This window comes from Puma concolor, chromosome A3, assembly GCF_028749965.1.
Source record: "Puma concolor isolate L17-30 chromosome A3, mPumCon1.1.hap2, whole genome shotgun sequence".
Taxonomy (NCBI): Eukaryota; Metazoa; Chordata; class Mammalia; order Carnivora; family Felidae; genus Puma; species Puma concolor.
This window is the reverse complement of record NC_141669.1, coordinates 36,798,215-36,942,393: the sequence shown is the minus strand read 5'-3', so window position 1 is coordinate 36,942,393 and position 144,179 is coordinate 36,798,215. Positions and strand designations below refer to the sequence as shown.

Here is a 144,179-nt window from a genome sequence, read left to right as displayed (position 1 = left end):
CTAGCTCATGACAAATGCTTTAATCCTGCGTTGTGTCTTGAAACGATGACCGTAAGAACAAGGTGACAACACGGAGGAGTGGCTGTGGCCAGCAGAAGACAAGACGCCGTGTGTCTACAAGGATGCCGACTGAGTGAAACACAGCCTTCGCAGGAAAGAGGAGCCCAAGTGGATCCGCCAGCACGATTGGTAACTGTGGTTGTTTCTGGGTGTGAAAGGGGTAGGGGATTCTTTTTTCTCTCTCAAATTCAGTATGTGATACTGTAATCAAACAAAGTGATATGTTAGGGACTTGAGTGTCGCCGAGCGGAGATAAAAAGGGCAACGGAGAACCCTCCCAAGGAGGGCAGGAAGGAGCCTTCAGGAAGGGCAGGGTGGTCTCACCTTCGAGGGAGTGGATTTCGCTGTGGTGTGGGCTGGGCGCAGAAGCAAGGGCAGGCCTTTGCTGCCCAGCGTTTTCTTGGGAGTCTAAGAAGTCTGGAGAAGGGACAAGCTGACCTTAATCGGGGAAATGTTGGAGAACTTAACATCAGACCTCCTTGGGAAGCCTTCTGGCTCTAAAATGAGCGATCTCTGAACACATCTGGCATAGGCCCACGGGGACCCCAGGGGGAACCCGAGAAAGTGATGACATCAACTCTGAAGAGCCTCCAAGGAACTGGTTGGGGAAAAAGGCCAAGGAGAAGGAAGGGGGAGGGGGCTTGGAGGCTCTCATGGGCAGTGACAGGCACAGTGCCTGTGCTTGGCTTTGCTGAAGAAGGCAGCCTCCTCCTCCAATGGAAGGGAAATGGAGTGTGGCTTTCAGATGTGCTCATGATCATGTCTTCAGAGAGCAGGCTGAGGTTGAAGGAGTCACTAGACCAGGAGTACAGGGCACACATGTGGTCCAGAGTCTAGTATCTGAACTTCGAGTAATAAGAGTTAGCTGAATAAATGGAAGTATGAATGAGGGAAAGCACGAAGCTTCATGCACAGCATTGGGGTGTAATACCACGGACTCCGTCGGATCCGACTTTGTCTCGTCAGAACTCACCTGCATCACTCACATGGGTCACTGCAACTAGCTCTTAGAAACATCCGATGGTTTCGCTACATTCAGATCGTCCTCGACTTCAGACGGGGTTACCTTCCGACAAACCCATTGTAAGGTGAACATAGCGTTAAGTCAAAACCGCATCGAATGCCCCTAATCTATGAAACATCATAGCTCAGAACATGCCCAGAACAGTCACATTAGCTTGGAGTTGGGCGGAATCAAATAACACAAGGCCTATTTTGTAATCAAGTGTTGATTGTTTCCTGTCATTTATTAGCACTGTATTGAACGTGAAAACCAGAATGATCGTGTTTGCACCGGTTACCCTCACGATGGCGGGCTCACTAGGGGCCACAGCAGTCTGCCACTGCCCCGCTTCATGAGAGAGTATGAACAGCATATTGCCAGCCCAGGAAAAGGTGGAAATTCCAAATTCCAGGTTTCAGGGGCGCCTGGGTGGCTCAGTCGGTTGAGCGTCTGACTTCAGCTCAGGTCACGATCTCGTGCTCCGTGAGTTCGAGCCCCGCGTCGGGCTCTGGGCTGAGGGCTCGGAGCCTGGAGCCTGCTTCCGATTCTGTGTCTCCCTCTCTCTCTGCCCCTCCCCCGTTCGTGCTCTGTCTCTCTCTGTCCCAAAAATAAATAAATGTTAAAAAAACAAAACAAAACAAAATTCCAGGTTTCTACTGAGCGCTTATGAGTTTTGTTGGCATCCTAAAGTTGAAAAATCATAAACCAAACTCTCCACATTGGGAACTGTCTGTCATCCCTAGTGAGAAAACTTACCAATCAACCAGAAACCACAAATGGAGATACTGTGAGCTTCGTAGAGCTAAACGTTACACAATACAAAAGAAGCCCAACACGGAATTCTATTATACAAGGGAGGCCCCATCTACTCCCTATCCCCAGGTACTTGTTTTTGGGTCTTGTCCGATATTCCATCAGAGCTAGCGTTACAAAATCGGGGCATCATATTTGAAATGGCCCCAACACATAATCCGTGGGGCAAGAGAGAAGGGACGACCCATGAAGTGAGAAACAAACCCGAATGTAAATCTGGTGAAGGCAAATGTCTTTTCAGAGTTAAGGGCAGACAAGACAATATGCAAAATGAAGAGGAAACCATTCATCTTCGTGAGACGGGTTCTATACTCCCCTTTGCACTGGGAGTGACTTTGACTCACCAGTTTATTTGCATATGGACAAAAAGGAACCTAAAACACTTTCATTATCTTCAAAGAGCTGGCTAATTAGCCAGCTCAAAGAATGTTCCTCCTGACAGCAGTGAATCTTGGCCAACCTCCTCTATGCTCCCCAGGCCATTGCTTTGCTGAGTCATTTTGCCATCCGTGCCCCTCCGAGTCATAGCCCAGCAGCCATCTGGTCACCAGAGGCACGGAGGGCCGGCTGCCCGCGACCACCGAGTTTTAAGATCTTGTACTGGGGCTGTTTACCCTGCTTCCAGGGGTTTGTTGTTGTTGTTGTCGTTGCTGGCCTTCGATCAAAAGCGTAATATTTATGCAGAATTACATACTCAGGTAAAAATCCATATTTAAGATCATGTCAGATCTTAAACCCTGGATAAAATTGGCATAATCTTGGAATCCAAAGAGAGAGAACTTTCTGTTTCATCTGGTTTTACCTTCTGCTGCCAAACAGCTGTTTGTTCTGTTTTATAAGGACTTCTAAATAGAATGCTGAAGTGCAAAAGAGGAAGCAGGAGAATCACACGTATGCCATAACGGCGGTTCTGGCAACACACGCAAACGCACACGCACGCGCGCGCGCACACACACACACACACGCGCATGCGCGCATAAAAATCTCAATGGCTTATAGAAGATAGTCAGTTTCTAAATCTTGCTGCCCTCTAATGTGTGATTATTTTACATAATAGTCACATAGTCATTTTACATAATATTATTCACAGTAATATCTATATTACTTTTGCAACTATAACCAGTAAAGGTCAAACGGTAAAGATGATCAGACACTCTTTGAACGGGAAGTTTTCCTAGTGGTGAAGTGTCTTCCTAGTTAAGCTACATATGCTGTCTCTTACAACAATTATTTTTGGGGGCCCCAGGTGGCTCAGTGGGTTAAACGTCCACCTTCGGCTCAGGTCATGATCTCGTGGTTTGTGAGTCCGAGCCCCGCGTCAGGCTCTGTGCTGACAGCTCAGAGCCTGGTTCCTGCTTCGGATTCTGTGTTTTCCTCTCTCTCTGCCCCTCCCGTGCTTGCGCTCTGCTTCTCCCTCTCTCTCTCAAAAGTAAATAAAATTTACAAAAACAAAAAACAACAGTTTATTCTCATTTCCTTTTTTTGCCCCCTGGAAATGAAGTGGTCATTGCCCTCTCTAGATCAGAGAGACTGTGCATTTGCTTTTATTGAGAAAATCTCAGAGTGAGCAAAAGGGTCTAATGAACCCCCACGTACCTATCGCCTGCTGTCGTCATTATTCACTTTCTACCTTTCTGATGTTTTTACCTTCATCGACCTTCCACTGACACCAAATTAATTTATATGTAGTTCTTTTTGGTTCTGAGGTCCAATTTACATACCATAAAATGCACAAATCTTCACATTAAAATTTTGAAAGATGGATAGGACTGTGCAACCCATGCCCTCATCAAGAAACAAAATATTCCCTTCAGCCAAAAGAGTGCCTGTGCCCCTTCACAATCTCCACTTTATTTGAATATTTCCCTGAAGAAGTCATATGGATGGAAATCAGCATCATCAGCTATTAGGGAAATGCAAATTTAAAACAGAGGGTGAGGGGCGCCTGGGTGGCTCGGTCGGTTAAGCGTCCGACTTCGGCTCAGGTCACGATCTCACTGTCCGTGAGTTTGAGCCCCATGTCGGGCCCTGTGCTGACCGCTCAGAGCCTGGAGCCTGTTTCAGATTCTGCGTCTCCCTCTCTCTCTGCCCCTCCCCCCCCCGTTCATGCTCTGTCTCTCTCTGTCTCAAAAATAAATAAACGTTAAAAAAAATTTTTTTTAATAAAACAGAGGGTGATACCACCACACATATTTTAGGATGGCTAACATGAAAAAGACCGACCACACCAAGTGTTGGCAAGGATACGGAGGAACTGGAATCCTCACACGCTGCCAGTGAGAATGAAAAACGATACAAGCGCTTTGGCAAAAACAGTTTAACGCTTCTCCAAAGTTCCAGATACACCTACCACGTGTCCCAGATGTTGAATTCCAAAAGAGAAGGAAGCAGATGTCCATACAAAGACCTGTACCCAAATGTGCGTAGCACCTTTATTGGCAACAGCCTCAACACGAACACAACCCAAATGTCCGTCCACAGATGAATGGGGGAAAAAATGTGGTACATCCATACAATGGACTACTACTTGGAAAAAAAAAAAAAAACATTTATTGATAAATACAACTTGGATAAATCTCAAAAACAACTATGTTGCATGAACGAGGCCAGCCAAAAAAAGAACTACATGCTGTATATTCCATCTACGTAACACTACAGAAAATGAAAATCTTTAGCGAAATGAAACAAAGAAGTAGGGAACGAGGGGAAGGAAAGGGAAATCTGGAAGAGGCTACAAAGGTGCATGAGGAAACTTCTGGGGTGGTGTCGATGTTCTCTGTATAGACTGTGATGCTTTTATGGATACACAAGTATGTGAAAACTTAGATTGTACGTTTTAAGTATGTGCAGTTTTTCGTATGTCAGTTAATTTTTTTTTTTCAACGTTTATTTATTTTTGGGACAGAGAGAGACAGAGCATGAACGGGGGAGGGGCAGAGAGAGAGGGAGACACAGAATCGGAAACAGGCTCCAGGCTCCGAGCCATCAGCCCAGAGCCTGACGCGGGGCTCGAACTCACGGACCGCGAGATCGTGACCTGGCTGAAGTCGGACGCTTAACCGACTGCGCCACCCAGGCGCCCCTCGTATGTCAGTTATACTGCAATCAAGCTTCCAGAAAAATAAGTAAGGTAGGGGCGCCTGGGTGGCTGTCAGTTGGGCATCCGACTCTTGATCTCAGCTCAGGTCATGATCTCACAGTTCGTACGTTTGAGCCCCGCATCGGGCGGGTTCTGCACTAACAATGTGGGGCCTGCTTGGGATTCCCTCCCTCTCTCTCTCTCTCTCTCTCTCTCTCTGCCCTTCCCCCGCTTGCACTCTCTCTCAAAATAAACAAATTAAAAAAGAAGACAGGCAATGGAGAGCACCAAGACTCTGCTCTCGTGTGGCTGTTCTCTATGGGCCTGCAAACAGGTGCACACAAAATTTACACGTTGAACCGGAGCCTGTCAACACCTCTGTAGCATTATGCAAATCACCGAGAAGGAGACAATAATTCTGTTAGAAACCACCAGAACACAATTGTTTCCACACACCTTTTGTTTTGTTTTGTTTTGTTTTCAGATCTGGGTTGTCTGCAGCACGCGGCTGCCAGTTAACCCAGCGTGGGGCTTTTCTCTTCGGGTTTAGAGAATCTGAAATCGAGCTCTTGCCGGAGTTAAATCCCTGTGGTGGCTTGTGGGTGTGGAAAGTACCTATGGCTGACCACAAGCCAGTTCCCTACGACTGTATCATCGGTTGTTTGCTAAAAAAGAAAAAAAAAAAAAAATCCCATGGTCTTCAAGTTGATCACTTTTATTTATTTATTTATTATTATTTTTTTTAAATATAACGTATCGTCAAGTTAGCTAACATACAGTGCATACGGTGTGCTCTTGGCTTTGGGAGTAGATTCCCATGATTCAACACTTACATACAACACCCAGGGCTCATCCCAACAGGTGCCCTCTCATCACCCATTTTCCCCTTCCCCTCTCCCCCCACCACCCATCAACCTTCAATTTGTTCTCTGTATTTAAAAGTCTCTTATGGGGGCGCCTGGGTGGCGCAGTCGGTTAAGCGTCCGACTTCAGCCAGGTCACGATCTCGCGGTCCGTGGGTTCGAGCCCCGCGTCAGGCTCTGGGCTGATGGCTCAGAGCCTGGAGCCTGTTTCCGATTCTGTGTCTCCCTCTCTCTCTGCCCCTCCCCCGTTCATGCTCTGTCTCTCTCTGTCCCAAAAATAAATAAACGTTGAAAAAAAAAAAATTTTAAAAGTCTCTTATGGTTTGCCTCCTCTCTGAAACTATTTTTACCCCCTTACCTTCCCCCCATGGTCTTCTGTTAAGTTTCTCAAATTCCACATGTGAGTGAAAACATACGATATCTGTCTTTTTCCGACTGACTTGTCGCACTTAGCATGATACCCTCCAGTTCCAACCCCGTTGCTGCAAGTGACAGGATTTCATTCTTTCTCATTGCCAAGTAGTATTCCATTGTATATATAAACCACATCTTCTTTGTCCATTCATCAGTTGATGGACATTTGGGCTCTTTCCATAATTTGGCTATTGTTGAGAGTGCTGCTATAAACGTTGGGGTACATGTGCCCCTATGAATCAGCACTCCTTTATCCTTTGGACAAATTCCTAGTAGTGCTATTGCTGGGTCGTAGGGTAGGTCTATTTTTAATTTTTTGAGGAAGCTCCACACTGTTTTCCAGAGCGGCTGCACCAGTTTGCATTCCCAGCAACACTGCAGGAGGGTTCCCATCTCTCCACGTCCTCTCCAACATCTGTTGTTTCCTGAGTTGTTCATCTGAGCCGCTCTGACAGGCGTGAGGTGGTATCTCATTGTGGTTTTGATTTGTATTTCCCTGAGGATGAGCGACGTTGAGCACACTCTGATCGCTTTTAAATGAGATTTACTTCTTTTCGATTCTTATGATTTCCTAACTTTTAAGATTTTGCTTTTTTCACTCCGTGGGAGATCTTGTCGCACTAGAGAATGAGTCCAGCATTATGTTCAGCCTCCCCTGCCCCTCTTCTGCATCCCGAGAAGACCTCTCAACCCAACTGCTGTGAAGGGACCCAGATTTAAGGGCTGTCCTGGGCGCCCCAAATATGTCAGGTCTTGTCACTGAGGCGGCCCCGTTTGGGCACGGCCATTTGAATCAGCAATCTGTTTCTTGTGGGAAAATCGTGTGCCTTTGCACAAGCTTTCCTGGAATTAGCCACCCTGAAGGGAGGTGGGACGGTGGGGCAGAGAGCCAGCTGGCCTGGGTTTATAGAAGCCCTCAGCAGCTCCGCACCTCATCTCTGCCGTAACATCCTGAGGGAAGCACTGGACTCTGTATCTGTAAGAGAAGGGGGAGAGAGCACTGGTTGCATTTCCCGTCGCTTTCCTGAAAAGGATGCCGTGCCAGAGAACCATTGCAGCAGACTTTGAAGGTCAGTATCGACCCAGTGCTGCAGAGGAAGCTCGGAGAGCCTCAGCAGCTCTCACGCCCCAGGTCTCAGCGAGATGGGGCTAAACAAGGATTCAAATCCAAGCCAATCTGGCCGGAGGACCCACATGCTTTCTTTAACTCGGCATGCCACCTCACCACGACTGCCGGGTCACCGCCTATCGTGACCTCCCGAGTCACCACCGATCACCACAACCACTGTGTTACCACCACTTACCAGCACTGCCGGGTCACCATTCCCCACTGCTCCCTACCAGTCATTACTGCTGCATCATCACGTTGATAGCCACTGGTGGATTTCGATCGTCAGTATTTTCTAGGTAATCGACACATTAGACGTTCAGATGCCAAGACATATACAATCACCGTTGATATTTTCTGGGGGATCTGACAGACCTAGACTCAACTGGATGCCACTAGAACCTTCTAAGATATGATGTAACTATACAGATGGCTGAGCTTCCTGGATGCTGGGAACGCGGTGTTCGGACCCTCCAGGTTCCCCTATAGGTAAATCCATTTGTCTACAAAGTCAAGAAGGCAGGCAGGGGACCTTCACATAGAACCTTTCAGGCCAGGGTAAGAGGTTTGGACTTTAGTCTGAGGCAGGGTTTTGCACAGGAGAAGCGATACGGTCAGGTCCTTCGAGAAAGGAACCTCGGTGACACCAGCCCAGAGTCCGCTGCAATAATTCAGGCAAAAGAGGGTGGGGGCTTGGACTTGGGTGGTGCTGGGATGAAGGAAAGAAGTAGATACACCCAGAAACATGTTAGAGATACAGTCGAGCCAGACTTAATGAAGAGCTGGATGTGAAAAGTGAGGATAAGGAGAAGAACCAAAGCTGACACATAGGATTTTGTCTTGAAAAACTTGAAAAGCCAAGACAAGCAAGCGTGAGGTAAAATCAGAAATCTTATGCTTTGCTTGGGATAAATTTGAATTAGAAATGCCTGTTAAAATCCAAGTAGAGAAGACATGTGTACGTAAGTGTGGACTCTGAATGCATACAGAAATTCAGGAGTCCCGAGCACAGAGATAGCACTTAAGATAGCGTGAGCAGGGGTGCCTGGGTGACTCGGTTGGTTAAGTGTCCGACTTCAGCTCGGGTCATGATCTCAAGGTCCGTGAGTTCGAGCCCCGCGTCGGGCTCTGTGCTGACAGCTCAGAGCCTGGAACCTGCTTCTGATTCTGTGTCTCCCTCTCTCTCTGCCCCTCCCCTGCTCATGCTCTGTTTCTGTCTCACAAATAAACGTTAAAAAAAAAAAAAAAAAAGATAGCGTGAGCGGATGAGATCAGCCAGGAGGCAGTGTGCATACAGAAGAAGAGCAGAATGGGAAATGAACCCTGGACACCATGGCTGTTAGAGAAGAGGCAACAGGTATGGCCATGAAGGCTAATAAGAAAGAACAGTCGATGTAGCTGGAGGAAAGCAAAGAGTGTGCGGTGTTCTGGAAGCAAAGAGAATAAAGGGCATCCGGATGGAGGACTGGTCAACTGTGTCAAACAAAGTGAAGACAGGCTTGCCCACTGAATTTGGTAGGACTAAATCATGGCACGCTGCCTTATAAATACTTATATCTAAACTATCTAAAAGAATATTGTTTATTCTCCCTACATGTAGTAAGTACCTACTATGTGCCACATAGTCTTTAAGGTTATGTTGATCCTGCAACAGCCCAGTTCATCTGTCACGGACATGTTGCCAATAAGGAAACCGAGGCAAGGGAGGGCAAGATATGTCTCGGATAGTCAGTGACAAAGCCAAGCCTTGACTATCACATCAAACTTCCGAACGGGAATTCACAAATGTGGTTAGGAAATGGCCAAGGACCAGACATCTCAGCACCAAGAGGACCACTCGTGGGAAATACAGATGAACTTAGGACAAGCCTGATGCTTTGTGGTCCAGGCAGTGCAGACTCAGACCAAGTGTTCACTGCCACCCACCCGAAGACTCTTTTTTTTTTTTTTAAATTTTTTTAACATTTATTTATTTTTGAGACAGAGAGAGACAGAGCATGAACAGGGGAGGGTCAGAGAGAGGGAGACACAGAATCCGAAACAGGCTCCAGGCTCCGAGCTGTCAGCACAGAGCCCGACGCGGGGCTCGAACTCACGGACCGCAAGATCATGACCTGAGCCGAAGTCGGCCGCTCAACCGACTGAGCCACCCAGGCGCCCCTACCCGAAGACTCTTAAGATAAAAATGGCTCTACCTACACTGACAAAGCTGCCAAGATCATTTAATGGGGGGCCGGAAGTTTTTTTTTTCATCTTTTTTTAAAAATATATTTTTAAAGTTTTTATTTATTTTTGAGACAGAGAGAGACAGAGCGTGAACAGGGGAGGGGCAGAGAGAGAGGGAGACACAGAATCTGAAACAGGCTCCAGGCTCTGAGCTGTCAGCACAGAGCCTTATGCGGGGCTTGAACTCACAGACTGTGAGATCATGACCTGAGCCGAAGTCGGCTGCTCAACCGACTGAGCCACCCAGGCACCCCGTTTTTTTTTTATAAATGTTTCTGAAGCAACTAGATTTTATATGGGGGAAAAAAATCGCGACACTTACCTCATACCGCACACAAAAATTAACCCAAGATGGATCATAAACCTAAGTGTAAAAACGAAAACTATAAGGCTTTGAGAAGAAAACACAGGAGAATGTCTTTGTGAGGTGGGGGTGGGCAAAGACTTCTCAGGACACGAAAAGAGCGGTAACCATGAAGTTGAAAAACCACGAGACTTTAACTGAGGTGAAAACGTCTGTTTATTAAAGGGCGTCCTTCCAAAAGAGAAAAGGCCAGTTAAAAACTGGGAGCCCCTTTTCACTACATATAGCTGACCAATGACTCCAATCCAGAAAGCATAAAGCATTTCTTCCCCAGTGGTCTTGACTGCATGCCTCTACATCACTTCCTTCTTAAAACAAAATTCCAACATAAGGCAGCCTTGGGGAAGCCATACACGTTGAAGCAGGATCTGTTCCAGCTTTGGGGAAGGTCCTTCTGCCTGAGGACAGTGCCCCTGCCTGGCGGAGACGTAACACGCCCTCAGCCATTTTGATCCCAAGAAGATGAAGAGTTTAGGAACAAAGAGTTTTGAATAATTAAAGCCAGTTCATGGGTTCGTTTTTCTTTGCAAGTGTCAGCCAGGAAAAGAACTTAGCGGGCTCTGTGGTTCAGGACTCCAGACTGGCTGGCCCTCCTGACATTTTGTGCCAGGATTCTCCAGAGACACGGAACCAGTAGTGTGTGTGTGTGTGTGTGTGTGTGTGTGTGTGTGAAGAGATTTATTTTGGGGCTCCTGGGTGGCTCAGTCAGTTAAGTGTCCAACTCTTGATTTTGGCTCAGGTCATGATCTCACGGTTTGTGAGATCAAGCCCCACATTGGGCTCTGTGCTGACAGCACAGATTCTCTCTCCTTATCTCTCTGCCACTCCCCTGTTTGCTCTCCCTCTCTCTCTCTCTTAAAATAAATGAACATTTAAAAACATTTTAAAAAGAGAGAGATTATTTTAAGGAATTGACTCACATGGTGATGGAGGCTGGCAGGGTGGGTTGGCAGGCTGGAGCCCCAGGAAGAGGTGATGTCACCATTCAACTCTGAAGGCACTCAGTCCTCTGGCAGAATTCCTCCTGACCTTCAGGCAGGTCAGTCTTTTGTTCTAGGTCTTTAACTGATTGGATAAGGGCCACCGACATGATGGAAGGCAATCTGTTAGACTCTACGTCCCCCAATGAAAATGTAAATGTTATCTAAAAACGCCCTTGCCGAAACGTCCAGGATGATGTTTGACCAGATATCTCGGTACTGTGGCCCGACTAAGTTGACACAAAGTCACCATTTTACCACCAAGTGTGCTAGTGAACCATACCCACCTAGGGGAGACGTGATCAGAGACTGAAGAATTTTCCCAACGTCTGGATGCACCTATACGGTGCAGCCCATAATGGTTTTACCAGACAGGAAATGTCAGAAGTCGCGGTGGGCTTCCGAAAACACGAAAGGTGCTTTTCACTTCGTGAGCTGTGTTCCTGTCGGTGGAAGGTTTGTGCATCAGGTGGACTGAGGGAAAGAACTAATTGATTCGGGCACATACAATCAAGACGACTGGAGAGCCTAGTGAGGCTCTCAGAAGAAAGAATAGAAAAGCCTAAGGGAGACAAAATTAGGTTTGCCTGATGGCCATTGTTCCCTGAGTAGAAAATGGTATACAAATGAAGACAGCAGTGTGACAAAGGCAGCCTACACAGGAGAAACCCAAAGACAGGAATATGGTAAGTGCTGTTCAGTCACAGATTGCCCCAAACCAGGGGCTATTGGAGAAAACCAAAAATTAACATGCTGTAAGATTATAAATGTAAAAAGAAAAGAAAGAAAGAAAGAAAGAAAGAAAGAAAGAAAGAAGAAAGAAAGAAAGAAAGAAAGAAAGAAAGAAGAAAGAAAGCAAGCCATAATGATCTGCCTTTCTTCACAGGATTATAAAGATATTTAGCAGAACACTAGAAAAAAAAAAGGCAAAAGAAAGTCTGACTGCAAAGAAAACTCAGGAAGCCCACTGAAGATGGAACCCAGGATCCAATGCACACTTGGTGATGGTACCTGTCTGTGGACCCTCTTGTGGCCCCCTAACCTTCCCCATCAGCACATCTACAGGTAATACAAATTGAATAAAAGTGAGGGTAGGAGTCATTTGCCCAAATTCCATTATCTTACATTGTATCTCAGAATTCCTGTTGGTTTTGTTGGAAATATAACCTCCTGCAACGGATCTAGAAAATGCACAAATGGTATTGTGTGTCTGAAAAATGTTCTCATTAACTTTTGATCTTTTGCCCAGTTAAACACTTATTATTATTATTTTTTTAATGCCAGGTCTTTCTTTAAACTGTATCTTGCTTCTTCTCATCATAATAGAAGAAATTTGTCTTCAGCTTTGAGACCTAATTGCTTTGAGGATTTTTTTTTTTAATACTGAATTTTGTTTCTTACCTTTCGTACCCATTATCTGAAAAATTATGGTTTTAATGCAGATAATTTGGAAGGGATAAAAGCATTACGCCTACTAATTTTCTTTCTTTTTTTTTTAAATTTTTTTTAACATTTATTTATTTTTGAGACAGAGAGAGGCAGAGCATGAATGGGGGAGGGTCAGAGAGAGAGAGAGACACAGAATCTGAAACAGGCTCCAGGCTCTGAGCTGTCAGCACAGAGCCCGACGCGGGGCTCGAACTCACGGACTGCGAGATCATGACCTGAGCCGAAGTTGGCCGCTTAACCGACTGAGCCACCCAGGCGCCCCTTGCCTACTAATTTTCATATTGCTGCCAGTAGAAAAGTCATAAACCATGCCGATTTATTTTGGCAAAAACATTTTTTTTTAAATGGGCATGCACTTCCCAAAAGAGGATATCTAAACGGCCAAGAAGCACATGAAAATGTTCTCAACCTATTATTCATCAGGAAATGTAAGTTAAAACTGAAAATGAAGTTTCACTCCATACCCACTCAAATGGCAACGCCAAGGGTTGACAAAGATGTAGAACCAAGGGCAGGTCTCACTGCTGGTAGTAACACAAAATGGCACACTAACACTGGGAATGCTTCTGGCATTTTCTAGGACAATTAAACATTCACCTCCCAAACCAGCAGCAGCTTCACTCCTAGGTGTTTCTGTCCAAGAGAAATGCTGGCACATATCCAGTAAAATGTTCACAGTTTCCATTTGAAGATGACGAAAGACAAGAACAACCTACAGATCTGACAAAAGTCTATCCAGACACGACCCCCTTGTGCTACGGCCCTAAAGCGGAAAACTGCTCGGCACCGAAAAACAACAAACTACTTATCACTCAAACTTGGATGAATCTCAAAAACATGATGCTGGGCGGAAAAAAAAAAAAAAAAAAAAAAAAACACACACACACACCACAAAACTAGACACGAAAAGTACTCAATACCGCAGGGTTCCATTTTTACAAAGTTCAAGAACAGGCAAAACCAACCCCAGGATGGTAGAAATCAGAGATTTCAAACCTCTGGATGGGGGGGTGTTGACTGGAAGGGACGGGAAGGAACCCTCTGTCCCTTCCGGACCTCGATCCAGGTGGTTGTGGAAAGGGGGAATATGTAGGCAAGTTTGTGCGTTTCACTGCATGTAATTTAGACCTCGATTTTAGGAAATGCAGGAATGAAATAAAGGTGGGGGCAGGGAGCCCTGCTTCCTCTACTTTCTACCATGTGTCAGGAGGGGTCTCTGCTGCGGGGGGCTCAGGCTCTAGCAGCTTGGAGGTCCAGAGCTGCCTTAGAGCCAAGGCCAGGCTGGTCTTCTCTTCAGCGAAGGGACCAGGGTCTCTCTCCACTTGACGGAGTCGCCCAGCCCCAGCGTGGTGGCTTGCAAGGGATGGCAGTTTCTCCGTACAAAGGGCTGGAAGGCTGCCCTTCCCCTCAGTGCGGCCGCCTCCTTGACCAGCCTCCACAGGTCTCGGAAACCACAGACAGCACCTAACCAAAGCCCACGGGATTCTCCACGCCTGGCCACAGTTAGAGGACACCAAGTGTGACCTCTCAGGGGGAGAGGCAGGCTTGCTTTGAGATTCTGTACGTGGAGTCAGGATCACCTGTTCCTGCTTGGCCCCCGGGGCAGAACCAGGGGTTAGCGGCACTTGGGACAATTCTGCCGTCTTGGGCTGCTCTGGGCTGGGCTTCGAATTCAGAGCTCTCTTTCTCAGGCGCTAATGCTTTTCGCCCTCAGGGTAAGTCAGGATTCTTCCTCCAAGCAGCAGATGGCTGAGCAAGACAGGCAACGGATGACTCTAGACTCTGCTGCAACCCCTGGGCTCCGGGTTTCTGGACAGTGCGTGTGCGACGCTCAGTCCAGACACACAGGTGACAGAGCTAGAGCGGAAATCCCAAAGAAGGCAATTAAAATGTGTTAACCAAAACAGGAAACACTGGGGAGATAAACGAGAGTGTATTTGTCTTCAGCCGTGTGATTTCCTCAATACCTTTATTGTTTGGAAGCTCCTACTGTATGTTACTTTATTATTTTTTAAGTAATGTAAACACTGTTTATTAGTTTAAATTTTAAGAATCAACCTCTGAGCAAAGCTCAGAAGTTCCCCACCCACCCACGCCCCCGCGCCTTTTTTTTTTTTTTTAACTGAGGTCTAAACGACCTATAAAGAACACTATTAGTTTCAGGTGTATAACATAATGATTCGATACTTGTCCCTATTGTAAAATGATCACGAGGAAAACATTTTGTGGACAGTGGTGTGCCGAATTTTATTTTGCAAAGTTACTTTCAAAATGCCCAAGCTTCACTTCTCAACTTTTTCTAAATTCTTGTGTTCTTTCCGTACTTGCTTTCGGGGCAAGATGGAAACCAAGCACAAACACTTTGTAACAACGTTGGAGCATCAGGGTCTTTGCCAGAGGTGAAAAAGGATTCTTATACAGAGATCTTACTTAAACAGAGATTCTGGAACGCCCGGGTGGCTCTGCCAGTTGAGCATCCGACTTCAGCTCGGGTCATGATCTTGGTGGTCATGAGTTCGAGCCCCATGTTGAGCTCTGTGCTGACAGCTCAGAGCCTGGAGCCCGCTTTGGATCCTGTGTCTCCTTCTCTGTCTGTTGCTCCCCTGCTCGCTCTCTCTCAAAAATAAATAAAGACTAAAGGATGTGCACCAAAATGTCAACAGTGGCTAGCTCTGAGTGTTTTATTTCCTTCTTCTTGCTTATACCTATTTTCTATGTTTTGTCTAAGAGGTTTGTGAACGTTTACAAGGTTTTTTTTTTTTTAATTATATTTATTTATTTTTAAATGTTGGTTTATTCTTGAGAGAGTGCAAGCGGGGGAGAGCCACAGAGAGGGGGACAGAAGATGGAAGTGGGCTCGGTGCTGACAGCGGCAAGCGTGATGTGGGGCTCGAACCCACGAACTGCGAGATCATGAGCTGAGCTGAAGTCAGGCGCTCAACTGACTTGAGCCACCCAGGCGCCCCTCTTAGAAGGCTTTTGTTTTTGTTTTTGTTTTTAAAGCTGGCAAGAGACGCTGAAGGGGCCAAGAACCCATGGTAAACTGGTGGGTACGTCTAGTCTACGCTGCTGTGATTTAAAGATCCAGCTTCTAAGGCAGGCAGCCCGCGAGGAGAGCCATTAGCTCCCCTGCCTCCCCCAAGCAGACATGAGAGCGAGACCGCCCTCCTACCGGCTCTAATGATCAACCTCAGCTACTGAGAATATCCTTGATATTTTCACATCCACGTTTTCCCCTTTCAATTTCTGGATAGAAAGCACAAGGAAGGACTCTCATGTTCAGAACAGACACCACAGCAGGCAGTCCACTTAGGCTGGGAGATTAAGGAAACTCTGACTTGCATTTAGGCAGCGTAGACCCCAAACGGGCTGACCCTTTGGCGGCCCTGCAGACAGACATCCTTCCCCTCACGACACAGCTTTCATTTGCAGCACTTGTGACTTGCTGCCGATTTCCGTGAGGCACAGACAGCGGCCTTCCAACGAGTGGGCACGACATGGCACCCTTCATACAACAGCCCCTTGGGCAGTGGCCAGCCCACTCTCCCCGCTCGGTTCTGCCTGCCTTCAGTCTACACCGGAAGGGTGGCCAGGGCCCGAGCAAGAAGGGCTGGAGGTCCAGGGAGCAGGTGGGATGTCAGACAAGCAAGCCTTCACTTTAGCACCTGCACACAGGGTATTAGAGAAGCCTCTGCTGTGTCAGGCTGTGCCTATCAGGGTGTGTATGGAAATGTCCAGCCCCTACTGTTAGTGAGTCACATCGTTGCCAGAGTCCAGACAAACAGGAAAAAGCTCCCTACGAGACAACTTCCTCAGGGGTGGGGATTCAGGTTTGTTTTGTTCGCTGCTGTCTCTCCAGTGTCTCGAACACTGCCTGGCGGAGAACGGGCGTCCAATACGTTAATTCATCACTGGGCGTGTGAATGAATAGAACCGGCTAGTAATCAAAGAGGCACACGTGGCAACAGTTACGTGGCATTATGTGTATACCGAGCTGCCGAAGAGGAACATACTGAAAAATGCACAACCCTGGTGCCGTGTTATGGGATCTGTCTGCGTAAAAATCGCCCTCAAGATGTAGTTTCTAATAGCAAAGAAATGGATGGTCAAATAACTTGTGGTTATTGAGGCCTGGAAAGCAGTGTGGCAAAGTGGTAATTTAAAAAAAAAAAAAAAAAAAGCAGGATGTGGGGTGCCTGGGTGGCTCAGTCGGTTAAGCGTCCGACTTCAGCTCGGGTCACGATCTCACGGTTCGTGGGTCTGAGCCCCAGATCGGGCTCTGCACTGAAGGCACAGAGCCCACTTGCAATTCTCTCTCTCCTTCTCTCTCTCTGCCCCTCCCCCACTCATGCTCTCTGTCTCTCTCAAACAAATAAACTTAAAAAAAAAAAACGTAAGAAGGAGGTTGCATCCTGTGGAGAACCTCTCATTCTTGTGGATTCATCACTAGGTGGTAGCTCTTAACCTCACTGCACACGCAGATTACCTGGACGGCCTTAAAAATCACAGATCCCTGGCTCCCTCTTCCAGAAATTCTGATTGAACTGGTTCGACGAACGGCCCAGGGCATTGGAAATTTTATTACAGACACAGCCAGGGTTGAGGTCCACTGTTGTATGGTTATCAGTGGCCGAGATCGATCCTGAAACCTATTCAGATTGAATCCACAGATGGGCATGTTCTCTGCACAAAGACGAGCAAGAATCTGTGCTATGCTTTGCAAAGTTTTGCTGTCTTGCTCTCAGGAAGCAAAGCACAGGGCCAGGGGGCCCGGGAGGTTACAGCTTACTGAGACCCAGCAGGCTGGGTGCAAAGCTTCTACCTACTAGCTCTGCAAACTTGGGCAAGTCGCTCACCCCAATGGGCCTCCCTTTCCCCATCTGAAAATGGGGCGCTGTCACCATGCCAGCCTCGCAGGGTTAGTCAGGATGTGACGAGTCAACGTAGGGAGAGGTAGACACCTCGGGAAACGGGAACGCAGCTGTTCTCCGAGATCGTGTGGGCACGCGCAAGAGTACTGACACAACAGAGCTGGGCCTCCATTCTGACCGCCCTTCCTGGATGGGATCGAGAGCCGCACACCCGTGGCTTATCTATTAATGAATGAGAAGCCTCGTGAATCAGTGGGTCTGTAATTTGCGGAATGTAGGAAATGGAGACAATGGAAAAAGGGCAGACGTCGATGTGAAACTCTCCCAAGATCTCCACCTTCAGAGGTAATTCAAGTATATTTAAGCAAGAATCGAAACCCATCCTCAGATGAGAACCTGACCCGTTTAAGAGCAAAGAGGTCTCTTTCAGAGCGCGGAGGAGCAAAGACGGGAAGATTTCTGGGACCCGTCCAAGGAGAGGAGGGCCCCAGACTCCACACAATGTAGGGAAATTGTCAGGGGGCCAGGAAGCTGACCTCAGGTATATTCCTGAATCTGCATGTCTTGAGATAGATACTCTTCAATCCTTCTGACACTGGAAAAAATACATGAAGAACTGACACCAGGGTGCACGGAGCCACAACTAGAGTGAGCTTCTTGTTGTCCCTCGAGGGCCCCGACATTCACCCCTCCGGTAAGTCATTCTAGGGAAAAGGAATCACTTTTCCTTTGGCCATTTAAACTGAAGAGCAAAAAAGTAAACATGTTACATTTTAGGAAATGCATGACGGCCGCTGGCTTCATAGATGCTCAATTCTTCCTCCGTCCTAGAGCTGGGCTGACATTTCATAGCTGACAAAGTTAACCAGAGAATCACATCCCTCTCTCCAGTTTGGCCGGGAAGGGATCTGGCCTCTGACGTTGTAAGTGCGGCTGACACTCCATGAGGCTTCTTGCTTCCTGGTTCGGCCATGGAAGTGGCTGTAGGTCAAGGCCACACCAAGGAGACCAAGGTGGGCAGCCCACCCTGCCTTGGCTACCAGCCTCTCCGCCTTTGCTGTGGCCAGGGTACTGCAAGCGATCACTAGGTTGTGTTGAGTTCTGTCTTGTGTTTTAAAACGAAACCAGACCAAAACAAAACAAAACAAAACAAAACAAAAAAACCCCCCAAAAAACTGTGTTTTTTTTTATTTTTTTTATTTTAAAATATGTGTGTAGTAACCATAGAAACCTTCTTTTGCATTCACTAGTGTTTTGGAAAAAATCCGTCCTGTGGGTCTATCTGGCTTATGTTGTCTCCATAGAATTGTGGGCTCCCAGGGGAAGGGATCTGTGTCTCAGAGGGGAGTCTGAGGGAGGCTCCAGACTTGTCCATGCAGGTGAGGTCAAGGCTCTAGCTTCGTTAACCTGGGGAACCCACAAGAGGTAAAAAAAAATAAAGACACCCCATCCCCCCAACCCTGCTTTGGAGATCTTGTAAGCTGAGGGTCTGGTATAGTAACTCATTTCATCGTGGTCACAAGGCTCTGGGCTCACTACAATCATTAGCTCCATTTTACAGATGAAGAAACCGAGGCACAGGGTGGCTAAATACCATGCCAAGGTGCCACAGCTACTGAACGTACAGGAACAGGACTGTGGACCCAGCTTGTGGGGCATCGGAGCCCACAGTCATGTGCCAGGCTGCGAAGGGGGGGACCCAGGGGCTCCCAAGCCTGGCTGGCCCAGCATTCCCCAGGAGATCTGACATGTAGATGCTCACCCCCACCTATCCCCCTCCACACCTGCTGAATCAGGCTCCTGGGGGAATTTGAGTTCCAGAAATCTGCATTTTAATTCTCTAGGTGATTCAACGCGGTGAGACCGCAGAAAGGTATCAGGTTAAAACCAGATGCTGCTTCCTGAATGGACCTGCCTGGTCTCACTTCTGGACACAGACAAGTTCCTGGAAAGGCCTGGGTATAAAGCAATTGTGGCCTGAGAAGCAAAGCCTAAAGATTAGAATCTTCACTCCCTCGGTGGAGCTGCTTCTGGAAAGGAGCCCTCCAGCAGCTGCATCTAAAGCCAGAGCTCCGCAACCAGACATCTTGGTCGCAGGGGACTTAGCTCTTCCTTTCAACACACTTGGAGTGAGCCTTTCCGATGGGGCAGGCCAACCAGCTTGGTCCCTGCTCCGCACGTGGAGGAGGCAGCTCTCTGGCTGTGCCAGGAGCTCCTGGCACCACGCCCAGCACGGGGTGGGGCGAGGGGGTGGGGGAGGACCCGGGGCCCAGCAGCTCGCTGCTGACGCCGAAAACATCCAGGACACGTCAGTGACCCAGCCGAGCCTGGCTGAACTCATGCACAGAGTGCAGACGATGGTAATAATAACGCCCGCCCGCCTTATAAAGTGGTAGGGAGACCGGCCGTTTTGTCATCGACGACAGACAGTCTCCATGTGCCGAGTGTTTTGCTGACATTCTTTCATTTCACCCACTCCGTGGTCCTGAGGGCCAGAGATTATCATGCCCATTTTACGGAGGAGGCGAATGCGCAAATGCAGACCTGAGATCGCACCTGAGTCTGCAGCCCGCAGAGCATTTTCACTGTGTAGACGGAAGAGTAAAGATGAGGAACACAGCGGTAACGGTATTGGAGCCTGCCTGTGGGACCCAAGGCTGGGGGCAGAGGCCCATGGATTCCAGATTGAACACCCTGAGGCCTGGGTGGGAGGGGGAAGTCACTGCAGGCTGTATGTATTGCTTACTTCAGCAGTCAGTGCCTTCAATGATCGAGGGAGAGAGAATAAAAATTAAAAAAAAAAAAAAAAAATTTCATGTTTATTTTCAAGACAGAGAGACAGAGTGCAAGCAGGGGACAGGCAGAGAGAGACAGAGAGACAGAATCCCAATCAGGCTCCACGTTCAACACAGAGTTTGAAGCGGGGCTCAATCCCACGACTGCAAGATCATGACCTGAGCCGAAATCAAGAGTTGGATGCTCGACCGAGCCACCCAGCCGCTCCTAAAATGGGATCATTTTATTTTATTTATTTATTTTAATGTTTATTTATTTTTGAGACAGAGAGAGACACAGCATGAGCAGGGAAGGGGCAGAGAGAGAGGGAGACACAGAATGTGAAGCAGGCTCCAGGCTCTGAGCTGTCAGCACAGAGCCCAACGCGGGGCTCGAACTCACGAACTGTGAGATCATGCCCTGAGCCGAAGTTGGCCGCTTAACCGACTGAGCCACCCAGGCGCCCCTGGGATCATTTTCAAAGGTAATACATATGGAGCTCTTAGCATCTTGTCTGACACACGGTGTCAGGATAAGTTACTGTTATCACTGTTATTATTTTTATCATCACGAGCCTTCTAAGTGGTGATGCTGTGTTTCATTACCATAACACCTGATTGACAGGGTGGAAATCAGACTGACTCCTCCCCTCCCCACTTTTCAGATGAGGAGAAAGGAAGATCCAAGGAGCAAATAGACTTGTCCAGCCGGCCCAGCTCCAGAGCCCGAGCCGTGGGTGGGAAGCAACGTTCTGCCCCTCCCAGTGTGCCTGTCTCTTTCATTTTTCCCCTCGGGAAGAGCCCCCAAGCCTTTCCTTATGGGTGCGGCCTCAGCCGAAAGGTACTCCAAACTGTCCATTAAAACGCACTGCCGCTTTATGGTTTGTTTGGTCCTAAAGACATAAAATCCGAGCCTATCAAACAAAAGTCGCGCTTAGCCATGCCATCTTGAGGGGGTAAATTCCATCATTATCTATGCTCTTCAGCCCCCACAAAGAACACCGAGTTCCCTGTGGAGCTGGACACATGTTCCAAAGATTGGCCTTTGGTACCACTCCGCCCTTCAGCCACAGGCCCAGTCACGAGGCAAGCGAGGTGGGGAGCCAGATAGGCGGGGGAGAGCCCAGAGATCCTGCTCACCATTCGGGCACCTTGGGGAAATTTTTAAACTTCTCTGGATCTTCTTATCCTCAGCTGTACGATGGACTTCATGATGGGAGCCTCCTCACTGGCTTGTGACAAGCAGTAATCAAATGATCTCTCTCTCTCTCTCTCTCTCTGTCAAAAATAAATAACAACCAACATTTTAAAAAGGGGGGGGGCACCTGAGTGGCTCAGTCAGTTAAGTGTCCTACTTCAGCTCAGGTCATGATCTCGAGGTCCATGAGTTTGAGACCAGCGTCGGGCTCTGTGCTGACAGCTCGGAGCCTGGAGCCTGCTTCGGATTCTGTGTCTCCCTCTCTCTCTGCCCCTTCCCAGCTTGTGCCCTCTCTCTCTCTCTCAAAAATAAATAAAAAATTAACATTAAAAAAAAAAGAAGGAATCAAGTGATATGATCAAGCATATAACCCAGTGCCTGGCCTCTGAGAAGGGCTCGACATATTGTAGCCAATAGAGGGAAGTTGTATTGTCTTCTGGGAGTCCGGACCGCATCTCCGAGGCGGCCCAAGCTGGGCCTGGCCTGGGTTCTGGAGAGACCAGGCTGGAGGCTGCGGGGAGGGGGGGGTGAGCTGGGAGTGGAGGCAGGGCTGTGGACACGAGTAGGGAAAGAAATGCCTACCTCATTGCATGACAAAATTGCATGACAAAAAGCCTAGCTCACAGAGAGGTCAGCTGTCATAATTGGTCACTTTCTCCTCTCCACCTCTCCTCGCCCCCCAGGTCAGGTGTGGCCGTGCGATTGCTTCAGCCTATGAAATGGAAGCCGAAGCAACAGGCAGCATTGCAGGTGGATGCTTCGAAGAGTTGGTGCCACACTCCCTTCCTCACACCATAGTGACCGCAGGTGGTAAACGCTCCGTCAGCGCGTGTCCTCGAATGAGGACGCTGCAGGGGGAGCACAGCCTCCCCCAAACCACGGTGGGCCTGCTAGTATGAAGCACGTGCGTGCCTGCCGCCCAGGGTGAAGTCGCGGAGTGCTGGGGCTTGCTTGTTACTGCAGTACAAGCAAACTCACCCTGAGAAGCTGGTGAGACCGATCCAGTGCGTGCGGGAGAAGAGCAAAATCCCGAGACAACAGATGGTAGAGATAGGCTTGTGCAACGGAGGGGGGGCTCAGGAAGGGCTGGGCAGGGGCTCCCGGGAGGGGCACCGGGGCTGGGCCTTGAAGGCTTAGCAGGATCTGAAGCATGCTGATGAATGGATCAGACCTGCTGGAAGTAGCCGTGGAGGGGGGTGCAGGTGGGCGAGGGGAGTGGACTAGGAGAGAGAACAGTGGGATTGTCGGGCAGCATCTAGGGCCGATGTGGAGACCGAGACGAAGACTTTACAGCAAGGCAGCCAGCCCTGCTGTGCGATTATCTCCAAAACCAGTCAACAGCTCTGGTGCGGCCCTGAGAAGGCGGAGGGGAGGGCTCATCCAGGGCTGGGATTTTGCCAGGGGCGGTGACAAAAGAGAGACAGGCAGAGTTGCTGAGGGAATTCACACTGGGGGCACTTAGGACAAGCCCAGGAGCAGAGGCTGGACGGGGAGGAAAGAGAAGCCAGGAGGAGGCCTGTGGTGGGGGGTGGGCGCTCAGTGCATTCAGATTCCCAGCGAAGCCACGGAACGGGCAACAGGAGCTTGAGCTGCAGGGCTGGCAGGACGGGGAGAGGCGTTGGGAATCCGGATTTGGGGGCGAGAGCGACGAGGGGGTCCAGGCACGACTGCAGTAAATGGGCCGCTGGGGAGCTCTGCCCTGGCCACCAGAGGAGGGAGGGGGATGGTGCCCCGCGGTCCGGTGGCCTGGATGTGGGTGTCACCGAGGATGGTGATACAAGCGGGCAAAGTGAAGGCTTTGGCTAGGAGGGGGTGCAGCTGTGTATTAGCTCTGAGAGCCAGGCAGGGCACCTGGGCTTCCCAGCACTGCCCAGATGCTGCTTCTTTCTAGATGAGCGATCCGGGGACCCCTTCCCCTTGCGATGCTTTGGTATCCTCACTTGCAAAAATGGCAACGATCATTTGCGCCTGCCTCCTGGAGCTACTGTCAAGACTGTGGGAGAGAATTCAGACAAAGCACCTAAAGCAGTGCCTGGGGCAGATTAACTGCCAGTAAGTATTAAATATTACCCCTTATAGGGGGTTGAATTGGAGCACCCCCCTGCCCTCCGCCCCGGAATGATAGGTTTACACTCTAACTCCCAGAATCTGTAAATGTGAGCTTATCTGGGAACAGGGTTTTTGCAGATGTAATTAAGTCAAGGGTCTTGAATTAAGATAATCCTGGTTTACTCAGGGAGGCCCGAAACCCAATGGCACAATGGCAGGTGCCCTGGTAAGAGACAGAAGACATACACACACAGAAGAAGGCCACATGAAGACAGAGGCAAGGATGCCGCCACAAGCCAAGGGGTGCCTGGAGCACCAGAAGCTGGAAGAGGCAAGGATGTCTTCTCCCCTGTATCTCCACATGTATCTGGGCCCCGACAATCCTTACCTTCAGAGCCTGGCACCAGCATTGGCACCGGCATTAAAGAAGAAATTGCATGAAAATTTCAGGGGTAACAAAGGTGACCAATAAATACTGGGCTGTCCCTCCCATTCTCCACCACACTGGTATACGTGTGTGCACACATACGCGTGCGCGCACACACACACACACACACACACACCCTCTTTTGGCACATATGTTGCTCTGAACGGCCAGGTTATCTTCTAATGTATAGGCTTTGCTTAGTGTATTATTTATTTATTTAAAAAAATTTTTTTAACGTTTTATTTATTTTTGAGACAGGGAGAGACAGAGCATGAACAGGGGAGGGTCAGAGAGAGAGGGAGACACAGAATCCAAAGCAGGCTCCAGGCGCTGAGCGGTCAGCACCGAGCCTGACACGGGGCTCGAACTCACGGACCTCGAGATCACGATCTGAGCTGAAGTCGGCCACTTAACTGGCTGAGCCACCCAGGCGCCCCCCCTTAGTGTATTTGGAACTCAATAAGATACCGCTACCAATGACCACAGAGAGGCGGATCGCACAGACAGATACCACATACATGAAACACAGTAGGGACAAAGAAAGGTCCAGACCGGCTTCCAACCTCATACATAATAATGTCGGGGGAGGAGAAGGCGGTGCGTCTTCGGACTGCCTGTGGTCCACTGTGAGGACAGTGTGACCGAGGGGGCTTAACTTCATGTGCTGACCACAGGCCGGGCCTGGGCCCCCGCACGTCTGAAGAGGCGGGCACTGCAGTGGGGAGAGACGCGAGTCCACTTTGGAGTTTCCTGCCATCTGGTAGCTTTTTTTTTTTTTTTTTAATAAGTTGTTTAGTTATTTTTGAGAGGGCGAGCGAGGGGCGGAGAGAGAGGGAGAGAGAATTCTCAGCAGGCTCTGTGCTGTTAGCAGAGTCTGACACGGGGCTCCAGCTCACGAACCACAAGATCATGACCTGAGCAGAAATCAAGGGTCGGACAATTAACTGACTGAGCCACCCAGGCGCCCTTTAATCAGAACTCACAGAGAGGGTGGGGAAGAGGCAGCCCTCAGGACGAAGGGTAGGTGGCTCCGGGCTGTCTGACTGATCAACATAGGTCAGTCTCCTGTCAGTTTCAAATGCTGACCCTCCCCCCCCCCCCCCCCCCCCACCCCGCCGAGAACTTGAGTCTGTGCGCTGCAGAGTGACAAACCTCCCCTTTGGGTCACATTCCCCCGCCTCTCTGAGTCATGGGCAATGGGAGTCTTCCTTGAACTAAACTCACACAGGGCAGGGCTTGCTTCCATCTTGGAGATTTTCAACTGCAAATCATACAGGCTTATGGAAAATAACTTTCAGTTAGAGAAAACATGAAAAAGAAGGTTCTTGGCATTTGGGAACTCTGGTAAAGAATGCTGTCTCTCTGAAACCGGAGTTTTATTTGATGTTTCTTGGAAAGAAACCATTCAACTTACTTTATAGTCTCTCAGTTCTTCAAAGGGTTCAGAATTAGACACACACACAAAAGCATAAATAATCCAAAAAAAAATGTTGTACTCTATCTCGTGAATGCTATTTCCTTCCTTCTCGTAAGGTATATTTATGAACTCTGAAAAATAATTTCAGGGGGAAATAATGCAATCTTAGTCCAGTTTTATAACAATGGAAGTGGTTTGTTCCTGCCTTGTGGAGTATTTTTAAGATGGCGTGGTATTATTTACACAAGTGACATACATTGACTCCCTGAGGCCAAAGTCCTTCAGATTTTACATCTGCCTTCTCAGGTGCTTATGCTTTTAGAAAAGGCGATTTGCAGTCCGAGAATGTGTTCAGTTAATCCAAACAGGGCTCTTTCCCGCTGTCCAGGTGTTAGACTTTACCTGTGAGCCCACCCTCCCTCCTTTCCCCCCTCCTCCCTCCTCCCTCCTCCCCTCTTCTCTCCCCTCTCTCCTTCCCCTCCCTCCTCCCCTAGTCCATGTGTAATTAATTGGCTACACTGGCCATACGCTGGATTTTAGCCACGGGAGAGGCGGGGCAAGTGTGTCCTTTCCATCTCAGACTGTCTGTCTGTCTAAACTTTCATGGCCCCGCTAGGCAGGTCAGTCCCATGGGCTGGACCCCGGTAGAGGCAACAGAGCTGTGACCCGTGAGGGCAGCTGACAGCCCGGTCTCTTTGATGCTCTGAGAACAGCTTCCAGAGGCCTCTTTGTAGATGGCCATCAGATAAGAGACGAAGTGCCCCAGGGCTGCCCCAGTCATTTGGTAGGCAAGTATTTTAAGCCTGATTTCTTCTGGAAAGAAGTTCTGAGAAACTTCTGCCCTGGTGCTCCACATCTGTGCACAGTAAAAGTCTACACGTGACTGGGTCCCACAGAGGGAAGCTATCAGGGGTCTGGAGGGAGATGGGGGAGGCTCTCCCATTCCCACCCAATTTAGTACTCCCTTGGCCTGTCCAAGGGGCTAGGGTAGCCATGCGTTTTCTCTGAAAAAAGAACTACATCGTTCCACTCATGTTCCTGGAGCACCTACTATGTGCCAGTGCTGGGATGCAAGGAAGGGGGCCCACCCAGTCCTTGCTCTCCCGGAGCACACAGCCCAGGCCTTACCAATCACTGGACCCCAAGTTCTAACAGACACCAGACTGGGGGACTCCAGGAATGTGTCCAAAGCCTCACTGCCCAGAGAACAGAACCAAAGGTGAGACTGAGTGGGGCGGTTGGGCAGGGCCACACTTGGGAAGGTGACCTGGGAACTGTTGAAGAAGCCAGCCCTGTGGCTCTCTGGGGGAGAGCACTTCAGAAAGAGGGGACAACAAGACCATGATGTGGGAGTGAGTGTTCCCTGGGGTATTCCGGGAAACAGCCCGTATTTGTCGGGATTGATTTCCCCAAAGTGTCATGTTCTTAGGATTAATGAAGACTTCTTACACTAGCCACCCAGATTAGACAGCACCTGACCTCACCTGCCAGCGGCACTGTGAGAGGCTGACTTCATCCAGGCTTTATCAGGCATGTGTGCTCTAGGGGGATTTATTTATCAGCACCCTACCAGCACCATGGCTCTCGGCAGCAGCTTTTAAAGGAAAGGGGTTTTGTTTGTTTTTGTTTTACATTTATTTTTGAGAGAGAGAGAGACAGAGCATGAGCAGGGAGGGGCAGAGAGAGAGGGAGACACAGAATCCGAAGAAGGCTTCCAGGCTCTGACCTGTCAGCACAGATCCTGACACGGGGCTCAAACTCACAAACCGTGAGATCATGACCCGAGCTGAAGTCGGATGCTTAACAGACTGAGCCACCCAAGTGCCCCTAAAGAGAGGGATGTAGAGGAAGTTTAGTGGCCCTGAGGCCCGCGCACAGGCACAGGGTGGAAGGAGGAAGGGGCCGCCATGAAGTAAAACAGGACCCCACCCACCCACCTACTCAAAAAAAAAGAACCATTTTGCCAAACTTCGGACCTGCCTCTTAGGAAAGAAGTTTGTCATTCGTATAGGCCACTGTTCCCACCACTATTTTTCTTAAAGGCAAAACCCACAAATCGTGGTCGAGCAGCCAAGAACAGACTTGGGCTTTCACGAAAAATGATTTACCATCGAATCCTTATCAGGCATTTCATGGTCACCCATGCAACCCCTTGGTCATGCATCAAGTGCCCACCAGGTGCCGGGCACCACGTTAGATCCTGCCTTGACCCTTATGATCCAGAAGGCAGGGAGACACAATTCCAAATAAAATCTCCTGGCGGGGTCCAGAGCTTCTACCTGCGAGCCGACAGAAGTCCAGCCCCGGAGCTCAGTGACTGGGAGCCTGAGGCAGGCTGAGTCACCTGGGAGATTTGCTGGCCTGAACCCTCACCAGGCCAGGTGGGTGGCAGGAGTCGTGCCCTCAGAAGGACTTGGAGGAGTCCAGGCTGGGCCTGTAGGGGCTCACACAGAGGCAGTTTTGGCAGGGGGGTGCTGACCCAGTATCCTTGCATAGCACTGAGCATGCATAGGTGACCTCCCCCCGAAGAGTTTCTTTTCCGGCTGGGGGTCATACAGGCTGTGATCTCTTCCCCAGCACAAGCGGCCACGTGACCCCTCTAGGCGCCCACACCTGAATGCACGCTCTCAGGCCCGTTGTGCGTCCTCCTTGCTTTTCAGGGGACCATGACACTTTCCCCTGGATTCTGAGATTCCTTCATGCACCACGCCCATCTGAGCTGTGAAGGCCAGGTTCAAGCACACTACAGTACTCACTGTCATCCATCACCTGTTCCACTCCATGTCTTACGCCCTCCTTACCACACACACACACACACACACACACAGACACACACACGTGTGCGCGTGCACACGCAGGCATACAGCCCGGCCGGCGACCCGTTCTCCTATCTTTGTCCTTGCTGAGCCCTTTCGATCTGTCCTACCTGATCGCTCGGGCTCTCCCCAGGCACAGAGCCTCACCGACACCTTGCAGTGGCCCTGACCCCGGGCCCTCCAGCCCATTCTGTCTGTCCTTCCACTCACCCCCAGTGTGGCAGGAGGCACGAATGCCAGTGCCAGGGCAAACTGACGGAGGGAAAGAGAAATGAGGATTGAACATTTTGCAAGCGTAACAAAAATGTGAAACAAGCTGAAGGTACCTGATTGGACGTCGTCCTTCAGAGCGTTCTCCCTGGGGGTGAGGCACTCGATCCCGCGATGCTGTGCCAACTGGCCACACCGTTTCTGAAGTTATCTGTGGGAGTCCTGAGCAAACTGACCTGGCGGTTCCCAAGCCCTGCCACCCACTACAGTAAAAAATACAGACTATATCGGTGCCTGGGTGGCTCGGTCGGTTAAGCGTCCAACTCTTGATTTTGGCTCAGGTCACGATCTCACGGTTCGTGAGTTCGAGCCCTGAGTGGGGCTCCACGCCGACCGTGCAGAGCCTGCTTGGGATTCTCTCTCTCTGCCTTTCCCCCACTTGCGCTCTCTCTCAAAATAAATAAAAATAAACTTAAAAATATACGACCCTAGAATCGCACTAGTTTTGGGGAGGTGGACCCCGGGTGTGGGTTATTTGGCAAAGGCCTAACGTCCTCCCGGGTTGAGCGTCCACATCCCCTACTTCTGGGGCAGCGTCTGGCCCGGGTTCAGTGGAAGCTGCCTATGGGTCATGAAGATGGCATTGTTCGCCCTGCGTCCCTCCCGATCGAAGGCTCCGTTTCCTCAGATTTATGAGTTTATAACCTCAGTTTTATAAGTTTTTAAAGTGTTTCATTAAAGTAAATGCCTAAACACTGATGCAGCCTTTCTTCAACGGGCTGGTGGTTTACAGCCCAAGTGGCTGGGATTCCTTTCCAAAAGCCCAACATTTTCCCTTTAAAACGAATTGATAACACTTTGTTTCTGGATCAGGCCTGACTTGAGTTGGCAGATCAACACAACAGAACTCGCCATTGGCCCTTCTTCCCCCTCCAGCTTTCCCCAAATCTCCTCCCCTGCCCCGCCCTGTTTCTCTTCTCAGGAAGTAGCCTCCTCCCCTCCCCTCCCCTCCCCAGCTGCTCTGGCCCAAGTCCTCCCGGAGGACCCTCGAATCCTTCTCTCCTCTCTCCCTCCACCCTGGGAGGTGCTGTCTCCCTTCCCTCCAGAGCATCTCTCCCTCCGTCCAGGTCCCAGGCCTCCCGTCCCCCCGCGTCTTAACATTTCTACTCGCTGCCACCATCCAGGCACGGCCAGCGGGGTCTCAAAGCTTGAACTTTTTATCTTGACATAAGCTCGGACTCCCAAAGAGATTGCAAAATAGTATAAACAGTGTCCTTACACGGCCCTCACCCAGATTCCCCAAATGTTAACATTTTGCCACGTTTATTTCATCCTTCCCCTTTGCCTCACCGAACACACATATATGCACCGCCGTATGTTTGTCTGAGTGTCTGCGCGTAAACTGCAGACATGCAATGCCCCCCACCCCTAACTGCTTCAGCCCGTGTCTCCTAAGAACAAGGACATCCTCTTAAACCACCCTGGCTCAATGATGAAACTCGGGAAATTAACCTGGAGGCAACATTATTATCTCATCTACACATTTTACTCAGATTTCCCCGCTTGTCCCAATCGTGTCCTTTCTAGCAAGTGGAAACCCCAGATCATTTATGACATTCTGTCATCGTGTCCCTTCAGTCTCCCTCAGGCTGGAGTTCAGAGGAATCTTTCTAAAATTACTCGTATCAGCTCATGTTGGTTCTGCAAGTGCCCTGTGGAATCAGAGGGGCCCGGTCTCTGGGGCATGGCCCACCCGGCACTGTCCCCAGTGACTCTCTATGGCACTGGTTCCTGGAAGCAGCCTCACCGGCCTCCTTACCATGCTGGCCTTCATGTCTCTGGTCTCTCGGTCTGGAACCGCTCCCAGCTTTGAGCGGGCTGCTCCTTGCCCGCCCTGAGTCAGAGGAGAGACCCTCCTTGTTCCCGCCACACCACCAGACCTGCTCCGCCACACTTGGCCTTGCTCGTCGCCTTCACCTTTCATCGTCCGTTCATTTGTTCATCCCTTTATCTTCTGTCCCTCACCCCCCACCGAATATAAGCCCCGCGAGGGCGGGCAACTCAGCAGTCTGGTCCTTGCTGAGGCCTGAGCACTTGGAAAAAATTGCGCCTGGCACATAATAGCTGTTCAATAAACACTGGTTGAATGAGTGGATGAATGAGTGAATGAATGGGTGAACGCAAGCTTTATCAGACTATTTGCATTAAAGACAATAAAACCCTTTCAACCTACACTCACACGGGTTAGAGATTTTATAGAAGTTGAATGAAGAAGAAGAAAAATGTTTTCTCCTCAGAATGTCAGCCAATGACCTAGGAAGCTTCGGCGCACTGCTCGCCTCTTCCAACTAGCCAGACTTCAAGATAATAGACTCGATTTACTTTTTAAGAAAATGTGCCAGGTTGTCTACACCCAGGCCTTTCTGTGACAGGGCTCTCAGCAGAAATAAGTGACACGTATCGACTTGAAGGTCATGGTTGAGTAACATGGCGAAGAGTTTCTGACCAAGCCACAGGCTGCCTAGAAGCCACTCAAATAGCAAAGGGGGCTCCCTTTCCTGCGAGAAGGGCCTTGAGAGGCCCCAAACGCCCTTGGAGGACCCCAGCCAGATCCCCAGGCCCTCCTCATGCCTCTGCAGAAACAGCTCCTGGCCAGGGGTCCACCGAGCAAGCGGACAGGGGAAGGGTGAGCCTCGACCTTGGGCAGGCAGGATGGAACTGCTCTCGCTTGCAATTGGACAGGTCCATCACGGAGAGCACTCCTCAGCTCTAGACACACGTCATTCTGCCAGGAATGACACACATGCAGTGGGGCACCTGGGTGGCTTAGTCTGTTAAGCGTCCAACTTCGGCTCAGGTCATGGTCTCGTGGCTTATGAGTTCAAGTCCCATGTCGGGCTCTGTGCTGACAGCTCAGAGCCTGGAACCTGCTTGGGATTCTCAGTCTCCCTCTCTCTCTCTTGGGGATGGCCCGCGGGGAGGCCCCCCACTGCCCGTCCCCCAGGGAGCCCAGTCCTGACTGCGGTTCTACAGACTTCACCAGAGAATGAGGTAGACAGGGGAACAGGATGGCCTGAACCCCAAATTCTGCCCTGGCCTGGCACACAGGGAGGTGCACCAGGATAAGACACGCCAAAGGAACATTCGTACCCAGCTGGGGCAGAGGGAGGGGACCAGACTGAGGCCACACGTTACAGGGCCACGGGCAGCAGTCAGTAGGCTCAGACAATACCCAGAACTCTTGGGGCAACCCGCACGTCCACAGGACGCCATCAGACAAGGTCACCAAGAGTTGCAGGAGGTCTGACTCGAGAAGGGCAGGACTGGGGCCTCTAGAGGATGTGCCCTTGGTCCAGCTGAAATGGCCTGGTGGCCAGAGACGCGAGCGAGCCCTGGGGCCTACGGCGCTCACCCCCTCCTGCCCCTACAGGGTGGTTTAATTTTTTTTTTTTTTTCAACGTTTATTTATTTTTGGGACAGAGAGAGACAGAGCATGAACGGGGGAGGAGCAGAGAGAGAGGGAGACACAGAATCGGAAACAGGCTCCAGGCTCTGAGCCATCAGCCCAGAGCCTGATGCGGGGCTCGAACTCCCAGACCGCGAGATCGTGACCTGGCTGAAGTCGGACGCTTAACCGACTGCGCCACCCAGGCGCCCCATCCTACAGGGTGGTTTAGACCAGACCACAGTGTCACAAGTCCCCAGGATGACCAGAACTGTTCTGGGGCAAGGTAGCCTCTTGCTCCTGCTCTGCAGGGACCTAAAAGGAGGGAGGAGGTGGTCATCTGTGCTCTGGCAGAGCCACATTGCCTGGCATCTCATCCCTGGCTCTGCCACTGATGAGCTCAGTGACCCCGGGCAAGGAGCTTAAATGCTGTGTGACTCAGTTTCCCTACGTGGACACTTGGGGTGATAAGGGCAGTTTCTTCAAAGGGCTGTCGGAGATGCGATACTTTGAGCAGGGCCTCACACATCTGCGCCCAGTGGTTAGTTGTTACTATTGGAGGTATTATCACAGGGGGCTCTGGGGCCAGGTGGGGGTGGGGGAAACACCGGTGGAGCTGCCGATCGCTCCCTAGGGTCCCACCCCAGAATTTTCTCTTGCTTTTTTTTAAAGAATTTTTCTGCTTACTGCCCCTGAGATCTGGAGCAACACAGCTCCCTGGCACGTCCTGGTCTTCCGCCTTTTTGTTTTCATTTGTGCCTGGGCTACGGTAGGGTCTGACTACATACTTGGATTGAATGAACGAATGTTTTAGGAAAACCACTACCTAAATCACTAAAAGAGTAATGAGCCAGAAGTCTCTGGCGTCCTTCTGGGCCGGAGGGTCAACAACGGAACGTGTTATGTTTCGGGCGTATTTTAAGAGTGGTTGCCCACGTTTGATCTCGTTTAGTTCACAGGTAAGGGGTTCTTGTAGAGCTGATTCTCCCCAAATCTGCTTTAAGGAGGGCAAAGGGGGAGAAGTTGTGATGATTTTCCCTTGCTGAGTTCCTTTTGGTAACGTGGGTATTACAAGGCAGAACATTCTAGAAACGAGGACCTTCAACGGTCTAGTGTGTCTTCTTGGGCTCAGGGCGTGACCCGGGAAGCAGTGATCAGGAAAGGAGACCCCGTGGGAGAAACCAGAAAACTTGGGGGAGTTTTTGCCTTGTTTTCCATCTTCTCACAGACCCCATCTGGTCTTGCCTAGTGGAGAATTTTAACAACTTGTCACCTCTCACCTGATTTTGGCTGCCAGCAACTGAAAGCAGCTTGGGTTACCTCAGCACACAGAGAACTTACTGGAGGGGTGGGCACCGAGCTCAAAGAACACACAGGAAGCCGGAGACCAGATACTGGCGTGCTGGTGGCTGGACAGGGAATGCCACCACGCCCCTGCAGACCCAAGGATGTTGCTGCTCTCGCAACAACCCCTCTTTGCCTTGCTTGCTGCAGATTCCGAGAGCGTTGGATTGGCCAAGCCTAGGAAATGGGTCTGCCCTCAGCTGTACCAGGGGCAGGGAGATAAAGGGAAATTGTGGTAGAAATAAGGGGAACAGGAATAGGCGGGTTGGATGGCATAATCCCCCCCTCCCTCTCATAAAGAAAAGCTAGCAAGAAATATGCAGGATATATGGAAGAGAAATCAAGTGTACTAAAAGCATGAAAAATAAGCCTCATGAGGCGCCTGGGGGGCTCAGTCGGTTAAGTGTCTGCCTTCGGCTCAGATCACGATCTCACGGTGTGCAGGTTCGAGCCCCGCGTCGGGCTCTGTGCTGACAGCTCAGAGCCCGGAGCCTGCTTCGGATTCTGTGCCTCCCCCTCTCTCTGCCCCTTCCCTGCTCATGCTCTGTCTCTCTCTCTCTCTCTCTCTCAACAATAAATAAGTTAAAAAAAAAAAAAAAGCCTCATGGACAGATCAAAATACTACCCACCCGTGAAACACATCTTGGAAAAATGACAGTGTTCCCCTGGTAGTCACCATCATCCCGGTAGTCACCATCATCCCAAACAAGATCTCCACAGAACTACTCCAGGCACTTAAACGGATTCTAAAATGCATTGAAGACACAATGTAGAATGGCCACGATAATCTTGAAAAATAAGGATAAGAAATTTAAAACCTAAAACAATAGTGATCAAGGAGGGGGGTGCGGTGGAGGGATACACAAAATGGGTGAAGGGCATTAAGAGGTACAAGCTGCCAGTTGTCAGATAAAGTCTCAGGGACGAACAGGGGAGCATGGGGAGCAGAGTCACGTTGTGGGGACTTTGTATGGTGACAGATGGTGGCCGTGGTGAGCATATTGTAATGTTTATAATTTCAAATCACTCCGTTGTACACCTTAAATGAGTACAATATGTTTTTTTCTTTGAGAGAGAGAGAACCCTGCAAGGGGCAGAGTGAGAGAGAGACAGAGAAGTGGGGCCCACCCAGGGTTCATGTTTTACCCAAAGCGGGGCTCGAGCTCACCCGATGTGGGACTCAAACTCCCGAACTGTGAGATCACGACCTGAGCCCAAGTCATTTGCTTAATGACGGAAACACCCAAGCGTCTTTAAACAAGTACAGTATTATATCGACTATACTTCAATTAAGAAAAGCTGTAGGAATCCGAATAATGGAGACTAAACGAGAGCAGAGGAATAGAAAAGAACTGAGAAACAGAAGCACTATAGGAGGATATGGTGGATGTCAAAAAGCCGTTTCAGGCTGGTGGAGAAAAGAGGAGTCTTAGCTGTCTATGGGGGAAATACAAAGTGAGATTCATACTGCAGATCGTTCAAAAAAGTCCAGGCAGATTAAAGACGGAAACAACTGTAGAACTGTATGAATAAAATGGAACATATTTACAACTTTGGCATCGGGAAGGTCTTTTAAGATACGAAAGACAGAAATTTAAGATTAAGTCTGACTTCTAAAGTGGTGACAGCGACGAATACACCACAGGCAGTTAAGAGACACACAATGGAATAAAACATATGTTCACGAAAAGATATGCAGAAGGATATTCACAGCGGCTTTATTCCCCCTAGCCCCAACCTGGTAAGAACTCAGGTGTTCATGAACAAGGCAATGGCCCGCGTGTGGTCTATTCCTTCATTCAGTAGAATAATACTTGGCTTAATACGAGGGAAGCTACTGATTTTAACTTGGGTCTCAAAAACGTTAAGCTGAGCAAAAAAGAAACCAGACACACACAGAAACACATACTGCATAATTCCATTCAAACTATCCACAAAAACGAATTCATGGTGGAAAAAAAATCAGAACAGAGGCCACTCCTGGGAGTGGGATGGGAGGGATTGCCGGGGAAGGGGCTTCTGAGAACTTTCTACAGCGATGGCAATGTTCTTCATCTTGAGAGGGGTTTGGGTGACAGCCTTATCTTTGGTCAAAACGTAGCAAATGCACACTTAAGATGTGTGTTTTTCTGAGAAAGGAATTAAAAAAAAAAGGTTTTATTGTAAATTTTATCTCAAAAGAGAACATTAAAAAAAAGAACCAACTTTATTATTAAAAACAAATTTAACATTTTATTTTAATTTTTGAGAGACAGGGAGACAGAGCGTGAGCCGGGGAGGGGCAGAGAGACAGGGAGACACAGAATCCAAAGCAGGCTCCAGGCTCTGAGCTGTCAGCCCAGAGCCCAACGCAGGGCTCGCACCCATGGATTGTGAGATCATAACCTGAGCCAGAGTTGGACGCTCATCTGAGCCACCCAGTGCCCCCAAAATAACCAACTTTAAATGATATGTGTGCTGAGGTATTTAGGGATGAATACTGATGTCTATGGTTTACTCCAAAATGCATCAGAAAGGAAGATAGATTTATGGTTGGATAGGTGACGTTAAAAATAGTAGGGTACCTGGGTGGCTTAGTCAGTTAAGCGCCTGTCTCTTGATTTCGGCTCATGGTCATGAGATCGAGCCCCACATTGGGCTCTGTGCTGACAGTGCAGAGGTGGCTTGGGATTCTCTCTCTCTCTGCCTCTCCCCGGCTCTCTGTCTCCCTCTCAAAAAAAAAAAAATAAATAAATAAACGTTAAAAAAAAAAAAAGTATAGTAAATTGTGAAAGGTAGAATCTAGCAGGTGGGTATACTGGGGTTCTCTGTGAAATTCTTTCAAATCTTCTGCATATTTAAAGATCTTGATAATAGAACGTCAGGGCAGGGGGGAGAAAGCAAAAGATTCAAGTTAAGATATTTGTGACACGTAGAGATTTTTACTCATGATACATAGAGCTCGTCATCAACAGAAGAAATGAAAAACCCAAAGGGCCGTAAGCGAAGGCCTCTAGACAAAAGGCAAATGCCAACAATATCTGACAAGATCATCCCATTTGTAACTAGAAAAACGTGAATTTGACCAACCACGTTACTCTTCCCCGTCCAGGCTGATATCAACATGGTATCGACACTTGGCGGAGAATTGGAGGATGTTCTCACGTGCCATCGGTGGTCATGTGAGTGGAGCCAGCCTGGCAGCATCCGTGAGCCCTCGGGAGCGGAGACCCCCACCTACCTGTCCCACCACCGCACAACCCTCCCGCTTGCTGGCCAGGCAGCCCGGGGCAGCACTGAAGAGGCAGAAATGCCAGAAGCAGGCCGCCAGGCGGCAAGCGGCGAACCTGCGTGCACTCGATGCAGAGGTTAGAATGGAGTGGAGTCACTCTGGAAGCTCTACGACCTACTGCTAAGGCAGAATCGCGTACAAATTGCTGCATTGATAGAAAAGGCAAAATCACGGTAGTCTGAGTGCGCGCGCACGCACACGGACCCACAAAGAAAAGGATGGGGAAAAACTTGAACGCGGGTCTGTTGGTGAGGAAGTAGGATGGGGGATGGGGGCCAGAACAACTTTGATCTGAAGTATGATCTGCAATAAATGTATACACACACAGATGTGTGGCAACAAGACCATAGTCATGCATTGCTTGCTTAATTAAAATGAAGCACATGAACAGATGACCCTGTTGACAACAAAGCCCGGCCAGTCTTTAACTCTCCCAGCATTTGCTTCCAAGCAACAGTGGCAAATTCTACAATTACTTATTTAGGATTTTATAGCCTATGCCCCCAAACCAAGCTTTACGGTCTCTGTCATCCCTTACACCAAGTGCACACTCACTATGGAGCACAGTGCCCCCAGCACTCAACTCAGTGAACCCTCCCAAGGCGGCAGCGGTCAGTTCACACCCGGGGCCCCAGACATGTGTTGGTGATCCCCTCGGCTCTGCAGACAAGCCCTTTCCGCCAGAGTCAAACCAGACTTCCCACCTTTTGTTTTTTCTTGCAACTATGAGAGGGGATGAGATGGCAGGGAATCTGCCCTGATCACTAATCAATACAGAGCTGGTTCCTAGTACCACCCCCCCCCCCCCCCCGCCAGGTGCTGAGTCATATCTGCCTATGTGGGCAGAAAACCATGCAGAAGGTCCCGCCAGCCACTTCAAAACTCTTAAGAGTGGTTTGCTTTTAAGTATGCTACACAGAATTGTCTTCGAGCGAGAATTCACAAAACCTACACGTAGGTAATACATTCTGTGACTGACAAAGGGCAGAGGTGTGGGTGTGCAGATACTGATGCAGAACTCCAGCTGTCTCTCCACCGTTCTGTGAAACAAATCACACAGCTCACCAAAACTAGTTGAAAGTTTTATTTGTATAAACTTCATTAAGAACATAAAAGATTAAGTTTCTTAAAAAAAAAAAAATCTGCAGTTATTTACAGCAGTATTGCACAAGTAAAGTGGCAATTACCCTGTCGAAATTCATCAGTGCAAAACACAAGTAAGCCAGGGAAATTGCAATACAAATGCTACATACGCTGGGTCCTAGGAAACAAGTTTAGTGATGGGTCAGTATACAGACAGATCAGTGCTATTTATAAATGTGTACCTGATGAGTTCTGATACAGTAACTAGTGGTCACAGAATCTGGACATACGACTTAGGAGAGTTTCTAAAGTCAGGTTTCCGGATGAAAGTAGTCAAGTTACCTAGCTGGGAGCTTGAGGAACGCTTCTCAGATGCAATGCCGTTTGGAGAACAGGAGTCACCTCAGCTGGCTTAGCGTCACGTGTGGACACACCCCTGCACACGCGTGTGTGCAGAGTGGGCACACACAGGCACCAGGCTAAATCAGCAGGGATGACAGAACCATCTACTGACACGGACCCACTAGGAAGTCTCTAAAGCTTCTAAGAAGCTTTCACATGGTAACATCCAGTCTAGTGGGGCCCTCAACCTCTCTCAAAGGCAACAGAGAAGCAGAAGACGACAACCTGAAGAAGCAGGCTGATCAAATGTAGGGACCAAACGGCTCAGGGCTGGGGACGGGGGTAGGGTCTGTACAAGTAGCTCCTGAAGACCATTTAGTCCACACCTCAAAGCACAGGACACAGCGGGTGGGGGGTAATTCAACTACTCACCAGTTGCCAAAAAGGGATTAGTGGCATGAGGTGGTCCTGAAGTCACTCCCAAGGCAGGAGCCACCTGTCTCCCCTGTCCCTTCCTCCTGCCCCTGAACCACTCACTCCATGGCAGTACCTCCAGAGCGGGCACGCTTCTATTTCTCTGAACGCTGAATTGTCAGGGGCAAGTGTTCAATAGAAAGATCTGTCCCAACTGCCAATGATACATTAAAAAAAAAAAAAAAAGATACGGCCCGGTGTTAATAGAATTTGCTTCCATGAGAAGCTCGCTCTTTTGGAATAAAAAGTCACTGGATATTTCTTGTAGAATTTGGTAATCTGCCAAATGGTCCCTCATTGATGGCGATGCACAGACTTCATCAAAAGTAGAGCAAACCCCAAGAACTGAAACCCATGTGACCAGAAACTACAGGAACCAAAGCTGGAGGGCCAGCCTGGGAAGACCGTGTAGCTCAGGGAGCTGAGCAGTCACCACGTCAGAGTCAAAAAGCGATTAATGGTACAGCGGGGGGGGGGGGGGGGGGGGGGGGGGGGGGGGGGGAGGGGGCAGGGAGGTCAACACTTTTCAAAACTTAAGACATTAAATAAGCAGGAAATAAATATACAATATTTCTACAAGTTACAGCATTATGAAACAGTAGGACACATTACATAGAAAAAGAATCTACAATATTTACAATCCTCAAATCTGAAAAAGTTTAGTAAAAACAGTGATTTTTACTCATTTATGCTGTACAAAATTTTACAAGAAAGGTAAAGGAAACACAATTGCACACAGACATTTGGCTCAGTTGGTAAGTAAAATGTGACCTCCTAATCTAATAAATAGTCAAAATATATACATAATCAAGAAGGGGAAAACAGGAGAAAGTTGTTCTCTACTGCATACACTTCCATCAGACGGAATTTTTACCTGGTTTCTCCACAACCACCCAAAAGAGTTCTTCGTAAACTCCCTTCTAGGCAGGAGCACAGTTAACTGGAAGCATTACTCATGAAAGTATTTTGTATGTGTTTATTGCATTTCTGTGCTAAGTCACAGGACACTTTCTACAAACCTCACGTGAGAAGAGGTGGTCAAGGCACAAAACCCGCATTCAGTTTCCAAAAAGGGATCTAGCCATGTTGTGTTTTCTACAAAAAGTAAAAGAGAAAATACAAGGTCTACCACAGTAGGCATACCTTCCAGAGGCATCTTGATAAACAGACGCATACAGTACAGAAACGTCCAGTCATCTCTCTTGAGTCCTGGTGCGATAGCCTGCTCCTTAATACTACAATTCATAGAATCTCCTATCTCCTCACGAGCTGCTTCCGCGGCCGGCCTGGAGGCCAGGAGGCCACCGAGCCAGAGGTAAACCTGTACATGTGGCCAGCACACAGCCCTCGGGCCCCGCTCCCAGGGAGCCACAGTATTGCAGAAACAGAGTAAAGTGCCCCAGTCGGAGAGACTGGCACTGAGTGTGGAGGTCCTGGGTCGGGGCGAGGCGTCCAGAACCGAATGTCTTTGGTGTGTGTCCAGCAGGCCCACCGTTGCCTTACAGCCGCGTGGACTTTACGACCCTACAAAGGGGTTCGAGACACATCGAAAACGCAAGCTGACACTCAACACAGCTTTAAAAACTATTCAAGACCCCAAGGAGAGTTTGGGGATATGAAAATTCTAAAAAAGGAAGGATATTTGGAAGCAAATCTCTCTACCTAAAAGAAAAAATGTATATGCTATAGATACATATATATATATTTATATTTATATAGAATTATGAAGATACAAATGAATGAATTTCCCCACTTAATTTAATAATGTGAAAACACTGGTCCTCTTAGGGGCCAACAGCAAAACAAGAGCTGTTGGTGCTGACTCGGTTTGATGTATTTCCCTCAAAAAGCTGTTTAATGGTCTGATGTTTCAAAGACTGTCAGAGTTATAGGGTTCACGAAATGATCTCCACCTCCCTTCTTTTCCTGCTTCCTGATCTTTTTCCTGGGTCTCCCCAGTTAACTGCCTTTGCGATGATGGCCCAACTCACGGGCTCTCCGTCCCAGAAAGGGGGAGAAAGAAAGAGCAGCTCCAACAGAGGTGGACGCACGCAGGGCGCTCCCACAAAACCCAACCGTCCCGAGGGAAATGGAACAAGTCAAACCGACAGCTGTCAGGAGGCTGAGAGGCCGCTTCAGATCTGTGCTCCGACGGAGGATTTTGATGGCACTGCCGAAGGCGGGATTAAGCCTTCATTTCAAAACGGATTCAGGGGGGTGGGAACCAAGTGTCAGGCATCAAAGGCCAGATGAACTTGGGAGTTGGGACGAAAAGCCCGGATGCCCAGGAAACAGCCGCCTCAAGCCCCAAGGCCTGTGCCAATTCCCACGAGGGCCGGGGCTCGGACACCTGCAGTCCAAGGAACTCAGCTGTGAGGGGGCGTGCTCACCACCTGTGGCCGCACGCAGACAGTGCACCTGTGACTATGGGAAAGTCTGCAACCAGAAAAGCCGACGGTGCCTGTCTCTGCTGTTACTGCCAGTCCTTCCTCAGGACACTTCTAAATGATGAGCCCATCGAAACCAAAGAAGACCAACATCAAGCCCGTCCCAGCGTGCATGATACAGGGAGATCCTAACTCATGTCCTGACCCCATTACCTTTTATCACGAGCACGCGCTGGACCAAATCTGCGCATCGCCGTCCAGGCAGACCCGAAGAGCATCGCCAGGGGAGATAAGGAAAAACACACGGAGAAGAGCCTTAAACTTTTTGCCACAGGTGCAATTGAATTTGAGGAGGTAAGTAAATATTTACAAGATGGGAGTGGCATATCAATACAGGCTGGTAACAGACCCTCTGCCCCTTTAATCAGTTCCATTTCATAAGAACTTTTTGGTATTAATAATGGTAAAAAAAAAAAAAAAAAAAAAAAAAACAACAAACCAAAACAACAAAGTATGTCAAAGAGGCAATGGCAGGGAAGGGAGGGGGCCATATCATACCTCTCCCGTTTAAAAATTCTGTACAGTAATCTCTAAAAAGAAACTAAGGCAGCTTTATAAATTAGCTGGCTCAGTTTCCACTGCAGAGTTTACATAATCCTCTGAGAGTAGGCAACAGGTTCTTAAAATTTTAGTACAAAAATCATTCACGAGTTGGTTAAAAAGTTTCCATTTCCTTTTTGAAAAACCTGCTCTTATTAAAGAAGGTGGAAAAAAACCCCACACCGCGTGTAAACACCATTCTTGCATAAAATCCTGCTCCAAAGAACCATGATTTGTACATAAATTTTTTTTTTTTTTTTAAAAGAATCCTCCCTCATTTACATTCACAACAAACTTCCATTAGAAATTCTGCTGTGTGGTGAACAGAAAGGTCCGGTCCACATGCAGCGCGGCGTCCTCGGGAACGCGTTGGCCGGCCTGCCCGCACGCCCCGTCGGGGACAGGGCCGCTGGCTGCACAGCAGTGGCCCCCAGAAATTGTGGTGCTGGGGCCTGCTGGCGTGAACACGTGAAATGTCTGCACACATGTGGCTCCGCGAGGAACCCGTCGTCACTGCAATCGCCATACCAGGCGGACGATGTAACGTAACAGTCGTAAGATAATCATTTGGGGCTGGGCTTCGGCTGCTTGGTAATTATTCAAAAAGACCTGAAACGACAATAGGAAAGCTTCTTAGTTTCTCAGCCCTGATGTTATTTTTTGGGTGGGGGAATGCCTATATTTAAGCGAACCACCAATCCCACTGTTACCCAGCTCGGGAGGCACCCCATCTTCTGAACACGGGTTCTTCCCCGAGACTGCGAAAGGGGAGGCCCTCCTACCACCTCCCTTGCAGAGGAAGACCTCACTGCGTAGACAGCAGTAGACTGAATGATCTGCTGCTTTACAGGAACCCAAAGAATGCTTGGAGCCTCAAAGAGAATCCTTGAAACTCTGTTTGCTTCTCTAACACACTATCCTTTCTAGGTCATCGTTGGCCAGAACTGCCTTGATCTGGAAATGCATCAACCTCTGTGCAGGTGCTGGAGAAAAGCCATGCCATTCCCATACCCCCGCCCCCCCCCCCCCGCCTTAACTGGAGTTGGGTGTCCCTTTGAAAGAGGCAGGGGTGGAGGGGACAGAAGAGAGATGTGAAGGAAGTCTCTAACTACCCAGGTTATTAACCTTCAAATCCGTGGACACCCCAAGGGTGAATTTCTGGTAGCTGCAGTTTACTTGAGCACACACGGGCAGCGTCAACCCTCATCCTCCAGCTCCACATGGGGAGCAAAGAAAAAGCAATTAAAAAATTTTAAAGAGCCTCCTTGCCGGTGACTACCCTATGTTTATAAGCTGACAAACTGCTCAAAAGGAAACTGCTGGATTAAAGATCTCAGCGGTCTCAGAGGTCCTCAGGTCTTCCGAAGAGTGCCCACCTTGGCGTTCTAATCCATTCTGCCGGTAAAGCGCAAGGTGTCAATTCAGAGCAGCCGAAGCCAGCAATGGAACACACCTGCCTCTTACACCAGGAGCTACAACCCGTTTCGCAACCCAGGCCCGCAATCCATCCTGGTCGTTTCCTTAATGAGTCATCCGTGCCCAGGACCGGCTCTTTGCCATCCGGCGCTCTCCACGAACCCCGTGCTCACGTGCGCAGGGTGAAGCTTCCAACGCACCACCGCGGAACCGCCACCGCCGGCCCCAAGTCGGGCTGGGAACGAGTGTCCTGTCTCACACACAAACAGGGCCCACAGACGCCAGCTGCGAGCGGAGCCCCTGCCCTGTTTACACGAGCTCCCCCAGCCTGTCTGACAGAATGGGATTGTGATACGGCCAGGGCATTTCCCGTTCTCTTTCCATACCCAGACTGGAGGAAATCAGCTTTCTGTAAGCGATTCCTGTACAGGCGCTCTGTAACCACAGTCTGTGATTTTTATCTGTTTTACACACGAGATTGCTTTGTTTTGATTTAACTTTCAAAATTACTTTGCTTTTTCTGTGTGTGTGAGAATAATTTAGGGGAAGGTTAATTTTAGTTTAGACTAATATTCATAGGTTGAAAGAGGCTTATTCAAAATAAAACCACGACTTACTGAAACGAAGAAGGCGTAAATGCAGGGCTAAGCAATCCCTTCAAGGTGGGAAATCTCATGTCAGCCAGGTGTCATTACCAGCCTCAGGGAGGCCAGAGAACGGGGTCTAAGTGACACCAGCAAGGCCCATTAGTGACAGATCCCAACTGCTTACACTTAGCTAATTTTACATTCAAGAACTGGCAGCGTCGGCGAGGAGAAATCTTCCACCCACCCTTTGAGGACATCAGGTGGACGAGAGTGGCCATGACAGCAGACAGGACTCACTTCGCGAGAAGTCTTTCCAAGTGTTTAAGAGTCCTGCTTTCATCTTAAATGTAGGGGGCATGGGGCGTGTTCCAGGGAAGGCGGGGCGGAGGCGGGGACAACGCAGGAAATTCTGGAGAAAGGAACCCCCAATCCCTGACAGACGACAAGATGCTACCACCACTCAGGAAGGGCAGCGGGACGCCTGCCCCCTCAGGCAGCACGCGAGACAACACGGCACGCGCTTTCAAGCCGGCGAGAAACTGCTTTTGGACAGCATTCAACGGAGGAAGCCGTTACGACCGAATCCAAAGAAGGGCCATGCCAGCCCAGAAAACCTTTGACAGCTGGCGCGGCTGGCACAGCTCCGTGGGCACGGCCCATCCCTCCAGAGCAGCTGGATGACGGGCAGCTCCCGCTTCCCACAGACTCCCCGCCTTCCAGCACCTGCAGCCGTACGAATCAGCTGGTTTGCGGGAGCACACCGTAGGTGCCCGAAGATGCCAGTGTGGGGCAGGCGGCGCGAGGGCCACAGCGGGTGAGGACGCCCGGCCAGGCTCCAGCTATCAGCGCCAAGCACACGACAGCGGCACAGCCAGCACGAGATCTCAGACCTCTGGCCTCCGGGGCTGTGGATAAACACATTTCTGTTGTTCAAGCACTCCCTCCCCCGCAGTCTGTGGTACTTTGTTACAGCAGCCTTAGCGAATGAACACACACTCTCGGGCTACGTGCTAAGCGGACGTTCTTGGTCCTTCCCCCTTTAGAAAAACAACACTTTTCAGGTCTGGGTTGTGGAACGCTGTTTTAATCAAACTCATTCAAGTCCTTTAGTAAGGTACATCAATATGATGCATTTGGATAAAGGGCATCATTAAAAAAATGAAACATGCTACTAAGTACAAAGAATTTACGTATTACAGCGATCTCTTTCACTCATACACATACACACACACACACACACACACACACACACAATCACAAGTGCTCAAAGTGTAGGCCCCATCCTGTTGGGTCTTTTTAGCTCCATGGTCTAGATCAGGAACTATATTATTTGGGGCAATTGACGTTTATGGCTATCCCATGTGCCCAGAAGATGACTCCTTCAACATTCAGCTTTGTGCCTCCCTCCAGGAACCAATTCTGACAGTTCATGCTCCTCTCTGGGCGAGGGGCTCCCGCAGCCCCCATGCCTCCTTGCATGGGGGCAGGGGGTGTGCTGGGGCCCAACTCTGAAAGCAGTTATCTGCATCCACAGGCCTGATGCGCAATACCTATGTCATCGGCAAAGAGTGCAGAACAGCATCGCACAGCCCATCCCAAGGGCTACCCGTGGGTGCCACCCACAGCGACCACTGCCCTGCCTGTGGAATCATGATGCAGGTTCCCACTCTGCAGGCGGAAAAACACCTACACGTTCTGGCAAAATGGGAGCCCTGTGCCAAAACGGAGTCAAGATGCTGAGGGTCCTTCCTGTTGAAAGAAAAAAATGCAACAGCATCTCTTTTCAAGAAGCTCACACTCTGGTGGGGAATCGCCATACAAATAAATAGCAGGATAGCAGGACAACGGCAATACAGAGGTTAATAAAAGGACAGAGAAAGCAGCGCTTGCCAGAGGCAAGTGGGGGCCTGGGAGAGCCAGGGCAGGAAGGCACAGAGGTGAGCCCAGGTTCCCTGGTGTAGACTAGAGTTCTCTGCTTTGAAGATATGGAAAGTGTCCTTGGAGACAGTGTCACGAGCATTCAGCATCCCCGAACCGTTCTCTTACGTCCACACCAGAGGACACAGGCTCACCTGGGTGGCAGCTGGGGGGGCGGGGCTGTGCCAGGGAAAAGTCCTCAAGTGGGGACGAGGTGGACTTATCAGGGCCGACCGCATACAGGGCGGGGAGCTGGGGCACTCTGGGCCACTCCAGCCTGAAACACATGGCTGGGGCAGGGGGGCTGGGGCTCCCTCTGTCTACAGCAGCCAAGAGGAGAGAGCACGAGCGGACAGAGCACCAGCCGCCACGGTCGTTTCCGCACAAGGACCATCTTCAACTTACACTTGACACAATCAACCAAGTACTGGGATTTAATTACACTTTAAGGCCAAAATAATCACAGTAAAACATCCTCTCCTGCCCAATCCAGCGAGGCAGGTATGCAGATACAAGAGACCCTGATCCCATCCCAGGCTGCCTGGAGAACTGGCCAGGAGGACCACCGACCGCATGCCTGCAGAGCACAGCTCTGGACTTGGCTCCACACTCCCGCAGGCAGGGGTGAGCCCTGCCTCTGAAAAGCAGCCCAAGACATACCAGGTCTTCAGACTCTGTGCGCCCTAGCTTGGGGTCCAGACGAAATCACCTGACGCCACCATTAAACAAAATGGCGTGCCACACACCTCTACAGTCTTCACAACAATGCTGCGAGCCAGTACAGCTCGCTTCTCCACGTCACGGATACAATGACATTGACCAAGCTTGTGGAATCAAAATCAAGAACCATCAAGTGCTCCCAACAAGTCAACTCAGACTTCAGCACTGCGTAGAACACACTAGCTCACCGATCCGCGCACCAAAGGCTGGTCCAAACCCCATGTGGCTGCACCAAATGACTCAGTAAGTACAACACACACGTATTCACTCAGCATTACTCAAAGGAGCTTAACCATAAAAACACACAAATGAGATAAAAACAAAAGTTAAGAGAGGTCAGAAATGACATCGAGGAAGAGAGACTTATCCTGGGAACCAGGGAGGGCTGAGATCTACTGCAGAAGAGCCATCGTTTAGCCGAGAGTTTCCTGGCAGTCAAAGTAACAAGGGAAACATGGCACTATCTTTACCATTTTATCAAAGGCAGATCAATAGCAAATTCTAAGAGACAACCCAAAAAGCAAGGAATACCTATAAAACTCTGAGACACACAGCAATTTTTAAACTTGTTCAAAAACCCCTTTCTCATACAATCTCAACACTGAATACCTAAGAGGCCCTAAACTGTTTTCTGTCTCTTTTTTTAAAAAGATTTATCCACTTTGAGAGGGAGCACGCAAGCTGCAGAGGGGCAGAGAGAGAGGGAGAGAATCCCAGGCAGGCTCCATGCTCAGCGCAGAGGCTGACGCGGAACTCGATCTTGTGAACCGCGAGATTACGACCTGAGCCGGAATCAGAGCTGGATGCTCAACTGACTGAGCCACCTAGATGTCCCTTCTCTTTTTTAAAATAGATACACCTTTCAGTGGTAACATGCTAGAAGAGACCGAATTCTGGCCATGAGACTCTGAGAAACAGGGAACCTGTGCTCCAGATCAAGCAAGTGAGGATACGTCAGGTGACTGTCTGGATGGTGTCTGCTCCCCAAGGCACTACGGCGGCACCTTCCGGGACAGTGCTGAGTGTCGCCACAATCAAAGATGGCAGGGTGGGAGGGGGACAGAGAGCGGCATCAGTGATCCCGATGGAAGATCACCGTCAACCTAGAGAGAATTTTAAATGACGAGAGAGGGAGACAGAGAGGAGAGAGGAAAAGGGCCCCCAAACGTGGACGTCTCCAGGAGGATGTGGGCTCTCTGCACCCTGGCCCAGATTTGAGTGCTCGGTTTGCCATCCCACTGCTGTCAGGGGTCAGGCTGATGCTGCAGTGCTGCCCAGAAGCCAGATTCATTTTCTCTCCATCACCAAGGCAACGTGTGCATTTGCATAGCGCGCGCCTCGCGTGCTATGATGTCAACACAGCTGTGGCAAGGGTGCCGGGAGGCCCTCCCCCGGATGTGGTGTTCCCACTCAGCGACCAGGAGCCAGCTCTCCCGCAGTGCTCGCCAAGCGACCGGGGCCGCGGCTGACCTGCGACGGTGGAGCCGCAGACGAGTGCCATTTGCATGAATCCAACTCCTTCATTTTTGATGCATCATCTCAAAGAAGAGGTCCGTGAAACAACCACTTCTCCGGTTGCCTTCCAGTCAGGCCTGCTGTGCACTGGGTTGGCTTCTGGCAGGGCACAAGCCACCCCTCTCCCGGGCACGTCTCTAACTCGCCGGCCCTCGGACCCCAGACCCCACCCCGGCTAATGTGAAGCGCCCCCGATCGTCCCCGGGAGGTGTGGCACCACACCGTGGTCCACCACAGAGAAGCCAGAGATGGTTCTCACGTCTCCCGTGTGAGGCTCCACCAGATGAAATAAATGTCAGCCTCGGAGCAAGAACACACAGTTCCGAAATTCCCCGGCCTCAAAAGGACGATGAGACGCACTGTACCCACCACCTGAACCTCTCTGCTCTGGTTCGGCTGGGAGAAGTCTAGCGGGGGGCGGTGAGACGTCTGCAGGCCGGCCAAGCCCTGCCTCCTGCGCCTCTTCATTTCCTCAAGAGGATTAAAAAACCCCCGTTAGACCTCTCTGAAGTCCCCCTCCAGGCACCTGCACCTCTGAATGGTTCTGTGTGAATGGCCCAGCGCCCCCCCCCCCCCCCCCCCCCCCCCACCGCGAGGCAGCCGTCCAGGTGTACCCACCGGCCACGGCAGATGCAGCACTCGCGGGCAGGGTGAACGGGCGCCACGGCACCCGGCGTTGCCCACCCAGCCATTTAAACACACCCCAGCGCCCCAGTCTCACCTCCTGTTTTTGTGCACCCAGACAGACCCAGCACGCATCAGTAGGGCCGAACACAGCTTGTTCCACAAGGCAGAGGGTTGAATGAAACATAGACAGGTGGAAACTCTGGTAGCATCTCTAAACTTTGAAGACCACCCGGGAACTGTTTCAGCTCTAGTTCAACGAGACGCCAGAACGATGGGCCAGGGACGAGAGCGATTTCTAGCCCCATCCCCTGAACATTTCCGCACGACCTTCACCACATCTCTAAGAGACGGACAGAAACTGGGGCTCCCAGACATTAACGGATGGAGTCGGGATTCCAGACCTCACCCCGAAATTCTCACACTTATCCACGAGTCCCGCTTTCCTGTAAGCTCACGCTTTATCCCCAAGTCGCGGAAAACCCTTGTTCAGAAAACCTGTGACCCGCAGTCACTGCGGGGATCAGCTGAGGTCTCAGAGGTCTCAGGGAAAAAACAGTAAGGGCTGAAGCCATAGGAAGGGTGACTCTTGGATCACACAGGCTCCAGCATCTCTGTGATGGGGGTTTTTGGAAGGCTCTTAAAACCACAACACCGAACAACTTCCTCCAACTGCGAGAAAAACACAAAACCTCCTGAGAACTGTATCACAGATAAATGGTGGGCACCAATTTACTGAAGCTACTCCCAATGGTTTTTGCCATGAAAACGGTCTTTTTGTAAACTCATGGGCAACTCACCATCTCATGAGATAGGTGTAGTTTTAAATTTAATAGGTGATATGCAAATTTCCCACTATGGTTTGCTCAGACAGTAATAGGAAATGGCTTATTTTATTAAACGCCTACATTCAATTAACGAAGGCCTCAAAAGAAGGTTGTCAGAGAACACGTTTTCTCTGGGTGGATGTTCAGCTTATGCTATTACCAAACAAGCCACAAATTCGTTCTCTCCCTTGTACGCTATCTACAGAATATCGTCTATAAAACGAAGAACCACACAGCACAGGGAATTCACATCACAGGAGGGACAGCACAGAAAGATTTCAAATTCGGATATAGTCTATGAAAACGCTAATGGCTGGCTCTTCAATTAAACTTTTGCTTCCATCTAAACCTGTCTGCAAGCCACCTTTCCCTCTCTATTTTGTCTGGTTCGGTGCTACTCTTCAGTCTACATGCAGTTCAGCCAACTCGTGCCTGTACATGCCTGGGACAGAAGTAGGAAGTAGGCAGTGTAAACAAAGGATACACTGTTTCTCCAGACCGAACGAACAATGAAAGGGTTTTCATTCACTTCTTGGCCCAGCTAGAGGGTCTGGCGTAGCTTCCCATGCTGTTGCTCATTGCTGTCCACTCACCAGGACGTCCCCAAGTCGTTGCCAACCGAGAGCAGTCCACCTTAGCACAGAGCAACGCAGGCCTGACAACCTGAGTGCAAAGCACCGAGGAGGCCACAAGAGGTAAATGATCCCAGCTTTGGTACAGGGGTGGGGGAGGCAGATGCTGGTTAAAAGACTGGTCTAATTACCCCAAGAGCACATGTGCTTATGTACTGAAGGCCCGGCACATGCTCCACAGACTTGGACTGCGCCCTTAGCCCATGGCTAAGAGTCCCATCCGAGTGGACGCTGTCCCGAGAACCGGTGATGAGCACACGGCGCTCCACGCTGCACCATGGCTACATGCAAGCCGCTCGCTCTCTCCGTGAAGCTCGAGACAGAGATCTAGCTTCTCCGAGACATCTTCCTCCCTACAGGCCCACTGCCACCCACACTCCCCAGCGTTCACCAAGAGCCCGGGCACGGGGAGCTGGGACAGTCAGGGCACCATGTGGGTGCAGGTCATCATTCAGCCTTCCAGGGGCTGCGCGACCTCCATGGGCCCCTGGGCTTTGTCCTGTAACACGCGTTATGTGTGCCTGCACTGCTGGGGCCCTTGTATGCTTGACGACAGGTGAAAATGCACCAGCGGGCTGCCGCTGGCCAGATCTATCATAAGTTGAAGGATCCAAATAAGCACGGAGAGTAATGCATAGTAACCTGTTGAACTAAAAGGGACCTGTGAATTTAGGTCCACAAACAAAACGAGCACACACTCGGGAAGGGAACTTCTTCCTCCTCTACACACACTTTCCTTCCAGGGCAGATGGAGACACACGGACTGGAGAGTAGAAGACGCCACCTCTGACCAGAGTCAGCCTTGCCAGCAACAGGACAAAGGGACTCCCTGGGCCTCCCAGTGCAAACTCTGGATGGAGGAGGCCACAGTGTCACTCCTGTAGTATTCCTGCCCGAAACACAAAACTCAAGTCTCATCGTGAGGGGAGATCAAACAAACTAGAGTCTCTATGAAGTGTCTTCCAAAGTGTCAGCGTCATGAAGACTGAGAGAGAATTGGTTCCAAGTCAATGGCATCAAAGCGATGAAGACAACTCAACTTAACGCAGGATTCTAAACCGGATCTTGGACCGGAAAAAAACCTTTTTTTTTATCTTACTATAAAGGACATTTTGGCACAACTGGTAACATTTGGATGAAGTCCACAGATTACATAACGGTACTGCAACATTGTTAATTTCCTGATTTTGAGAACTACACTGTGGTTATGTGAGAGGCCACTTTCATTAGTAGGAAATACACACGATGCACTGAAGAGTAAGAGGGCATCACACCTGCCACTTACTCTCAAACCGGGCAGAAAACAACGCGCACACGGGTAGAAAGAGGGAGAACATTAAAGCCAATGTGGCAACATGGGAACAGTGGGGAACTTAGGTGGCGGACGGAAGGGGGGTTCTTCGTACCATTCTTGCAACTTTCACGTGAAGTCTGCAGTTATTTCAAAACAAAAAAGTCACAAAAATACACCAGACTTGGAGCAGTCAAACTGACCAGGCAGAGGGGGGGCACACAGGCCACTCTGCCCTGGCAGGGTCGTGCGGGGGCAGTGACATGGAGTCACAAGAGAGAAAGGGAACATGCACCGGGACTTTGCGCTCACCTGTGCCTCTCTCACCTCCTCCAAGGGTTCAGACTGCACAGCTCCGTGGCACAGGCTTCCCCACTGCCCTTAAGTGGACTGAACACATGACAACTACAGGACACCTTCCTCTATTGCTCTAACTGAAAAAACGGGAAAATATCCTGTCAGGCTTCGCAAGGCTCATGGCAGTAAAAGACCAACACTTTAGAAAAGGCACTGTAACAGTATTAAGCACATAAAGACACTACGTATTTAAAATGCTAACATCCATTAAAAAGCAACCGTCGTAAAGCAAGGCAACGCGTGCACCACTCACCGAAGAAGTAACTCCTCCCAGCCCCCCCCCCCACCCCGTGAGCCAGCGGGTGACGTGAATGCATTACTTCCCGCTACAGCCTCCCATTTCCTCCCCAGATTCCCACCCCCACTATTCAACAACAGACCGTCCATCAATGTGGCTGCAGGCTAGGGATTATTTTTAACCTAACAACTACCAAGACAGGCATCTGGAGCTTTGGGGGGGAGGGGGGGGGTCACCGTGTCACCATCCAGGGTCTGGTGTTTTGAACGGGTTCTTCATTTAAATCTGGAGAATGTATTTGCCTCTGTTTTAGAAAAATCAGGTTATAACCTACAGTCTGTCCCTATGCCTCCCCCGATATCCCAGCCTACTTAGAAAGCTAGAGTCCCTTAAATGATCAGTGACTGCATTTTCCCAGTGGTTGACTTTTTTAAAGGGATGCAAAACAAGGTTCACAACCAGAAAACCATGTGATAGTGCAATGAAACTAATGGACATTTATTTCGCCAAAAGCACTGAGAACAAGCAGGTTACATGTCATTTGAATAAACAGAGATGGCCATCTTAAATATCTTCTGAAACACTGGACTGTGACAGAACCTGGGAGAAAAGGAGGAGAGGAAGGATATAACCTGCTAGACACCGTTCCCTCACCTCCAAGGGACAGGCAAGGTGATGGCAACAACACAACGGCCTGTGACCCAAATGCACATGACTTGGGACTATCCACCTCGAAGGCCTATGTGAGGATGGCCGTGGGCTTGGCTGTGCGCCAACCCTCATGCCACACTTGGCCCGTGTCTTAGCGCTGACCACACAGGCCACCACAGTGTGTGCATGGTGCATCAACCAGGTCCATCCGGGGTACGCCTTAGAGAGTCACTGATACTCCGTGTAAGTTTAAAGAGAAACTTGCACACAATATCCTTATAAGACACCTGGCTGTGTGGCCAAAGGCTCTGATCCAGTCCCTGAGAATGGAGCTGTGTGGGTTCATGTTGGTGTCCAGAGCTTCTGGACTCTGAAGGCAACAGAGCCCAATGGCCTCACGTCTCTTGGGCAGCCCCAACAAGTCAGATCTGGCCTAAGGACATCTATAAACCCCTTCAAGGTGGGGGAAGAAGGCAGGCCCAGCACAGTGGTCACTTCGCTGCTTAGGCTAACCCAAGAGGCCACTATATCATCTTTTCCCGCTGAATTATGGACATGTCCCCCAGAATCAGCCTGCCCTCTTCAATCGCGGTCAGCCTCCCCACCCCAACGTGAGGTCCTCATCATGAATGCACTGGGGTCCTGATTCTGCCCAATCCCTCCTGGTCCACCGGGAGGGCCGAGTCCAGTCACACACAGGAACACCAAAATGCCTTCAGGGAAACCAAGGCAAAGCAGCTGGGGGTGCTGGGAGGAGGAGAATAATTTTAGTGGCAAATTACAAACCAATCAACCTTGCAAAAAACAATGACCACTTCAGAGCTAGGCTGTGAAGGAATTTATACGCTGTAACCATCAGATGTAGGATGCTCGGTACCCTTGCCAGCTAAAGACAGCCACGTAAGAAACTCCTGAACTCATTCATCAGTGTGACATTTCTCATTTAATAAGAGAATCATACTAAAGCACATTTCCCATCAAACACAACCACACACACCCACAGGAATGTACGAAGGGGATCCAGGGTAAGTTTTCAGAGCATCCCTGGCTTCCGTACCAATGACTCTATACTGAAGAAATTAATGAAAAGACCCTCTGAAAATAGGAGGATGTCTCCATGTGCCTAAAAAAAGTTTGAAAAGCATCGTATGGACGGGAAAACAAGAATGACTAAAAGCAATTAACAGGTAACATCTACTTACTTAGCAACAGCTAGCTACCAAAGAGGCCAACGATGAAAGACGGACAGAAGTACTGGGGTATTCTAAGCATGACCTCTCCTTCCAGAAAAAAAGATAGGAAAAAAAAAAAAATCTCGAAGAGATACTTCTATGAAGTATAACGTTCAGAAGCCATAATATTCAGAAAGAAAGAAAAAAAAGGAGCCAGAAGACAAGACACCATAAGAAAGGATGGTAGTATCAATTGTAACATTTTCTACAAAATAAGATGTGTCTTCTTTTTAGATAAATCCACAGAAATATCTTCATACTTGGTTGTTTGAAAAAAATGCCAACAAGCCAAAATTTCATTATAGGACACATCTGCTCGTGTACCCTGTGCAGAAGTACTCGCCTACACTCCTAACAGCCCTAACTCCCGGAGTGAAAGCTTACTTACGCATTTTAAAATGTCGTCCATGGGCTAAAGGCGTCCAAATGGTTATATCTGTTGCCACTGGGCAAAACAAACAAAACGTACACCGTGTCTACAGAAGAAGATGTAGGGAAGTTCTGTTTTGTTTTGTTTTTTAATCCACAGCACACCTCAGAATTTCAGTGGCAGTCAATTCAAGGTATAAAATGGTTAGACCCCAGATCACAGACCACTGACTGATGGCCTCCTAATACATTTCTGTAAATGGACACTCGAGGATAGCAATGCGGACTGAAAGGGCAATGGTTGTCCTGCTCTGTCACATTACAGGGGTGACATTATATGACTCTCACTGGCTTCATTCCTTTTGGCTGAGTAAAGATGCAAGTTCTCCTACTTTTTTAACTTTGACCCAAACGACCCGGAGGGAATGAAGAAACACTCTATACAGATTGGAAACCATATTGCTATTTATGTGGGAGTATTTCAAAGCCTATTGATAATTCCTTTGTTAGCACGGATGTGTTAAGGTCTGTGCTCATGAAATCCCTTTGCCACCTTGTACTGTATTTCATTACCATCACTTAAAAAATTCATCCACAAAACGTTTTAAAATGGGAAACGGGAAAGGAGAAACCCTGATAGGTAAGACATAAGTGATACCTCACATTTCCAGAATAAGTACAGAATTATGACTGGTCGCCTTAAAAAAAACTTGTGGGGAGGGGGAGGGTGTAGGGAGAAGGGGTAAATAAAACATCATTACCCTCCTTGGGTAATATGCATTAAATTCGTCTCCGATACGCCGCAACTCTTGTGCAATCCATATCTCCGGGCGCATATCTGCGGGTACAGCCTGAGGCTGCCTCATGGAAGCTGCATCAGAACAAACAGAACAAAAATCACATGGTTTTCCATAAATCAGTTAGCAAGTTCCAAAGGCAACTTTCTAGAAGCAAGCCCATCTCACACACTCCGTTTTGTTTTGTTTTGGGAATCTCCCTAACTTCCAGGACTATGCACTAGATTATGGAGGTAAGGTCTGTCACATAAACTTGGTTATGAAGAATAACGGACAAAGAGCAACTTACTTTTTTAAAACTGGAGACCCAGAACTGCAAAATTAAAAAAATATCCTGGCCAATTAATTACATGCTCCCATTTCAAGAAGATACACTAACACAAAAATGGTACAATCAATATCACCAAAAAAAAAAAAAAAAATCATACTTGAAACACAGAACATAAAAATTTAGGCTGTCGGTAAAGTAAATACTTTGATCTTACACAAGGTAGAATTCCTAGGGAAATTTCAAACACGTAGAGATACGAAATGAAATGGTTGTCCTATTTAAAGCAAAATATGGGAAAACCTGAGAAACAGCAGGCTACCTACCTGAATGGGCTCGTTTCTACAGAAGGAGGTGACAAGGAGGTGATGAGACAGCCTTTGTAAATACTAGCATGCGGTCAAATTAAAGCATAAATACGTGTTTTGTCTCAATATTAATGCAGCCAGTAAAGGTGGAGTCAAGTCTGCAAAGACCACATGGGGAGAGGAAACGTTTTGGGTGAAGGAGCAAAGGCATTTTCGAAAGAAGAAAAAAGAGGGACTTGGCCCCTTCATCAAGTTGTCAGTAACATTCACACCCAGTCCGCTCAACCGTTAGTGAAACCATCTGAAGCCATGAAGGGGAGCGAAAATGGGAGTCATCCAAAGATCCCACCATGCACCAGGAAGATGGCATTCTCCACTCTCAGAAAAGACCGGTTCAGTGATGCAGCTGGGGAAGAGAGACGAGGCTCTTGGGTTTGTGACTTAACTTACTGAGAAAATAGGCACACTACTCACAATCTAACACGGATGTTATGTCCTAACCATGGCAAAATATTCAAAAGCCTGCAATAATCAGATTTTGCCATGCCATACATATGGCTTTCTGTGTTGTTTTTATAAAAATATTTTACATTCTGGGTTTCTGAATTCTACCGTTTTAAGTAAAAGTGATGGGGATTCATAGGTCTGTAAAAGCACTGAAAAGTGCACTCTGAAAAAAATGTAAAAAACTGAGTTTTTACCAGGTCTTCTCAAAACTTTTATCCCATCTTCTTTGTCCCCCCAACCCCCACCCAAATGCAACAATGACCTCACAAAGAGTGAGTGCCTGAGAAGCTGGGCACTAGGGTGGGTGTGTGTGTGTGTGTGTGTGTGTGTGTGTGTGTGTGTGTGTGTCTGAAGAAGAGCACAGAATTATCTGTGCTCTGTGAATAAACCAAGGGAAGACTCCTAAAGAAAGCCCTAGGGGCAAACACGAAGGCTGACCACAGAGAAACTTTTAGGAGAAGTCAGGCATGTCCCCTGAATACACCTGCAACCACATTAAAAACTACTTTGGCTGTATCTTTGCCACACAAATATTTTTATCATTACTCTGTAAAAGCCTATTAAAATTAAGTTTCATTTAAATGGCTTAAAACTGTCAAAACCCAAAATTTCAGGGTGGATGTAATGCCAGGTGGTAATGTAACAGTCTACTCCCTTTTTGGGGGTTTATGACACTTTAAGGATTTTACTCTATCAGAGGTACCCGATCGTTACTATTCTTTTCATACTGTCAGCAATCAAGTATTTTTTCCCCTAACTTCAGAAGCTGTTAAAAAGGTCAACTCACCCCCGAGGGAAAGGAAATCTCTTTTCTTCGAGTGCCGACTACACACCAGAGCCTGCAATGTTTCATGTGAGCTGTGTCATGCAATCCTCTTACCCGGCCCTACAGGGGGAGACACCTGCCCCCATACACAGGCGACCAGACCAGCAAGCAAGACGCCTCATGGCCACTTAACAGCTACCACCCCACCCCTCCTCTGGGCTTCAAAGCCCCACTGTTTTCTTACTGTACAAGCCTCTCTTTACGAGAGTAATCTGCTTGCAGGGGCACCTGTCTACGGCTCAGTCAGTGGAGCATGTGAGTCTTGATCTGGGGGTTGGGAGCTCGAGCCCCATGCTGGGTGTAGAGTTTGCTTAAAAATAAAATTAAGAGTTCAAAAAAGGGCAATCTGCTTTCAAACCTAGAGTCAGAAGTGAAGAAAATACCAATTATCCAAAAAAAAAAAAAAAAAGTGTGAAATATAGGTTATATGTCTTATAAAGATGGTAGGTCAAAACTGTTGGCAAGTTACCCAATGTTTAATAAATCAAGCTGTTCACAAATATACCCAACAAATACGAATGCCCATATGCTAGGCACCATTCTCGGAGGTGCTCTGGGTACAGCAACCAAACAGGCCAACCCTTGCTCCTGTGGAATTTACATTTTTGTGGATTAAATTTCAACATTTATTATTTCTTTTAATGTTTACTTTGAGAGAGAGAGATAGAGAGAGAGGAAAGAGAGAGAGAGAGAGGAGAGAGAGGGGAGGGGGAGAGGGGGGGAGAGAGAGAGAGAGAGAGAGAGAGAGAGAGAAAGTGTGTGAGCTGGGAAGGGGCAGAGAGGGGAGAGACAGAATCCCAAGCAGGCTCCGTGCTGCCAGCACAGAGCCCGATGTGGGGCTCAATCCCACGAACCATGAGGTTAAGACCTGAGCTGTGATCAAGAGCTGGATGCTTAACCAACTGAGCCACCCAGGCACCCCTCCATTTCAGCATTTAAATGTTAAGTTTCTCTGGACACAGACACTTTTAAGTAAACTTTATACTTATCACAACATGAAACAGAAGTAACTCCCCTGGTTAATTTCCCCCAACCGAAGATGAAACCTACTGCATTCTATTTAACGCCCTTACTACCTGTGTGGTTTAGAAGGTTCTGCCTGGCTGATGCTTGGGCTGGCGACCATCAAAGGAGCCAATTTGTGTCAGAAGTCGGCTTATCATTAAACTAGCACCTGGCCAGCAGCAAAGAAAGAAATCTGGAACCTTGGTGGCCAAGTCTAACTTGTTCACCTTAGAGATAATTGCTCTGCTATATTTTGGGGAAGGAAGCAAAGAAGGTAAGTAGATGTTTCTTCTATGGAAAAGAAAATTTCAGTAGCTCAGATAAACGTATAGACACAAACATACCCTCGAGGTGTGTGGCAATGAGATACAGAGGGTAGGTGTGTCTATGGGAGGCCCCGGAGGCCACAGCCCTTACAGGTTCCCTACACAACTCTGGTGCAGATGCTCCAGACTAGACCCTGAGAAAACTAAGCAACGGGTAAGAAACCACAGGGAGTTCCTGGAGGCAGAAGTAACCAAAGATTATGGATTAGACCAGGGTAAGCATGCACTAACTGGCCAGAACAACAGATTAGTAAGAGAGCTATCTAACTGTAGTTAGGTGTATTTTTTTTTTTTTAACATTTATTTATTTTTGAGAAAGCATGAGTCGGGGAGGAACACAGGGAGAGGGAGACACAGAATCCGAAGCAGGCTCCAGGCTCCGAGCTGTCAGCACAGAGCCCTACGTAGGGCACAAACCCCCGAACCGTGAGATCATGAACCTGAGTTGAAGTCGGATGCTTAATCAACTAAGCCACTCAGGTGCCCCTATGTGTATTTTTTTTTTAAGGTGACTTAGAACAGTAACAATAGGGTATAATTCAATAATAGCAATATAATTTAACTTTTGCCAAGGAGACTGATCCGCCTGGGCTACTCTAACACAGCATGTGTCACCATTTGGCTTTTAAAAAAAACTGGCAGTGTTTGTTTTTGTTCGTTGCATCTATAAATCTAAAATTAATGACCATCACTCGTCCTGCAATAAAACCTACCTAACATGTACACAGAATAGACCGTTACTATACTAAGATTATTTAAGACAGAAATCCTATTTTGAATATTTTAAAAGGCATTATATTCCTGTATTTTAAAAGGGTAGTCTTTTTCAAAAAATTTTTATTAATTAATTAATTTATTTAAAGAGAGCCAGAACACGCACATGCTCATATAGGGGAGGGGCAAAGAGGGAAGGAGAGAGAAATTCCCAAGCAGGTTCTGCACTGTCCACAAGGAGCTCCATGCGGGGCTCGAACTCACGGAACAGCGAGATCACGACCTGAGCTGAAATGAAGAGCCGGACACTTAACCGACCGAACCACCCAGGTGCCCCTAAAAGGGTAGTCTTAATCTCAGTTAACAGAGTGCAGTTTTCCAATATAAATTTCAAAGATTATTTTTGAAGTGACAAAAATATCTTCTTTTTCTTTTGGGGGGGGGGCGTGGTAGAAGAAGCTTTTCTTAATTTCATCACTGGTTTAATCTTAGTGACTGTCACAATTGGTCTGTTACACGAGAACCCACCAGAACGAAAGAATGGGGTCTGGCCGACCCCAGAGAATTGGTTTGTTAGCCCTACGGCAGTGCTGGTCAGAGCTCAAATTAATTTGCTTAATTCTGTGCTACCGTCACCCTGAGCATGAACCACCACAATGAAGAGATCCACAGTATGGTCTTCCAAAGATGCCCCTGGAGCAGGTGGGGCTTGGGGGCAGGGAGTAACTCAAGAAAACATGCTGCTCTACCCCCACTCTCCTAATCCTATCCAGGTGCTGACCCGACTATTCCCATTATAGTAAGATAGTCCACCTATGAAAAAGATAACTTACATTTACATTTCTAGTCTATAGTATCGAGGATACATATTTTACTTTCCCATGTGTGTCGTGCTTCGCAACTATAAATGTTGATAGCTGATCAATAAAATGGGTCTTTATTTGAAACAAAAACTCTTAGTACTAGTTAAGAAGATAAAAACTTTAACTTCTAGGGCAATTGTACATGAACATAAAAAATTCTCCAAAGGGGAAATTCTGGTGAGGTGTTATTTTTTTTTTTTAAACAATTTTTTTAATGTTTATTTTTGACAGAGAGAGAGAGAGAGACAGACAGACAGAGCACGAGTGGGGGAGGGGCAGAGAGAGAGGGAGACACAGAATCTGAAGCAGGCTCCAGGCTCTGAGCTGTCAGCACAGAGCCCGACGCGGGGCTCGAACTCACAAACCGTGAGATCATGACCTGGGCCGAAGTCGGACGCTCAACCGACTGAGCCATACAGGCGCCCCTGGTGAGGTGTATTTTTGCCCACAGAAAATGTAGTTTCAGCATTTAAGAAATCATTTCACTCCATAAGCCTGGCACTAATTTAGGGAGGAAAAAGCAGAATACAATATGCACTGGATCTTAATGTAAAGCCACCCCACAGCTGTTACCTAAAGCCCACAAAAAGCCAGCTCAAATCCTACAAGCACCAGACTGAGCTGGAGGGGAACCTGCTGGGTCCAGATTTTCTAACCAAAGCCACTAGTCAAAAATAATGCAGTTGTGTCACACACAAGCCATTCTGTCAAAAGTATGAGAGGTTAGCTGAGTTTTCATCGAAACTCTTAGAAATTATTTTTTGCGGGGCGCCTGGGTGGCGCAGTGGGTTAAGCGTCCGACTTCAGCCAGGTCACGATCTCGCGGTCCGTGAGTTCGAGCCCCGCGTCAGGCTCTGGGCTGATGGCTCAGAGCCTGGAGCCTGTTTCCGATTCTGTGTCTCCCTCTCTCTCTGCCCCTCGCCCGTTCATGCTCTGTCTCTCTCTGTCCCAAAAATAAATAAACGTTGAAAAAAAAAATTAAAAAAAAAAAAAAAAAAAAAAAAGAAATTATTTTTTGCGATCCAGAATTTCCTGGTAACATCACTTCCTACAGAAAAAATGCTGAGGTAGTATTAATTCATTTTTCTATACCAGTGTGGGGACAGTGGGGTGGGGTGGGATGGGAAGGAGGACATGTTTTAACGTCAAAGAACTTTGTGTTGCGAAAAGACGGGTGTTACTTCATTAACAGACCGTTCCCGTTCAGTTACAGAACATTTTCCAACCCATATGGTAATTTCAAGTTCAGCAATTGAAAAAATTGATGTCGTGGTTAAGTGGCTGATAGTGAAATCAGGCTGGGGCTTTCGGAAAGGGCTTTCTGTAGCACCACCAGCTAGGGTGGGAAAATGAAAAAAAAAAAAAAAGGAAAAAGAAAAGAAAACGATTGTCAGTTCATAATGCGCGCAGCACCAGCCCAACCACACCTCCTGAATTTTCCTGAACACCCAAGTGCCTCCACCCCGATTATCAATGGCAGGTGCTCAAAGGAACAGTGACCCCATCACAAGGCCATTGCTGCTCTTTCTACACCCAGCTGACTTCCTCTGTGAGGGTGGAACTGAGAAGTCCCGCTGAGTGGGGCACACACGCGTGCCGTCCACCGCGCGTACCGTGTGCGTCTCTACCGCGTGTGCTGTAAAACACAGCATACACGTGCGCGCACGTGACCGCGGCCGACTGGTCCGGGTCCCACTTCTGAGAGGAGGTCGCTGTTTTAGTCCCCGGCATGTCGCTACGGGCTTTTCAAGTGTGGAACCAGAATTAAAATTCATGGCAACACTTCACACTATCCTGTCTTCAGATGTCCAGTAATCCACAAATACTTAGGCAGAATCAAGATAAGCCTTTAAAGTAGTCAGCGTGAATTAAGCACTGAGTGTGTATTCAACTCACTGCTGAGAAAGGATTTCTCAGTCTCTAAAGGGATGGATATGGAACGGATGACTTTGAGGAAATGATCATTTTAAACACACAACAGGTCACACTTAAGCACACGTTTTGCCCGGCACTTACCGGGGACCGTGGGGCCCTTCCTCTAGACACCTCAGGGTCATCCATCTTTATTTATTTCCCCAAGGAGAGTCTAATTTAACCAAAGCCATAAAGGACCCCCTAAAGGACCATTCCTCTGTAGGCACTGAAACCAGTGCCAAACATCCAGTGATGTCCACGGGAAGCACTGCCTTTGCAGGTGGCCACCCTGAAGCTCAACATTCATTTTGGGGAAATAAAAATCCTGGGATGTTAATTCAACCCAACAGTCTCCTTATTTAAACAGGTATCTTCAGAAATATCAAGGCACAGTGATCCACAGCTTACAAGAGGAAAAAAGGAAAACAGCCTGCCAGCCTGCTGAGAGTTCCTTAGGAAACCCACCCGAGTGATCAGGCTGTCTCACCTGCCCCAGGATTCCCAGGTGGCCACAGGGGAAAAGACAACTACCACTCTAGTAAGTTTTGCTGCAGAAAATGCTATCAGAATCGCCTTCAGAAACTGATGATTCTCGGAAACTGAGCTAGAGACCAATTTCACCACGTGCACACGCACATGGGCCTGTTTCTCTCTTGCATCGCTTTATTTGTTGGTAAACTTGCATCAATTCCACTGAGCCACTGGAGAATAATGAGAGCAATTAGAAATGGAACACAGTGATCATAGTTAGCATCAGTGCTCAGAAAGTTCCTCCATCTGTTCTCCCTTGGTACACATCGGTGTCGAGCCTGGGCGGTCGCATGAATTCAAGACAGAGCTTTGCAAACAGCTGCTGGGATATACCACCGCAAGCAATGAAGCTCATGAGAGGAAGCCAGTATTTTATACCCACTCCTTTCAGTGGGTGGTGCCTACACTTTTACGTGGCCTTGAGTAAGAAAGTCAAAACAAGCTGCTTTGATCCATTTCCAGTCTGACCATTCGGAAACTGCCAGTAAACCAAGGCTGCGTTGTTGGACAGAAGTCTGGAAACCGGCATTCATAATCTTTCCCTGTCTACCATTAGGCTTCAGCCAATGAAGTTTGAATCTAAGGCATTAAGACCGATGTGTGTTGTGCCTTTTCACTCACTTACTATGCAACATCAGGAGACCCAGTTCCCCAGCTCACCTGAGCTACACCCCCCTGCCCCGCCCACCATATTTACATCTTTACTAGAAGCCAGTGATGTGCTGGGAGCAAATGCAGACGGAGTTCTCAGGTCTATGTACTGGGGCATACCTGCTAGCTCTCAGCCACAGCAGAAGCCCAGCATCTCAGGCAGGTGGGACGCTGGGTACAGGGGCCGTCTGCGACACGATGCCACGTCACCTGCCCTGTGTGCCCACTGCCTGGCAGAGGTGACATGCTTTGTCCAGAGGCAGTGCGGTCCTCACTGAAGGGCATTGGGCACTACAAAGATTTTCCTTAGAGGGAGCTGAACCTTTCCACCCCTATTCTCAATCTAACGCGTCTCCTGGGCCTATAAAGATAATCTATAATCACTCTCAATCGTCACCCCTCTTTTGAAGTCACCACATGCCCCAAACCTGGTCCTAAACCAGTTCCTTCCATGTGCCTTTTTTTTTTTTTTTTAAGTTTATTTATTTCTTTTGAGAGAAAGAGCACATGCAGGGGAGGGGCAGAGAGAGGGAAGCCCAAGCAGGCTCCATACTGTCAGCGTGGAGCCCAACACGGGGCTCGAACTCACAAACCGTGAGATCATGACCTGAGCCGAAACCGAGTCGGAGGCTTAACCGACTGAGCCGCCCAGGCGCCCCCTTCCACGGTGACTCGGCAAGACCCACCATGACCACCCTGGTCCCCTTGGTGCGCTCCTGAAACGTGCTGCCCTGAGCAGCGGGTGGTGGAGGACTGTACTAGGAGTGACGACCAGGGGCAGACACAGGACACTGCTCTCTGCTTTCCCTCCACTGACCCTAGCCACACCAAGTCTCTGCACAGCTGCAGCTCTATTTCTATAGCTTAAATTTCTTTCAGAGGATTACAGAGGATTGGACTGTGCCATCCTATTTTGAAAAACAAATAAAAATAACCCCCAAACTAAGTAGAGTCAAACGGAGAGCAGTTCTGAGCTTGCTTTAAGACAGAGACATAAACCCTATGTCCCTTCTACTGATAGTGTATGCAATTTTCTATCCAGTTTATTCCACCATTTACTCCATCACAACTATGAAGAAAAAGTGTTTTTCAGAGACCTTTTAAAAGGAACGTATAGGGGCGCCTGGGTGGCTCAGTCGGTTAAGCGTCCGACTTCAGCCCAGGTCATGATCTCGCGGTCCGTGAGTTCGAGCCCCGCGTCGGGCTCTGTGCTGAGAGCTCAGAGCCTGGAGCCTGTTTCGGATTCTGTGCCTCCCTCTCTCTCTGACCCTCCCCCGTTCATGCTCTGTCTCTCTCTGTCTCAAAAATAAACGTTAAAAAAAAAAAAAATTAAAAAAAAAAGGAACGTACAACTCCACACATTAGTTCACTTAGGAAAAAAGTGTTAAAAACTTTTTTCAAGTTACTACATTTTGGTGCCATACATTAATTTGGTACCGTTCCTTAAGAAGGAAATGTTAAAAACAATTTGAAGTTACTACCTTTTGGTAACTTACACGTTATTCCTAGCCAAAAATCTCATCTAGGGGAGGAAATGAAAATTTAAACCACCAATATAAAAATTCCTGACTACAGAGTAAGTGTGGCTTCCTTTACGAAATTTAACACTGGCACCAGGAAACAGGTGACAAAAATCTCTTCTAATTCACATTAAGGCCTGAAAGTCACTGTATTTCATCTCAGTGATAGCGAACACCAAGACCTGGGGCAAAAACAGAGGCCTAAGAAGTGCCATGTTAAGCAGTTTTCATCAAAACACACAAAAGTCTATCAATCTCATTCACACAGTTAGGATTCATCACAGCTATACACAAAGTGAAACACTAACCTGTTAGCAGAGATGTACGGGCAGTGGTGACACAGCAGAAGTCTGAGGCACCCTGAAAGCGTCTCACTTAACACAAATTCACGAAAGGGAGCCGCCTCTTTTCACCTTGCATCATAGGAGAAGAGAGACAAACTTTACACCTGAATCCCAGGCCCTCTTTTGTGTAATCACAAAGACGTAATCGTTGAGCTTGGACATTTAATGGTTAAAAATCCGTCCTTAAAACCCAGATCTGTCAGAGTCAGGCTGTCTGGCTCCTCCCTAGAAAACTCACAAAGCTTGTGCGTCTTGACTGAGCACACACACACTGATGCTGAAGGCTGTAGGAAACACGGTAAGAAAGAGAAATGCTATGAGAATTTACCGCTGCATATAAAAGAAGAATACTGGAAGGCCCAAGCCAGCGGAACCCCAGAGTGGTACCGTGAATGGTGGATGAATGAGGACGACGGTTTGAGCCTCAAGTTCCTTCCTCCACTGACCAGCCCGCACTAATGCTCAAGACACCATATAACTTGTGCACCACTGAGCAGTTGTGCTGAGGGAGAACCCCAGGCCTCACCTGTAAACCATACAAATGTTACGGAAGTAAGTGTGCCGTGTCCTCCCGCACGGGAAAAGCACGGAAGCTAGTGTCACCACTGGTGCAAGCCCAAGCCGAAGTTGTGTGCAATTCTGTGCCGAAAGACCATCAGGTCTGGTGATTTTTGAAGATCTTATGTCTGTTCTGGTTCACACATTCTTCCTCTTCCTCCCTAGTACCCGTTACCCCTCGGGGGTGGACACGGCTACTGGCCCAGCTCTGATGCTTGACGTGCTCATCAACGGGGCAAAACGGTTTGGCCACCCCTGTGCTTAGAAGCCCCTGTGCAATACAGATTCAACTGGGGTTGTTCTAATTCAGCACAAGCCCCGCCCCCAGCCCTCTGACCACTACTGAATGGCTGTGACACCCTTCTACGTCAAGAGAGGACACTGGTGCCCAGCCAGGTTGTGGGACGAGGCCCAGGGGCTGTAATGGGTCAGTGGAGGGATCAAGACTGGACTGGGTCACCTTCTGTAACTTTCCACTCCCACACTTCATGACGTACTATCAATAAAAAGAACTAGACAGAAAACAAAGCTGGTATATATAATATGCCGGGCTTTCCTCACAGAAAGCACAGTTCTAAGCTTTAAATAAGCACAATGGGAAAACCCAAGTGAAAAAAAAGAGGGAGTCGTGGGCATTCATATATGCTTTAAATATTACTTGAATTCTTATTAAATCTACAAATGTTTGGGCTCCTGCCATTATGCACCAAACTGTTTTCTTATGTTGATAACTTGTTTTAACTAGTTTAGTAAAATTTATGCTCAGGTGTAAGTAAAACTGAAGTCTAAATTCAAATACATAACTAACATAACATATATCTAGAATTCATTTCTAGACTACTTTGTGTTGAGAAATTTCTCAAGAGGTGCAAAAACAAACCAAAAAGAACCCAAGAAATCTGTTAGTCTGTCCTCTAACACACTTATTCCATAGAAAAGTTAACTCTCAATAAACTAAGGTTGACAAACTCAACTCATCTCATACACTTTCACAGACACACATCCATCGGTAAGAAAATAGTAGGTCCTTTCTGCTGAAACCAGCTTTTTAAAAAAAGTCTCAAATTACTCATTAAATCCACAAATTGGTTATATTAAAACACTTCAGTAGGGGCGCCTGGGTGGCTCAGTCAGTAAAGCATCCGACTTCAGCTCAGGTCATGATCTCATCTCACAGTTTGTGATTTGAGCCCCAGGTTGGGCTCTGTGCTGACAGCTCGGAGACTGGAACCTGCTTCAGATTCTGTCTCCCTCACTCTCTGCCCCTCCCCAGCTTGTGCTCTCTCTCTCTCTCTCTCAAAAATAAATAAATAAACAACAAACAAACAAAAAAACACTTCAGTAAATGGAATAGGAAGAATGCTCTGGTCCAGGAACGGGACATGTTTAAGGGGAAAAAGAAAGTTCGCAGAGCAACTCATATAGTGGAGAATCATCATGTTGAACCTGTTTCAATTTGAACACATACACCCTTCTCAGAGTGAAATGACTGATTCCATTTTTTAAAAGATTTTAGCTTGGGGGGCACCTGGGAGGTTCAGTCGGTTAAGTGTCCCGACTCTTGATCTCGGCTCTGTTCATGATCTCGAAGTTTGCGGGATCAAGTCCCACACTGGGCTCTGCGCCGACCATGTGAAGCCTGCCTGGGATTCTCTCTCCTCTCCTCCCTGTGCCCCTCCCCTGCTCGCTCATGCTTTCTCAAAAATAAACAAACATTAAAAAAATTTCTAGCTCTAAAGCCATCTTCACTCCTAAAGAAGGTCAACAAAGCCTAAATTAAAGCAAGCATCATGCACGGGGCAGAGAGTAAGTTATGAGTGCTAAATGCCCGAGTTCCCACATCCAACACTAGATGTGCCCTCAAACCCATTTGCAAATCCTGGGAGCTCTGTTTCTGAACAGGAGAGATAATCCTGGTCTCAGGGTTGGAGATACAACCCATGCCATCAACCGGCCTGTGTCCTCTTTGGGTGCAGACATTAGAGAGAAGGGGAGACAGGCTTAGGATGTAACTCAAGCACGGACCCTGGTCTCATGCAGGCCCATGGGTACATGTGGCCCAGGAAGAACAGAAGACGACTGTCTGTAGGGGCTGGTTCTCTCCATCACTGGCTGAGATACAACTCTATTCACAAACCATGGGGATCTGCTTCAGGGTAGAGAACAGAGAAAATACCAAGTGAATTGGGGTTTCCCGGAGGACACTGGGATACCATACCCATTCTAAGCAAATACTTCAAACCCCGAAGGCACAGGCTCTTAACCAATGGAGCTTAAGCTCGCCCATCAGGGAAATGGTGTGCGCTCTAACTGTTGGCATTGGTCACCTCATAGCTCGTGAAGACAAGTTCTCAAGAAGCTTTCGTGATTCATTCACTCAGAAACAAAACCCAAAATTTAACAGCCAAAGGAGCATAAATTCCCTCAAAGGGAGAAAGAAAAAGCTGTTTTAAAACTTCTTAATTCTATACAGGCAACAAATATTTCTCGTGTGAAACCAACAAGCAAAATACCTCATTTTGAAAACGTTTGCTTCACTTTTGACTGCAGGAAAAAGTGGTTCAGCCTATGCCTTGTCTCAAGACCTTCTTTCTCCAAATACACTGAACTGAAGTCAAGTTTCTGCCAAGTGCAATGGGCCATTTCCCACAGGTGTACCTGATGCAGGCCCAGCTCAGACAGTGTGGTTTCCAGATGTCTCTCGATGGTCCAAAGATTTGCCAACCACACCAAGGTTCTTTTCAGGGTGATGTGTGGGTCATGGGCAGGTTAGGGGTGATTCAGACCTCCCTTCCCCACCCCTACCAGGCAAGTTTCTAGAAAGGATCTTTTTTGCTTGTATGTTTGCTGTGGGACCTGAGGGACTTAGAATTACAGTAGCATTTCCAGATGAATTCACTTCCCTGTGAGTTTCCTAAACTCCTCAAACAGCTTCTTTCTACAGAAAGTAGGAGAGAATACTCATGACCATCACACTTGCTGACCCGCCATGGCTGCAACAGGTCATTGAGGAGCAAGGAAAATTAGTGACTGAGGTCCCATCGGATGCTTTCTGGTAGCTTATGTGGAAGCTCCCCACAACCCCCCAGTGGTGAGCACTTCTGTCTTCATTTGATCGATGAGAAAACAAACTCATCAGACAGAAAAACAGGTCTGCCAAGGTCCTCGGCATGTCTGGGAATAGCTGGGGTTCCGTCTAGACCCTGCCCCAGCCTGACGCACGGCCCTGCAGGTGACACAGCAGTAGTCCACCGGTGCTGAAGCAAGCTGTGACCCCTCTGGACGGAGACGTTCACAATAAAAATACTTCGCTAAATAAAAAGCCGACCCCAGAAGAGTCTATTGGGGGCTAATGTCCATGCGGATTACTTGCGGTGGTGGGCCACAAGCCTGATGTTACCCAGATGAAACCTTTACCAACATAAGGGGCATGGTACTTAACACTGAGTCGTACGGGAAGATGAACGTGTCACGGTGACAAGCTGCCGGGGATGCCAAAAATGAAGATTAAAATTAAGACAAAATATAGCATACATATTGTTGATTACATTAATTGATTTTTGAGAGACAGAGTGAGACAGTGCGTGAGTGGGGCAGGGGCAGAGAGAGAGGAGACACAGAATCTGAAACAGGCTGTCAGCACAGAGCCCGATGCAGGGCCCGAACCCACAAACCGTGAGATCACGACTTGAGCTGAAGTCGGACGCTCAACCAACTGAGTCCCCCAGGCACCCCGGATTTATTCTATTATAAATGCCAGTCGTGATTGTGCACGCTGTACAAAAAGGCACACGGATAAGACCACCGGACACTTGAACACAAAATATTTGCTTTTAACATTTTGATATATTTTCCTTCGAATCTGTTACACTTACAAACTTCTTGAACTCCACTGTCTGTGCCTCCCACAAAACTCCTATGCTAAACCTAATCTCCAGCGTGATGGTATTAGGCGACGGGGCCTTTAGGGGGTGATTACGTCATGAGTGTGGAGCCTTTATGAATGGGACCAGTGCCTTTATCCGAGGTCAGGGAGCTGGCCTGCTCTCTCTCCATCACGTGAGGACACAAGGGAAGGTGGCTGTCTATAAGTTTAGGAAGAGGGCCCTCCCCTAGAGCTTGAGCATGCTAGCACCCTAATCTCAGACTTCCAGCTTCTAGAAGTGTGAGATCAATGTTTCCTGGTTAAGCCACCTAGTTGGTGCTATTTTTGTTACAGCAGCAAAGACAGACTAAAACACTACGATGTCCTCAACAACTTTGTAACCGTTTTTAACTTAACTTTATGCCAGAAGCATCTGCCACGTCATTCTTCTTCTTAATGTCATTAGGATGACAGCACCACAGTCTGTCAGAAGGATGTGTAGTAGTTTAGAGATTTTCCCCAAACCATTAAGACAGTCAATAGTTTTTTTTGGCTGGGATAAATAATGTCAGGATGAACAACCCCCCCTGTGCCCTCGGTACATGCATTTCGCTGAGTATTTCCTGCAAAAGAAAGGAATGTCAGGCTCTCTGCTCTGTGCCTGCAGAGCAGGGTCTGAGGGTGGGTGGGCAGCAGGGTGCTTAGAGCCCGGAGCACAGCACGGGACCGAGTCCACAAGGTCTTACAGGACAGGTGTCTGGTCTGTGTCAATAGGACCTCCAGAGAGAAGGAAAGCAGTCTCGGGTCACATGCCCTACCACGGGTCCTGGCCACTGACCAAGCAGAACAACTTGAGGACACTGAGCAGATGAGAAAGCAGCTAGACGTTTTGTCACATAGGGAGTATGTCTAAAGATGGAGGCTTCGTTCTCCACAGAAAGGAACGGAGACAACTGGATTCCGGTGTGGGACATGGTGCGTGAGGCAGGGAGAGGTGGTGGTCCGTGGAGAGTCCCCTGCCCCAACACAGGCAGGGTGACCACAGACCAGGGGCACGAGGAGACCTGGGCACTGGGCAAGTGTTCTAATTCATTGATATGTCAGGAGGCAAGATATTAGACTGTCTAGCATTCAATTGGCAATTACATGCATTTCTTCGAATCTAATACCACAACACAAATCAATAGACTATTTATCTCTTTTTTCCTGCCTTATAGTCCAATCATGCAGGACTACAGAGCTAGACCTTCTCCAATAAGGAGTTCCCCTCTGGCATGCGGAATCTGACTTGAGTCACCCATTTGGTTTTCAGGCAGTACATTTGAGAGAAGCAAGGTGTAGGTACACCTTACAGACTCACCACCAGGATCACACGCAAGGCAGTTACAGCTATAGGGGCACCGTAGTTATTATCCCCTCTCAAGTCCCCAGTCCCAGGCTGGGACTATTGCCCAATCCCCTCTCAACTCTATTATCCCATAGGGTAAAAACAGAGGGTGTAAGAGGTGACGGCCAAAATTCCGAGTAGTACTTTGCAATCAGAACCAATCAATACCCATCATAAATATTTAGTTAAAAGAAGATACAGGGGAGCCTGAGCGGCTCAGTTGGTTAAGTGGCCGACTTCAGCTCAGGTCATGATCTCATGGTTCGTGGGTTTGAGCCCCACGTCAGGCGCTGGGCCAACAGCTCAGAGCCTGGGGCTGCTTTGCGTTCTGTGTCACCCTCTCTCTCTGCCCCTCCTCCACTTGTGCTCTGTCTCTCTCCCTTCTCTCTCTCAAAAATAAACACACATTAAAAAAAAAAAAGAGAGATTTCTAGTGCCACCAAGGTAGGGTCGCCCCACCCATTCCCCCAAGTCCAACCTCGTGCTACTAAAAACCCTAGGGAGAACACAACAGACAAGAAAATGCTAGGGGCACCTGGGTGGCTCAGCCAGTTGAGCGTCTGACTCTTGCTTTTGGCTCAGGTCATGATCTCATGGTTCATGAGATCAAGCCCAAGTCAGGCTCTGTGCTGACAGTGTGGAGCCTGTTTCAGATTCTCTCCCTCTCTCTCTGCCCCTCTCCTGTTTTTTCTCTCAAAATAAATAAATAAGCATTAATTTTTTTTTTTTTTTTTGAGAAAGAAAGTGAGCATGGATGTGAGGTGCAGAGAAAGGGGGGGGAGAGAGAATCTGACATGGTGCTTGAACTCACAAACATGAGATCAAGACCTGAGCTGAAATTCAGAGTCGGACACTTAACTGACTGAGCCACCTAGGCACCCCGAAACTTTTTTTTTTAAATACTGAAAGGGGAAAGAAGAAGGTAGGCTGCTTGGGGACCCCGGGACTCGGGGAATGACATGGCAGAGAGGTCCCCAGCTTCCTCACCGTTTTCCATATATCCTGGACAAGGTGCCGCAGAGGGTCTCCAATGGTCACAGACGCAAAGAGCTCCCGGGGAAGCGAGTTCTCCCCAGCCAAAGCACTGGGGAAAGGGTGGCCTTGCAACAGAAAACCCCTTGGCAACACCTGCCCTACCCCAGCTGACCACCACGTGCCGCAGTGTCGGCGTGGCCAAGCCAGGGGTGGATCATCCACCCATCCCCTGCTCGGTGGGAGGTTTTCGTGCTCTGATCCCACCCCCAGCTTGTGTCAGCAGGCGAAAGGGGAGCTGAGCTGCCAACCTCTGCCTGGCACAAGCAGGCGGGGCCGATCCCGCTGCCCTGCCAGAGGGGTGCTGGGGAAATCACGTGGGTAGCTCTCTCATCCCTGGCCAGTGGAAGCAGATCATGTTCACTCCCCTTCCAGGGTAGCGCTGGTGGGGCCCAGCAGCAAGCTGGCCCCCCACTAAGCAGCGAGGAGGTGGCACGTGGCATGTCAGTTGCCACTGCACGCGCGCGCGTGCGCACGCACACACACACACACACACACACGCACGGGCACGTACCCTCTATCTGCAGGCCCAGTAACAAGCTGGGCCTTCACCCGCACCAAGCATCAGTGAGCAATGAGACAGAACAAGTCAGGGCAAGTCAGCACATCACTTCCCCTGCCACTGGTTAGGGGAAGGCCCAGCGGGGAGCTGAGCAGGTATGAGACTGAACGAGGTGGTAGCAAACAGGGCTGGTGGCCCATAGGTTTTCCTCACCCTAGTCTTGGGAGTCTGTGAGACCCAGTGGGTCACTGGGCCTCCACTCTGCTCTGACATGAAGGAGAATGATCGGGAACTCATACCCAGCATCATGCAGGGAACAGGGTGGCGGGAGGCAGGGATGGTATTCTACCCCTCACCTGCACTCTGGCGGCAACGAGGAGGCGAGAGGAGCTGAGCTTTAGTCTCCACCCTGCAGGAGTCGAGCTGGGAGTCAGCCCTCCACCACTTCCCCCTCCCAGGGGTCAGCAGGGGCTGTGGGGAACCAAGCATATCCCCCCAAATGAACTCAACGGAGCCACGTGATTTGGTGTACCACTTTTGCCGGGAAGTATCAGCAAGGCCAAAGAAGGATCTGAGCTTGCACCTCACCTGGTGGGAAGCAAGCAAAAATTTTAGAATTGAAAAATGCAACAAAGGGGTGGGGGGGGAAGAAACCCCAAACTTCACTGGCTGGGCCAAGTATTAGAGTGGGGAACAACAGGCCACAGAATCAGCAGACACCAGGCTAGGTCCACAGAATTTACTCAGTCCAAAAAGAGAACACAGAATGAAAACTAAGAGTCTCAGGGATCTGTGAGACCACCACGAAAATACACTTTTGTCATCAGAGTTCCAAAAGAGAGGAGGCACTGAGAAAATATTCAAAGACATAATGGCTGAAAACTTCCCCAACTTGGCACAAAACCTACAACCACAAATGTAACCAACTGAGTGAACATCAAAAAGGATAAACCCAGAGAAATCTAAGACACATAATTAAACTTCTGGAAACGAAGAAACAAAAAACCCTCGGAAGCTGCCAGATGGAAAGGACTTGTTACTTCTAGGAGAATATCTGAATGATGGCAGACTTCTCATCTGAAACAATGAGAGCCAGAAGGAAGGGGCATGTCTTTTAAGTTCAGGAAAAAAACAAAACAAACCAACCAACCACCGCCATGGACTGTGAATTCTATAGCCACTGAAAATAGCCTTCTGGAATAAAGGGGAAACGCAGACTCTCTCAAACGCAGGACCGAAGGATTGTTGCTAGCAGGCCTACTGTTAAGAAATGACTAAACAAAGTCCTCTGAACAGAAAGGGAGTAACAGGAGGCTAGAACTTCAGAAAGGAAGAATACTGAAATGGGGAAAAGATAGGGGTGAATATAATAACCTAGCCTATTTTCCAAGAGCTTAAGGTATATTTGATGGCTGAAGCAAAAAATGTGATGCCATCAGATATGGTGCTCAATGTATATAGAGGAAATGTTTAATTTTTTTTAACGTTTATTCATTTTTTGAGAGACAGAGAGAGACAGAGCATGAGCAGGGGAGGGGCAGAGAGAGAGAGGGAGACCCAGAATCCGAAGCAGGCTCCAAGCTCTGCGCTGTCAGCACAGAGCCCGACGTGGGACTTGAACTCACGATCAGTGAGATCATGACCTGAGCTGAAGTCAGACGCTTAACAGACTGAGCCACCCAAGCGCCCCATAGAGGAAATGTTTAAGACAATTACATTTGAGGGGTGCCTGTCTGGCTCAGTCAGTTAAACATCTGACTTCAACTCAGGTTATGATCTCATGGTTCATGGGTTCGAGCCCCACCTCAGGCTCTGTGCTAACAGCTCAGAGCCTGGAGCCTGCTTCAGATTCTGTTTCTCCTCTCTCTTTGCCCCACCCCCACTTGGCTGTCTCTCTCTCTCTCAAAAATAAACATTAAAAAATTAAAAAAAAAAAGACAATTCTATTTGAAAAGTGGGACATGTAAAGGGATCTCGATGGATGTAAGGTGTCTACATTGCAGATGAAATAAAAAACATTGATACCATTGATGCCAATAGATCATAACAAATTACATCTGTATAACTGCCCAATCACTAAGGACATTATTCTAAACAGTGTATTTAAAAACAAGGGCGCCTAGCTGGCTCAGTCTGTGGAGCATATGACTCTTGATCTCAAGGTTGTGAGTTTGAGCACCATGATGGGTACAGTGATTACTTAAGAAAAAAAAAAACTTAGAAACAAAGAACACTAGAAATAAATCAAGATGGAATCCTAAAAAATGCTCAAATAACACACAGTAAGATTTACTTATTTTGACTTATTTAATTTTTTATTTTCAAAGTTTATTTATTTTTGGGAGGGAGGCGCAGAGAGAGAGTTACAGAGGGAGAATCCCAAGAAGGCCCCGCACTGTCAGCACAGAGCCTGAAGTGGGGCTCAAACTCACACATCATAAGATCATGACCTGAGCCCAAATAGTCAGATGCTTAACCAACTGAGCCACCCAGGTGGCTCCCACAGCAAGGTTTAAAAAAAAACAAAAAACAAAAAAACCCCACAAAAAAACAAACACATATAGGAACAGAGGAAACAGAAAGACAATAAAATGGCACACTTAAGCCTTAACATATTAACAATTACCATAAATGTAAATGATCTAAATTCACCATTTAGAAGACAGATTTGATGGGAGTGGATTACAGTATTATCTGAAGATGTGGGAAAAAATATGCCAGGTAAACAGCATTATTTTTTTTAAAAAAAGCACGAGTAGCTATACTGACATCACATAAAGTAGCCTTTATGATAAAAGGATCAATCCAATAGGAATAAGTTAACAATTCAGTATGTGTGAACACCATACAGCTGTGCCTCAAAAATATATGAAGCAAAATCTGATGGATTTAAAAGGAGAAATACACTTACAGTTGGGGACATCAACACCATTTGTCTCAGCAACTGACAGAACTACCAGACAGAAAATCAGCGAGGATGTAGAACTGGACAACACAATTCAACCACTAAGATCTGATCAACCGGTAAATATATAATGAACGCTCCAACCAACAGCAGAATACAGACATTTTTCAAGCACTCATGGATCATTTACCAAAACAGACCTCAACACATTTAAAAGAACTGAAATCATACATAATGTATTCTTTGACCACAATGGAATCAAACAAGAAAACAGTAACAGAAGGACAAGGTAATTGCTATGCACTCAGAAACGAAACAACACACTTCTAAATAATCTAGGGTCAGAGAGGAAATCGCAAAGGAAATACAAACACATGAAAGTCATTGAAAATGAAAAAACCAACAAACAAAAAAAGAACTGTAATGAAAATGAAAACACAATATACCAAGAACTGTCAGACACAGGTAAAGCAGTGGTGAAGGGAAATTTATGGCACTAAATGTTTACGGTGGAAGAGAGGAAAAGTCTCAAAACATTACTCCAAGTTCCTATCTCAAGAAACTAGAAAAGACAAACACAAAGCAAACTAAAGGAAATAAAAATGAGCAATAAAATTGAAAACAGGAAAAGAGAGTAAAATGAATGAGACAAAAAAGCTGATTTTAAAAAATAAAACCAATAAACCTCCAGAAAGACTGATAAGGTTAAAAAAATAGGAAAACCTAAATCACCAATATCAAGAATGAAATGGGCTATCACAACAGATCCTGCACCCACTAAAGATAATAAGAGAACAACATAAACACTTTAAATACCCAACATTCAACAACTTACAAGCAATGGACCAAGCCCTTGAAATCACAAACTACTGAAATTCAACCAAGATGAAAGAGACAACCTGAAGAGTCCTACAAACACTAAAAAACTGAATTTGTAATTTAAAGACACCCTCTCCCCTCCTCAGCAAGAAAGAAATCTTCAGGTCTACATGTTGTCATTAGAGAACTCTACCGAAACATTTGAAGAATTAATACGAATCTTACACAATCTCTTCTGGAAAAGTGAGAAGAAGGGAACATTCCCAAAACACTGTAAAGGCCTTGATCAAAACAAGAACAGTCTGAAGAGAAAACAACAGGTGAACAGTTCTCAGGAACTTAGGTGCAAAGTACCAGCAAATTCAATCCAGTGCAGCAATGTATGAAAAGAACTATACCCTGACCAAGAAGGACTTATCCCAGGCAAGTAAGGTAGATTAACACTGAAAATCAATGTAACTCACCACATCAACAGATTAAAATAAGTAAACTCACAAATTCACATCAATTGATGCAGAATAAAAATTTTATAAAATCTAATACCTATTCCATTCATGCTAAAAACTGTCAGCAATTCAGAAATAAAGAGAAACTTCTTCATCTTTTTAAAGAACATCTACAAAACAAGGGGCGCCTGGGTGGCGCAGTCGGTTGGGCGTCCGACTTCAGCCAGGTCACGATCTCGCGGTCCGTGAGTTCGAGCCCCGCGTCGGGCTCTGGGCTGATGGCTCAGAGCCTGGAGCCTGTTTCCGATTCTGTGTCTCCCTCTCTCTCTGCCCCTCCCCCATTCATGCTCTGTCTCTCTCTGTCCCCAAAATAAATAAACGTTGAAAACAAAAAAAACAAAAAAATAAAAAACAAAACAGCTGCAGTTAATAACACACTCATTGGTTAAAGACTGAAAGCTTTCCCTCTAACACTGGGGATAAGGCAAGTATGTCTGCTCTCATTCAACAGAGCACTAGAAGTTCTAGCCACTGTAATAGAGCAAGAAAAAGAAAGAAAATGCACACAGATCAAAAAGGAAGAAATAAAACTTCCTATTTGCAGATAACAAGACTGTCTACATAGGACGCCCAAGAAATTTACAAGAAATTACGGAGTTCAGCAAAGCTCCAAGATCCAAGAACACACAAATATGAATGGCATTTCTATTTATTAAAAACGAATGTTTAGAAAGTAAGTTTAAAAACATAACACCATTAATAATTGCTCCCAAGGAAATGAAATCTAAGAAAACATGTATGAGATCTGTATGCTGAAAATTACAAAACCCATAGACCTAAAAACTTGAAGAGACATCTGTTTATGGATCGGAAGACTCAACATAGTGAAGGCGCAAATTCTCCCCCAAACTGATCTGTTAAGTTTAACACAATTCCTATTGAAACCCCAGCAGGGTTTTTGTAGGCAATGATAAGCTTATTCAAAAATACAGATGAAACGGCACAGGACCTACCTAAAACAATTTTAGAAAAAAAAAAAAAAAAAAAAAGAAAGAATAAAATCTGAGGAATCACTCTATCCATTACTGTGGCCTCGTATGTGACTAGAGTAATGAAAGTGTGGTATTGGCGGAGGGACAGACACACAGTTCGATGGAACACAAAAGAGAACCCAGAAATAGAGTCACAAAAACACACTAATTTTTAAGAAAGGTGCACAGCCAATTATAGTTGACCCTTAAACAACCAGGTCTACTAATAGGTGAATTTTTTTCAATAAATGTGGTATAGTACTGTCAATGGATTTCCTCTTCCTTATGATTTTCTCAGTAACGTTTTCTTTCCTCTAGCTTACTGTAAGAACTGAGTATTCAATACGTGTAACATACAAAATATGCGTTCATCGACAGTTTTGTGTTATTGCTAAGGCTTCCAGTGAAAAGCAGGCTATCAGTAGCCTAACAGTAGTCAAGTCTGGGGGGAGTCAAAAGTTATGCATGGATTTTTGACTGTGCAGAGGGCTGACGCCCCTCACCTTGAGGGGTTCAAGGGTTAACGGTAGGTGGAAAAAGGGTAACAATTTTCATAAATGGTGCAGGAGCAACCAGGTACCTATAATCCAAACGAATAAACATCGATCTACATCTCAGACCTTAAACTCAATGAACATGAATCATAGATCCAAATGTAAAATGTCAAACCATAAAAGTTTTGGCAAAACAAACAAAAAACAAAAACAACTAAGCAAAACTCTTGGGACCTGGGACTGGGAGAAACTATCTGCAAATCCCAAACCTGACTGGAATCTAGGATGGGTCTGAGCTCTCAAAAAGAGTGAAGGAGTAAAACACCCCAACAATCCAATTAGAAAATGAGCAAAAGACAGAAACAGCCACTTCACGGAAGAAGGCGTACATATGCAAAGGGACACATGAAAATATATTCAACATCATTAGCCAGGAGGGAGATGCAAATTACAATAATGAGGCATGTGTCAGGATGGCTAAAACAAATAGTGATGACACCAAATTCTAGCTAAGATCTAGAAGAACCGGATCCCTCATACATTGCTGACGGGGACACGAAACGGCAGTGCCGTTTCGGCAAACAGCTGCGCAGTGTCTTAAAAAACTAAACCGCTATGTGTTCCACCAACTGCACTTCTGGGAACGGAAACTCATGTACACGCAAAAACCCATAGGGAACTGTCCACAGTGGCAGTTTGTTGCCATGGTACAGCGTCATGGCCAGTCACCTGAAGGAAGCCTGTGCCCTTGGTCTTCAACTGGCAGCTGCCGAAGACGTACCGGGGATAACGCACGACACGCAGTGCGGGCTGTGACCCTCCCCAAGTCCCTACCGTGACTTGCAAACAACTCCAATGTCCTTCAACAGGTCAATGCACCGTGCTACATCATACTGTGGAATGCTGCTCAGCAATCAAAACCAAGCGATTATTGATTTATACAACATCCTGGGTAGATCTCAATGGAATTACGCTGGGCAAAAAAGCTAATCTCAAAAGGTCGCCTGTGACAGAAGTAGAGCCATGGAGACTAGAGTAGTGGTTGTTAGGCGTTGGGGAGAAGGGAAGTGGCTGTGGCTTTCAAAAGGTAGTATGAGGAACGCTTGGGCTAGAACTCTTCTGTCTGTATCCTGACGGTAGCGGCCATCACACAAACCTCCACATCGGATAAAATCGCAGAGTAGTAACACACACTCACACGCACAAACAACATGGAGTACATGTGGAACTGGGGAAACGTGAGTAAGGTAGCCGGAGTCTATCCACGTCCCTTCCAGGCTGTGATATTGTACTAGTATGCACGATGTTGCCACTGGCAGAAACTAGGCAAAGGGCATAGACGATCTCTGTTGTTATTTCTTTACTTTTTTCTTTTTTAAAAGGTTTTATTTTTAAGCAATCTCCACACCCAACATGGGGTTCGAACCCACGACCCCAAGATCCATGTTTCACGCTCTTCAAACTGAACCAGCTGGGCGCCCCAGGATCTCTGTAGGATTTCTTCCAATTGCATGTAAATCTGTAATGATCTTAAAAAGTGTTTTTTTTTTAAAAAGATATAAAATTTAGAACTGTCTACACAGCCATTAGTCACTAAACTTCATTTGGAACTAGTGAAGAAAAAAAAAAAAATTCTTGCACTTTACCTCCTCCATCTGCAAAGCAGCCCACCCAGGTAAGACAGAATGCTAGCCACAGAGCTAATGTGACATTGTTCTCGAAGAAACACTTTCAAAAAGTAAAGACAAACAGATAAAATTCATATAAAAAATATATTTTATTTAAAAGCCAACAAGCATTATGAAAAGATGCTCAACGTCACTTATCATCAGGGAAACAAAAACCAAAACCTACAATGAGATATCACCGCGAATGGATGGTTCCTACTGGGAAAAAAAAAAAAAAGGAAAACAAATATTCAAATGTTGGCAAGGAAGCGGAGAAACTGGAACCCTTGTAGGCCATTGGTGGGAATATCAAATGGTGTGACCACTGTGGAAAACACGGTGGAGGTTCCTCAAAAAATTAAAAATAGAACTCCCATACGACCCAACAATCCCACTTCTGGGTATATATGCAAAAGAATCAAAAACATGGTTTTGAAGAGATGGTTGCACATATCAAAAAGAATCCAAAGTATAATCTATGAGATATCTGCATACCCATATTCAAAGCAGCATTATTCATAACAGCCAAGAGACGGAAGCAACCCAAGTGTCCGATGACAGATGAATGAATTAATCAAGTATGTTGCATAAATACAATGGACTATTATTCAGCCCTAAAAAGGAAGGAAGGTCTAGCAATGATGAATAACCTTGAGGACGTTATGCTAAGTGAAATAAACCAGTCATGAAAAGATCAATACTGTATAATCCCACTTATATGAAACATCTACAACAGTCCAAATCATAGACACCGATAAAACGAAGGTTGCCAGGAGCTGGGAGGAGAGGAAGTGGGGAACCGACAGTTAATGGGTACAGTTTCAGTTCTACAAGATGAGAAAGTCCTGGGAGTGGGTTACACAACTATGTCAATACGCTGAACGCTACTAACCGCACACTTAGGAAAGGTGAAGGTGGGGCGCCTGGGTGGCTTAGTCGATGAAGCGTCTGACCTCGGCTCAGTTTTGATCTTGAGGTTCGTGGGTTCCAGCCCCACATCGGGCTCTGTGCTGACAGCTCAGAGCCTGGAGCCTGCTTTGGTTTCTGTGTCTCCCTCTGTCTGCCCCTGCCCTGCTCACACCCTCTCTCTCTCGAAAATAAATATCTAAAAAAATTTACAAACCCACGTTTTTAATTTAACCCAGTATATTAAAAATATCTCAACATGTCATTCATATGAACACGGCTGAGATATTTTATATTCTTTCTTATGCACCACGAAGTTTTCAAACTCCAGTGTGAACTGACAGGAACAAGCACATCTCAATCTGGACTAGTTGCATCTTAAGTGCTCAGTACTCCGCTGTGGGAAGCTGTGGCTTCCCCACTGAGCCAGACCTCACCTGTCACCCCCACATAATAAACCTTATAGTTAGAGCCAAATAACTCAAAATATTTGGCGGGGTAGGGGAGACACACAGGGTCTTTTTCCAGCTGCTAGACTTTTTTTGAAATCTTATTTGTCTTCAGGTAGCTCTATGGAAAGGCTGATGGGCAAAACTCCAAACTCTGAACATCTCCTGGGCATGTCCTCTTTGTCAGGCCCTCATTACGATCTGCAGGACATCATGCCTCTCCTCGGAGGGCTCACAATCTGCCAGATAACTGCCAGGTGCAAGAGGACTAGGCACATCATGTGGAGGAATACCAAGAACACGATTAACCCCTACCTATGAATTCTGATGTTCCAGAGAATATAAAGGTTAAGTCATTTGACACCCGGAAGTTGTTAATTACGGAGCTTTCACCCTGTTCACAATATTCACTGGCACATCCTGACCTTTCTTAACTCTTACCTCCACCAGCAGTAACTACACCTTCAAAGTACAAACTTGTGCAGAAAACAGTACACAATTTGTATTAAAAACGCACATGGCATACGCACACTCACTAGCAAAGGCACTCAGAAACCCATACCTCTGTCAACGATTGTGGGCAGAATAATCGGTTATCCACTAAGAGCTCATTTGTTAAGTTAATTGACCCAGGATGTAAGGAGACTACAATTTGATTGGTGAAAGCAAACAAAAAAAAAAAAGGAAAGAAGAAAAAAGAACCCTCTCTCTCTCCTCATGGAAAAATAGAGTATTTTTTAAAGACCTCCAGAAAAATTGGGGATATCGAGAAAAATAGGAAAGCATTTCTAGAATAAACAAAACATCTACTTGCTGCACATCCCAGACAAGAATAAACTTTCTCATCAGAACAAAGATGCAGGAGCAGAACTACCAGATCCGCTGCTTCCTTTCCCCACTCGAGGAGCAGAAACTATTTTGTGGGTGAAGGAGCAGGAGCCCCTGGCAGAGGAGAACCTCTCTATAACCTCACATTTGTGTTGCCCTGGGGAAAACCAATCATAAAGACTTCTTTGTGAAAAAGAAAAAAATTGCGTTTTGCAATAAATTATCAAAAGCTTCATTGAAGATCTTAACGGACATGGTTGAGTAAGGAACACTAAACATGACTACAAAGAGAACAGAACCCAATTTTATCAACTCAGCAGATTTCAGGGGTCTTTAGGCACTGGACTATTAGAAGAATAACCATGAAAAAAAGTTATAGACTACAAAGGCTGTCAATTTTATTCTGCAGTTAATAAAACTCCTATCTATCTAAGTCCTCTCCAGTCCCCCACTCATCCCCCACCCCAGCAAACAGATCTCCCCAGAACTAAATACTGAAAACTTACCTTGATGCACTAACTTCAGACAAACTCCTTATAACTTATCATTTACTCCTTGCATTAAACTCTCGGTTATCATGCCAATCTACCGGAATGTAGTTAGTGCTATGAAATTACACCTCAGGATCCATGACTTGACTTCACAGGTATAAACATAACTGTCTTTAATAACTTAGACTGTGATCTCTAAAGCTTTACATCTGTCATCTGGAGTAACAGGACTTACCTTATAATCTCGCTAAACAGTATGTTACCATACATACTAAAAAAAAAAAAAAAAAAATACATTATCTCACCCACTATTTCTGGTTCACAAGGTAAGATAAACTCTATCTATGCATCAAGCCACCACCTGTAGAGGCGGATTCATAGGTCTGCAGGGAAAAACTAAGGCTTCCAAAGGATCCTTAAAATACATAGGTTTTTAAAACTACACACCATTAAGCCCTATTCACTCATTCAGTGAGCAAGAATGCTACAGGTTCATAAACTCACTTTCATGGGCAGAGAAACATTCCCAAGCACCGAGAACTTCTAAGCTTTAAATGAGTTCAGGACAGTAGTAGGAGAAGTAAGTAGCAGCAATAAAACTTCTAGCTCCTTTTCTTAAGGAGGGATCCTAATGAAGTAGATCTCAGTTTGCAGCGGGAGACACCTAGCCAATATGCACAGTTACCAATGTTTTTGCCGTCTCTGCTTGCCATTTCCCACGTGTGCCCAATCTGACAAGTGACCAACCTTCTGAGGCTCTAATTCCGTAACATGGGGACAGACCTGCATGGTTTCCCCATCTGAAGATTAGGAGGCACAGCCCCATTCTATCTGTAAATGCAAATTTGCCATTGTGTTCCAGCAATCAGATGTCTAGCCTGATGACTGTTTAGTTAGCTTCTGGCAAAAATGTGATCTACATTCTAACAGTCTGTATATACCGGATCCTTCAGGAATAATGCTGCCAACTTGCTTATATTTCATTAATCCAGGAAAGGCTAATCTGTCCAAATGGGAAGCAAGATTTTGGTGAATCCTTATCAAGACATGAACCTTTTCCATCAGTGGGGAAGAGTGACTTGAATCAACACAGACTTACTCCCTTACCAAGGTTGCCAGAAGCAAACATGCTCAAAGTCACATGCTGGGGACTCAAGGGTCAAATCTAGCCTGCAGATGTTTTATCTGGCTTGCACAGTGCTTTCAAAGTTCTAAATTAATTGCCAATGTCTAAACATCAGGATATTTGGCATCAAAATCTACATTCCTGGGTTATCTTGCACTATACAATAGGAAAACAACTACTACTTTCAGACCACACACCCACACAGACACAGTTGGGGGCAGTTCTAACGTAAAAAGTGCAAATGCTCCCTGATTTCCCATAGTTAGTTCCCACAAGGTCAGTTCCCTCTGTGATTATATGGTCAGGTTTTCCTGGGCATTTATGTTTGCCACTCCTGGTTCAGACCCCAAAACACTGTTTAATCCCTGAAATAAAAACCCACAATCTAATCTTATTAGTGCTATACCTAAAACCCCTGAGCAAACAAAATTAGCCCAAAGAGAAATGTGAGTAGAAAACAAACCATTTCCATGGTTCTATGTTGGTACTGCCTTTACAAACAAGGTCGGTTTTTTAAAGCGTCCTTGTTGAAAATGGTTAACTTGTCTCGTTTCCCTCCATACATTTAGCCATGTTTTTAAGCTATTTGCTGTAGCTGACTGAGTCCCCTTCAAGCACAGGGTCATTAATAAGTGAGTCTTAGTGGTTACAACAACACCTACACTTCAGTGAAGGCAGGAACAGGGATTCCGGCTTTACTGCTCAACAGGCAGATCCTGGGGGTATTTTACTGCTGCTACAAAACCTGATTTAAAATCAATGTTGGCTTGATGTCTTATTTGACACATCCTCCCCTCCTGCCAAAACATGGAATAAGTCAGTAAAAGGGGTTTCTAAAAGGGGGGTTAATGTAAATGTTACACACAGCCTTTACACAGTCAAACAACCACACGTTAACTACCTCTTACCCGGGTATTGCTTACCCATTGCACTGAGATAATGGTTGAAGGCCTGGCAAGGAGGACTTGGGGTTTGTGTTGATTTGTCACAACTCATGGGTGCCGGGCTCCTGTCTGTGTCAAAAGAGAAATACCCACTGGAGGATCGAGACAGCAGGGAGGATCTTCTGACAAAGATGAAAAGCGGGGATCTGGTAGCAAAAGGCCCGGGGCTGGCTGGTGGGGCCAGCGGGCCCTGAGGGCTGCCTTGGGGGCAGCGGTCCCCTTCGCCTTCAGGATTACCTTGCTGCTCTGTCTGTAGAGAGGTAGGGGCCCCAGGCCTGAGCTGAGGAGGCCTCTCAGCAGGCTGCAATTGTCCACCTTCTCTGTCACACTCAGAACTTACATCTGAAGGTTGCTTTGCCATTTGGTCTTTTTTTCTGCAAGTAAAATAAAAACTAAGATTATCTTAAGCAAAACAGTAACTGTAACAAGTAACTAAATGTAGCTAACTTTCACGGACTCCTTCAACATTTCTAGAAGAGCGAATGCTTTAACGTTAAGTCGTCAGTTGGTCTATTTTTCTGACAATCTTCCAGGTAAGAATAAAAATAACACCTAAAATAACAAAAGTTATCTCTCTCTTTGCGAGGTGGGGGGAGGGGAGGGGGTGGGACTAAACTTCCTGCCACCAAGCAAAATACAATTGCATCGTCAACGTGTGACCGGTGCTCTAACGCACACGGACACGCACACAAGTTTTAGGAGAAGCAGCTCGCGTTAAGTCTATTCACACGTGCTCTTTGCTCAGGGCCGACTTGAAGAAGTCGGAAACTCCCAGCGGGCTCTGATTTCCCGGGATCAGATACCGCGCTGGAGCACAGGAGCGGGCGCAGATGCAGCGATTTGCAGGCGGCTGGCCGCGTTCCCCGCTCCGGCCCCATTGTTCTGCCGAAAGTGCTGAGGGCAGCAAGTCTGGGGAAGGTTTGGCAAGGGCCGTCAGTCGTAGTAAGTGCGTCACAATAGAGTTTGTAACTCCGAGCGAGCGCGGCTCGGCCCGGGTCGGGCGCTCCCCGCCCGCGGTCCCTCCCGCTCCCAGCCCGCGCGCCCCTCCTCCCGCAGGGGGTAGCGCGCCGCCCCGAACTCGACAGAACTTCTCCCGAACGCACCCACACTAAGAGGTGAACACCTCCAAATGGGGGGGGGGGGAGTCCCCCAAAGCCGTCCCCGGGCGCCCCCTGCAAACTCCCCAAGTTACTCTACACGCTAGGCGACACCGGAGCGCGCGCCTCCTTCACCCCATTGACCCTCCTCTGCGAAGGCAATCGGGCCGAAACTCACGTCCGCCCCTTCCCTTCCGAGCGTCGCGTCCGAGCCCGGGCCGCGCGGCGTCCTGCCCGCGCCCTTCGCCGACCCGGAGCCCCCTGACCGTCAGCACGAAGGTAGCGCGGGAGACAAAGCCTAGAACTCGCGTTCAGAGCCCCCGGGGCAGCGCAGACCCGACCACTGGCCGTCCACCCGCCGCCGCGCTCCGCCGGGCAGGCGAGGGCTCCGCGCGCCGCGCTTCTGGCCCGCGCTGCCCCGGCCGCCGCCGCCGCCGCCGGGAACATCCTCCGCCTCCTCCCGCTCCTCCCCTCGCGCACTGCGCCCGCCGCCGCCGGCACCGCCGACCTCCCCGCGCCGCTGGCGCCGGGTGCCCGAGCTCCCAATTGGCTCGCGCGCGGTCGCTCTGCGCCGCAGCCAATAGCCGCCGCCGGCGGGGGCGGCGCCTACGGGTCAGGCCGCCAAAGGCGAGGCGATTGTTGACAAACTCGCCTCCGAAGGCGGCCCCGGCTGCGGCGGCGGTGGCGGCGGCGGCGGTGGTGGCGGCGGCGGCGGCGGCGGCGGCGGCGGGAGTCTCGGGGCCCGGAGCTGTCCAGGCTTCCCCAGCCCGCCCCCCGCCTCTGTGACCGTCCGGACGCCGCTCGAGCCTCCGCAGCTCCCGCCACCCCAAGCAGCCGGTCACCTGGAGACAAAGCAGGAGCCTCGCTCTCTCCACACCCGCAGGGCCGTTCTCAGCCCCTAGTCCTTGCTGCGGGCCGCCGACCCCGCCCAGGCCGGCTGGGCTGAAGACCCCAAAGGCCGCCCCCTCCCTAGCTGCAGCACCGACCCTCCTCCAACTTCCTCCCTTTTTCTCCCGGTGCGCCGCGGACACGCTCCAAATCTAAGCGATCACCACGGCCACTGGCACGCATATCTGCGCGCACCCGTGGCCACTGAAGACAGCGATCGTATCCACACCCCCATTCCCAGCGTCCCGCGGGTCTTCCACTACCAGCACCAGCACCAGCACCAGCACCGAGTAACAGGCCTTCGAGGGCACCGCACCGCCAGCCAGCACAGCAAGTGAGTCGCGGTGCCCGGGTCTCTACGACAGTCCGGCCCCCGGATGCAGCAGGTTCTGCTGCTCGAGGCTCGTCCACTGCGTGGCCGCGGCAGTCGGAGGAAGCCCTCGGTCTCCCGCTGTCTATGGATGGTGCGGCTGGTATCGTCTGCAGCGCACTCGCAGACCGGGCAGGGCTCCCAGACACGTCCGAGAGAACGAACGCAGTAGCTGCCCTGAAACCTCGGCCTGAATGGGTACAAGGAAAAGCCGAGTCCCGTCAGTTCAATAACCACCTCAGTTCCGCAAATCCTCCGCAACGGGCCCAAGCACCCGAGAAAAGTCAAGGCTCCAGACCAGCTCGTACCGCGCAGCCGCTACTCGGGGGTCTCCGGGAGCCGGCCGCGAGGCTCTGGCCGGCTGCCGCAGCCCAGTGTCGTGGAGCGGGGCCCCAGCTCCCAGGACAGAGCGGAGAGCACGCGCTGCCTTCCCAGCCGGCCCTGAGAAGCTTCACCACTCCCTCGCGCGGAATCCCGGCCCGAGCCGTACTTCGGCCAAGTGCCCGTAGCCTTTCCACGGATGACCCCTCACCAAACTGGACCTGCAGGGGAAGGGAACCCGACCCGCCTGATCGCCGCCTCCCGCCCAGCGACAAGTGGGACGGGTACGTGCATCTCTGCCTGCACGTGCTCGGGAAGGGAGCAGGAGGTGGAGCCGATCTGACTCCGGTGTTTGTGTTCCGTCGGCACCCGGCCCGCTCCCGGGGATTCGGAGGTATTTACCTTGCGTTTCTCAGTCCGAGAGTCAGAGTCAGACATTGGGGGGACGAGGGCCAGGGAAAGGACGCCGAGGGGGTGGCGGCGGGAGCGGGGCAAAGCGAGCAGCCCGCGGCGATGCTGGCCGCAGTTGGGCTGGGGCGCGCAGAGCGACTTCAAGAATCCGGTGGCAGTGGTGGCGGCGGCGACGCGAGACGGAGCGCTCTTACAAGATGAGAACCTGGAGGCTGCGCGGAGCGAAGTGAAACCTGCACAGCCCTGCAGCTCGGCTCTGGCTGGTGGCCCCGCGCCCGCACCCAATCACTGTGAGCTCCGCCCCCGCTGGGTCCCGCCCCGGCGCGCGGGCTGGCAAGCCCCGCCCCCGCCGCGCAGCAGCCGCTGGCGCTTTCAGGCTCCGACAGGTAAAGGCGGGGGTGGCCCCGCCGGGTTCCCCTGCGCGCGCTGCCCGCCCTGCCCCGGCGGGGCGTGTTTACTGGAGCGACTAGGGCTGCTGGTGGCTTGTGCGCACCCATCCCCCTCCCTCCAAAGTGTACCCTTGCCTTTCCCCCATCCAGCAAAGGCCAAGACGTGCGCTTGGAACAGAGGGGGCGCTCCGGGCACGCAGAAGCGGGCTGGGCCGCTGCCGCCAGCCGAAGGCCTCAGGAGGCGCCCCCGAGCCCTTGATGGGCTGCAGGAATTTCTCTCTCAGCCTCTTTGGGGCAGACGCGGGGACTGGGTTGACCCGAGAACACGCAGGTCCAAGGTTGAGCAGAGGGTCTCAAAGCTCTCCTCACTCAGAGTCTGGGGTGCTGGGAGAGACCACGATCTGCAGGGCTGCTCACCTTCCTCGCTCTCGCCTCACGTGATTGTCTTAGGCTCCCTCCTCTTGCCATCTGGCAGGGACACCTAGCCTGTCTCCCGCGCGGAACCTCCGATAAGAGGCAGAGCCCTTGGCGGGGCGAGTGAAGAAAGAGGCCAGGAGCTGATCCCCGGAGGCGTCTGTTCCGTAGCCCCGAAGCGAGAAGGGGCTGAGCGCAGAGCAGGTAAAATAGGGAAATGAAAAAAGAACTCGAAAAAAAAAAAATCCTTTTAAGAAAAAAAAAAAAAAGGCCCAGAAGAATCTCGGCCTTCAGGTGGGGGAGAGGATGGTAACTCTGCTCGGGGAGTTAGGATCCTAGAGACTGGTGGGGCTCTCAGAGAGACGCCCGGGAGGCGCGGTGAGGCCAAGGAAGGCGACGCGCATGGTGAGCGGTGTAGAGAGCGAAGTACTCCCCCCCCACACACCCCTTTTCCCTGCGCGCTCCTATCCCCTTCCTCCTTGGTGCCCGCGGCCCCACTCCCACTTCTGCTGGGGGGGACGGTACACCTCTGGGTCCGCACCCCCATATCTGTTTTCCTAATGTGGGTTATGAGTTCTCACCGTTACCCCTCACCGCTAGGAGACAGCCAGGAGACAGCCGTGGCCGGGGAGTAGGGGCAAGGTCGGTCGGGAGATGGAACATCCTGCCACGGGGGAGACCCGGTTAGACGGAATAAAAAAACTCAATTTAAGGATCACCTAATCTCCCCACCCCGCGCCCCCCCCCCCAGAATGAAGAAGTAAGGGTCCTCAGTTGCAGAGGAGCAAGTCAGCGAGGCGTTTGTCCCGCTGCTGGCCACCTCGGTCAGTTTTATGCTGCATAAGCAGACATGGAACGTCAGCGAGACAGCACAGCCCCTGGTTAAAGTCTTCTCAGCACATCCTCCCGCGAATCCTGAGCGAAGTGTGTGAGGCCAGGGGTTCCCGGATGGACTCAAGGACCCATGGCCGGTTCTGCCTCGGGATTTCGTCGCAAGAGGGAGAGGACGAGGGCGTGCACGCGGCGAAGTGGACGCAGAGGCCAGATGTCTACCCTGACCGTGGCTTGGAGCTGCTGCCTTCGACCTCAGGTGGCGGCCACGGGTGATCTCTGAGCCTTAGCCGCCCGGTGTAGTAGCACCCCGGGGAAAATAACAGAACTCCTGTGCCCGCTGGGAGCCCCAAACCCGACCTAGTGCTCCGAGCTCTCCGTGGGGTTGGGCGACGCAGACGGGGACAGGAAAAGAACCACGCAGAAGCCGTAGTGGTTGTCATCTGCTTCTGTGCAGCTCCGCCGCCCCCGCGTCGTCTGCTTTAGCGACCCTGTGAACACTTTAAAACAACAACAACAAAAAATAAAACACACACACACACACACACACACACACACACACACACACACACACCAAAAAAAGGCATCAGGGAAAGCAAATGGTTAAGCGCACTTATTTGGGACACGAAGAGGAGGTCGTCTCGGAGTCTGCTGTTCATGCAGCCCAGACTGTGCTGGGGAGCTTTGGCAGAACACCCCGCGCTCTTCCCGCCCTCTCCCACAGGGGCCGGAGGTCCTCTGGAAAGGGACGGTGTGGGAAGAGCAGGTGGGCTCTCTGCTCCGGTCCGGTCCTGGATGTCGCCCTCGCAGACACAAGCAGAGCTATGCCCACTCCTGCCTCCGCCAGGAGAGGAGGAGAGGGAGTAAGGAGGATGGCTTGGAATGAGAGAAAGGAGCAAGAATGAAGTGGGGCAATGATCTGAAAAATGAGATAGGAAATCTACAGCCCTTGCCCAGACCACAGGCGTTGCCGGCGTGGTGTCTCCGAGTTCCGAAATCGACTTAACTGAAATGTACGGCCCTAGCCCGCCTCCCCATCCTCGGAAGTAGCCGGAGCGCCTTCCCATCGCTTAATGTCTTTATTAAACTTTGTATCTATGCTCCTCTAAAGAACAGATTACAATTTCATATGGTAAAAATATTTTCCGCTCGTTGTCTTACGGTCCGGAAGCCGCCTGCCAGAGAGGACGAGCCGGAGTTCGCGCTCTGCGGAGAGCAAAACTCCAGGCACACACGCTCCCCTTTCCACATCCGTGCGTTTCCTCGAAGACTCCAAGGGGGATCTGATTCACTAGAAAAGCATCATTTGCTGAGCTGAACTTTGCCCACGAGTGTTTGATTTTTATGCTTTGATTTTTCCCCCCACGCAGCACCAATGCGTTTTCCAAAAATCACTGTAACTCTCAATCACCGCTGACAGCAGGAGACCTTTGGCGACACCTGGGTGTGGGGCGTGTTCGCAGGGGAACCCACTGTGTAGGGGGGATCAGGCGCCTAAGCTGGGAGAGGTTGCGGCTGGGCGCGGCCGGGTTACGTGATACAGATCCGTGTTCCGGGGCTGCCGCCTGGCTCCCTTTCCCAACAGCCCATCGCGAACCGCGCCAGCCTCGGTGGGAACCTCTCTCTGCGACCGAAAATCCCCGAGGGCCTAGCGCGTGCCAGGCCGGCCTCGGCCCCAGCTCCAGGCGTCAGAGAAGCTAGTGTCTTGGCAACTGCGAGCGAGCCACCACCCTTCCCGCCACGCCCGCTATAACTTGGCTCCCAGCTTGGGCCGCTGAGAGCGCGCCCCTTCTCGGGCCTGGGGTTGTGGCGGTGCAGGGTAGAAGGGCCAGGCCGCCTGCGCATTGGTGATTCCGGCGATTGGTGCGTGGAGGGAGGTGTGTGGAATGTTAAAGGCGGAGATCACCTCAGGGCATCATCCTTCACCGAGTCGCACAAATCCAGTAACTGCAAAACATGACACAAAGTGACAGATCAGACGTTGGCTCACTTACAGCGCGGGGTGCCATTGGCTTTGCGCCCACTCCCAAGCACCTGCACAGGTAGCCACTGGGGAAACTAGTTTCCCTTGGGATTTCCAGGGACCCAGGAGGGTAGAGGCCTTTGGTAATGAATAACCGTCACGAGACTTATCTTAGAAATTCCCAAGTCTGTGACAGCTGGTCCTGCAGAAGTCCACTTCTTCCATACAGGGTTGGGGGCGGGCTCCAAATTAGATGGGAATCTCAGGACCAAGGTCTGGGAATTTTATCAGCATTCCCCTTGCCTGCGCTGCCCTGCCCTCCCCTCTCCTCCAGTCCCCATCCTTTTCCTCCCCTCCACCTCTGGAGTGCCTGGGGTGCCCCCCTCTGGCGTGCTAACGCAATTGAACAGGAAGAGCATCAGACAGGTGAACCCATTGGAGACTAGCCCCGGTTCTCTCCAGACTAGCACCTCCCCACCCCTGGCTGGCAGCAGGCCATAGTTCCCGAAATGCAGGCACAGTGGGACTGGGGGTACCAAGACCAAGCACTGGCATCTCTGTGCATCTTACACCTGGTTACTGCAGCAAATCGACCTGCAGTTAAGGCGAACACCGAGGAACCTGGCAGATGTCCATGTGTATTCTGATAACCATTGGAAAACACAAATATGACATCTCGGCAGACGGGAGGGGGAAATGTAAGCTAGTGATTTTGGAGGAGCTGCATTGGGTGTATTTTAATTTCATTTTCCATGGATTAGGTGCCAATGCATTTTTTTTCTTTTTATTCCCAGGGCAAAAAAAAAAAAAAAAAAAAAAAAGCTACCAAAAATAATAGGTTGTTTTTCTAAAACTCAACAAGGACAAGGCGGAGGGTCTGCTTTCCTTTCCCATAACCAGCTGCACAATTTACCCCTCCATTTTTTAAGTTTTCAGCCAGCCATAAATTTCTTTCACTCACCAAATTACAGTTAGCCCCCAAGTTTTTATGGTTGTAAAAACAACACTTACACCAGCCCCACGGTAGCCGCCCTCACAGCAGTGGCCATTACTGAGCTACATTAATACTGTAAAGAGCACAGTTCCCTTACAGCAGTCCCAAATCCATTTCAGGTGTTCAGAGACAATGAGGGGGGGTGTCCCCAAAACAGGGGTTGGGGTAGGATAGAGGAAGATCATGAATTTTAATAGTCTAACAATACATCTGCCTTTAAAATGTGCTCTATTACACCAGTAATTTCTAATGAAAACCTTCATTCTTTACACACTGTGGTTAAGCATCATAAAATCAGTAGTGAAAAGACTTTGATCATATTTGCAAGATGCACTATGATGAACTTTCACTGACCAAGATTTCAAAGTTTGTAATTAATACTCTTGACAAATCCCTGACTAATCTGTCAACTCTCAAGGTCTTTAACCACACAGCTCAAAACCGTGAGATGGTGTAGGAGTCCTTAAACCGTCTATGTATTGTAACGTCATTATTCAAGATAAGTTTTCCTTTAGGTCTGCATTATGAAACTCAACCAATTTTTGTTACATATTCGACAATGGGGGAGATTCAATTATATGAATGAGTGTTATACGGAAGAGAGTATGGGTTTGGTCTGGCCAGTACCAGACACAGAATAAGCACTGAGAGAGAGAAATTGCAGGAGGCAGATTTATTCAATTCCACAACTATTCCACAATTCCACAATCTATTCAATTTCCACTTTATTCTCTTAAAACATTTTTTAAGTGTTTATTTTTGAGAAAGACAGAGCGAGCCCAAGTGGGGGAGGGGCAGAGAGAGGGAGACACAGAATCCGAAGCAGGCTCCAGGCTCCGAGCTGTCAGCACGGAGCCCGACGCGGGGCTCGAACCCACGGACCATGAGATCATGACCTGAGCCGAAGTCGGACGCTTAACTGAGCCACCCAGGCACCCCTTCACAACTTGAAAAATAAGAATAAAGTGATACAAAAGGATCTAACGGTTGGAGAAGAGGAGGGTTTTCTCACTCATAAGTGTTCAGGGAGCAACCCCTTCAAATAAAACTCTACAGATGAATGCTGTTATAGAAGGGGAAGACCATGTGTCAACTGCTAAGATTCTTTGTTCAACCTAAATTTCTGAGGCCGTCTAAAATATTCCTCCTTCTCCCTTTCTCCATTTGTTGCAGACCGCAACAGGCCCATTGGTCCAGATCCAAGGATCGGGCATCACTTCTTATATAACAAGTTTGACTCCGATTCCAGATACTCCCTTACCTCTGCCTGTGGGGATGATCATTATTATTATCGTCCTTTCCCTTACTAAGTACATACTGGAATCCTATCCTGTGGTATGGATTGTGCTGGGCACTGGAGATTCAGTGATGGATACTGCAGACACAGGCCTTCTAGATCAAGGAGATGTTGAAGAATTTCAAAGACTTTTTACAAATAGGATCTCCTTAATAGAAAATAAACTTAAGTAACGAATATAGCATTTATTATTATATATACGGTATTTTTTTTTTTATTACGAGGGAGTCCCCTAGGACTAAGCAAAGGGCAGGCATACCTTAGAAATATAGGAGGTTCAATATGTTTTCACTTCTATGTGGATCCTGAGAAACTTAACAGAAGACCATGGGGGAGGGGAAGGAAAAAAAAATTGGTTCGAGAGGGAGGAAGCCAAAACATAAGAGACTCCTAAAAACTGAGAACAAACTGAGGGTTTATGGGGGGGTGGGTGATGGATATTGAGGAGGGCACCTGTTGGGATGAGCACTGGGTGTTGTATGGAAACCAATTTGACAATAAATTTAATACTAAAAAAAAAAAGAAATATAGCAGGTTCAGTTCCAGACCACTAATACAAAGCCAATATTGCAACAAAGCAAGTCGAAGGAATATTTTGGCTTCCCAGCGCATATAAAAATTATGTTTCATGCTATAGCTTAGTCTGTTAAGTGTGCAATAGCATTATGTCTCAAAAACAACATATGTATGTTGATTAAAATAGATTTTGTTGCTAAACATGCTAACCATCATCTGAGCTTTCAGCTACTTGTAGTCACTCATCACAGATCACCACAACAAATAAAATAATAATGAAAAAGTTTGAAATATTGCAAGAATTACCAAAATGTGATACAAGGACACAAGGTGAGAAAATGCTGGTGGGAAAATGGCGTCAACAGATTTGCTTAACATCGTGTTGGCACAAACTTTCAATTTGTAAAAAAAAAAATAAAATGCAATACCCACGAAACACAATAAAACAAGGTACATCTGTACTTTTTTTTTTTATTATTATTATTTTTTTTTAACGTTTATTTATTTTTTTGGGACAGAGAGAGACAGAGCATGAACGGGGGAGGGGCAGAGAGAGAGGAAGACACAGAATCGGAAACAGGCTCCAGGCTCCGAGCCATCAGCCCAGAGCCTGACGCGGGGCTCGAACTCACGGACCGCGAGATCGTGACCTGGCGGAAGTCGGACGCTTAACCGACTGCGCCACCCAGGCGCCCCTGTACTTTTAAAGTTTAGTTTTATTACCAAATATATACGTCCATAATATAAGCACAAAAATGGCGCCTATAGTAGCCTCCCCTTCTCCCCATTATGCCAGTATAGGACCCAACTGTTCTGGTCAAAGCACCCCAAGCCCACCCGTCCCTTTATAAGGAAAACTCACCAGCTTTTGAGAATACACCAATGCATAGCTGTCCTTTAAAAATAAAAGAGCATGAACAAGTTACAAATTCTTATAGAAAAAACTTTAAAGAACCCGTAGCATGGGCAGTATTGCTCTAAAAATAATTACATGAGATCCACTGGAACTATCCAGGGACGGGGATCTGAGAATATTTACCTTGAAGAAAGTGGAAGTGCTCAACACTCGAGGGACAGTGGGAAGGCAAGTTGGTATGTGGATTTTCAGGGGGAAATTTATAACGAGTTTGCCTTCCCACCCCTACCTAGTTGCAGTAGTTTGTCTCTTTTCTTCCTCTTTGTCCCAGCATTTTCCTTATTCCAGGTGGGAGACTAGGATGGTCTAGAATGGGCAGTATCTAAGCTTTATAGCCTTCTTTTTTCTTTTTCTTTTTTTTTTTTTTATTTATATATGAAATTTATTGTCAAATTGGTTTCCATACAACACCCAGTGCTCATCCCAAAAGGTGCCCTCCTCAATACCCATCACCCACCCTCTCCTCCCTCCCACCCCCCATCAACCCTCAGTTTGCTCTCAGTTCTCAACAGTCTCTTATGCTTTGGCTCTCTCCCACTCTAACCTCTTTTTTCTCCTTCCCCTCCCGCTTTATAGCCTTCTAAACAAAATCCAGTTTTCCTTGTGTTGGTGTTAATTATACAATAGATGCTCAAGGTATGAGGTGTCCAATGACACCCCAGCTATTCCAAAGACTCTGTGCAGAAGGTTTTCCTGCCTCTTCCCATGCCCCCCACCTCTGTTACCAACACCAGGGGACCTCCTGCTGTTCTCTGTGTCAAATCCCTTACCTCAGCTTGAAATGGCCCCCAGTTAGCCCCTTTCTTGTGGGCACTGGGATAGCACCTTTTTCTCCATCCCTTGAATCTGGGCTGCCTTGTGACTTACCTCGACCAATAGAATGTGGAGAAGGTGACACTGTGTGACTTCCAGAGGTTAGACCTCAAGAAGCCTTGCAATGCATGCCCATTCTCGCTTCCTGGGACCCTGAGACCACTTTGCTGTGCAGGTCTAGCCTGCTGGAGGATGCCCAAGGCCATGTGGAGAAGAACAAAGTTCCCTCGGTCAGCAGCCGAGGCCCACTCTCAGATATGTGAGTGAGGCCATCCAGGACCTTCTAGTCCATTTGAACTCAGATGATGGCAGCCACAGGAGTGATCCTACCTAAGGCTAGTCAGAGAACGACCCAGGTTGCCTACCCATGGAATTGCAAGAAATAAACAATTGCTTTGTTATGCCATTAAGTTTTAGGGTGATATGTTATATGGCAATGGGTAACGAAAACAGGTATCTTCCTTTTAAGATTTTTTTAATGTTTATTTTTGTGAGAGAGAGAGAGAGAGAGAGAGAGAGAGAATCTGAAGCAGGATCCAGGCTCTAAGCTCAGCACAGAGCCTGATACAGGGCTTGAACCCATGAACATGAGATCATGACCTGAGCCAAAGTCGGACACAACAGATTGAGCCACCCAGGCACCCCAGGTATCTTCCTTTTAAAATTCAAATTGTGGGGCGCCTGGATGGCTCAGTTGGTTGAGCGTCCAACTTTGGCTCAGGTCATGATCTCGCAGTCCACAGGTTCGAGCGCCCACGTCAGGTTCTGTGCTGACAGCTCGGAGCCTGGAGCCTGCTTGGAATTCTGTGTCTCCCTCTCTCTCTGCCCCTCCCCCCACTCATGCTCTGATTCTCTCTCTCTCTCTCTCTCTCTCTGTCAAAAATAAACAAACATTAAAAAAATTTAAAAAAATAAAAATAAGTAAAATTCAAATTGCCATCACGGGGGTGGGGAGGAGAGGGTAATCTTCAGTTATACTTCTACCCTCTTAATTATCTGAGGACAATATCTTTCTTAACTGAAAGAGAATTTCAGGTCGTAAAAGAGAAGTTTATAAAGCCAAATGACTATCCAGTTGGTGGGGTATCTGGGAGAGAATCTGAATAGTAGAGTGGAAGTCCCACCGCGCACCAACACCCACCCCATTTTCCTAACCCAGTATAGAAGGCAAATCACCACGACTTGGCTTATATAACCCATCTGCCATGCCTTTACCGTCTCTACGAGGGACTTGAGCTTCCAACAAAAATACTCCGTAACATCAAAGTGTCAGGGATGGGGGGTGGCAAGGCAGAAAATCGTTGCAACTGGAGATTCCAAGTCTCCTAAACGTTTAGGTTCTCCTGCACCATTAGAAGAGAGAAACAGATGGGGCCTGGTCAGACCTAACCAGAGTCAGCTAGTATGATGGGGTAGACTAGCACATCTCTATGACTTTAGTTCATGGGACTGCAGTGTTTCCCTACTCCCAGAGATTTCTTAAACAAGGTGGCCAACAGGGGTTCATCTCCATGGCCGGGAGTCTGTCTACTATAAAGGGTAGATTAAGGGCTCCTGGGTGGCTAAGTTGGTTAAGCATCCAACTCTTGATTTCGGCTCAGGTCATGATCTCACGGTTTGTGGGTTGGAGCCCCGTATTGGGCTCTGCACTGACAGTGCAGAGCCTGCTTGGGTTTCTTTCTCTCCCTCTCTCTGTCTCTGCCCCTCCCCTGCTTGCGCTCTTTCTCTCTCTCAAAATCAATAAATAAACATGACAAAAATTTTAAAGTGTAGGTTAGAGGTCTGACCTCAGAATTGGTTGGGAGGATAGAGTGAGGTAATTATGTGAAGCCCATACTGCAAAAGGCAGCAAAAGAGTTGTTGATGCTTTATCCGCCCCCCCCCAATACTATCATTAGGGCCTTTAAAGTCTCCCGAGAAACTCAGACCAATAAGTTTCAATATGAATTTGTCTATTTACATGGAAGCTTGGGGTCTGAGTGTGACAGTATGTGGAAATCCAGCCCATGTATAGGGACCCATAATTTGCCACTTCTATCCAAATGGATGTCTCTTTTTATTCTAGGATGCGTAAGGTGCTTCTTGTTTGAAACAGCTTTAAAGAGTATCCTTCTTGAGAAAGGTCATGTATCAACACATAATGCCATTCATCAGCCGAGTGGGTGGGTTCCACTTGTGCTGTGATGGGAGCCGGGAAGTGACAAGCTAGGGAATAGGTACAACGATGCTACTTATTGTATGAATTGGGCCCCTTTTATATGTCTGAAAGCTTTTATAATGATTGTGTGTGTGTGTGTGTGTGTGTGTGTGTCCACGTGCGTGTGAATGAAACAATAGCAAAACGTATTGCTGCATTTTAGTAACTACCACCTTCTCTAGAAGGTTGTTAAGAGTGTGAAATAAGGGGCGCCTGGGTGGCGCAGTCGGTTAAGCGTCCGACTTCAGCCAGGTCACGATCTCGCGGTCCGGGAGTTCGAGCCCCGCGTCGGGCTCTGGGCTGACGGCTCGGAGCCTGGAGCCTGTTTCCGATGCTGTGTCTCCCTCTCTCTCTGCCCCTCCCCCGTTCATGCTCTGTCTCTCTCTGTCCCAAAAATAAAAAAAAAATAAAAAAAAAAAAGAGTGTGAAATAAAATGAGTATCAGCGTCCATCCCTCAGGCACACTGCTAAAACCTCTCAACAAGAGAAAGCTTGGCTTATTTTTTTTTTTTTTTTTTTTTTTAAATTTTTTTTTTCAACATTTATTTATTTTTGGGACAGAGAGAGACAGAGCATGAACGGGGGAGGGGCAGAGAGAGAGGGAGACACAGAATCGGAAACAGGCTCCAGGCTCCAAGCCATCAGCCCAGAGCCCGACGCGGGGCTCGAACTCACGGACCGCGAGATCGTGACCTGGCTGAAGTCGGACGCTTAACCGACTGCGCCACCCAGGCGCCCAAGCTTGGCTTATTTTTGTTGTCTGTCGTTATCCTCCGTGGAAAAGTCATCCATAATCCTCTGCTCTGTTGTTATACTAAAAATCTGGTGTGAGAACCCTTTCCACTCTTGTTTTGTAGCCTCCTGATTCAAACCCTCACCAAGTTCTTCAGATTCTTGCCTCACAACATGACCTTTCTCGAGTGTTGTTTTGATCTGATCATTTTTCTTCTGAAAAGCCCAGAATCACTTCCGCTTGCTACTCAGTTTAGTTTTAAAGTAAAATTCTTGATTGTGAACTTGAGTCCTTTAATAGAATTTGATTTATGGAGTTCCCACAACTAGTTTCCTCCCCTGCAACCCAAGCACAATCTGCCCCTTCTGCTTGGGCCAAGCAAATTTATCTTGCTTTCCACTTGACGCTCTTCATTACCTTTCACTGAATCACCACATTTCCCATTCCCCCTTACTTGGCCTACCATAACTTAATTAAGCCTCTTTCAAGCTTTCTGTTCTTGGTTACAGGTTGACTGCCTGAGTACGGCCATCGGGAAATAGTTGCTGTGTTAGCTGAAGGGACATGAACATGTCATTTAACTTTGCTCCAAGTAACATACCTCATAACTGGCACAAGCAGGGTTTTAATCCAGAGCTTTCTTTCTGCTTCTACAGCCCCGTCTACCCATTCTGCCTCCATCTTTACCCCTGTCCCCCCCTGTTTCCATCTCTGGAGGGTAGAGGGTTGCCATGAGGAAATGCCTCTGCCCCTGTCCAAACGTGTGGCCCCTGATGTTCTTTCTAAGTCAAAATCGATATTCCATATGTGCTGAGTGTGGGGAATGTGCGTCTGGCCAGCCACGCTGGCTCAGATTCCCCAACAGGGCTAGGGCAGTAATGGGCAGCCCAGGGGGCCTCTAGGATCTTGCCACTAGAGGGAGGCGCTGAGGGCCTTGGCTTCAGAGCCAGCTGCCATGATACAAAAGGGCCAGCCTGATGATCTGGATGCTCTTCCTGAGAAGGATAAGCCTCCAAGTCTTCAGAAACTATGCCCGGGCCAGTGGGGCTTAGACACAAGGGTATTCAAGGAAACAGATTTTCTTCCTGTAAAGGGAGGGCCACTTGCTCTGCAGATTCTTCTTCAGGAAGTTGGATGAACTCTGCTGCACAGGTCTATAGGCCCTCTCTGCTCCTCCGATCCGTACCATAAGTCACCAAACACAATTCAAATCCCTTCAGAAGAGAAACATGCTGATCGTCACAGAATGGTCAATGAAAACTGTCACAATCAAGTAAAATTCAATCTGCAGCTATTACAACTTTTTGTGGAGACGTCCAAACTCACTGAATCCACACAGGCAGGCTGTGATCTTACTTCTCTCCCATCCATTCACCTTTCCTAAAGAATTGCCAGCCTCTGTAGGAAAAGGGTCAGAGTGGTAGGTCTGTAACAGCTAATTTGCCATCTTAGCCCAAATGCCTGGCTAGTGGTAAATGTCAAGAAAAACATACCTGAAACACTCACATGGGGGCATAATAGCACACTACGTGCTATGATTCTAACTCTCTCTACCCAACAACCACTGGAAAGGAGAGCTCAGCTCTTGTTTTTACTGGCCGCTCGCATCTCAAGCCTGCCAGAGCTTAGCATATTGGGCCTCCTGGTCCCAAGAACATGTACATTCCCATGGTTTTCTCTACAGCCAAGTTCCATTAGCAAGAAATGAAATTCTGTGGTTGTATTAAATAATCAGGACTCCAGCTTAGTATTTTCTCTGAATCAGTATAAATTATACTTTATTTGATTAGTTCTTCAGCTAATAAAAATATTTAGCATAATCTGAAATGTTAGAATGGAGAAATTGCCTCCCTTAACAAACAAAAACAAAATACCTCATTTCACCTAACCCAAGAGTTCATTTTGAGGAGAGACAAATTAACCTTCAAAATGTTCTTCCTATCACAATGTTTTTCAACTGGAGAGTACACAACCCTGGTATTTTCTAAATATTACTGACAATGCCCATTTCAGTAAAGGAGTGGGACTTTTGAACCCTGATGTTGTGACCTCGAAGCCATGATTACCTTTCTTATCTTTAAAATATAAGGATTAAGCAAGTTTGGCACAAAGCGAGTATTTACAAATATTACTATTATCATGTGTTCTTTACTTAGTAAGAAAAAAAGATTTCTTTAACACTCTGGCATTTTCCATTATGAAGTCTGCTTAATCATCATTACCTAAAACAAGAATGCTGAGACAGAGACATCAACTTTAACCACTTAATAAGAACTTCTGACATTTATTCATACTGCTACTGATTCATAAGAGGAAAAGTTTTAAAAGAAGAAAAGTGCATATAGCTTTCCCTTTAGAATACAGGAAACCATATAAAAGTATTGGCAATGGAATTAAAGTAACCACAATGCCGCTCTTGGTAGCATTTTCTACAAAGACATTTACGTGAAACTAGAAAGAATATTAAATTAGGTGGTTATAATAAAGCTTCACACCTATTAGCTTTACACCTTTTCAGACAAAAGAATGCAGTAGTTTAATCAACTGATAGTTCAACCTTGTAAATACAGACCCAAAGAAATGTAAGCATACCCAAGAAGGAATAATTTTCAGTCCAAAAATTTTTTCAAGAAACAGAAGCCCCACAAACTGCCAGAACATACAGTAAAACCCAAGATATTAGGGAGAAATTCTGTGGCAGTGGGTCCTGGAGCTTTGAATTTCATGGACCCAAACAATTTCAAAAGTCATGTTTTCTATCAAAAAATTTAGTTTATTTTCTTAACATGAACATATGCATGATTGGTATATTTGAGAAAAATCCTTCCTCATTTTTTTCTTTAACTAATATTTCATGAAAACTTCAAAAATAATCAGGACCTGAAGCAGTAATTTGAAAACACTGTGTCCTGATGCTTTGAAAGAAATTTGGGAGGACTTGTACTTCTAGTTAGAATGTAGAAAGATTCAAGAGAACTTTGATCCCATAGTTACAACCAGAAGTTGAACCCAATGGAGAATCGAAGATATCCCAGACTATAGTCTAACATCCTCCCAGCTCAACTGCTGACAGGAACAAAAAAGGCAATATGGGAGTGGGGGGTGTGTGGGAATTGGACTAGGGACAATGACCTTGGTCTAATTAAAGCAGCCCTTGCTCAACTTGACTCTTGGTGGGATCTTTATAAAACATATAGGTTGGGGGCGCCTGGGTGGCGCAGTCGGTTAAGCGTCCGACTTCAGCCAGGTCACGATCTCGCGGTCCGGGAGTTCGAGCCCCGCGTCAGGCTCTGGGCTGATGGCTCGGAGCCTGGAGCCTGTTTCCGATTCTGTGTCTCCCTCTCTCTCTGCCCCTCCCCCATTCATGCTCTGTCTCTCTCTGTCGCAAAAATAAATAAAATGTTGAAAAAAAAAATTTTTTTTAAAACATATAGGTTGAAAAGAAAGAAGTAAGTCTTTTTTTAATTTTATTTATTTATTTATTAAAAAAATTTTTTTTAACGTTTATTCATTTTTGAGAGAGAGAGAGAGAGACAGAGCATGAATGGGGGAAGGTCAGAGAGAGAGAGGGAGACACAGAATCTGAAACAGGCTCCAGGCTCTGAGCTGTCAGCACAGAGCCCGACGTGGGTCTCGAACTCATGGACCGCAAGATCATGACCTGAGCCGAAGTCGGACGCCCAACCGACTGAGCCAGCCAGGCGTCCCAGGTCTTTTTATTTTTAGATGTCATGATTGAGTACTTAGAAAATCTCAGGGAATCTACAAATAAAATGCTTGAACTATTAGGTGAGTTAGTGAGCTTATGTATACAAGGCAATGTACAAGAATTAATTGTGTGTGTACTAAATATGAAACATACATATAGAAAATTAAAATTTTAAATACATAATTTGCAATAGCTTTGAAAAATAAAAAAAAAACACTTTGTAATAAATTTAATGAAATCTGTTCAAGAACTCTATTACTGAAAATTCTAAAACATTGTTGGGAAGAATTAAATAAATGAAGAGACATACCATGTTCATGGACTGTTAAAACATCAATTCCCCCCAAACTGATATATAGGTTTAATGGAATCACAATCAAAATCCTAGCTGTCCCCTTCTTTATTCCATGAAATTCACAAGCTAATTCTAAAATATGTATGGAAATAGGCAGTTTTCAGAATAACGAAAACAATTTTGAAAAGGAATAAAAAATCTGAAGGCCTTACGTTTTCTGGTATAAAATTTAATATAATAATAAAGACAGAATTAGCAAAACAGGAGATAAGTACATCAGTGGAATAGAATAGAGAGCCCAGAGACAAACCCACACTTACATGATCAATTTTTTCTTAATAAGAAGCCAAAATATATCCATGGATAAAGGACAATCTTTTTTTTTTTAAGTTTATTTATTTTGAGAAAGAGAGAGAGAGAGAGCAAGAGCATGCATGCACGAGTGGGGGAAGGGCAGAGAGAGAGAGGGAGAGAGAGAATCCCGAGCAGGCTCCACACTGTCAGTGCAGAGCCTGACACGGGGCTCGAATCCATGAACTCTAAGATCATGACCTGAGCCAAAATCAAGAGTTGGACACTTAACTGACTGAACCACCCAGGTGCTAATAAAGGATAATCTTTTTAACAAATATTGCCTGAACACTTGGATAACTGTATAAAAAATAACGAACTTCAACCCCTACCTCATACTATACTCAGAAATTTATTTGAGATAAGACATAGACCAAAATGTAAAAGCAAAAATCACATAGCTTCTAGAAGAAAGCATGAGAGAATATCTTTGCAAACTTGAGTTAAGCAAAGATTTCTTAGACAAGGCCCAAACACACTGACAAAAAAATTTAAGTTGACAATTTTTTTTTCCATTGAACTTAAAACCTTCAGCTTCTTAAAAGATACTGTTAAGAAAATGAATAGGCCGCAGACTGGGAAAATTCCAAATACTTGTACATAGAATGTATACGTCTTATAACTCAATATTTAAAACAACAATAACACGCAGTTTAAAAATGGACAAAAGACTAAGACATAAGAAGAAACAATAAGCACCTTGAAAGGGTGCCCAACACCATTAAATACTAGGGAAATGAAAATTAATACACAATGAGATATTACTACGCATCCACTAAAATAGCTAAAATTTAAAAGACTGACAACACCAAATGTTGATGAGAATGTGGAAAAATGGAACCTTTATATGTTACTAGTGGGGATGTAAAATGATATAATCACTTTTAAAAGAACTGTTTATGGTTCTTAAACAGTTCAATAAATGTCTACCATACCAACCATTCTAAGTATTTACCAAAAGACATGAAAAACATGTCAAAAAAAACCTTGTATAAAAATGATCCTGACAATTTTATTCATAATAATACTGATCCATGATACCATAAATGTCAATCAACAGAAGAATAAACAATTTTTTAATTGTTTTCTAATGCAAGAAAAAAATTAAAAGTAAGTCTTAAAGTCTTCAGTTATTTTTTCTTTCCATAGTGAGTATAAATAAGACATTGTACCTTAATACCCATGGAATGATGCAGCTGAGGTCAGTTGGAGGTAACAAGGCCAATTGCTCAAGATTGATATAGCAGGGGCCTAGAGAGATCATTTGGGAAAGAGAAGGGGCTGGGAGATATCTCTACAGTGAAATATCACTCAGGAAAAAAAAGGAAAAAATGAACTACTGAACATCTCATAAACATCAAGCTGAGCAAAAGGAGAGTCTATTTGCTTCCATTCCTATAAGGCTCTAGAGCAGCCAAACTGAAATGTAATGACAAAGTCAGAACCTTGGGGGCAAAAGGGAGGGATTGATGGAAACAGGCTGAGGGAAATCTCTTGGGTGATGGGGTGTACATTATACAATCTACCATTTTATTTGTCAAAACTCAATGAACTGTACCACTAATATTTGTATACTTCAGTATACGTAAAGTAGACCTCATTTCTTTTCAATGAAGAGAAAAGGAAAGGAAAAAATCAATATGGGGCAAACCAACATGTAATTGCCTACATATATATATATATATATATATATATATATATATATATATATATAGTCAAGTAAGGATATCAAAAAAATGGACCACTATCACTATTTTATTTAAATGGTAACATTCAGCACCTAAAAAGTAGGAAGAACATAATGACATTTTTAATGAAAAACTATTTTTCATTACAAAAAACTCAATATATTTTATTTTTCTCATTTTACCATAGATAGGTTAACTCCTTTCCTAGGAAAATTTCTTGCTTGGGCTTATAGGAATCAGGATTGTATGGTTCTCAGGCCAGCAAGGACTGGAAAGAATCCTCCAGATAAAGTAAGATATTGTCACTGGATGAAACAGTTGCAGGCAGACTCTTCAGCATGAGAACAGAGGGGCTGGGGACGGTTCAAGTGAAAAAGGACTAAAAAAATTGAAGATCCAGGGAGGCCATCAGTCTGAGTTCAAATGAAATCATGAAGCTCTCCAGAAAACATTCTATCAGATACCACTTTTTCTTCTCAAAAATCATAATCAAAGCCCACTTTGACATATATATAGTCCATATATAGTTTATATATATAGAGGCTATGTATATATATATATATATATATATATATATATATATATATATATACATACACAGCAGGGTTTTGTTCAGGTTTTGTCATATATATATTACAAACATAAGAAGACTCAAATGTGAGGAGAAGACAACAGTCTGTTTAGGGATATGGGGAGCTGAGGAATGACACAGTGGTGAATTCTCTGGGTTTCCTTTTTACCTCATATATCCCACACTCAGAGTTAAAGAAGATGTCAACCCAAGAACATTCATAGATGCAGATATAAACCCCAACAAAAGCATGTCCTCTCCAGTCAAAAGGGGCTGTCAAGCAAGACAGAAAATTTTTAGACAATAACCACCCTACTCCAGCCAAACACCACAGAAGACTATGGCTCTATCAACATGTCTTCTCAAGGCTGAGTGGGGAGCTTAGTCTTCCACCCTTGCCAGGCTGTAATGAGGTGTCTGCCATCATGACAGTGGAGACCACATGGGGAGGCTAGACTTCCACCTACACCTGGCAGTGGAGATGCACTCCTTCCTCTTCCAGATGGAGTGCTGTAAAGGAGGCCTAGTGAAAGGAAGGATTTAACCATTGCATGGTGATAGCAGAGACACTAATGGAGACCATGTGGGGAGAAGCAATGAAGCTCTCCTACCCTTCACCACCAGGAAGGTATCAGTGGAGGTCCAGTTGGCAACTGTAAGTTCTACCCTCACCCAGCAGTAAAAAGGAGCCCCCCTTAGATATCAGCAGAGGTTGAATGGAGAATTGACTTCTGTCCCTATAGGGCAGTAGTAAGGTAGTATGCTCCTTTTCTCCCACTGGAGCAATGGATCAAAAACAGAAGGCTTAAACAAAATCCCACTGTTTCATAATTTAATACCCCAAATGTCCAGGTTTCAATCAGAAGTCAAACTGAAGAAAAAGACAACCAATAGTTGCCAATACTGAGATGACAGAAATGCTAGAATTATCCAGCAAAGATTTTAAAGCAACCTTCATAAAAATGCTTCAACAATCAGATATGACCACACTTGAAACAAACAAACAAAAAATCTCAGCAAAGAAATAGGAAATACAAAAAAACAAATAGAAATGTGAGGACTGAAAAGTATAATGACCTGTATAAAAACTCAGTGGATATCCTCAACAGCAAAATTTAGGAGATAGGGGAAAGAATCAGTAAACTGGAAAACAGAACAATAGAAATTATGACTCCGAACAAGAAAGAAAATAGACTGAAAAACAATTAACAGAGGCTTAGGGACCCGTGTGATTATATAAAAAAAAATATCTAACTTAAGTGTTATCAGAGTTACAGAAGTAGAAGAAAGGGAGGTAGGACTAAAAAGCACTTAATGAAATGACCAAAAAAAAAATTCCCCATTTTTGCCAAAAGACAGAAACCAACAAATTCAAAAAGCTGAGCAAGCCTGACCCAGGATAAACCCAAAGAAATCCACACATGGAACATCATAGTTAAACTTTTGAAAACTAAAGACCCACCCCCTCCAAAAAATCTTGAAGGTAGAGAGAAATAACACAATTTACTTATAAGGGAAAAAACAATTTGAATGACAATGGATTTTAATTATTAACCATGAAGCCAAAAATGCCTTCAGGTGTTGAAAGAAAAGAACCCTCATCCCAGAATCCTATATCTAGTGAAATACTGTCCTATTTTCAGATGACATGTTTGTCTATGTAGAAAATTCCAAGGAATTTGTAAGAACTCCTAGAATTAATAAATTCAGAAAGATTATAGATTATAAGAATAATAAATAAAAATCAACTGTATCTCCACATACTAGTGATGGTGTGTAGACACTTAAAATAAAATATGCAATACAATTTACAACCTCTCAAAACAAAAGAAATAAATAATTAGGTGTAAATCTAACAAAACATGTATAAGATTTGTATGTCAAAAACAACAATGTGCTGATAAAAGAAATGAAAGGAAATCTATATAAATGGAGAGACATACCATATTCATGGATTAGAACACTTAGCATCATAATTTTCATATGTTTATTTATTTTTGAGAGAGAGAGCGAGAGCAGGGGGAGGGGCAGAGAGAGAGAGGGAGAGAGAGAATTTCAAGCACACTTTGTGCTGTCAGCTCAGAGCCCAACGAGGGGCTCAAACTCATAAACTGTGAGATCATGACCTGAGTAGAGATCAAGAGTTGGGCGCTTAACTGACTAAGCCACCTAGGCACCCCAGATCCAGGATAGCATTGATGTCACTTTTCCAAAAACTGTTATAAGGGTTTAACATAATTCCTATCAAAATCTCAGCAAGATTTTTCAAAGATTTTTCAAATAATATAGATAAGATTATTCTAATATTTACATGGAAAGGGAAAGAATGAAAATGCTAAAACAATTTTGAAAAAGAATAAAGTGAGAGGAAAAAATTCAGCAGATTTCAAGATTTATGTAACTACAGTAATCAGGACTGACCATATGATATTGGCAGAGGCATAGACACATACATAGATCCATGGATCAAAACTGAGACTGCAGAAACAGGACTATACAAATATGTCCAACTGCTTAGATAAAGATGTTAAAGCAATTCAGTGGAGGAAAGATAGCCTTTCAACAAATTTTTCCTGGAGCAATTGGACATTCTTAGACCAACAAAATGAATCTCAACCCAAATCTCCTAACTTATACAAAAATTAACTCAAAATGAATTGTGGACCGAAATGTAAAATGTAGAAGTAAAAAAGTTTAGAAAAAAACTGTAGGATAAAGTCTTCAGGACCTAGGGATATGTGAAAAATTATGAGACATACGCCAAAAGTAGGATCCATAAAAGGAAAACTGATAAACTGGATTTCATCAAAGTTAAGAACTTTTACTCTGGAAAAAAGACTATGTCAAGATAGAAGGACAAGCCAGAAGAAAATATTTACAAACTATCTGACAAAGGGCTAGTATCTAGAATACATAAAGAACTCTAAAAACTCAACAGTTAAAAAAAAAAACAACTACAAAATCCAATTAGAACATGGGCAAAAGATGTCAGAGCAGACATTTCAACAAGGAGGATATACAAATGGCATATAAACACATGAAAAAATGTTCAACATCATTATCCATTAGGGAAACGCAACTTAAAACCACAATTAAATATTACTATATATCTATCAGAGTGGCTAAAATAGAAAATAGTGACACCATGAAAGGCTAGTGAGGACATGAAGAAATGGAATCACTCCTACATTGCTGGTGGGAATGTTAAATGTTACAGCCACTCTGAAAAACAGTTCAGCAATTTCTTTAAAAAAAAAAAAATCACCATGTACCCACCATTTGACCCAGCAAACACATTCTTGGGCATTTACTCTAGAGAAATTAAAACCTATATTCATACCAAAACCTGTCCACAAATGTTTATAATAGCTTTATTCCTAATAGTCAAAACTGGAAGAAAACCAGATGTCTTTCAATGAGTGAATGGTTTAACAAACTGTGCTACATCCACTCCATGGAGTACTCCTTTGTAATAAAAAGAAACAGACTACTGATAGATGCAACAACTTGGATGGATTTCTAGAAAATTATGCTGGGTGGAAAAAGTCAGCCCCGAAAGGTTGCATATTATGTGATCCCATTTGCACAACTTGGAATGACAAAATGATAGAGATGGAGAACAGATTTGTGTTTGCTAAGAATTATAGGGGAGGCAAGGGAAGGAAACAGGGTGTGCCTATAAAACAGACACAGGAGGAACCTCCGTGGTGATGAGAAAGCTCTGTATATTTACCATACCATGTCAAAATTGGGGTGTGATATTGTACTATGGTTCTGCAGCTGATGCCATTGGGGGAAACTAGGTAAAATAATATGAAATGTCTCTGTATTGGTTCCTACAAGTGCATGTGGATCTATGATCTCTCAAAATAAAAAATTTAATTACCCTCCCCATATCATGGTCAGCATAAATTTCAGATTAGGTTTCAACAAAAGGTTTTATCTAAGTAAAACAGAAGATTCTTCTTTTCATTCTCTTTAGTTGGAGCATAACGTGCATGCAGAGACAGAAGTAACAAGTATACACCAGCTTGCTAAATTATTACAAAAGGAACATACTCATGTAACCATCACCCAGATTAAGAAATAGATTACCTGTATCCCAAAAGACCCTACAAAAAGTCACACACTTGATCTGGATATTCTTCTTACATTGTCTCAGCAATAGCCAATTTGGTTACAGAATTAAGGCCTGGTAGTTCTGTGATGGGGATGACCAGTGTCCAGGGAAGGACAGACCTGTGGGTTCTCACAAGTGAGTCCTGTCCATTGTGCTTTAAAATGGGACCACCCCTATTTTGTATAGTTACTAAGTACCAAGTGCTTTGAGTCCCCCAGAAGAGAGAAGAAGTAGAGAAGGCCACAGCAATATCTAGTCTCTAAAATCAAAGGAAAAAGGTAACAGCATCAGAAAAAGAAAAGCAGCTACAAACACGTTTTATTTTGTAAAAAATATTCATTTCTAGCTAGAATATTAATTTCTAACAAAATGGATATAGTAGGGACCATTCCTGTTTTGAGTTCAGTAATTCACTTACATTTTATTATTATGGAATCATAATAAAACTACCTTGTCCTTAACTTTAACACGGTTTGCCTTGCCTGCTTACACAGAGCTGAATTCCATCTCCTAAAAGGTCTTTTTATTATAACACAGCTACTCTTAGGAACACATTTTGCCAGTGGGAAATTCTCGCTGTGCATCCTGGAGTAAGGGGGTGAACCCTGAGACTTTCATGGAGAAAGGATGGAGAAGGATGCCCTACCCTAGTTACCCAGCACTTCAAGTATCACCCCAAGGAGCCCAGGATAATGCAGCTCCCAGAAGAACCCAGGGGCTGGAGATCAGCAGAACAAACTGCTCTCTCCTGTGGTTCTAACAAGTTGACCTTGAATAAGAGAAACAGAATGATGCTGCTTCATTCCCCAGATACACACAACTGTAGTATGGGGCAAAGCATGAGGGTTGACCAGGTGGCTGCCACGTGGAAACCAGGATTGCAGGAGTGGTGACCTCACAGTCCTTGGTCAAACTGAAGAAATCAAATCCCACTTGTATTTTCTTAACCTCAGTTGAGTGGTGTCCATTTATAGGTTCAACACTGCATTTTATGCTGCTGAGGAGCAGGCTGGGCCCAGGGGTAAAGGGCTGGGGGAAGGGAAAAGAGAGAACCCACTTTCTTAGTATCTGTTGGTACTGATATTTTCCCTGGCTCTCTGTGTGAGGTCTCCAGCTCTGGAAAGAGAAGGTGGACCAGGATGCATTCATATTCTAGTTGGTCCCTGCTGTCTCCTGCAGGTGAACCAAGGGGTTCTACAGAAGTGAAAGAAGGTTAAAACCAGTTCTGGGATGCTTTCAAATCAATGGAGACTTTAAAATTTGATTCTGTTGCATTCTCTGTATGACCACTCCTTTGTGCTATTATTTCATAACACCCAGCTTCTTCGCCAAAGCCACCAAATAGGAGATGTCCCTTCCCACCCTGATGGGATGGGTGCCTGTGGTTACATTCCATGCCAGCTTCTCCACTCAGCCTGTAGAACAGAGCCAAGCGTCACAACCTCATCACTTGCTTGTAGCCAAGTCAGATGGGCCTTGCTGGGTAAGTGGGACCAGGGCGAGGGAACCACAGATTCCTTCTCAAATTCCTTACAAAAAAAATCAAGAGTCTGTGGGTAGTAGATGAGGCCAAGGAACTGAGACACCCTACCTCCCTTTCCCTGTTCAAGCAAGTTTTAACATCCTATGCCCTAAAATCCCAGTTCGTGTTGTATTTGTTTCTGGTACCTGAGCATCTGTTCACATGCCATGATGCAGGTGGTTTGGGGAAAGGAAAATAGAAGAATAGGAAATCTGAGTCCATTGAAAAAAAGCCTTTAACAGAAGCAGCATGGAAAGCAGCCATACTGCATTTGTAGGAAGTGAAGGGCAGGTGTACCGTTTCTAAGCATCACAGGTACAAGTATAAGGTACATGTTCTTGAAGCTGAGATTTGAGAAGGGCTAACATCTCAACACCATCTTCCCAGCTTGGAACTCCTCCTTAAGTTTTCTTCCTGGTTTGTTTCTTCTACCCCAAGCCTTTTGGCCACAAGGCAATGGCTGAATTTATATTCTTCACTTAGTTCAAAATAGCAAATAAGTGTGATCCATCTTCTAAATTTGAAGGATCCCAGTAGTGTCTTGGCGTTTGGGGTCTGGGGTCTGACACATTTCTGCACATTCTTACTCCAAGCCACATTTCCTAAGAATACATCAATGTGTGTCATTGACATTAAGGTGGTACCTCTGCTCAGAAGTACTTGGATGACCTATCAGTCAATGGGCTTGAATGATTCCCCCCTGTGATGATTCAACCATTTGAATGACTAAACCGAAACTAAACTCCAAGCCTTAGTAGTTGTTGTAGACTCGAGCAGATACAGCCTAAGAGATCACTTGCCATCAACAGGCTCCCCTTGGCCTCCTTGCTACAACTGGGTCCCTGAGCAGCTCTCTCTTACACAGGGAGAGAAGGGATTGTCCCTCTCAGTGGAGCAGACCAAGGCTACCAGGGGCTGGGTCTGTTCCTGCGTGCCCTTGCTGCCAAGGGTGCAGAAGAGGACTTAGGCTTGTCCTGCTGGTCACTGTTCCAGTGCTAAATCTAAGCTTCACCCTAGAACACCCTAGCACATCAGTGGGCACACCAAAATGAAAACAGTCTTGAAGGCATGGGAGAATGACTTAGATGGGACAAGGTGCCAGCCATCCGTCGCCCCAGCAGAAACTGTGCATTTAGGAAGAAATTGACGGGTCATGGCTCAAACAGGACATCAAGGCAATGTTTGGGTGTAATATGATCAAATATTGGGGAAGGGTGTCAAGATTGCTTGGACATGGTCATGATTCGTATTTATTTTCTCTCTTCCTGAATGAAATTTTGGGTTTTAATAGTGTTACTCTTACAGGCAATCTCCCGCAGCCTTTGGAAGGTGCCAAGGGTGGCCCTCCTTACGTCTGGGCAGGGTTATGCAGTCCTCTCTGACCTCCCTGCAGATCCTTTATAACATGCTTTCTCACGTGGTTCCATTATTTGGGTTTAGGGCAGGAAATAGAACCTGATTCAACATTTTGCTAAGTATTATTTTCACCACACTGAATAGGGTCGTTTTTGATCTGCAACCCACAGCTGGGCTGTGGTTCTCTCAACACACATAAACTTTAAAGCTTCCTCCTGTGTTGATTTCTTGGCATGAGCTGACCACATGTCCCATGTACTTGCTTTTTCTTTGCATGTCACCGAGAGTCGTGTTCCAGGGCTGGTGGGCACTGACAGAGCAGGACAGCTGTGCCAGGAATTCAGGGTGCAAACACTCCAATGAGAAAAATGAGGCTCCTCTAGGTAAAACTGAAATTTACTTTAAAGGCTGGTGTAAAAGTAGGGACTCAAGGCCAAATATTCATTTGCAGTAAAATACACTATGTTAAGAAGTTGAAGTATTTGTTTTGTTTTGTCTCTCTCTCTTTTTTAAGCAAACGAAGTTGGTTTTTGTGGAGATACACAATTAGTAACTGGTAGATTATTTTGAAAGTCTTGCCTTCTTAACATGAGCCTCGGCTGATCGCTACTCCCTAATGCTGATAATTATCTGAAGAAAAATAAATCCAAATGTCTAGGTTAATGAAGAATGAAACAGGATAATGCCTGGATGCTAAATTTTCCAAGAACAAAGCACACATTTGTTTTATACATACCCCTACTAAAGTACCTAATGGAAAGGGCACAGAAATCTGTTACTTAGGAGCATTTTTCTTTTTTATTTATTCATTTCAAGAGAGACAGTGAGAACAAGCAGGGGAGGGGCAGAGAGAGAGAGGGAGAGAGAGAATCCCAAGCAGGCTCCACACTGTCAGCACAGAGCTCAAGGCAGGGTTTGAACCCACGGAACGCAAGACCATGACCTGAGCTGAAATCAAGAGTCAGACACTCAGCCGACTGAACCATCCAGGCACCCCAGCTTAGGAGCATTGTTATGATGGAGTCCTGGGGGTATTGCCACAGGACTGCCTTTGAGCCAGGGCCCTACCTACTTTGAGGACGTAAAGGTGGAGCCAGCTCATCCTACAATTTGGGCCTGGGAACACTGAGAACAGCAGTGTACTAGAGTCCCAAAGCCTCACCTTTACCACTGCCCGAGTCAGCAGTAAACCAGCCTTAGTCTCCCAATCCATAAAGTGGATCAACAGCGATTCACACTACAGGGCGCTCGTGGGGATTACACAGGATAAGGAATGTGGACGAGCTCTGTCAACAGCGAAGTTCCAGACAAAAGAAAGGAGATACTTATCACAACTATGAAGGGCTGTTGGGGGATCAGCTGGAGTCTAAAAAGAAAACAAACCCCAACCCAACCCCCTCTCCTACGGGCTCCAGTCGGACAACAGGGCACTTGTGCTGCCTTTGGAATATGTGGATGGATTTTACCTACTCGGGGACATCAGGCAGGCCCCTGTGAAGCTTTTGAACTCAGCTGTTGTAGTGCTCCATGCAGACAAGCAGGATGATCCGTCTGGGATTAGGAGTTCTGGTTTCTCTGCTCAGCTAGAATCTTGGGCAGTCTTTTAACTTCGCTGTTGCAGAGTTTCACTCATTTGTTGAATGGGGATTACATCAGTCTTACTTACCTGGAAGATCTTTATGAGAATGAAATTCCATTTTGTTTTCTTTTAGCATAAATACACGCATTGCTAATTATCAGAGCCCAGACCTGCAGCATCACTCCTGGGTGTTCGGAAGTTTTATTATTTATAATCAGCCCCGGCTGACTGCTATTCCCTGATGCTTTATTTTTTTCTTAATAAACCTTTCACTTTGGAATACTTTTGGATTTAAGGAAAAGTTCCAAAGATAATATGGAGCGTTCTCATATGCGCTTTGCCCGGTTTCTCCTAATGTTAACAACGTACATAACTATGGTCCATTGTAAAAACTAAGAGGTCCATATTGGTACGTTAATACTAGCAAACTACAATTTATTCATATTTCATCAGTTTTTCTACTAATGTCCTTTTTCTCTTCCAGGACTCAGTCCAGGACACTGCACTGAATTTAGATATCATGACTCCATAAGTCTCTTCTGGTCTGTGTTGTTGTTTTTTTTTTTTAGTTTTTCCTTGTCTTTCATGCACTGGCAGTTTGAAGGCTGGTTAGGTATTGTGTAGACCGTACTTCCATCTGATTCACTCTGACATTTTTGTAGATAAGTGGTATGGATTTTTGTAGATAAGTGAAGTGCTGTTTTCACTGCATAATATCATAAGTATATGTCATCAACACAACTTATTACTCGTGATCACCTACTGTACTTGGTTAAGGTGGGATCTGCCAGATTTCTCCACTGTAAAGTAACTGTTTTCCCTGTCAATGCTCTGTTCTCTAAAATAAAAGAAAATTTTTTCACACTGGTCAGAGTGTCTAAAATTAACAACTCAGGAAACAACAGATGTTGGCGAGGATGTGGAGAAAGGGAAGCCCTTTTGCCCTGTTGGTGGGAATGCAAACTAGTGCAGCCACTCTGGAAAACAGTGTGGAGGTTCCTCAAAAATTAAAAATAGAATTGCCCTACAATGCAGTAATAGCACTACTAGGAATTTATCCAAAGGATATAGGAGTGCTGATTTCTAGGTGCACATGTAGCCCAATGTTTATAGCAACGCTATCAACGATAACCAAATTATGGAAAGAGCCCAAATGTCCATCAACTGATGAATGGATAAAGATCACACACACACACACACACACACACACACACACACACCACACACACACACACACTGGAATACTACCTGGCGATGAAAAAGAATGAAATCTTGCCATTTGCAACAACGCGGACGGAACTGGAGGGTATTATGCTAAATGAAATAAGTCAGTTAGAGACAGATATCATACGTTTTCACTCATATGATGTGGAATTTGAGAAACTTAACAGAAGACCATAGGGAACGGAAGGAAAAGTAAGTTGCAAAGAGAGAAGGAGGCAAACCGTAAAAGACTCTTAAATACAGACAACAAACTGGGGGCTGATGGGAGCAGGGGGCTGGAGGGTGGGGAAAATGGCCATGCGATGGGCATTGAGGAGGGTACTTGTTGGGATGAGCACTGGGTGTTGTATGTAAGTGATGAATTAGAGGAATCTACTCCCAAAGCCAAGACTACACTATGTACACTGTAGGTTAGCTAACTTGACAATAAATTATTAAAAATAAATAAATAAATAAATAAATAAATAAATAAATAAATAAGAAAGGAAAAGAAAAGAAAGGAAGAGAAGAAGAGAAGGGAAGATAAGAGAAAAGAAAAGAGAAAAGAAAAGAAAACCATGGAGTCCAACACACACTCAAGGGACGTGAATTAGGTTTCATTTACTGAATCTACATACATTAGTAAGAAAGACTGGTCTTTTTTAACCCCTGTTATTTATCCATTTCATCATTTATTTATATCATTATGGACTTATATTTAATTATTTTATACTTGGGGTTATAATCCAATGCTCAAACTGTTCCAGCTTTGGCCACTGGGAACTCTAAGTTAACTCATTCTAGTGTCCCCTTGACATACCCCACAATTATGGGGTATTTTGTTTTAGTTTTCATTTGGGGCACTTTCTTACCTTCTAGCACTGAAGGATGCTTCAGGCTTATCTTATGTATGCATTGCCCCATTCTTGGAATCAGTCATTTCTTCAGGTACTCTGCTTCCTTTTATTGGAAAGTGGTACTAGAAGCAACAACTGGACACTGAATGTCCTTGTTGTTATTAGCTACTGCTGATTTTTATCCAAATAAAATAAGTGAAAATGTTTAGGGTCAGGGAGATATCGGTTTTTTACTAGCTGTGTTACTTTGGGCAAGTTACTTTTCCATGTTGGGTTTCCATTTCCTCACCTGTGTAAGGATAATGAAAATGACTTAAAGAGCAGTTGTGGGGTCAAGTGGTATAACACTGTAGGAACTTTGCTTCTGGTGCTAGAGAGCTAGGTTTTCCCCCCAACCATTCTGCTGAAAACAACCAAAATTATTAGAGAAAATACAGGAATCATCCAACAATGATCTGACAAAATAATAATGGCAAAAATTATGGGAAAGAGGGAACCAAAAGAAATAAACAAGGAAGAAAATTGCATTTACCCTGAAGGCATTTGCCATTTCCAGCAATTCTGAATTTTCACTTTGACAGCCTCATGGTGGCTGGGGTGGGGTAGGGGTGATGACAGTCAAAACTGGGGCTAGTACTAGGCAAGAAATTTAATAGGAGACCCTTGCTATAATAAGCTGGATGCCAAACAGCTATAACGCTGGGGGAGGGGGAGGCAATTACTGCTCTTACTTGAATTCTCCAAGTCTTATGGGAAACTCAAGCCTTGAGTTTGGTTTATGGTGGGTCTTAAACTGAGAGCGCTTTCAGATGCTTTGTGAAGGGGAAGAAGGTGCCTTCAATTTGGCCTTCACATAAATCTCACAAATCATTTTCCAATAACAATGACCAACACATATTAAAAGATAACTACACACATAGCAGAAATAATAGACAAAAAGAACTAGACTGGTAAAGTCTTAAGTTATTAGAATCATTTGCGATAAACTATGAAATAACTATGCTTCAATGCATAAAGAAATCAAGACAAAATTGAGTATAACTTTAGGGTATAAGAAACTAAAAAGGGACATAGGTGATATAAAGCAAAAAACAAAAAAGGTTTTTTAAAATAAAAATCCTAACAAACAGGATTGAAACTTTAGGGGATGAATTAGAACATTAGATGCACCTAAAGAAAGAAAGAATCAATAAACTTGAAGAGTTATCATGTAAAGCACCTAGATCAGTTTCAGTAATATTAATCAGCCCTTTCCCCCTTTTCACCCTTTCACAAGCCCACTCCTGTTAAGCATCTCCAATTGGCCAAGAGTCCCAGACATTTTAATGAAAAGAAACTAGTGATAATATTTCTGAAACCTTGAAATCCCTTCAAAGGGGTGTGGCAGAAGTGGGAAGGGAAGCGTTGGTGCCAGCTACATTACCCTCTCCCCTCTGGGAACACTGGGAAAGCCCAGAGAAGGGGTGAGTGCTCATGGCTGGTAGCCCTGAGATCTGCAAAAGAAGGCCTGGAGATGTCCTATAGGTCTTAGCAACCCACATCTATAGATAAAGCTTGTTCCAAAATGTCTGTCTGTTCCCTGCTTATCTCCCAGGCTGCTCAGAGATTCCAGGAAATGGAAAGTGTAGAAAGCATGTTGGACCAATAGCATATGAAAGCGCTTCAATGTTGTACGTGAAAGTTGGTTTCTTTTACTCAATATTCTTTTGATGTATTATTTACCTATTTTATATCACTGAAATACCTCATCACATGGATTTAAAATCTTCCTTCATGTAGCTTTTTTTTTTCTTAAATTAAAAATATTCTTCTCCTCCCCAAAGTGGGCATTTTCTTGTATCCAAAGACAGGTGCCATCAATTTTTCCTTCCTTAGATGTGCATGATGTACACACTGCTCCTCACAATGAGAGGGGAAGTCTCTTCTCTAGCCCAAATCTGTGCTGGCCTTGTGAGTCCCTTGGGCCAACAGAATGCGGCTGAAGGAACACTATGTTAGCAGTGGGCCTAGCCTTGAGATGACTGGCATCTCCCACTTCCTCTTTGGAACCCAGTCATCATGTAAAACATTCAGCCCTCCTGACACTACTACGCTGTGGGGAAGGCCCCATTAGGTCACACAGAAGGAGACAGTTGCCCAGCAGTCCCCAGAGGTCCCTGCCACCCCAGCGGAGGTGACTGCTGTGAGTGCAGAGGCCGCCTTCATAGACCTCAGGCAGCAGGAGAACCATCCAGCTGAGCCCCGTTCAGATGTGGAATTGCTACACGTAATTACTGGTTGTTCTAAGCCACTAAGTTTTCGGGTCGTTTGTTACACAGCGACAGAGAACTGAAACATCTTTACATATGCTTTTCTTCAGAATTCTTGTTCTCCTGAAAGGGAAAAAGATTCTTCAAGGTTCTTCGGTGTCCACTGCAATCTGGCTCCTCTCCAGGCTTTCACTTGAGACATCAGCCAAACTGGTCTGCTCACCGTTTCTCAACATGTCTGCCCTACGTACTCCTGTTTGTGTGATTTTACGCACTTCAACCAACCCTGTCTGAAGGCTCAAAACTGCACGGCCCCCTCCTCAGTCAAACCACCAGTTTGTTGGAATTTTCCACTCTTGAAGGTCTAGCAACAAGAATGACATTTGCTCCTAAGTCCTTAAGTGATCTCTGTCCTCTGAACTCTGAACTTATTCATTGGGAAGCCTCTGCTCCCTTGTGTCATTATTTGTGGCTAAAAAAAATTTTTTTTTTAATTTTTTATTTTATTTTAGAGAGAGAACATGAGCTGGGGAGAGGGGCAGAGGGAGAGAGAGAGAAAGAATCCCAAGAAGTCTCAATCCTCAGCACTGAGCCCAGTGCAGGGCTTGATCTCATGATCCCGGGATCATGACCTGAGCCAAAATCAAGAGATGGATCCTCAACCAAGTGAGTCACACAGGTGCCCTGTTATTTGTGTTTTAAAGTCAGCTTTGTGTCCTCAAATATGATGAGTTCCTTTGAAGGCAAAGTCTGAGCATATACACCTGCTTATGTTATAGCATCTAATGGGGGACCCGGAAGAGAAGCTGTCAGAAAATGTGTTTTATACACGATTATGTTGTTTTATATTCTTTTCCTTTAGAGCAGCATCTTGGTGGTGGTTCACCGGCTCTGTCTTCATTTTCAGGTACTCTTAGCCATCACATTGAATTTCCATTACCATCACTGACATAAAAATACCACAGGTCTTCTTTCTGAATATGAAGAATGACTTAATGGGTTTTGCTAAGAAGCAGAAAAATGAAAATCACTTAATACCTTTTTATTTTTTGCCAAGACAAGGAAAATACTTTTGATTCCCTCTTCTGCTTCTCATGTCAGAAAGTTCATGCACAGTGAATCATTTCCTTGTCACTTAAACTTCTGAAGTGTAATATGATCATGGTAGGCAATGAAAACATGTATGTGAAGTCCCAGGGGCATAAAAATCCCTGAGTGGGAACTGATAAAAGATTGACAGGACTGTTTTCTAAGAAAGCAAAGAGCTGACGGCTGAAGTGCAAAGGGTTTCTTCTGCACATCAGGGACCCTTACCTGACTCTTAATCCTCGTGCTGGCCGTGGGAGTCAAATATTTATGTTCTAGATACCAGGCTCGCTCCTGAAACACCAGCTTGGTTCCATATAACAGACAAAACTAAGGCATGGGGGAAGAGGAGAGAAATGAACAAATGGTAATATATTAGAAAATGGAGACTCTAAGGAGGAGAAAGAGAAATAGCATAAGGTTACATTTCATTAAATCATAAGAGTTAATACTTCCTCAATGTAAAATGGTCACATTTTTGAGGTGCAGTATATGTTTTACTAAAAAAAAACCCATTCTGTATAAAATGTAAAGCGTATATAAAAGCAGAAAGAATCGCATGGTAAGCTGCCATGTGGCCACGCCCCCAATTCAACAAATATGAATTCATGGCCAAACTTGTTTCATCTGTAACCTCACCCAGTCGGCTCTCATCCCAGGTTATTTAGAAGCAAAGTCCACATGTAATATATTTTAAAACATGAATGCAGTATTTTTGTTTGCTTTCCTTTTCAATTCATGAAAAAAATATTCTAAGTGTACATTCTGAATGTTATCTTAACAGTTTTCATTGAGCCTAGTTTCATTAAACTCTCATAAACTCATTTACATTTGTTTCAATACGTTTTTCCTATTACATTTCTGAAACCTACACACAGAACTTCATGACATCAGTGGCGTCGAGCAATAATAAATGCATGTTCCTGTGTCCAGAAGCAACTTTTTTTTTTAACGTTTATTTTTGAGACAGAGAGAGACAGAGCATGAGTGGGGGAGGGTCAGAGAGAGAGAGAGAGGGAGACACAGAATCTGAAACAGGCTCCAGGCTCTGAGCTGTCAGCACAGAGCCCGACGCGGGGCTCGAACTCACAGACCACGAGATCTATGACCTGAGCCGAAGTCAGATGCTTAACCGACTGAGCCACCCAGGCGCCCCAAGAAACAACTTTTGAATTAACTATTCATTTGACAGTGAATATTCAATTATTTTAAAATTACACAAAAGCGGAGGGAATAGTATAAAGCACTTCCATGTCTCCATCACCCAGCTTCAACAGCTATCAACTAACTCATGGACCATCTTCTTTTATCCATCCCCCCCCCCACCCCTTTCTGTATTACTGTGAGGCAAAGTTCGGTCACACCATCTCATCCATAAGCTTTTCACTGTGTACCTCTAAAAGATAAGGATGACTCTTGGGGCACCTGGATGGCTCAGTTGGTTGAGCGTCCGACTTCAGCTCAGGTCATGATCTCACGGTTTGTGGGTTTGAGCCCCACATCAGGCTCTGTGCTGACAGCTCAGAGTCTGGAGCCTGCTTTGGATTCTGTGTCTCCCTCTCTCTCTGCTCCTCCCCTGCTCACACGCTGTCTCTCTGTCTCAAGAATAAAGATGAAAAAAAATTTTTTTTAAGATAATGACTCTTTAGAAGTAAGATTATATCAAAGTCCATCCAAGCAACAACAACAAAACTCTTATTCATAGTCAAATGGAAATGACCTTCACATACCAGAAGACGATGTTTTCTATTGATCATCAGGCTCAGATATTATACAGTTTGAAGTCATGTAGACTTCCTTCTTTTCCTGAGGTTCTGGGACATCCTTGAAATAGCATCATTATGGAGAGCCTCCACTATTCAATCTTCCTAGAAAGGGTCACAGTATGGCTTAGTGACTTGTCTGTGAAAGATATTTAAGATTAATTATGGCTCTTTTATGACTTTGCCAATGTTCTGCTTGGCTAGCGTAAGCTACCTTTGGCTCTTTTATAGAATAGCAGTAAAGATGTTAGCTGACCCTTCAGACATAGTAGAAGCAACTGAAAATCCTGTCATACATCCTGATAGCATGAATTCTTACAAAAATGATACACTGTATACCTTCTGTGGCTAGACTGAACCACAAATCTCTAGGTGAATTTCACATCCACTATAGAAATACTTTTGTGGATTCCTAGGTATAGAAAGTTAATTCTCATTACTCCTGGGTCTACAAACATCTACGGTCAGTGATAAGAAATCCAGAGCCACAGAAATATAAGGTTTTTTTGAAATAACCTATTTGATCTTCTCACTCAATCCAGAATCCTGTGTCAGCCAAGGTATGACAAGAAACAGATGACATTTTCCTAGTAGGATGATTCAAGAAGAGTTCAATAAATGGTTTTCATAAGGGTGTGGGCAAGTTGTAGGAGAGCCACAAAGGATAGTGTAGTACCCCAGAGCTGGTATCTCTGGGACTGTCACCAGCTCTAGGTTTCAAGGGAGGAGGGCAGAGAGGGGCTCCTGGATCCTGGAAGAGACAGCTCTATAGACAGAAGCATCTAAGAGGAGTTGTGACCGTTGGGCTAGGAACACAGAAATCCCAAGGTGACCCCGCAGGGAGGCGCGCAGAGGGCAAGAATATCCCAACCTCCTTCTCCTCCCCTCTCCAATCTCTAACTGAGGCTTCTTGTTTGCAGAAGCTAACTGGCTGCAGAGGGCAAGGATTCCACTGATCCAAGTTATGTAGGTCAGCTTCCTGGGCTTAGAGCCAGGTGGAGAAGGGTGGAGTGTAGAGCTGGAGAGAAAAATAGAGGGTATCTGGCACAAATCCCATCTCTAACACCCCCGAGAGACGGTGGTCCAGCCTCTAGTCTAGTCCTGTCCGACTCCGGCCCAAGCCCACTTGGTCCCACAGAGCTCCCAACAAGCCCCTGACTGCTGACATCGTGGCCAAGCTTCGTTCCAGACCGCTGGCTTCAACCAGTCTCACACTGTGCTTCCCGACTAGGTCTGCTCCTCCCCCCTGTTGACTCCTGAGTTGTCCTTCTGTGGCTCCTGTGTATCTGATGCTCAGGGACACTTTTCTGCCTTGGAACTTTTGCTTTCCTCCTTGAACACAGTTCAGACTCTCCTCAAACAACCCTCTTTGCCTATCTTGGCAAACACGTGTCTTGGTCCTCAGTGGCTATCAGAACACCACATTGAGGTTCAGATACCATCAGGCCAGCCTCGGACCCTCACACAGAACCTGAATGTCTTTCCTTTTGTGTTCCAGAGACAGGAGCTCAGTGCTTTAGAGGCATCCGGCTCTCGAAGGAGTCTCTCTGTTGGAAGAGCCATTGTATACCCATCCACTTCTCCCCGTGGAACATGAATTTATGGATTGCTGGCTCCGTAGGAATGTGATCTGGTCCTGCCCATCTCTGCCAGCCTAAGGTCTGGTGAAGGAGCTAACGCGCTGTAAGAGACTGGCTGAAACACAATTTCCTATGACTCATAGCTATTAACCCTGTAACTTCTGCCTAAGGAACAAAACAGGAGTCCGTGAAAGCATCCAGATAATAACTCTTAACAGATTTAAAGATCAGTTCCACATCTCGCCTTAGTCTTTCTTTCTTCAAGATGATCAACCTTCACAGATCGTTAATTCCCTCTCACCACATGGCTTCCAGCCCTCCTGCCACCTTGGACCTGGGGGCCTCTTCTAGGTGCTAATTCTCTCCCTCAAGGCGTCTCACAAAAAACTGAGCAGACTACCCAAATGTTCTTTCATGACTGTAGTGTTAGCAACACCATCGCCATCCCGGATTAGGGTTCTATACTCTTATATGCAAGTTAAGGCAGAATTTGCTTTTACGACAGCCACATAATATTTTTTGAATAAATAAAAGAATACCATATGTATTTGGTTTAACATCAAATGTTTGTTCACTTGACAAACTCCAACTAAGCCATTTCCCCCAGGAACTGTTTCCAACCAACACGCACATGCATACAAACGTCCCTAAAGAGATGATTTAAAATTTGTTCTTTTTAAAAAACAAAATTCTTTGATTCCTTATTCTTTGAAAGTATCATCTTGTTGAGATGACCTGTCTCAAGTCCCCCAAATCTCTATGGATCTTGACTCAATCACCTGTCGTGTCATATTTACAAATCTGTCAAGTCCCATCTGTGTCTTTATACAATAGAGCCCACCTAATAGGTCTAAGTCTTCTGATTCAAGTATCTGAAAATCTGTTTAATGAGATGTCATTTAACTCATTTCTCTGGCTTGCCCACAGGATATCCTGAGAGTCTGGCAAAGCGTTGGCCAAAGTCAAGGTATACCAATTTCTCCAGACTTTTCTCTTCTAGTAACCTGGTTAAGAAAGGAAGTAAGATTCATTTAGCAAGGCTTAGCCACAGTGAACACAGATAGGCTCCTGGTGACTGTCTGTTTTCTAATTGCTCATAAGCTATCCTGAATAGTCTTTTCTAGAATTTTAACTTAGATTTATATCAATCTTAAATTCTATAGTTTCCAAAATCTACTTTTTCCCCATTAAAAAAAAAGTGCACATTTGTTCATTTATAATTTTCTGACATCTCTTTTGTTCTTGGTTTCAGATCTCTCAAAACTACAAGTACTTCCCAATTCAGACAGAAGATGGGAATATTATAGGAGATGAAGGGCTTAGCTTTCTTTTCATCATCTCTTAGCACCACAGCTCTCTTCTCCAAACTAGAAGCCTGTTTCTTCAAATTCTAAATGTAGCTAAAAATGGCCTTTGAAATTTTCATTAGATTATTTGTTAAGCCTCATGTTCTGCTGGGACTCAGTCACCCTGACATTTATTAAATGTTATCCTTTTGTATTTATCCTTGGACAAGCATTTCCCTCCCATTACCTCTCTCCTCATTGCTTGTATGTAGCTTAGACCTATGCCCATCAAGGGGCACACCCATACTCTTATGTCTGGTTTCTTAAAATGTGTCCCAAATCACAGCTTTTTTTTCTGTATCTATTACATTGTCAGAATAATATTCTGCTGCTGACCCCAATAAAAACCCTGGACACCAAAGCTTCGGTATCCTTGTTGGCAACACTTTGCACATACTGTCACACTGTCACATTGTTACATTGTTGGGAGAATTAAGTGCTGTCTGTAGGACTCCACAAAAAGAAAACACCCGGAGTCTTACTGGCTTTTTCTGGACCACACTCCCTACTTTTCCCTTTGCTGATTTTAATCTATATCCTTTTGCAATGTGTATAAAGATTTTACATAAATAAAAAGGTCCTGTGAGTCCTTTTAGCAAATCATCAAACCTGAGGGTGGTCTTGGGGACCCCTAACACAGCCTCCATTTACACATGAAGAAACAGAGCCTCAAGAAAGTTGAATTATAGAGCCAGGGTTGGAACTAAGTTTTTCAGGACTCAAAGATATTTTTCTATCTACCATAGGACGTCTAATTTTCAGAATTAAAAAAAAAAAAACCCAAAGCAGACAACTCTTTCTAAAAATAGAGGCTATAGAGTCTATTCTGGGTAAGATGAAGTAAAAGACTTCCCCAGTCTCTCTCACTGAATGTAGCCATAACTCTTGGACAGAGTGAATGGAAAAGCTATTTGAGTAATCTGAAAAATAAACAGTAGCAGGAAGATCGGGGCAAAGGACCAGAATTCAAAGTACCACTAAACTGGTGGTGACTTTCACTTTTTAAAAATGTTTATTTATTTTTGAGAGGGGTGGAGAGTGGAGGGGCAGAGAGAGAGAGGGACAGAGGATCTCAAGCGGGCTCTGTGCTGACAGTCTGACAGCGGTGAGCCCAATGCAGAGCTTGAACCCATGAGCCACAAGATCATGACCTGAGCCAAAGTTGGAACCACCTACCAAGTGAGCCACCCAGGTGCCCCAACTTTCATTGTTTCCCCTAGTCCTCAAGCTGCTTGTCCCTGGAGGCATATACAGCAGATGGTGACATCTAAACCCCAGATTTCTTGCTGGAGGATGAAAAAAAGGTAGCATCAGGGAACCAGAAAGTACCAAGGAGGTCATGGAGAAAAAAGGCTTGGAAAAGTAACCTCATAAAGTTTCTTATAAGCTGGGCTCAGCATCCAGGGTGCATATATGAATCTAATGCTAATTATCTTACCTAATGCTTTGAGAACTGAACTAGTACATAGATGAGAATGCAGGTGCCATACTGGTCACTGACTGGTGCATATATGGGACAGACCAGAAGAGTACTGCAGAGGAGTTTAAAGGAGTTTAGGAGACTAAGCTGACATTGGAACCACAGTGAACCACAGTGAAAAACCAGGTGCACCACCTGCTAACACAAAAAATATTAAGATTCTCCATTGAGGATGGTAAATTATACACAACATCTAGATAATAAATAACAGCAATTCTACACAGTATTTCCCAGAAAATAGAAGAGGAGAGAAACTTCCCAACTCATTTTATGAGGCCAGCATTACTGTGATATCAAAACTAAGCAAAGACATAACAGGAAAGAAAAACTCTAGACAAACATTTCTCATGAACATAGATCTAAAAATCCCCTATGGAATATTAATAAATTGAACCCAGCAATACATAAAAAGAATAATGTACCATGACCAAGTGGGCTTTATCCTGGGAATGCAAGGCTGGTTCAATACTCAAAAATGAATCGTTATGTCAATGATTTTTTTGAATTTGACACCAAAAGCGGAGGAAACAAAAGCAAAAATAAACAAATGGGACTACATCAAACTAAAGAGCTTCTGCGCAGCAAAGGAAACCATCAACAAAATTAAAAGGCTACCTATCGATAGGAGAAAACATTTGTAAATCATATATCTGGTAAGGGGTTTAGATCCAGAATTATAAAGAGCTCATACAGTTCAATAGCAAAATGAACAAACGAACAAAAACAAACCAAAAAACCCCAAACCAAACAATCTATTAAAAAATGGGCAGAAGACATGAACAGACATTTCTCCAAAGAAGATGTACAAATGGCCAACAGGCACATGAAAAGATGTTCAACATCACTAATCATTAGGGAAATACAAATCAAAACTAGAATGAGATTTTTACCTTATACCTAATGGCTATTATCAAAGAGACAAGAGATAACAAATGCTGGTGAGAACATGGAGAAAAGAAAACCTTTGTGCATTGCTGTTGTTGGGAAGGTAAGTTGGTGCATCTACTGTGGAAAACGGTATGGATATTCCTCAAAAAATTAAAAATAGAATTACCATATGATTCATCAATTCTGGGTATTTATTAAAAACCCTGAAAACACTAACTGGAAAAGATAGGTGCACCCCCATGTTAACTGCAGTGTTATTCACAACAGCTAAGAAATGAAAACTACCTAAATGTCCACCAACTGATGAATGCATAAAGAAAATGTGGTATATATAGTTGACCCTTTGTTGACAGTTGACAATGCAGGGAGGTGGGGGGTGGACTTCCTGTGGAGTCAAAAATTCACATATAACTGTTGACTCCCCCAAAAATTAACTACTAATAGTCTACTGTTAATGAGAGTCTTACTAATAACATCAACAGTCAATTAACACATATTTTGTATGTTATATTATATACTGTATTACAATAAAATAAGCTAGAGAAAAGAAAATGCTATTAAGAAAATCACAAGCAAGAGAAAATATATTGGTACTGTACTGTAAAACAAAAATCTGGGTATAAGTGGATCCACAGAGTTCAAACCCGTGTTGTTCAAGGGTCAACTAGATAAACAATGCAATATTATTCAGCCTTATAAAAAAGAAGGAAATCTTGTCATATGCAACAGCAAATGGATAGACCTTGAGGGCATTATGCTAAATGTAGTAAGTCATACAGATAAAGGCAAATACTATATAATCTCATACACACACACACACACACACACACACACACACACACACACACATATATGGAATCTAAAAAAACAAAAACAAAAACAAAAAACAAACCAAGCTCATAGACACAGAGAACAGATTGGTGGTTGCTAGAGGTGGGGGATAGGGAGTGGGCAAAATGGAACACGGTCAAAAGGTACAAACTTCCAGGTATAAAAGAAATAAGTCATGGGGATATAATGTATAGGTCAACAATGACAGTTAATAATACACTAGAGTATATTTGAAAGATGTTAGGGAATAGATCTTAAAATTTCTCATCAAAGGAAAAAAATTCTATCACAATGTATTTGATCACTTAATGTGATCATTTTGCAATTTATACAAATATTGAATCATTATGTTGTACACCTGAAACTAACATAGTGTTGTATGTCTATTATACCTCAATAAAGAATTAAATTAAAAGTAAAGGGACAGGGACACCTGGGTGGCTCAGTCGGTTAAGCGTCTGACTGTTGATTTGATTCAGGTCTCGATCTCATGGTTCATAGGATCAAGCCTTGTGTCAGGCTCCATCCACACTGACAGTGAGGAGCCTGCTTGGGATTCTCTTTCTCCCTCTTTCTCTGCCCCTCCACTGCTTGTGCACATGCTCTCTCTCTCTCTCTCTTCCTCAAAATAATAAACTTAAAAATATTTTTTTAAAAAAGTAAAGGGACAAATGACTAAATATATGATAGAAAAATGAGAAAAAGACATGAATGGAAAATTCACAAAAAATAAAATGCTGTCCTTAAATATATAAAAAGTATTCAAGTAACTCATAATTAGAAAAATAACAAAACAATGCTGAGATACTATCACTTATCTGATTTGCAAAAATTATATATATAGATATATAAATATTAAGTTCTCTCAGTGATGAAATGGGAAAACACAAACTCTCATATATTGCTAATGCAAATGCAAATTGGTAGAACTCATTTGTAGGAATATTTGGTAAAACATAACAAAACTACATATGAAACTCACCATTAAACCCAGAAATTCCTAGAAATATACACTAAAGGTATACCTTCAATAAAAAGAATATGTATATGTATAAGGTTACTTGTTGTAATTGTAGCATTATTTCTAATTGCAAAATATTGGAAACTATATATATATATATATATATATATATATATATATATATATATATATGATTGGATATAAAACATGGCACATCCTAACAATGGAGTACCACGCAACTGGAAAACAAAGAATAAAGAAGATCTGTATGAACCAATATGGAGTGATTTGCAGGACACATGAAAAAAGCAAATTTACAAAAGAAACTATAGTATACTATCTTTCATATAATAAATGAAGACATAGAAGAAATAAATGAAGACATAGAAGAAAAAATGAATCTTTGTAATTCTTTTAGGAAAGTAGGAATAGAAGTGAACTCTCTTAATTTGATTAGGGACAGCTACACCACACACACACACACACACATGCCAAAAAACAAAATAACAACAACAAAAAAACCCTTATAGCTAATATCCTACTTAATGGCAGAAAACTAAACTCTTTTTGCCTAATATCCATAACAAGGCACAGATATCTGTTTTCATCACTCTTATTCACTGACATACTAGAAGTTCTAGTCCATGCAATAAGGCAAAACAAAAACAAAAAAACAAGCAAACAAAAAGGCGTACAAATCAGAAAAGAAAAAATACAATTTGGAAAGGAAAAAATAAAACTGTCCCTGTTCACTTGCAAACATAGAAAACCTATAAGAAATCTACAAAAAAACAAAATCCAAAATCTCTACAATTAATAGCGAACTTGCAAGATCACAGGATACAAGGCTAATACAAAAAATACCAATTGTACTTCTACATATTAGAGTTATATTAAATCTAGGGATTAATGTAAATGATCATGTACATGAACTGGAAACTGAAATTTAAAACAATATACACTTTACAATAGCTCTCCCTAAAATGAAATATTCAGGCATAAATCTACAAAAACATGTACATTATCTTTATGTTGAAAACTAAAAATGCTGATGGAAGAAACCAAGGAAGAACTAATAAAATAGATTAGAGGAGTCAAATAGGGGACGTGTGGGTGGTTCAGTAGGTTAAACCTAATTCTTGGTTTCAGCTCAGGTCATGAGCTCATGGTTCCTGAGTTCAAGTGCCATAACAGGCTTGGCATTGACAGTGAGGAACCTGCTTGGGATTCTTTCTCTCCCTCTCTCTCTCTGCCCCTCCCTGCTCATGCTCTTTCTCTCTCTCTCTCAAAAAAAAAAATAAATGAAAAACTTAAAAAAATATGTTATAGAAAAAGAAGAGTCAAATAGTACATTTGTCAAAACTCCGCAAATTAATCCCTAGGTTTAATGTAACTCTAATAAAATCACAGGTTTTTCTGTAGATATAGACAAACTAATTCTAAAATTTACATGAAAGGGCAAAGAAACTAGAATGACTAAAGCAATTTGAAAAAGAAGAATAAAGTTGGAGGAATCACCCTATTCGACTTTAAGATTTATTCTGAAGTCACAGTATTCAAGGTGGCACGGTATCATCAAAGGACAGACACATAGATCAATGGAACAAAACAGAGAACTCAGAAACAGACCCATGTAAATGTGCCTCAGTGATTTTTGACAAAGATGCAAAAGGAATTTAATGGAAGAAAAATAGTCTTTTCAACACATAGTGCTGAAACAATTGGATATCAATGGTCAAAAGATAAATAAACCTGGCCTAAGCCTCACACGTATTCACAAATTAAAGTGAATCATAGCTCTAAATGTAAAATATAAAAATCTAAAACTTCTAGAAAAAAAATACAGGGGAAACCTTCATGGCCTGGGATTAAACATTTTTAGTTCTTAGATATGACAACAGCAGCACAATCCATAAAAGAGTATTTGACAAATTGGACTTCACCAAAACCAAAAACTTTCCCTTTACAAAGGGCACTGTTAAGACAATGAAAATGCATGCTACAGGCTGGGAGAAAATATTTGCAAATCACACATCCAAGAAAGAATTTGTATCCATGATTTATAAAAAACTCTCAAAACTCAGCAGTAGGAAAACAAATTATCCAGTTTAAAAATGGGCAAAGGATTTGAACAGACGTTACTAAAGAGGATATACAGATGGCAAAAAAAGCACGTGAAAAAAATTTCAATATCATTAGCTATTAGAGAGATGGAAATTAAAACCATCATGAGTTATTCCTATGTCCCTACTGAATGGCAAAAATAAAAAATACTGACAATATCACATGTTGAAGATACTGAGCAACCAGCTCTCTCATACGTTAGGGATGCAAAGTTTCTTATAAAGTTAAACAGACAGTTAGTTACCACATGACCCAATAAATTGACTTCTAGGTATTTACCCCAGAGCCGTGGTTCTCAACTGTGGATGAGTTTTGTCCCCCAAAAGACATTTGGCAATGTGTGCAGATATTCTTGTTGGCATAACTTGGGGATTTCTACTGGCATATAGTAAGTAGAGGCCAGAGATATGGCTAAACATCCTACAATGCACAGGGCAGTCCCCTCCAACAAAGAAATATCTGGCCCAAAATGTCAATAGTGCCCAAACTGAGAAACTGCCCCAGAGAAAAGAAACTTATGTTTACATAATATAGTAACTTGTACATGAGCATTTATAGCATCCCTACTCAATCATCAAAACTGGAAACATCCCAAATGTCCTTCACTGGGTATAGGGATAGGCTATGGTACATCCTTACGATTGAAAACTATTCACAATGAGGGGCGCCTGGGTGGCTCAGTCGGTTAAGTGTCCAACTTCAGCTCAGGTCATGATCTCGTGGTCCGTGAGTTTGAGCCCTGCGTCGAGCTCTGTGCTGACAGCTCAGAGCCTGGAGCCTGTTTCAGATTCTGTGTCTCCCTCTCTCTCTGACCCTACCCCGTTCATGCTCTGTCTCTGTCTCAAAAATAAATGTTAAAAAAAATAAAAAAGAAAAGAAAACTATTCATGATGAAAAATAACTGTTGATGTCTGCAACAACTTGGCTGAATCTCAAAGAAGACATGCTGAGTGAAGGAAGTCAATATCAAAAGATTACATATTGTATGATTCCATTTATATAACATTCTTAAAAGACAAAAGTACAGTGATGGACAACAGCTCACTGGTTGCTAAGGATTATCAGAAGAAAGAAAGAATGATTATAAAGCCATTCTGTAAGGGATGTTAGGATGGTTAAATTGTTCTGTATCCTGATTGTGGCAGGATGCATGTGTTAAATTCTATACATGTGTTAAAATTCATAGAACTATACATCTTTAAACAAGTTCATTTTGCTGTACTGAAATATACCACCTTCCTATATCCAGGCTCTTTTTTGTTCACTATGGCAAACTCCAAGCTGAAATGGCTGTATTTTATAAGGGTTCCCTGTACTGAGACCTTGTCCAAGGACCCGGCCTTGATTTCCTCCTTCGAAAATCACCTCTTCCCTTCTTGGGTTCCAGGAGAGGTGTGTTTTCCCCTCTGTTACACATCCTGCTGGTGTGATTATTTGCCCATGTGACTTCTCCCTAACCACAAGGTGATCAGGAAGGCAGGAGCTGTGGTTCATGCATCTTGGAATTTCCACAGCACCTAGCGTAGCATCAGGGCTCAGTATGCATTTGTGAACTGAAATGCATTTCTTAACTGAAAAGTTAAGAGAGCCTTGGTTCCCAGGAGCGTAAACCCACTGGGACCAAGAGCAGAAAGAAGGGAGGTTGCCTGCAATTTATGACAAGTAGGCAGCCTATATCCATGGCCTGAGCTGCATAATAAGCAAGACGATGAAGCAAAAGGACTAAGTTGGACCTCTAGTGTCAGAGAAGATAAACAAAGCTTATTAATTCATGGTAATACCAGCATGGTATCAGAACAGTTTTCCCCAGCAACAACCCAGTTCTCTCACTGTGATGAAGTGCTCTGCCTTCTGCCTCAGACTTTAGCCACTTGGGATCTGCATTATTGCCTTGTAAAATTGATGGGCAGTGGCACCATCTCTTAGTTTAAGGAATTTCTGCCGCATTAGCAAAAAAGCATTGGCTTTGCAATTTCTAAGGGCATTCCCTGCAATAGGAAAGTGATTAAAAATTGGACCAGTCTGGAACGATGCTCATCTTTAGTCCTTATAATGCACCTGCCCAGTCTCCTCCAAGCCATCAGTTCCAGGTGTAAGCTATCAGCTTCTACAAGAGAGGAAGTTTTATTTATATTTAACTGGAAAAGCAGGGAAAGGCAACTTTAGTGTCTTTTTCTTTGATCACTCAAGGAAGTTGTTCAAGATCAGATTATCTTTTCCTTCCAAACTGCCTGGAGATGTTAATTAAAAAAATTTTTTTTCCTTAAATCCAATCTGCTCAATATTCCTTGTGTCTTAAATGCTTCTCTTCTCAAGAAAGGTGGCAGGCACCGTGGCACATGGATCATTCTGGTGGCTCAGAGCTCTCTGGGAGAAGATCGTTGAGGACGAAGGTGATCTTTTCTTTCTGAGTCTTTGGACACAGAGGAGCCCAGAACGGCCTGCTCTTCACCACCACGTTCTGTGGCGGGGGAACATGTTTCTCTTCATGGGGGATGAGTCTCACAGCAAAGTGATGGTGGGACATGGGCTGGTGTCATGGCGGATCAAATACAGCAGGTGTGATAGAAGGGAGAGATGAGCCACAGACAGCCAGACCCAAGGCACCTCCTACTTTATTGCTCTTTAGAAAACTCTAGATGTAGCTATATCCTGGCCTCCTCAGCACTGGGAAATGAAGAAGCACAGAAAATTCATCTGTAGGAAATAAAACTCAACAAGCCAAGAAGGAGACAGAGGGAAAGCCCTGGAGAAGGTAAACTTGAGACATCTTTTCACCAGTATGCTGAATACCGGTGCTTGGACACGGGGAAAACCAGAGCTCTGGTTCTGAACCCTGAGGATAGACTGAGAGGGAGGTAAGTGCTTTTTCTTCTATTTGGGGGTCTTATAGCCAGCTGCAGAATTCAAGCTATCCTGTGATTGCCATACTCTGCCAAACTCACTCTCTGCCTTGTGGTGTCGCAGTGCACTGGTCTTACCATGTTCAGTGGGAGTGGGAAAATTCAGAAAGCAAAGCTTTGCAGGCAGAGATGAGGCCATTCCCTTGGGGCTCTTTCCACAATCCACTGTTTAGACTGGCTCAGAATGATACTATACTCCTACTTTATGCAGACAGGTTAAGCAGCTTGTAGAAAAGCATTCAGCCAGGTCTTCTTTCTGACTTGTTTTAACCCATAATTAATCCCAACATCCCGCCACTCCCAATTCCCTATCTGTCCTTGGCTTTGCAACCATCATCACCATCCATCTTCAGAACGTTTTTCATCTTGCAGAACTGGAACTCTGTACCCAGTAAATAATTCCTCATTCTTGCTTTCCCACGGTCCCTACCTTCTCTACTGTCTCTAGGAATTTGAACTACTCTAGTACCTCATAGAAGTGGCCTCATGTGATACATGCCCTTTTGTGACTGGCTTATTTCATTTAGCCTAATGTCTTCCAGGTTCATCCACGTTGTAGCATACGCCAGAATTTCCTTCTCTTTTTAAAGCCGAATAATATTCCACTGTATGTGTATACCATATATTGTTTATCCATTCATACATCGATGGACACTTGGGTTGCTACTACCTTTCGGCTATTGCAAATAGTGCTCCCATGAACATGCATGTACAAGTAATTGTTCAAGTTCATTGAATTACCGCTTTCAGTCCTTTTGGGTGTATGCCCAGAAGTGAAATTGCTGGACCACACAGTAATTCTGTTAATTTTTTGAGTAATTGCCACACTGTTTATCATAGTGGTTGGACCATTTTACGTTCCCACCAACAGTGTACCAGTGTTCTTGTTTCTCCACATCCTTGCTAACATGTGTTATTTCATTGTTTTTCTACAGCTGCCATCTTAACGTGAAATGGTATCTCATTGTGACTTTGATTTCTATTTCTTTAATCATTAGTGATGTTGAGCATCATTTCATGTACTTATTGGCCATTTGTAGATCTTTGGAGAAATGTTTGTTTAAGCCATTTGAACGTTTTTGAAAAAGGTTATTTTTCTTGTTTAGTTTTAAGAGTTCTTTCTATATTCTGGATATTAATCGCCTACCGGATACGTAATTTGTAAATATTTTTATCTCAACCTGTGGGGTGCCTTTTTTACTCTGTTGATAGTGTCAGTTGATGCACAAAAGCTTTACATTTTGATAAATTACAATGTGTCTATTATTTTGTTGTCACCCGTGCCTTTGAAGTCATATCAAGAAACCACTACAAGTAGAATAGCATCGCTTTTCCCCTAAGTTTTTTTCTCAAAGTTTTATAGTTTTAGCTCTTACAGTTATGTCTTTGGTCTATTTTGAGGTAATTTTTATATGTCAAGTTAGGTAGAGGGCCAACCTCATTCTTTTGCATGCAAATATCCAATTTTCCTAGCACCATTTGTTGAAAAGACTATGCTTTCCCCATTGAATGATCTTGGCACCCTTGTCAAAAATCATTTGACTAAATATGTGAAGGTTTATTTCTGCATTTTCTACTCTATTTCATTGATCTGTATGTCTGTCTTTATGCCAGTATCTCACTGTTTTGATTACTAGAGCTTTCAAATCAGGAAGTGTGAGATATCCAAATCTTTTCTTCTTTTTCAAGATTATTTTGTCTATTTGGGGCCCCTTAGAGATCCCATGTGAATTTTAGGATGAATTTTTCTATTTATGAAAAAAATCATTGGGATTTTGGTAGAAATTACATTAAATCTATAGATATCCTCAGGTAATATTGTCATCTTAAAAATATCAAGTCTTTCAATCCATCAACACTGTATTTCTTTCCATTAATTTATGTCTTCTTTGATTTATTTCAGCACCATTTGATGGTTTTCAGTGTACAAGTCTTTTATCTTCTTGGTTGAGTTTATTCCTAAGGTTTTTTTTTTTTTTTAATACTATTGTAAATGGAATTGTTTTCTTTTTTCTTTTTTTGGATTTGTTCATTGTTAGTGTACAGAACTGCAACTGATTTCTGCATGTTGATTTTTATGTCTTGCAACTTGGCTAAGTTAGTTTATTAGTTCTGTGAGTGTGTGTGTGTGTGTGTGTGTGTGTGTATGTCTGTAATCTTACGGTTTCCTATAAATATTATATCATATGTGAATAGAGATAATTTTACTTCCTCTTTTCAAATTTGGATGCTTTTTATTTCTTTTTCTAGTCTGACTACTATGGCTAGAACTTCCAATACTATGTTGGATAGAGGAGATGAAAGTGGACATCCTTATTTTATTCCTGGGATGAAGAAAAAGACTTCAGTCTTTCAACACTGAGTGAAAGATGATGATTGGGGGGTTTTCATATATTGACTTTATTATATTGATGTAGTTTCCTTCTATTCCTAATTTGGTGAGTGTTTTTATCATGAACGGGTGGTGAATTTTTTCAATGCTATTTCTGCATCAATTAAGATGACCATGTGTTAATGAGCATTCTGTTAATACGGAAATTACAGCGATTAATTTTTCATTATTGAACCATCCTTGCATTCCAAGAATAAGTCCCATTAGGTCATGGTGTACACTTCTTTTAATAGGCTATTGAACTTGGCTTGCTAGTATTTTGTTAAGGATTAGCATTTTGTAGTTTTAATAATATAAGTCCTATACAAGTTTTGTTAGATGTATACCTAATTGTATCAGTTGCATAAACCATACATGGTATTGATTTAAAAATTTTTTCTGTTGGGGTGCCTGGGTGGCGCAGTCGGTTAAGCGTCCGACTTCAGCCAGGTCACCATCTCGCGGTCCGGGAGTTCGAGCCCCGTGTCAGGCTCTGGGCTGATGGCTCAGAGCCTGGAGCCTGTTTCCGATTCTGTGTCTCCCTCTCTCTCTGCCCCTCCCCCGTTCATGCTCTGTCTCTCTCTGTCCCAAAAATAAATAAACGTTGAAAAAAAAATAAAAATAAAAATTTTTTCTGTTAATGTGCTCATTGCTAGCATATAGAAGTTCAATTAATTTTTGTATGGTGGTCTTATATTCTATGACCTTGTTGAACTCATTTAGTTCTAGGGCTTTTTTTTGTTTGCTTGTTTTCACATATTTCTTGGAATTTTTTAAATAGACAATGATATCAGGGCACCTGGGTGGCTCAGTTGGTCAGTGTCCAACTCTTGATTTAGGTTCAGGTCATTAGAGCCCTGCATCGGGCTCCATGCTGGATGTGGAAACTCCTTAAGATTCTCTCTCTACCCCCCCCCCGTCCCTCCCTACTAGTGTCTCTCTCTCTCTCTTTCTCTCTCAAAAAATAAAAATGAAAAATAGACAATGCTATCGTTTATAAATATGGACTATTTTATTTCTTCCTTTCTGATCTGAAAGCATATGCTTTTAATTTCCATTTCTTGCCTTCTTGAACTGGCTAGAATTTCCAGTATTATATTAAATAAAAATGGTGAAACCAAACATCCTTGCCTTATTCCTGATATGAGGGGGAAAGCATTCATTATTTCACCACTAGGTATGATGTTAGCTATTGAATTTCTACAGAAGAACTTCACCAAGTTGAGGAAGTTGAACTCTCTTCCTATCTGTCTGACAGTTGTTTTCGTGAATGGGTATTGAATTTTGTCAAATGCTTTTTCTGTATCAATTTATATGATCCTGTAATTTTTTTTCACTGAGCCTATAATACTGATAACTAAATTGGTTGATTTGTAAAAATTGAACCAGTCTTGCATCCTTGGAGTAAACCACACTTGTCACAATGTATCATTCTTTTTCTTAATATTTTGTTTGGGACTTTTATGTTTATATTTATTTATAAGGAATATTGGTCTGTATTTTTCAATTTTTGTTTGTCTATGTTTGGTATGGTATTAGGGAAATACTAGCTCCATAAAATGAATAGTTTTTACTCCTGTTGCACTTTCTGGAAGTAATTGTGCAGAATTGTTGTTAATTCTTCTTTGAGTGTTAAATAAAATTCTTCAGTGAATTCTGGAGACTGGAGTTTTCTTTTTCTAAGTTAAAATTTAAAATTTAAATTATAAAATTTGATTCTAAATTCAAATCTTTTAAGTTTAAAATTACAAATTCAATTTCCTTAATAGTTATCACATTATTCAAATTATCTACTTCATATTGAGTATGGTAATTTGTGTTTTTGAAGAATTGCCTCATTTCATCTAAGTTTTAAAATTATATGCATCGAGTTTTCTTAGTATCCCCTTATCATTTTGATGTATGCAGGGTATCTACTCATATCATCTGTTTTATCCCTGATACTAGCAATTTCTGTCTTCTCTTTGTTAATTGTGTTAGGGGCTCATAATTTTATTGCTCTTTTTAAAGCAAAAAAGCAATGAAACGTTGCTCCACTGTTTTCCTTTATTTTTTCTTGTTTTCAATTTAATTGATTCATGCTGTCTTTATTATTTCATTCCGTCTGCTTTCTTTGGTTTTATCTTGCTCTTCATTTTTTATGCCCTTGAGGTGATAGCTTAGGTTAGCTTAGGTTACTGATTTGAGATTTCCCCTCCATTTAATGTAAGCTATAAATTCTCTCAGCAATGTTTTATCTGTGTTCCACAAATTCGATATGTTGTATTTTCATCGTCACCCAGATCAATGTATTCTTTTAGTTTCCTTCGAAACTTTAGACATTTTTGAAGTTTGCTTTTGTTCTAAGTTATGGTTTATCCTGGGACATTTTCCATGGGCACTTGAAAATAAGGTAACCTGTGTTGTTGGGTGGAGTGTCCTATAAATGTCTGTTAGATCCTGTTTGTCAATGGTGTTGCGTTTTCCCCCATGTTCTGATTTTCTGTGTAACTGGTCTATCAACTGTTGTGAGAGGGTTTGAAATATCCAACTATAACTGTGTACTTGTTTTTACTTTCATTTCTATCAGTTTTTGCTTCACATATTTTGCAACTGTGATGTTTGCTGCATAAACATCTGACATTATTATATCTTCTTGGTGGACTGGCTCTTTTATTATTATGTAGCGTCCCTCTCTGTCTCTGGTAACTCTCTGTGCTATGATGTCTATTTATCTGATATTAATATAGCCACTTTTGCTTTCTTTGATTAGTGTTAGCACAATATATTTTTTTTTTAGGTGTTACTAAAACAACTAAAAAAGGCTAGAGACACACCCCAAAATGGCATAGATAAATCAAAATGATATTCTAAAAAAATGCTCAAGTAACATATAGTAAGTCCAGGAAGAGAAAACAGAAGTGAAAAATGGAGAAAACAAACAGAAACCAAAAAAAAAAAAGATAGAGTCTTAAGCCCTATCATATCAATAAAAGACAGAGATCATCAGAGTGGATTAAACACATGAACCAACTCTGTGTTGTCCACGGAATCATACAGATAGACAGAAATTAAATGGATGGAAAATATATATATGAGAGAGAGAGAGAGAGGCAGAGAGACCTTATCACAGTCTCACAGTCTACTGGCATGACAGTTTGAGTTAGCATTTATTTCTTTTTACCCTTCTCTGTTTACAATATAATTATTTTAGATATTTTTCTGTATGTATTTAAAATCACATGAGACAGTATTATTTTTGCCTCAATTGTTGAACATAATTTAGAAAATTAAAAGGAGGAAAATAGTTTCAATTTACCATTTTTGCTTATTGTATTGTTTCTTACTTCCTGACGTTCCATGATTCTTTCTTTCATTGCTTCTTTTCTGTTTACGGAACCTCTTATTTTTTATAAGTTTTATTTATTTAAGTAATCTCTACACCCAACAGGGGCTTGAACTTATGACCCCTGAGATCAAGAGTCACATGCTCGGGGCACCTGGGTGGCTCAGGCAGTTAAGAGTCTGACTCCTGATTTCGGCTCTCAGTTCAGGGTTCAAGCCCCATGTCGGGCTCCATGCTCACAGTGTGGAACCTGCTTGGGATTCTCTCTCTCTCCACCTTTCTCTCTCTGCCCCTCCCCCACTCCTTCTCTCTCTCTCTCTCTCTCTCTCTCTCTCTCTCTCTCTCTCAAAATAAGCAAATAATCTTTTAAAAAAAAGTCACATGCTCTTCCAACTGAGCCATCCAGGTGTCCCCTATAGAACTTCTTTTAGCCATCCCTTTTTTTTTTTTTTTAAGTTTTTATTTATTTTGAGTGAGAGCGAGACAGAGCACAAGCGGGGGAGGGGTAGAGAGAGAAGGGGAGAGTGGATCGAAGTGGGCTCTCTGCTTGGACAGCAGAAAGCCTGATGTGGGGCTCGAACCCTCCAACTGTGAGATCATGACCTGAGCCAAGGCAGTCGCTTAACCAGCTGAGCCATCCAGGCGCCCCTAGCCATTCCTTTAGTGTAGGTTTTCTGGTGGTAAATCCTGTTGGTTTTTCTTCATCTAAGAATATCTTAATTACCCCTTAATTTCTGAAGAATGTTTTCACTGGATATCGGAATTTGGGTGATGGGGGCTTTTTCCCTCCAAAACACTTGAAAATATGTTCCTTCCTTCTGGCACCATGGTTTCTGATGAGAAATCTGCTGTAATTTGAATTAATTTTCCCATATAGAAAAGGTATTATTTCCTTCTCATGGCTTTCACATTCTTTTTGTATTTTAATTTTCAGAATTTTGTCTTCAATTTTCAGAATTTTAATTATGATGTATCTTGGTTTGGATTTCTTCAGGTTATGCTGTTTGTCATTCAGCTTCTTGAATGTGTAGGTCTATGTCTCTTGCCAAATTTACGAAATCTTCAGCTATTATTCCTTTGAGTACTTTTCCAGCCCTTCCCTCTTTCTCCTTTCCTTCCGGGACTTCAATGACACAAATGTTCAATCTTTTGTTATAGTCCCAAAGGTCCCCGATGCTCTCTTCCTCCTCCTCCACTTCCTCCTCCCCGCCTCCTCCTCCTTCTTCCCCTTCTGTCTATTTTTGCTCTGTTGTTTAGATTCAGTTAATTTCTCTTTTTTTCTCGAGATTCATTTTCAAGTAATCACTACACCCAGTGTGGGACTCAAACCCACAACTCCGAAAACAAGTCACATGCTCCCCTGACTGAGCCAGCCAGGCACCCCTAGATTCAGTTAATTTCTATTGTTCTATCTTCCGGGTCACCTAATCTTTCCTCTGTCCCCTCCATTCTACTGTTGAGACCATCTCTTGAGATTTTTATTTCAGTAATTGTATTTCCCAGTTCTAATATTTCCATTTGGTTGTTGATATGTTCTATTTCTTTGCTGTGACTATCTGATGAGGCTTTCTATTGCTTTATTTGTTTCAAGTACATTTATAATTACTCATTGAAATACGTTTATGATGTCTATTTTAAAATCTTTTTCAGATCATTTAAACATCACTATCGTATCAGTGAAGAGTCTAGTGATGGGCTTTTTTTTTTTTTTTCATTAAGTTTGAGATTCTCCTGGTTCTTGGTATCATGAGTGATTTTTTTTAATGGAAACTTGACCATTTGGGGTATTATATTATGAGAGTCTGGATCTTATCTAAACCTTATCTTAGCTAACTTAGTATCTGTGATACTGTCTCCTCAGAGGAAGCGAGTGTGTGTGTGTGTGTGTGTGTGTGTGTGTGTGTGTGTGTGTGGCGGGGGGGGGGCAGCGTGCACTGTAGCCACTGTTAATGGCCAAGTGAGGGAAGTGCTCCTCATTACTGCTGGGTAGGAGGTAGGAGGCAGAGGTAGGAGTGCTGGCTCCCCACTAGGCCTCCATTGATAATCACCTTGGCTGGGAGAATAGGAGTCTCTCATTTCTACTCTCCACATGAACCCCACTGATGCTACTGGTGGGGAGGCAGGGACAGGTGGTAGCTTCATTGCCACTGGGTGGTGGTGAAAGTCCTAAATTTCCATTTGGCCTTCTCTTAAACACCACCATAGCAGGAGCGGGGAGGGGTGAGTTGTTACTGCTGAATGAGGAAGTTCAGGCTCCCTAGGTATTCCCCAAAGATACTGCAGGGTGGTGGGGGGGAGGGGGCGCTCCTTACTGGCAAGTGGAGATGAAAACGCTAGTTCCCTACTAGGCTTCCTCTGACATAATCCCAGTAGCGAGGTTGCATTTCCTCTTTATGGCCTAGTGAGCATCTAAATCTAAATCTATGCTTCCCATAAGGCCTTTCCCAGCATGGATGAAGGTGGTGCCATTGATTTTTATGTAGTGTTTGACTGGATTAAAGCCATATTGTCTACAAGTCTTTTGTTTTGCCAGGCTGGCCCTTTTCTGGTCCTTTAGCTTTTGGCTAGAGTAAGCTTTTTTTTTTGGAGGTGGGGTCTGTTCTTGTTAGCCTTTTCTGGATTTCCAGCTTCTTCAGCTCCAAATTTAATATACATAAGGCATAGAGAAAATCCAGGGGAATCCCACCATACCATTCCTGAGGTCCCTAGCTGGTCTGCTTTTAGTTTTCTTACGCTTGTTTTGTATCTAATGTCCAGTGTTTTTTTCAGTTGAGCTTATCAGAAAGAATAGGGATGAGTATGTCTGCTTTGCCTTCCTGGAAGCAGGAGTCTGCATGTCTGCACATGTCACACAGCTGGACTTTGTGTTTCACCCCATGTGAGAGTCTTTCACTTTTTTTTTTTTTTTTAATTTTTTTTCAACATTTTATTTTTATTTTTGGGACAGAGAGAGACAGAGCATGAACGGGGGAGGGGCAGAGAGAGAGGGAGACACAGAATCGGAAACAGGCTCCAGGCTCTGAGCCATCGGCCCAGAGCCCGACGCGGGGCTCGAACTCACGGATCGCGAGATCGTGACCTGGCTGAAGTCGGACGCTTAACCGACTGCGCCACCCAGGCGCCCCGAGTCTTTCACTTTTAATGATAGGTTCGCCTCATTTGTATAATTGGTCCTAATCCTGACATTCAGTGTTATGTGTCCTGCGAAGCCACCTTCACAAATAACATATTCATCAAGCTATTGTCGACAGGCTGTTCCTAGTTACCCTTCCTATCAGGCAAGCGTTTTAAGAACACGGCAAGTTGCTAGCATCTGGTTGAGAATTCTTGCATCCATGTTCATCAGGGATATTGGCCTGAAGTTCTTTGTTTTTTTTTTTTTTTTTTTTTTTGTGGGGTCTCTGTCTGGTTTGGGAATCAAAGTAATGCTGGCTTCATAGAATGGGTCTGGAAGTTTTCCTTCCATTTCTACTTTTTGTAGCAGCTTGAGAAGGATAGATATTATCTCTGATTTAAATGTCTGATAGATGGGGCGCCTGGGTGGCTTGGTCGGTTAAGCGTCCGACTTCGGCTCAGGTCATGATCTCACGGTCCGTGGGTTCGAGCCCCGCATCGGGCTCTGTGCTGACAGCTCAGAGCCTGGAGCCTGTTTCAGATTCTGTGTCTCCCTCTCTCTGTGACCTCCCCCGTTCATGCTCTGTCTCTGTCTCAAAAATAAATAAACGTTAAAAAAAAAAATGTCTTGGGGCGCCTGGGTGGCGCAGTCGGTTAAGCGTCCAACTTCAGCCAGGTCACGATCTCGCGGTCCGTGAGTTCGAGCCCCGCGTCAGGCTCTGGGCTGATGGCTCAGAGCCTGGAGCCTGTTTCCGATTCTGTGTCTCCCTCTCTCTCTGCCCCTCCCCCGTTCATGCTCTGTCTCTCTCTGTCCCAAAAATAAATAAAAAACGTTGAAAAAAAAATTAAAAAAAAAATGTCTTATAGAATTCCAGAAATGGAAAAACATTCCATGCTCATGGACTGGAAGAATAAATATTGTTAAAATGTCAATACTACCCAAAGCAATCTATACATTCAATACAATCCCAATCAAAATTGCACCAGCATTCTTCTCAAAGCTAGAACAAACAATCCTAAAATTTGTATGGAACCACAAAACACCACGAATAGCCAAAGTAATACTGAAGTAATACTGAAGTCATTTCTCAAAATAATACCGAAGAAGAAAACCAAAGCGGGAGGCATCACAATCCCAGGCTTTAGCCTCTACTACAAAGCTGTAATCATCAAGACAGTATGGTATTGGTATAAAAACAGACACACAGACCAATGGAATAGAACAGAGAATCCAGAATTGGACCCACAAATGTATGGCCAACCAATATTTGACAAAGCAGGAAAGAGTATCCAATGGAAAACAGACAGTCTCTTTAGCAAATGGTGCTGAGAGAACTGGACAGCAACATGTAGAAGAATGAAACTAGCCCACTTTCTTACACCATACACAAAAATAAATTCATGATGGATGAAAGACCTAAATGTGAGACAGGAAACCACCAAAACTCTAGAGGAGAAAGCAGACAACAACCTCCTTGACCTCAGCCGCAGCAATTTTTTATTCGACACATCTCCAAAGGCAAGGGAATTAAAAGCAAAAATGAACTATTGGGACCTCATCAAGATAAAAAAACTTCTGCACTGCAAAGGAAACCATGAATAAAACTAAAAGGCAACCGACAGAATGGGAAAAGATATTTGCAAATGATATATCAGATAAAGGGCTAGTATCCAAAACCTGTAGAGAATTCACCAAACTCCACAGTCGAGAAACAAATAATCCAGTAAAGAAATGGGCAGAAGACACGAATAGACACTTTTCCAAAGAAGACATCCAGATGGCTAACAGACACATGAAACGATGCTCAACGTCACTCATCATCAGGGAAATACAAATCAAAGCCACACTGAGACACCACCTCACACCGGTCAGAGTGGCTAAAATGAACAAATCGGGAAACTACAGATGCTGGCGAGGACGTGGAGAAACAAGAATCCTCTTGCACTGTTGGTGGGAATGCAAACTGGTGCAGCCGCTCTGGAAAACAGTGTGGAGTTGCCTCAAAAAATTAAAAGTAGACCTACCTTATGACCCAGCAATAGCACTGCTAGGAATTTACCCAAGGGATACAGGAGTGCTGATGCATAGGGGCATATGTACCCCTATGTTTATAGCAGTGCTTTCAACAATAGCCAAATCATGGAAAGAGCCTAAGTGTCCATCGACTGAGGAATGGATAAAGAAGATGTGGTTTATATACACAGTGGAATACTACTTGGCAATGAGAAAGGATAAAATCATGCCATTTGCAGCAACGTGGATGGAACTGGAGGGTATTATGCTAAATGAAATAAGTTAGTCAGAGAAAGACAGATATCGTACGTTTTCACTTAAATGTGGATCTTGAGACACTTAACAGAAGACCATGGGGGAAGCGAAGGGGAAAAAAAAAGTTACAGAGAGGGAGGGAGGCACAAGAGACTCTTAAATACAGAGAACAAACTGAGGGTGAATGGGGGCGGGTGGGGGAGAGAGGAAAATGGATGACGGGCATTGACGAAGGCACTTGTCGGGATGAACACTGGGTGTTGTATTTAAGCCAGTTCGACAATAAATTATATTAAAAAAAAAAAAAAAAAAGAAAGAACGCAGCAAGTTGCTTCAACCCATCCTGTCCTTTTAATAGTCCTGGAAGAGACGAAGGTGGAAAGGTCCTCTTAAAGGTGAGCACGTTCCGTCAGAAGAACTTGAGGAGCAGCAGCAACTGCTTGACCGCTGCCTTCATGCTGGCCCTTGTCCTGCCATTTATTCCCAAACGGATTTCCCTTCTCCTTCTTCCCTTTCTCCTTTGGGAATAGATCTAACCAATCTCTTTCTTCCCCATCTCAAAGTTGATATCCATGGTGGGTGCGAGTGTGTTCGAGTAGACCTGAGAACACTGGTAAAATTAACCAGAAACAGAGTGGCTACCATTAGAAAGGGCAAGAGGGAGAGTTGAGAAGGTGTGGGGAACAGAAATCTTCAAGCCTCATAACACGTCCAGTTTTCGGTCAGCAAACGTGACTGGCTGCAGGCACGGTGGCTGCCTAAGCGGGAGTGCTGAACTCTGTTACCTTCAGCAGCCTGGGCCAGCGTGACACCCACATAACCTTAGTGCTAATGTCCCCTTCATTGTGTGCTGGGAAATCTGTCATCCCCCCAGCCTCTTGGTAATTCTGTTAACGTATGGTAGCCTACATTCATATCGCCGGAACCCTCTGACAGAGTTTCTTCATAGTCTGGGTGTGTCACTCAAGAAAAGTCTCCGGGGCGCATTAGCATCTTGACCTTTTTATTTAAACGATAAAAT

At 45.4% G+C, this 144,179-nt stretch overlaps 2 protein-coding genes across 14 annotated transcripts; one reads left to right on the top strand and one right to left on the bottom strand.

The window, feature by feature from the left end:
- Nucleotides 1–37,250: 37,250 nt before the first annotated feature.
- Nucleotides 37,251–85,334, bottom strand: BCL2L11 (BCL2 like 11). Of its 7 annotated transcripts, none has more exons than XR_015249034.1 (5): nucleotides 84,743–85,334; nucleotides 83,447–83,841; nucleotides 54,205–54,314; nucleotides 50,909–51,030; nucleotides 37,251–41,676 (listed from the first exon to the last, which is right to left on the bottom strand). XR_015249034.1 is itself a non-coding variant. In XM_086700549.1 (5 exons), the coding sequence occupies exons 1-5, from the start codon at nucleotides 85,009–85,011 to the stop codon at nucleotides 41,578–41,580; spliced, it is 705 nt and encodes a 234-aa protein (XP_086556675.1). In that variant the 5' UTR covers nucleotides 85,012–85,334; the 3' UTR covers nucleotides 37,251–41,577. The 7 variants fall into 7 exon arrangements, 4 of the variants coding, with proteins under 4 accessions (XP_086556675.1, XP_086556674.1, XP_086556677.1 ...); XR_015249035.1 differs by having other exon boundaries at nucleotides 50,924–51,030; XM_086700549.1 differs by lacking the exon at nucleotides 50,909–51,030 and having other exon boundaries at nucleotides 83,447–83,536; nucleotides 83,705–83,841.
- Nucleotides 85,335–85,706: 372 nt separating this feature from the next.
- LOC147582370 (uncharacterized) lies at nucleotides 85,707–94,215 on the top strand. 7 transcript variants are annotated; one of them, XM_086700547.1, is made up of 4 exons: nucleotides 85,707–86,537; nucleotides 87,419–87,561; nucleotides 92,319–93,408; nucleotides 93,648–94,215. In XM_086700547.1, the coding sequence occupies exons 1-2, from the start codon at nucleotides 85,910–85,912 to the stop codon at nucleotides 87,454–87,456; spliced, it is 666 nt and encodes a 221-aa protein (XP_086556673.1). In that variant the 5' UTR covers nucleotides 85,707–85,909; the 3' UTR covers nucleotides 87,457–87,561; nucleotides 92,319–93,408; nucleotides 93,648–94,215. The 7 variants fall into 7 exon arrangements, with proteins under 7 accessions (XP_086556673.1, XP_086556672.1, XP_086556669.1 ...); XM_086700546.1 differs by having other exon boundaries at nucleotides 87,958–93,408; XM_086700543.1 differs by having other exon boundaries at nucleotides 87,094–87,561.
- Nucleotides 94,216–144,179: the final 49,964 nt, after the last annotated feature.

Coding starts and splice junctions, on each gene's coding strand:
- BCL2L11 (XM_086700548.1), bottom strand. CDS start 85,011: ATGTTCCCGGCGGCGGCGGCGGCGGCCGGGGCAGCGCGGGCCAGAAGC. Junction 54,315..83,446: donor CCATTATCTCAGTGCAATGG/GTAAGCAATACC, acceptor GTTCTGATGCAG/CTTCCATGAGGCAGCCTCAG. Junction 41,677..54,204: donor ATGCATATTACCCAAGGAGG/GTAATGATGTTT, acceptor TTGTCGTTTCAG/GTCTTTTTGAATAATTACCA.
- LOC147582370 (XM_086700543.1), top strand. CDS start 85,910: ATGGATGGTGCGGCTGGTATCGTCTGCAGCGCACTCGCAGACCGGGCA. Junction 86,538..87,093: donor CCGCTCCCGGGGATTCGGAG/GTATTTACCTTG, acceptor TCCCCCATCCAG/CAAAGGCCAAGACGTGCGCT.